The sequence below is a fragment of the Chanodichthys erythropterus genome, chromosome 17, assembly GCF_024489055.1.
Source record: "Chanodichthys erythropterus isolate Z2021 chromosome 17, ASM2448905v1, whole genome shotgun sequence".
Taxonomy (NCBI): Eukaryota; Metazoa; Chordata; class Actinopteri; order Cypriniformes; family Xenocyprididae; genus Chanodichthys; species Chanodichthys erythropterus.
The window spans coordinates 14829230-14952182 of NC_090237.1; the positions used below are offsets into that span (position 1 = coordinate 14829230).

The 122953-nt window shown below is 37.6% G+C and overlaps 6 protein-coding genes across 23 annotated transcripts; 1 reads left to right on the forward strand and 5 right to left on the reverse strand.

Moving 5' to 3' along the window:
• Positions 1-4865: 4865 nt before the first annotated feature.
• aldh3a1 (aldehyde dehydrogenase 3 family, member A1) lies at positions 4866-18082 on the reverse strand. Of its 2 annotated transcripts, none has more exons than XM_067364488.1 (11): positions 17931-18082; positions 11732-11907; positions 11400-11631; positions 10503-10588; positions 10204-10412; positions 9754-9871; positions 9517-9658; positions 9253-9419; positions 9061-9160; positions 7461-7720; positions 4866-6532 (listed from the first exon to the last, which is right to left on the reverse strand). In XM_067364488.1, the coding sequence occupies exons 2-10, from the start codon at positions 11885-11887 to the stop codon at positions 7461-7463; spliced, it is 1470 nt and encodes a 489-aa protein (XP_067220589.1). In that variant the 5' UTR covers positions 11888-11907; positions 17931-18082; the 3' UTR covers positions 4866-6532. The 2 variants fall into 2 exon arrangements, with proteins under 2 accessions (XP_067220589.1, XP_067220590.1); XM_067364489.1 differs by lacking the exon at positions 17931-18082 and adding an exon at positions 14423-14557.
• A 332-nt stretch (positions 18083-18414) lies between these two features.
• On the reverse strand, positions 18415-34039 carry aldh3a2a (aldehyde dehydrogenase 3 family, member A2a). 8 transcript variants are annotated; one of them, XM_067364495.1, is made up of 12 exons: positions 32431-34039; positions 26939-27039; positions 24036-24216; positions 23727-23958; positions 22750-22832; positions 22457-22665; positions 22190-22307; positions 21179-21320; positions 20933-21099; positions 20762-20861; positions 20438-20676; positions 18415-18545 (listed from the first exon to the last, which is right to left on the reverse strand). In XM_067364495.1, the coding sequence occupies exons 3-12, from the start codon at positions 24195-24197 to the stop codon at positions 18531-18533; spliced, it is 1467 nt and encodes a 488-aa protein (XP_067220596.1). In that variant the 5' UTR covers positions 24198-24216; positions 26939-27039; positions 32431-34039; the 3' UTR covers positions 18415-18530. The 8 variants fall into 8 exon arrangements, with proteins under 8 accessions (XP_067220596.1, XP_067220593.1, XP_067220594.1 ...); XM_067364492.1 differs by lacking the exons at positions 26939-27039; positions 32431-34039 and adding exons at positions 24700-24792; positions 26523-26759; XM_067364493.1 differs by lacking the exons at positions 26939-27039; positions 32431-34039 and adding exons at positions 24700-24792; positions 26367-26382.
• Positions 30538-72418, forward strand: ulk2 (unc-51 like autophagy activating kinase 2). Of its 3 annotated transcripts, none has more exons than XM_067364486.1 (27): positions 30538-31594; positions 35416-35508; positions 37496-37537; positions 48174-48206; positions 49715-49751; positions 52453-52626; positions 52952-53025; positions 53137-53238; positions 53330-53388; positions 54131-54213; positions 54304-54354; positions 54446-54534; positions 54691-54862; positions 55944-56004; positions 59429-59581; positions 61046-61191; positions 61310-61393; positions 62281-62552; positions 62639-62835; positions 63875-63984; positions 64191-64325; positions 64485-64693; positions 66910-67088; positions 67182-67300; positions 67544-67701; positions 67799-67934; positions 70543-72418. In XM_067364486.1, exons 1-27 carry the CDS (start codon positions 31505-31507, stop codon positions 70605-70607), a joined length of 3123 nt encoding a protein of 1040 aa, XP_067220587.1. In that variant the 5' UTR covers positions 30538-31504; the 3' UTR covers positions 70608-72418. The 3 variants fall into 3 exon arrangements, with proteins under 3 accessions (XP_067220587.1, XP_067220588.1, XP_067220586.1); XM_067364485.1 differs by having other exon boundaries at positions 30541-31594; positions 64482-64693; XM_067364487.1 differs by lacking the exon at positions 64191-64325 and having other exon boundaries at positions 64482-64693.
• A 3425-nt stretch (positions 72419-75843) lies between these two features.
• On the reverse strand, positions 75844-76962 carry LOC137005313 (GTPase IMAP family member 9). The gene is made up of 2 exons (XM_067366154.1): positions 76823-76962; positions 75844-76571 (listed from the first exon to the last, which is right to left on the reverse strand). The coding sequence occupies exons 1-2, from the start codon at positions 76848-76850 to the stop codon at positions 75988-75990; spliced, it is 612 nt and encodes a 203-aa protein (XP_067222255.1). The 5' UTR covers positions 76851-76962; the 3' UTR covers positions 75844-75987.
• A 1383-nt stretch (positions 76963-78345) lies between these two features.
• On the reverse strand, positions 78346-105173 carry usp2a (ubiquitin specific peptidase 2a). Of its 7 annotated transcripts, none has more exons than XM_067365839.1 (14): positions 104999-105173; positions 102176-102263; positions 96305-97004; positions 84700-84750; positions 83698-83821; positions 83484-83595; positions 82269-82379; positions 82112-82176; positions 81816-81919; positions 81645-81725; positions 81479-81557; positions 81176-81283; positions 80598-80718; positions 78350-79672 (listed from the first exon to the last, which is right to left on the reverse strand). In XM_067365839.1, exons 3-14 carry the CDS (start codon positions 96956-96958, stop codon positions 79597-79599), a joined length of 1686 nt encoding a protein of 561 aa, XP_067221940.1. In that variant the 5' UTR covers positions 96959-97004; positions 102176-102263; positions 104999-105173; the 3' UTR covers positions 78350-79596. The 7 variants fall into 7 exon arrangements, with proteins under 7 accessions (XP_067221943.1, XP_067221940.1, XP_067221938.1 ...); XM_067365837.1 differs by lacking the exon at positions 104999-105173 and adding an exon at positions 102611-102719; XM_067365840.1 differs by lacking the exon at positions 104999-105173 and adding an exon at positions 102537-102585.
• Positions 105174-106801: 1628 nt separating this feature from the next.
• tbcela (tubulin folding cofactor E-like a) lies at positions 106802-119931 on the reverse strand. 2 transcript variants are annotated; one of them, XM_067366324.1, is made up of 9 exons: positions 119748-119931; positions 118099-118277; positions 117281-117453; positions 117011-117150; positions 114021-114202; positions 112553-112809; positions 112249-112375; positions 111809-111925; positions 106804-109899 (listed from the first exon to the last, which is right to left on the reverse strand). In XM_067366324.1, exons 3-9 carry the CDS (start codon positions 117420-117422, stop codon positions 109581-109583), a joined length of 1284 nt encoding a protein of 427 aa, XP_067222425.1. In that variant the 5' UTR covers positions 117423-117453; positions 118099-118277; positions 119748-119931; the 3' UTR covers positions 106804-109580. The 2 variants fall into 2 exon arrangements, with proteins under 2 accessions (XP_067222426.1, XP_067222425.1); XM_067366325.1 differs by lacking the exons at positions 118099-118277; positions 119748-119931 and having other exon boundaries at positions 106802-109899; positions 117281-117450.
• Between the last annotated feature and the right edge of the window lie 3022 nt (positions 119932-122953).

The window sequence follows — 122953 nt, forward strand, 5'->3', positions numbered from 1 at the left end:
GACATTGCTCCCTATGGAGGCCTCACAGAGCCATCGGATTTCAACTAAAATATCTTAATTTGTATTCCGAAGATTAATGAAGGGCTTACGGGTGTGAAATGTCATGAGGGTAAGTAATAAATGACAGAATTTTCATTTTTGGGTGAACTAACCCTTTAACTATATTAACATGAACTAACAATGAACAAAACTTCTGTAACTTTGGGGAAGAACATTGTTTTGGTTGTGCTTCGGCTCTTCACGAATATAACCCTTAACAATAGATAATACTTTACAATGAACTCTGAGCTAGGCTACATATGGCATTTTATCAGTTAAATAAATCTGGTATTATAAAAACGCCATCTCAATGTATAAATGCTGTAGATGCTATTTACAGAAATTACGAAACACACAGGGGCGGGTGACATGTGTACGCAATTTCCCACGAAAACCATACCGCACAGTCTAAAATATAAACACTTATAATAGGTTTACCATAGTGAACCTCGGGCTCGGGCTGCTCCGGGACGGCAGCGGGCTCGGGCGCATCCTCCAAGCCTGCAAGGCCGCCAATACATAAAACGTGTGGACAGCCCTCTTGGCCATCACTGGACTGATAGGGAGAGCCTGCAGAACTGGAGTGAACTCACTGGCTGGAACGGGCTCACTGACTGGCGTGGGCTCACTGGCTGGAGCGGACTCTGTAGTGGGCTCGCTGGCTGGAGCGGGCTCGCTGGCTGGAGCGGGCTCTGGAGCGGGCTCGCTGGCTGGAGCGGGCTCGCTGGCTGGAGCGGGCTCGCTGGCTGGAGCGGGCTCGCTGGCTGGAGCGGGCTCGCTGGCTGGAGCGGGCTCGCTGGCTGGAGCGGGCTCGCTGGCTGGAGCGGGCTCGCTGGCTGGAGCGGGCTCTGGAGCGGGCTCGCTGGCTGGAGCGGGCTCTGGAGCGGGCTCGCTGGCTGGAGCGGGCTCGCTGGCTGGAGCGGGCTCGCTGGCTGGAGCGGGCTCGCTGGCTGGAGCGGGCTCTGGAGCGGGCTCGCTGGCTGGAGCGGGCTCTGGAGCGGGCTCGCTGGCTGGAGCGGGCTCTGGAGCGGGCTCGCTGGCTGGAGCGGGCTCGCTGGCTGGAGCGGGCTCGCTGGCTGGAGCGGGCTCTGGAGCGGGCTCGCTGGCTGGAGCGGGCTCGCTGGCTGGAGCGGGCTCGCTGGCTGGAGCGGGCTCTGGAGCGGGCTCGCTGGCTGGAGCGGGCTCGCTGGCTGGAGCGGGCTCGCTGGCTGGAGCGGGCTCGCTGGCTGGAGCGGGCTCGCTGGCTGGAGCGGGCTCTGGAGCGGGCTCGCTGGCTGGAGCGGGCTGGAGCGGGCTCGCTGGCTGGAGCGGGCTCTGGAGCGGGCTCGCTGGCTGGAGCGGGCTCTGGAGCGGGCTCGCTGGCTGGAGCGGGCTCTGGAGCGGGCTCGCTGGCTGGAGCGGGCTCTGGAGCGGGCTCGCTGGCTGGAGCGGGCTCTGGAGCGGGCTCGCTGGCTGGAGCGGGCTCTGGAGCGGGCTCGCTGGCTGGAGCGGGCTCACTGACTGGAACGGGCTCTGGAGCGGACTCACTGACTGGAGCGGGCTCTGGAGCGGACTCACTGACTGGAGCGGGCTCTGGAGCGGACTCACTGACTGGAGCGGGCTCTGGAGCGGACTCACTGACTGGAGCGGGCTCTGGAGCGGACTCACTGACTGGAGCGGGCTCACTGACTGGAACGGGCTCTGGAGTGGACTCACTGACTGGAGCGGGCTCTGGAGTGGACTCACTGACTGGAGCGGGCTCACTGACTGGAACGGGCTCTGGAGTGGACTCACTGACTGGAGCGGGCTCTGGAGTGGACTCACTGACTGGAGCGGGCTCTGGAGTGGACTCACTGACTGGAGCGGGCTCACTGACTGGAACGGGCTCTGGAGTGGACTCACTGACTGGAGCGGGCTCTGGAGTGGACTCACTGACTGGAGCGGGCTCACTGACTGGAACGGGCTCACTGACTGGAACGGGCTTTGGAGTGGACTCACTGACTGGAGCGGGCTCTGGAGTGGACTCACTGACTGGAGCGGGCTCACTGACTGGAACGGGCTCTGGAGTGGACTCACTGACTGGAGCGGGCTCTGGAGTGGACTCACTGACTGGAGCGGGCTCTGGAGTGGACTCACTGACTGGAGCGGGCTCACTGACTGGAACGGGCTCTGGAGTGGACTCACTGACTGGAGCGGGCTCTGGAGTGGACTCACTGACTGGAGCGGGCTCACTGACTGGAACGGGCTCACTGACTGGAACGGGCTTTGGAGTGGACTCACTGACTGGAGCGGGCTCTGGAGTGGACTCACTGACTGGAGCGGGCTCTGGAGTGGACTCGCTGACTGGAACGGGCTCTGGAGCGGACTCACTGGCTGGAGACTTCCTTCTCCTCCTCCTCCTCCCTTTACCGGGGTGAAGCTGAGGCTCAGTGCCCATCTCCTCAATGCCTTCTGAAACAGAATTATGGGCTGGAGCATGCAAACTGGCTGGCTGATTCAGTGAGGTCCATTCCCTCCGACGGCGAAGATACGCGGCGAATCTCCAGAAATCTAAACTCCGTAGCCCTTCCATCTCACATTGAGGCAGCAATTACACAAATCCTTCAAAGCCGCGTCATTGTAACCCAGCCCCACCGCCATCATCCAAAAGACCTTAGCGAAGCATCCTACCTCCCACCCCTCCTGGCGTAGAGCCCACAACGCCCGTAGTTGATCCCAGCGCTCCCTGGTAGTGGCTGGAGGAAGGATTCGGAACCCCACACCGCTGGATCCTTGCATGGTGGTGGTTTGTTCTGTCACGGGTGCACACAAGAACAAGATGATAGATCCAAGTGCAGCATAAGGGTTTATTGGGTAATCCAAATCGTAGTCCAGAGAACAGGCAAGAGTCAAAATCCAGAATATCAGTCCACAAAACAAAAAGCCAGCAATACAAAATGTGCAAGACAATACAACAAACCACAACTGAGGATAGAAACAACTGAGATTAAATAGACAGACACTGATTACAAAATACATGACAGCTGGGTGTAATGATGTGATAAAGGGATAATGAGTCCGGCAGTGCGTTATGGGTAGTGTAGTCAATGGGGTGAAAACAGTCCAGGATGGAGTGCCCTCAAGTGGCTAATTCGGGCACTCTCACTGACGGTCGTGACAGAACCAGGGTAAGACAAAAACACATTAGATTTAAACATTTACTTATACCTTTTTAAAAAATTATATTTGTTAAAGTCCCCCTGTAGTCAATAATTTTGTCCCTTAAAACTCATCATTGATCACCAAAATTACATATTTTTTTCCTGTGAAAAAAAAAAAAATTCTTCATGCTTCAAAATAGCTTGAATGTAACTCTACACCCTTGCCTCATTTAGTACAGGCGGGTCTATGAATATGCTAATTAGTCCCGCCTCCACTCACTAGCACGTGCTCAGAGATCCACTCGGTCAACTTACTGAGGTAAACGCTGCAGAACGGTATTGATTTTTACAACGTCAGACACATAACGGTACTTAATATGATTAGCCTTTTGCTTGACTAAGTTATCAAACATCTAATAATGTGTTGCTAATATTACACAAACCATGTTCCCGTTCGCCATCTCAAATCAATATCCTTAAAAACGCTTTGAACAACTCAGAACATCAGTGGAGAAAGGCATATAGTTCATCGCCTTATTGCTAAATCTCCCCGATTTTTCATATCAACAGAAAAATATACAGGGATAACCTGGCTTCTTTTGAGACTCCCTTGAGCGGTCAGTTAATGATATCCTAAAGCCCGCCGTCACATTGACCTGATTGGTTACAAGCTAATTACATCTTTTTTTTTAACTGCAGTTTTAAAGAGAAAATACTCAGCAATGGTGTTGACATATGAATTTGCACATCTTAAAGCATATTAAAAACACCACATAGGCATATAAACAACATTAAAAACTTGATTTTCACCACAGGGGGACGTAAACATGTTCTGTAACATTTTTACTAACATTAACAAAGATTTATGAATGCTTTAGAAACATATTGTTCATTGTTAATTTATGTTAGCTGAAGCATTAACTAATGTTAAGACCTTATTGTACAGTATTACCAAAAAGTAACATTGTGAAATATTAACATTTAAGAGTTTTCTATTATAATTATTCTGTCATTACTCCAGTCACATGATCCTTCAGTAATCATTCTAATATGCTGATCAAGATACATTTATTTAAAACAGTTGTGCTGCTTAATATTTTTTATGGAAACCGTGATACATTTTCCTCCAGGATTCTTTGATAAATAGAATGCTCAAATAAAACAACAAGGCCTTCATACTACTCCATACAAAGAGAATGCACACAGCTCACTAGGAATGCATACTAGCAACAGTACAGCGGGTTGATGACCTCCAACATTTAAATCGATGTCATTGTAAACGCCCCTTCAGGCAGTAATGCATGGAATCTGTCATAGAACGTGGTCAACCCTGCTAAATACAGTAAATCCTATTGTCAGGCTATTATCAATTATGTGGAATTTTTTTAATCTTAACATTCCTTCAGCAGCAATTATAGTTTAATTTACTGAGAAATTCTGCCAATTCTAAGAAGTCCTCCATCATCCAGCTTGACAAACTACAGCAGATGTGTATATTTGCTGTCAGCTAGGCCTATGTATTAGCTTTAAGTCAGATAGATTGTGTGACAGCAAATGTAAAGCTAAAAAAATTATCACAAGGAGAATTGTGTTGGCTTTTTGTTGGCGCAGCCATTTGCGTGATAGATAACTGGTAACTTTATATTATGTGGAGGAAAAATGCACACACATCACTTGGTTTCTCTGTCGAACAGGAACCTCTTTATTTATTTTTGGTCTATATGGAAGACATGTGATCAGTTTGAGGAAATACAACAGATTTAGGGTTGCATTATTATATTTAATAAAATGAAACTAGTATTTAGCTCATCATTCATTTAAAGAAGAAGAAGAAAAAAATCACAGAAAGTGTAATCCACTTTATTGGTTCAGAAGTGTTTGACACTTTACATGTTCATTATGACTGTTTAAGGAAGAAGCATGTGGAGCAGCACAATAATCAAACTGATGAAAATGGCTTTGAATTGCTGATTTAATTAACCCAACATCTTTCTATTGTAAAGATGCAGTCCTCCTCTTGTTTATAAGCGATTTTAAACTGTAAGAGAGCGCCATCTGCTGAATATTGAAGGAAATGGTATTGTAGATATGAATTCAAAAAAGGACCAAATGTATCAGACTGTTGAATGTAATCTTAACTATTATAACTGTTATCTATAAAATTAAATCAACATCAAATACATAAATAGAAAAATTAATAATAAATCCATATAATAACATTAAATGCTGTAAATGAATATATTTAAAATAATTTGACATTCTCTATTTTACATTAATCAGTGATCTCTACCATTTTGATATTCATTGTTTTAGACTAAACAGGAATAATATTATGACTAATGTTAGATAACAAATAAATCTGAGGAATTCACTAGTTATTTACTGTTTTTTTACCTTTACATTCAAAATGTTTTTTTTTTTTTGTTTTTGTTTTTTTTCATTGGCAGTTTGCTCTGTAACCCTGCACAGTAAAATCCTCAGAGTTAAATCAGCTCTGCTCAGAGTACATATGGTTCCTCTCTAAATAGTGTTAAAATAACACTGAAGCAGAGTTAAAGTTAATGAGATAATTATGCAATTAATTAGGTGATGATTGTGCATTAGTGATGAACACCTGCTGTTAACAAGCAGAATCACTGAAGAAAAGAGAAACACAAGAACTACAAATGACTTTAACTCTGCTTCAGTGTTACTATAATACTATTTAGAGAGGGACCATATGTACTCTGAGCAGAGCTGATTTAACTCTGGGGATTTTACTGTGTGGTTATTTTATGACAGCCTGTTACATTTGTTCCAAGACTATAATAAAGCATTTAGAAAACAACTTTGCAACATCACTAAATCACTTTTGATCAACATTTTTGTTGGGGTGTAAATAAACAATCTTTTCTTTGTTGACATCATTATAAATGAGTAAAAGCTTATTAACAAATGTGCATGAAAGCTAATGTTCTAAAGCTCTCCGTAAAGTCCACAGCATAAAGATGATAAGCTGGAGAACAACCAGAACAATGCAAGCATTGTACTGCTACATGACAGAAATAATGCTAACTTGTCCATTTAGAAGATCCAAATGTGCAGATTCTGCACGATTCAGCAGTTCAACAGCACAAAATCTCTACATAGGTAGAATTGGCCATTTAGACAAACCTTTTTACTTGTATTTAGAAGATTAAAATGTAGTTTGTGTTTTAGAGTATTTAAAATGTTTATCTTAATCAGTTAGAAAGCAAGTGCACATGCTAAACATGTTTTGTATTAAAATGATAAAAATTATTAAAGTATTCTATATGATATCAAAATGATTCAAAACAGTTACAAAGTAAACAGCAGTGTATGCAGAGGGATCCGTTCCTTCAAACTGGAGTCTTCTGTGGAAGTAGAAAGGAACATTGATTATAAACAATGACGCATTGTTAGAGCAATGGAATAATATTCAGTAATTAAGCAAAGCTTGATCCAAACGGCAGTCTGTTGGAAAATACTGATTAACCGAATAGACAAACCATGACCGAAAGTGTAATCACATACCATTTCTGAACAAACTCTACAAAATCATGACACAAAATGCATAAATATGGAATTAATGACAATGGAACATTATTATAATTAAATGGATACCCAAAATGGTTTGCACAATGGCTGTTCATTAAATTTTCAATAATCTAAGGGTTCGTTTACACGACAAGAATGTACTAAAAGCGGAAAAGTTTTTCCTTTGCGTTTTTCGCATACAGGTGTAACCCCTCACCCAGGTCCTACTCGCCCTGCTCTGCGCCGGCCTCGAATCTGGGTCTCTGGCATGGGAGTGGGACGCTCTACCAAGGAGGCTAAAGGATACAACCCCTAGTGTCAGTCGCCAGAGCATCTCTTGAGATCAGAGGAGTGAGGTTTACTCGCACAGCAACTACTAGCTGGCCTCCGTTTCACTGGCAACAACATTGTCAAAATGATCTCTGATCACACCGATCCACAAAAAGATTAAAAACACTGTATTATTTATGCCAGGCCCGTAGATGGCGATGTCACTTTGTAAAGAAACGCATACAAAGTTTTCCGTCTTAATTTGAAAATGATGTCATGAAAACGGCCCGTCATTATATGTTCTGGTTATATGTTTCTGCCCTAAAATGCTTTTTGTTGTAATAACCTCCCCTGATTAAATATATCTAATTGTTCTAATGCTTGTAATATAATATAGGTGTAATTCAAACAGTAATCAACACCCGTGAAGGGATATCAGGACATATCAGAATCAAGAATTCAACAATGACATGGTATAAGCTGTAAACCATTTACCTAAATCAGCACAACTATTAAGTCAACAAGGAGGCCAATTGCCAATATGGTGGTGATGACGGCCCACACACACACGCAACTACAACTGCATAAGCGATGCTGCAAGAAAAATTTGGCTTTGCGCAGTCGGGCTTCTGTTAGTGGAGGGTAACGGGCGTCATTCAAACTCTCCATAGCAAAAGACTTGATGAGACAGGCACGATGGTGACTCAGCTGGTCAAATGTGTGTCTCCCATGATATCTGCCCATTCCACTGTTTCCTTGGAGAGAAAGAGTGAGAAAAACTGAGGTTGAGACGAACAGGTAAATATATCATTACAAAGAAATTTAACCATAATAATAATAATAATAATAATAAAAAATAAATAAATAAATTATATAGTGCTCAGCATAAATGAGTACACCCCCTTTGAAAAGTAACATTTTAAACAATATCTCAATGAACATAAAAACAATTTTAAAAATCCAGAGTATATCCAGAGAGTAAATCCAGAGTCCCAGTAGTCTTCATCTTTGTCAGCACGGGCCCCGGCAAACTCTAGGTGGGCTTTTTTTCTTTAGGAGAGGCTTCTTTCTCTGCAGTGTACACCGTATTGTGTCACGGGAAATAGTCACCCCAGTTTGGCTTTCTACTTCTTTAGATAACTGCAGTAACTTGCATGCCGATTTTCTTCAACCCTTCTCATCAGAAGACGCTCCTGTCGAGGTGTTAACTTCCGTGGACGACCTGGACGTCTCTGTGAGATGGTTGCAGTTCCATCTTTTTTAAATTTTTGTACCACTTTTGCTACAGTATTCTGACTGATAAGTAAAGCTTTGCTGCTCTTCTTGTAGCCTTCACCTTACTGGTGTAAAGAAATTATTTTCTTTCTTTTTCAGGTCTTGTGACATTTCTCTTCCATGTGGTGCCATTGCTGACAGCATGAATTGGGAAGGGGTTTTAACACCCTTTTATAGTCAACTGTCAGCTGGACACGAGTGTAATGAATAATAACTCACCTGTGGATGAATTCTTGTTAAATTAGACATTTTTAGTCTAAAATTTAGCTTTGCTCCAGTGGGGTGTACTCATTTTTGCATCACCCTAATTTGAGTAAAACTGAAAATTTTGTTCAGTTATATTATTAACCTTACTTTCATATTATAAGTTAAACAGATGTTATATTAAACTTAGTCTTGTCAACATTTTGGAAATTGTTTTTGTGTTCATTGAGATATTGTTTAAAATGTTACTTTTCAAAGGGGGTGTACTCATTTGCGCTGAGAGCAGTGTGTATATCGATCTATATATACACTCTCTTTAATTCATTTAATAGTTGTATATCACCATTAATATTTATCATAAACTAAGTGATATTTAATTTCTTATATTAGAATAAAATATTTTAAAACTTAAATGATTTCTCATACATATAGATATAATCAATTAATATTTAAAAATTAAAATATTTAATGTTTTAATACAAGAAAAATGACTCATATAATTTCATTTTATATAAAATATTGATTTTTCTAAATCAAAAGTTGTATATTCTAAATTCATCCTTACTATTATTTTGCCATTATTTTTTGTCGAGTGATTTCTTATTGATTTGCTTACCAACACCTCCAAAAGGTAAGGTATCGACAGTGTAATGCATCAAGACATCATTAACAGTCACTCCTCCACTGGTGGTTTCAGTTAACATACGCTTGATCACCTAAATGGAACAAAGATCAACTTGGAGATATTGAAATTGACTTAAAATGTGAATTTCTGCCTTCCAAAAAACATTGGTAATCAAAAGAATACCGTTTTATCAGAGGAAAACACATAGAGTGCCAAAGGCTTTTCCCTTGTGTTGATAAAATTTATGGCTTCACTCAAGTCATTAACAGTGACAATGGGCAGCAGCGGTCCAAAGATCTCTTCTTGCATGATTTTGAAATGGGGCAAAACATCCCTCAGAACTGTAGGAGCTGGTGGGGAAGAAAAAAATGTTTTTTTGTTTTTTTTTGCTTTATCAAAGTCAAATCATAGGTAATTTCACTCTTTGCCAATAAAAGTTGGCCTTACCTATGTAACACTGTGAGCGATCACTCTCTCCTCCAAGAGCAATTGTACATTCATTCATCAGAGCTAATACTCTGTCGAAGTGACGTGTGTTAATGATTCTGCAATAATCTGGAGAGCTTTTAGGGTCCTTTTGGTAGAACTCCTGTAATGAGTTAAGATTGTAGATAACGTCTAACTACCAAAGTGTGAATGGAACACAATTTAATATAAAATAAATAAATAAATAAAAATACACACCTGCAGTGTGTTTTGAATCTCTTCAACTATCCTATCTTGGATGCTTGGCTCACACAGAATGTAGTCAGGTGCAATGCATGTCTGGCCACAATTTGTAAACTTCCCCCAGGTTATTCGTCTGATATAAAGATGGACATTTGGAAAGCTGTTATTTTGTTTCCCAAAAGCTTTAAATTGCTTAGAATTTAAAGTTAGTAAAAATTCTGTCATCATTTACACACCCTCATGAAGAATTCAAATGAAAGTCAATGGGGTCTAAAACAAAACTGGACCCCTTTGACATGCATTGCTTGGACAAAATCAACATTGAGACATTTTTCAAATATATATTTTGTATTGCACAGAATTAAAACAAATAAATCAAACAGGTTTGGAATGACATGAAGGTGACTAAATGACAGAATTTTTATTTTGGCTGAACTATCCCTTTAACATAAAACTCCATAATACCGGCATGCCACAGCAATGTCACAGTTCTTGTCAATATAGCAAGGGCTTTTCCCACCCAGTTCTAAAGTCACTGGTGTGAGATGATGAGCTGCTGCTTCCATAACCAGTTTCCCCACAGTGCTGCTCCCAGTGTAGAATATGTGGTCGAAACGCTGCTTCAGCAGCTCCTGGGTCTCTGGAACCCCTCCTGTCACCACTTGATACATCTCCTAAAATTATTCGAAAGTTTGTCAAGCTGTTCTCAAAGAACTTAAAGCAAACCTGAGACTGAATTATAAAAACATAATGAGTTTATGGACCTTATCTAGATACAGAGGAAGCAGTTCTTTCATAAGTCTAGCAGAATGCTCACTCAGCTCTGATGGCTTCAGCACAGCCGCATTGCCTAAATAACAAGAGGAAGTGAAAAACAGTGTGTGTGTGAAATCTCATTTGGTGTTGGTGATATTTCTCAATGAGATAAAAGAGATTAAAAGTCAACATGAAATCAAGACACCATTTACTTTCTTAATGCACATGCCTAGTCTTTCTTCAAAATGTAATAATTTGCACCACTAAATGCATAGTTCAGTCATGAAACTATTCCAAGCTGATTGGTAGGGGAATGGTTCTTCCAAACCAGCAGCACAGTCAATCAGTCTCTCTTTTCTATTAATGCATCTTTTATCATTTCTATCCTGACCTCGTTCAGTTTATTAGGGTGAACATAAGAATTTTCTTTAGCCCTCCTCCTCCCCAGAACCACCTCTCCAGATCCGTTATGGGGGGTTCTCCTTACTTTACCTTGCTGCAGCAGAAGCATGTACAGGTATACTAATCCCTGTAATTCTGAGTATGTTTCAGCAGCAAACTTAGCTCATGCCAGCAGCAATAGCAGATCTAATCCTTCAATCCTACCTCCATTCTTACACTGTAAACCCTAACGCTCAAAATAATTAATTGGTTTGAGTAGGACAAACTTAAATTAAACAAATTAGTTCAGTCAAATTAACTTTTATAAGTATTTAGCACTTTCATTTTCTTTCACGTTCACAGAACTAATATATTTTAAGTAAACTGATATTTCATTTGTTTTGAGTTTTATTAACTTATTACTTTTAATTTAGATGAACTTAACGTTCCAAATCAAGTCTCGCCCAACATTTTCTTCTGTTTGTAAGTTTCATGTTGGCTGTAATTAGAATAGATCCTACTACCAGCTGCAATGGCTCCAACCAGGGGTTGCAGGATCATGGCCCAAGGGTAGTTCCAGGTTCCAATTATCAGCACAACACCCAAAGGTTCAGGCTTTATGTAAACATCATCAAGTGCACTGTTGAGATTCTTCTTCACAGGCTGTAGAGCTGCCCAGTCCGCCATGTCACTCTCCGCCAACTTGATGTCATTCTCAATGCCGATCAGCTCAAAAAGTGAATTGTTATACGTATTCTGTTTGATGACAGTGACAATAAAGATTAAAAACATTCAGTGTTTCTAAAAGATTTTTATTGTTTAAGGAAACATTAATCATTCAGAATGGCTGCTGTACCCTGTTGAGGTCTTGTTTTAGAGCTTGGTCAATGTCTGCTTGGCGTTCAGTGATGAGCCGGTGCAGGGCTCTGAGCTGCTGTTTTCTGTACTGCAGGGGGCGGGATTTACCCGACTGGAAGGCCTTCCTCAACCCATCAACAACCTGCTTCTCCATTTGTACAGCTGTGAATTATACTTTTCCAACAAGATTGAGAAGAAAAAAAGAGCTATAAATCAATTAAAGGTTTAGTTAACAGAAAAATGAAAATTCTGTCATTAATTACTCACCCTCATGTCGTTCCAAACCCATAAGACTTTAATTCATTTTTGGAACACAAATTAAACTTTCTGTTCCTCCATTGGGAGCCACCCAACTACCACATTCAAGGTCCAGAAAGGTAGTAAATACATCATTAAAGTAATCCTTGGGACTCCAGTGGTTTAACCTCAATTTTATGAAGCGACATAAGCGCTTTGTTTGCAAAAAAACAAACAAAACCCTCGGATTTCATCAAAAATATCTTCATTTGTGTTCTGAAGAGGAACAAAGGTCTTATTGGATTTAGAACGACACAAGGGTGAGTAATTAATGACAGAATTTTTATTTTTAGGTGAACTAACCCTTTAACACTCTTGGATTTAGCTTGAGCAAGAATTTTCTTTAAAAAAGTCAAACATTTAGATATAAAACATACTGTCTTTTTGCAAAACATTTTGTTACAGCTGAATGAACAAAAATCAATGGCCTAAAGAACACTTATATGAGTGTCATGTTGTGGCTGTAGTGAAGAGCATGATGCAGGAGTAAACAAACTGTCTTAATAATTATTGTACTAATAATTAAATAAGGCATTAGGAAAATCCCAGGAATATAGGATATTTAATCAGAATTGATACTGGACAAAGGAACTAAGGAAACAGGGCTTACTGTCACCGTCACACCAGTTAGACGCCTAAGTTTGCTTCACTATATTACAATTAAATCCTAATCTAAGCATGACAAACTATATTTCGTTGAAAAGGTCTAAGACTCCTAAATAGATATATATTTTTTTATTACAAATTATGTAGGAACAGTATTAGATTAATTTATGACAAGAGTGCACCTCAGAAATCTACATCATAACAGGAGTTCTCTCAAATCTCCTGAAACCGATGGCCTAACGGCTGAGTTCTACAAAAGCTTTGCTGAAGAATTGGTACCATTCCTGCTAGGGATGTATTCAGTCAGAAACTTTGCCTTCTAGTTTAACATAAGGGCTTTTATCTCTGATACCTAAACCTAAAAAATATGTTACTTTAATAGATAATTGGTGACCAATTTGTCTCCTTAATAATGATTATAAAATTTTAGCTTGGGCTTTGGCCAAAAGACTCAAGTGTGTTTTAAGTTGACTCAATCAGGATTTATGCCAAAAAGACATATATCAAACAATATCAGACTTGTTCTAGATTTATTAGACTATAGCAAATTAGTTAATGATGACAAGCTTTTTTCTTTTTGTAAATTTTTACAAAGCTTTTGACTTTGAACACGAGTTTATTTTTTATCTCTTCAAAAGCTTGGGTTTGGTGATCCATTCTGCAAATTTATAAGAACTCTTTATAATTATGCCAACTGTTCCATCAACCTTAAGTCGGGTACTTCGCCTAGATTTCAGTTGTCAAGAGGAGCTCGTCAGGGTTGCCCTATGTCCCCTTATTTATTTATTGTGGCTGCACAACTTCTATCCTCCTCTCTTTTGAGTAGTCAGCTGCAAGGTATCACTATTGACAACAAACATATACTTATTAGTCAGCTAGCTAACGACACCGTTTTTAAAAGATGAATCACAGATTCCGATTGCAATACAATACATACATTTTTCCTCTAAAGCCTCTGGTTTAAATTTAAATCTTAACAAATGTGAGCTGTTAGCTGTTAAAGCCTGTCCTTCTTCCTTCCTTTACAGTGTAAGGATGATAAAGTGATAAAGACAGATGCAGACGGAACTTTGACCCAGTTACTGGGAAAACTAAAAGGAAATTCAATTCGTGGTTACAGAGAGCTTTATCTCTTAGAGGACAAACCCTTATTGCTGAGGGTATCTCAAGAATGACGTACCCTGCTCTCTCCTTATGCGTGGATAGATCTACATGTGCAGATCTAGAGTACCTCAGAGATGACGTGTTTTTGTAGGCTAACCCAGAAGTTATTTTTCCCATAGGCTTTTGGAAAATCGCAGTCATGACACTTACAAGTTTAATATATCAAGATAATCTTTACAAGTTAACACAACATTTATACATTTTGAAGCCTAAATAAAGTCGTCAAATATAAAAAGCTTAAATTACCCCTTAAATTACAGGTGCTGGTCATATAAATTAGAATATCGTGAAGAAGACAGAATTGACACCCTCCACAAAGAGAGTAAGTCACAGAAGATCATTACTGAATGTGGTGGCTGTTTACAGAGTGATGTATCAAAGCATATTGAATGCAAAGTTGACTAGAAGGAAGAAATTGGGTAGGCAAAGGTGTACAAGCAACAGGGATGACCACAAGCTTGAGAATACTGTCAAGTAAAGCTGATTCAAACACTTGGGAGAGCTTCACAATGAGTCAAATGAAGCCAGAGTCAGCGCATCAAGAGTCACCACACTCAGACATCTTCAGGAAAAGGACTACCAAGCCACTTCTGAAATAGAAACAACGTCAGAAGCATCTTACCTGGGCTAAGGAGAAAAAGAACTGGACAGTGAACAGTGGTCAAAAGTCCTCTTTTGTCTGCTGGTGTTGGTCCATTGTGTTTTATCAAGTGCAAAGTCAATGCAGCCGTCCAGGAGATTTTGGAGCACTTTATGCTTCCATCTGCTGACAAGCTTTATGGAGATGCTGATTTCCTTTTCCAGCAGGACTTTAGCACCTGCCCACAGTGCAAAAACCACTTCCAAGTGGTTTGCTGACCATGATATTACTGTGTTTTATTTGCCAGCCAACATGCCTGACCCCTGGGGGGGGGGGGGGGTATTTTCAAGATAAAGATGAGAAACAGTCGATCCAACAATATACAGATGATCTGAAGGCTCAATAATGCCTCAGCAGTGCCACAGGCTGATCACTTCCATGCCACACTTCACTGATGCTGTAATTTGTGCTAGGAGCAAGTCATTTGCTGTAATATGTGCTGCCGACCAAGTATTGTGTGCACAAATTAACATACTTTTTTGAAGAACTTGAACTTTTCTGTTTTGAAAATCCATTTTTGATTGATCTTAGGAAATATTCTAATATTTTGAGATACTGGATTTTGGACTTTCATGAGCTGTACACTCTAATCATCAAAATTTTAAGTTTTACTTTACATGTAGGGAATCTAGAATATATGAAAGTTTCATTTTAAAAAATAATTTACAATTAAAAAATAAACTTTTTCATGATATTCTAATTATATGACCAGCACCTGTATCTAATTTTCATAAACAAGCACTTTTGGCCTGGCACCTAATTTATAAACACAATTTTAGCCCTCACTGGTACTTTATTTGGAATAATTGTGATATTCTTATTTTTTATAAAGTCATTGTTTTTCCCAGATTGGGTGAATAATAATTTATAATTTATTTTGGTCTCTCAATTAATCAATGCTGATGGACACTTGTATTCATATTCAGTTTTTGAACAAGTATAACAAACCTGTCACTCTACGAGATTTTGCTATAGTAATGGATGCCATTCCTTATGGAGAAATAACTCTTCTCAGAGACTCAGATGTCTTTGTCAGTTGCTTATCCTTTTGATACAATGATTTGAAATATCTGTTTTTTTTATCTAACTCTTCTGGTTGGAAAAGGAGAATTAGACAGTTATTTCAGAAAGAGATTGCTTCTCTCCCTTACATTGAGTCCTACTGGAATGGCGAATTTGTCAATATTCCATGGAAGAAAGTGTGGACTTTGTCATCTAAATATTTAATAACTATAAGGTCAAGGATGTGTCCTACAATTTACTATTTTGTACAAATTACATGTTTTTTTTTAAAAGTTTCCTGATATTGATTCTTTATGTTCTTTTTGTGGTGCTGAAGGTGAATCTATTTCTCATCTCTTGTGGGAATGCTCATATACAAATCTGTTCTGGAAGGATTTCTGCATTTTGGTATGCAAATTTTTATCAAAGTTTTTCTTTATTATACAAAGATGTTTTATTTGGTCTGCACAGCTTTGATAAAGATGTAAAGGACCAATATTTTTTGATAAATTTATTTTTCTAGCAAAATTTCTCTTACATAAATGTAAATTTCAGGGTGCTAAGCCTTACTTTTTTATAAGGAACTTAAATCCTACTTGGACACTTTCTTTACATCCATCAACTCCAAAGCCCTTAAAACAATACCAACATCGAAGACACCCTTTGAAGCTAAATGCATATTTTTTATAGTTGCAAGCCATTAAATGGACAGACTGGACTGATGAAACCTCTGATGATTACATCAAATTCATACTTCACTGTAGACTAAACAATAGGCCTACATAATATTCACATGCTGTCCATAGCGGACATAATGTATAGCCCAATAATTACAGCATGAAATAACAGGCTAATATTTAAAGCTATAACATTTAAAGGGTTAGTTCACCCAAAAATGAAAATTATGTCTCACCCTCATGTAGTTCCAAACCCGTAAGACCTCCATTCATCTTCGGAACACAGTTTAAGATATTTTAGATTCAGTCAGAGAGCTTTCTGTCCCTCCATTGAAAATGTATGTACGGTATACTGTCCATGTCCAGAAAGGTAATAAAAACATCATCAAAGTAGTCCATGTGACATCAGTGGGTTAGTTAGAAGTTTTTGAAGCATCAAAAATACATTTTGGTCCAAAAATAACAAAAACTACAACTTTATTCAGCATTGTATTCTCTTTCGGGTCTTTTGTCAATCCGGGTTCACGACTCTGCTGATGTGTTATCCGGTGCGCTAGAGCTTCGTTTACAGTCTGAGGGAGACGCACGCTGTATTTAAGCTATTCTACATTGTTTGTATTTTGGTATTGCTATATTTTTTAAAATGGTGCGCAAGTGTGCATGTCGCGGATGTCCTAATTGCCAAAAACAATGACGTAAAAGTGCATTACCAACGCCGATAGATGAAAGGATTCAATGGAATCAATTCAATGGAATCAATTCTATGGAAAGGATTCCGGAATGCTGAATAAAGTTATAGTTTTTGTTAATTTTGGACCAAAATGTATTTTCGATCCTTCAAAACTAACCCACTGATGTCACATGGACTACTTTGATGATGTTTTTATTACCTTTCTGGACATGGACAGTCTACCGTACATACATTTTCAATGGAGGGACAGAAAGCTCTCGGACTAAATCTAAAATATCTTAAAATGTTTTCCGAAAATGATCGGAGGTCTTACGGGTTTGGAACGACACGAGGGTGAGTCATTAATGACATCATTTTCATTTTTGGGTGAACTAACCCTTTAAAGATGTAACATTTTTCTCACAATTCTTACTTTATAACTCGCATTTGCTGAGGTCTGACAAAAAAAATTCAGAACTGCAGGATATAAACTCACAATTCTGGGGTAAAAAGACAAAATAACAACTTCATATCTCATATTTCAGATTTATCTTCACAGAATTGTGAGGTAGAAAATTACTTTTTATTATTTTATTCCGTGGCTTTCATAGACTGCTACTGCAGAACTGTCATTATTGTTTTGAGGTATTAAAATTTATTTTAAATGGGAACTTTTTGGTCTAATTTATTGTGATCACGATTTACATGAGATAGTTGTTCTTAATAAAAGAGTAATAAAGTATGATATCCATGAATTATTGTAGTTGTTTTTGTATTTATGGTCCTATGACAAATCGTTGATAAACTGCTCTGGTAATGTAACAGTTTACAGCACCCATAAACAAATCTTCACAAAATCAAAACAATGTGCAGACTTTCTTTCACAGTTGACAACTCTGTGTAAAATACACCAACAACTCTTTTTAGACTCAACTAAAAAGTTAGCCACAAATGTTAGCCTACCGATGGAAATGGGTTTAAAACTAACTGCATGTTTATAAAGTACAGTTCATGCCACGAGACTAAAGAACCTTTTGTTCATGTTTAGACACAGTCGATCACGTGCACACAGTAAACGTATAGAACATTAAGGAATCTGTTTGTGAAGAACACGACACCATTCAGGAAACATAATACTTACATCTAATCATTCAGGGTAGCGTCATGCATCGGCTCTGGTGCTGTGACGGCGCGGGAGACTAGAAGACAACCGAGTTTATAATGTTCATCAGAGGGCGGCGCATCGGTATTGGGGGGGGCGGGGGGAATCACATGCTCTTTATAAAGAATGCCTACAAAAGTGGCTGTAACACAGGCAATGGCGTTTATTCAATATGATAGACAAAACCCTGCCATTTACAGGAGAACGAAGGACAATATATTTTACCTTTCATTAATAAAAATGTAAATAATTTAGACATGGCAGAGAACTCTCATTTATGTTTGTAATTCATTACATAATGTTTGCTAATGACCAATTACTGTAATCAGAGCTATTATAAAACATTAACAATAGTTGTATCAGTGTTTTATATTGCTTATTCCTTGTTATAAGAAGTCCAAGTAAAAATGAAGACATGAATCTATATCATCTGATTTCAAAGGGTGTACAATATTGTAAGACACTCTTCTGTCTAAATTGTGACTGCTGGATATACATTAACATCTGTAATATGCAAGGAAAAAATTACACATCAAGAGCCCTCTAAAATGATGGGTTCTTCAGGTTGTCCTCCGCTTGTCATCGCAAAAACCTCTGCAAAGCACAAGAAAATTAAATAATTTAATGTGAAAGGCTTTACAATAGGAAGACAATTCAAGGCACATGTCATTTATGACTAAATCAGAGTGGATTAGACACAGTCTATTGCCTGCACAGTAAATGTACAAAACATTAGCTAAGGTCTGTTTGTTAAGGTCATGGAACCATTCAGGAAACATTAACTTGTCTAATAAGTACAGTAGAAAGAAATGTCATTTGAAACTGAATGTTGATTGTTGACTGTATTTTACAACATCAATATTCTACAGTATGAAAGGCAAATTCTTCTATTTTACAATCGGCTGGGATCATGTAGAGCCCTCTGAAGATGCATTGAAATTGCAGTTTGGACCTTCAACCCATTGATCCCCATTGAAGTCCACTATATGGAGAAAAATCCTGGAATTTTTTTTTCCTCAAATACCTTAAATTTCTTTTCGACTGAAGAAAGAAAGACAAACATCCTGGATGACATGGGGGTGAGTAAAGTTTCAGGAAATTTCAATTCTGGAATGAACTAATACTTTAACAACAAAGCCCAAATTAATTGGAAAGGCAGGTTTTGCATTAAAGGTGCAATGTGTAAAATTTGGGAGGATCTATTGACAGAAATGCAATATAATATACATAATAACTATGTTTTCAGTGGTGCATAAAGACCTTACACAATGAACCATTATGTCTTTATTACCTTAGAATGAGCCATTTCTATTTACATACACCACAGATCCCCCCTCCATGTCAAGTCATCATTTTGCGCCGGCATGTTTCTACAGCAGCCCTAAACGGACAAAAACTCTACAGAGCGTGTTTCATCACTATGTTGTTGTTCTTCTGAATCGTTCATGCTTTTAGAGGCAGCTTGCATCGCCACTACGCTGAATACACACGAAGAAGTAGTAGTAATAGCATGGTTTAATAGAAGCAGAGACCGTTCTTTGTTAGAAGTAAGAGGTAACCTCATTTCTTGACTGGCTAACATACTCTCTGCTGTCTCAGACAATGACATCTTTGACCAAAGTCCCTTTGAGACAAGTCATTTCACTCAGCAGCCATCTTTGAAACACCTTTTGGGCATGCAAGTGCAGCTCCTATCTCTTTGAATGGGGAAACATCAAATTCTCCAAAGCGGTTTGCCAAGCATTCGATTAAATTTAATATTTGAAGTCACCAATGAAATCTGACAACTGTCTCATAAATTTAGTTTCTAAACGCTTGAATCATGTCAAAAAATTTTTGTGTGTGTCTCTATAGGAAGTGCGCGTCTGACTCTTTCTATAGGAACCGGAGCTAACGGCCGCTGCAGTGACGCGATGACATTACCAATCAGCAACTGCCTCTTATTTTAAAGGTGGGACTTATTCTGCCATATTGTGTGTTGCACTTTCTCCCATTCAAAACAATACGAGTGACACGTTTTGTGTTATTCTATAGTCTTTGCTTTGACCTGTGTCGGTCAGACAGCCACCATAGCTTCTCTGTTTTGCTTCAGAAGGGATGGGTGAGCTGCCGTTGGTTGCAGTTTGCAACCTCACCGCTAAATGCAACTAAAGTTTACACACTGCACCTTTAATATTGATATCTTTCTGCAGTTGAAACACTGGTTGAGAAATTGCATGTAAACATATCGATCATCGTCTCTTCTTCTTTGTGCTTTTTACTGGTAGCATTGCATTACCACGCACGCCCCCTTCTGGACTGGAGTGTGGATCTGCATACGTCATGTGTCTGCATGAACCAAACTGTGACGTCCATACCCTGGTTCAGGATGAATACATGTACCGCTATACCCCTAAGTACCCTAGTATTAAATATCCTGTAGGAAACAACATAATGCAGTGCTTATTCACTACATTTACCCAAGTCGTTTGGAGAAAACATCTCACCTTCACCACAAAGGCCGCCAGTGCAGCAAGCAAAGCAACCTGCGCCATCTGACGCCACCGAGCCAGATTTACTTGCTTTAAGAGAAAAACACGGGCCCAACGTAACTTCTCAGTTGTATGCGGTGGGTAGCGCATCTGATTCACTCCCTCCATGTTCAGCTTCTTAATAAGACAGCTGCGAAGGTGACTCAGCTGATCAAAACCATATTTGCCATGGTAACGACCAGTTCCACTATTCCCTGTTACAATTACATAAATCCATTGCTTGTGTCAGTTATTTTTCTACTGATTTAGAAAGCCATGGAAATGAATAAAGATACTCACCAACCCCACCAAAAGGCAAATCACTTATGGTAAAATGCACCAGACAGTCATTGGCTAAGAGCGCTCCACTAGACGTCTCTGATATCATCTGTTTAATGACCTGTGAGAAAATACTAATTGTTTGTTTGCTGTTTTTCAGGAGGTGAGAAATAATGAGTCACTCTATTGTACCTTACTACTCGAAGAGAAAACGTAGAGTGCTAGAGGCTTTTCTCGTTCATTGATGAACTGAATGGCTTCTTTTAAGCCATTGACAGTGATGATGGGCAGAATTGGCCCAAAGATCTCTTCCTGCATCACTTTGGATCCTGATTTCACATCCCTCAAAACAGTAGGAGCTGAAGCACACAGGAAAAATTAACCCATAGTCATGACAGCATAACATATTTCCTTAATTTATGCTAAATGGATACATACCTATATAACACTCTGATTCATCACCGTCTCCTCCAACTGCCACTGAGCTTCCCTCAATAAGTGCCATTATCCTCTTAAAATGCCGTTGATTAATAATCCGTCCGTAGTCTGCAAAACTCTTGGGGTCATTCGTATAAAACTCCTGTAAGTGAATAAATAAAATAGTAGCTACGTTTACATGCCACCAAATAATCAGACTGATTATTTGAGAATTGGAAGGGGTGGTTTAGACCTAAAATAATACCAGAAGGTAAAAATAAAGTACGTAAACCCTCGAATCAGACCATTTTCTCAATCAGATTAATTAGTGCCGTGATGCATATGTTTACATAAGTTTTAAATCTTACAAATGTGCGGGTTTATTTCCCCTTTCTTTTATGAATTGGTCAGTGGACAGGACTGAATTTAATAAATATTTGCTAAAAATGCTCTTCTAACATTAGTCATCAAGGCAAAAATGGCAATTGTGATCAAGGTAGCTCTGGTGACATTATCGAAACGGCTTTCTCCGGTTCTGAATGCGATGACTAGTCTCAGCCTCAGACGTCACGCCAACAGACCGTTGGCTGAACATCTGATGCATATGGCATACTTTTTCTGGTACCACTTCAGGAGTTTTGAAGTCGTCTTGCACTGTGTTCTTTAAAGGTGCTAAAGAGGATCTTTTCGTCGACTGAAAAACCAAAGACTGTTACTGAGTTTTTGAAATGAGCGCATGCGTAAGAACACCCCCCCTCGTTTCGAGGGAACGCCTCCCAAAACTCGTGCACGAGTATTGGAACACGAGTGTTTACCACCTGCATTCGCTGTATCGTGTTAGTGGATTCATTATGTTTGGGATACATGTAATGCACATGTCAACGAATATTTGAATCAGACTGCAAAGTTTATGGCTCATTATACAACTTCCATAATCTTATATCGGATTGGATTCCTTCGGAAGTTTGGACTGGCAAAAATTAGTGCATGTAAACATACATAACATTGTCAAAAGAGGATCTTAATACATACCTGGATGCATTTTTGGATCTCATTAATCACTGTGTCTTGGATACTGGATTCACAGAGGATGTAATCAGGTGCAATGCAGGTCTGACCACAGTTCATATACTTTCCCCAAGTAATGCGACTGAGGATGTAAGAACATTGCGAAGCAGCATTACTTAATTAGTTAACACATACACAAAGTATGGATCAAACTTGATTATTCTCGAGCTCATCTGTACTACTATATGTAATTTTTAAGCTTTAGGTTTACACAACTCATGGCAAACTCACCGGCAGGCAATTCTGATGTCACAGTTCTTGTCAATATAGCAAGGGCTTTTTCCACCCAGTTCTAAAGTGACTGGTGTGAGATGATGAGCAGCTGCTTCCATAACCAGTTTCCCCACAGTGCTGTTCCCAGTGTAGAAGATGTGGTCGAAACTCTGCTTCAGCAGCTCCTGGGTCTCTGGAACCCCTCCTGTCACCACTTGATACATCTCCTGAAAACATAATAGAGATGATAGATGAATTAAGCAAGTAAAATTAAAAGTTATATTTTAAGTAGTCAATGAATGAAGTATTACAGGGTCCAGATAGTGAGGCAGGAGCTCCATAACTTTGGCTGTGTGAGAGCTCACTTCTGACGGTTTCACCACTGCAGCATTACCTACAGAATCAAACATGTCAGAGGCAGCTTTCAGATATGATGAGAAAGAGAATATTATGAATGGTTGGTTTTGATCTTCACACAGCATATTATAGGCTAATAACAAAAGAAGAAAAAACTTTTTTTCCCCGTTCAATATGAGACTACACAATATTAATAATGTTTCAAAAGTTTTGGTGGAAAACTACTGGGAGACCATAAAGCTTCTCCAAAACTTCTCTCTTCTTGCATGAAATACATGTTTTAAATCTATTTGAAAACACAGCAAATGTGTTTCCTCGGATTTACACTATTCATATGGGTGTAATAATATGGAAATTTGTAAAAATGTGGGGAGAAAAAAAACAAAAAAACAAAAAAAAATCACATCCATACAGTTCAGAGTTGGACTTTCGTATTATCCGACATTTTGCAGGACAGGGTCATTCTGTCATAATCTATTATTATCCATCATTTTAGGTTTCATATTTCAATATGAAAATAAGAAATTGAATAGCTTATGTTTTTGTTCAGATATTCATTTTTATTCACACACTTACAGGACAATGAAGAGAAAGTTAAACAGACTGTGCATCACTTTTTATCATAAATATTTGTCCAATAAATCGCAATAAGCTTTGTGCTTTGTTACGTTTGATATGAAACAAAGTCTCAGCTTTCAAATTCTGTACTTTTTATTATGAAATTCAAACAATATAGTGGCCAAAAATACGGAAATCTGTACAAATGTGGAAAAATTACATCCCTGCAGTAAGTTATCATGAAATATTGTGTTGGATACTTTATGTTATTTTGATACTTTAATGACGCTTTTTGGACCTGTTCCTTTACACACATAGTAATAATCACATGAAACTGAAGATGATGTCAACAAAAGGTGGATTTATGCTTTACCTGCAGCAATGGCACCCACAAGGGGTTGCAGGGTAACTGCTATTGGATAGTTCCATGCCCCAATGATGAGAACAACACCAAGAGGCTCTGGCTGTATGTACACATCATCTGAGATAGTGAGAAGATTTTTATTCACAGGACGAGGAGCTGCCCACTCAGCTAGATTGCTGACAGCCAGATTGATTTCTCCCTCCAAGCCAATAATCTCAAACATCTGTGTTGCATTTTCACTCTAGAAAAACACAGCCATTATGTTCAATACAAATAGTCATCCAAATAAAACACACAGAGACTGCAATTTTAATTCACCTTATAGAGGTCTTTTCTCAGGGCCTCAGAAATGTCTGTTGCTCTTTCTGTAATGAATCGCTTTAGATTTTTAAGTTGTTTAATTCTGTACTCCAGGGGTTTAGATCTTCCAGTCAAGAAAGCATCCCTGGCCTTCTGAACAGCCAGCTGCTCCCGAGACATTCTGGAAAGTCAGTCTAGACTGTGAAAGAATTCACAAACGAAGTTGAACAGGTTAAATGCATTATTTAAAAAAAATAGGGACAGATTGAAGTGGAAAACTGAAAAGTGCCATTCTAATTCAGTGCAGCATGCATATTTCACAACGACTATAATATTGTGCAAAATGTACTGTACCCTTTTGAAACATCTGCGCATTTATGACTTTGTTTACATTCTAACATTACCTCTTACTTTTGATAGCTGATGCCCAGGGGTGTATAGCATCATAGCTATAGTTTATTAAAGTTTTACTTTACTCAAGTAGTATTGTACTAATATTGTACATACTTTGTAGGTCATTTTTAGCCAAAAAACAACTTATGCTCTATGCATAGCACATGTCTGAGGTAATTACCAGAGAACAGAATTTAGCCTTGTCCCCCAAATGCATTTAGGGTAACACACTGACAACAGAAGCCACAGGCAAGAAATGTAAACACTGTATTTTTGTTGAAGCACTTACATTAATTTTTCAGTTTATTTCAGGTGTAATGTTGTTGCTAAATCATCTTTTCTGGTGGATTTTCTAGGAGGAGGATCTCTTGTTATGCAATTCCTGTAGGTGGGTGAATTGTATGCAGGCAGTGCTACTGATAGCTATGATTTTGATTCACCTAGATGACTCGAATATTTTTAATCAGTTTTACCTCAGTTTTGTCAACTGCTTGGTATGACTTCAATCAAGCAATAGAATAAACATGACAACAATAATGTCCTAAATAATTAGTTCTATTATGTACAGCTCTCCATAATCAGCACATTAAGAAAATTATGATTAAATGTTAAAGGATTAGTTCGCTTTTAAATTAAAATTTCCTGATAATTTACTCCCCCCCCCCATGCCATCCAAGATGTTCATGTCTTTCTTTCTTCAGTCGAAAAGAAATTAAGGTTTTTGATGAAAACATTCCAGGATTTTTCTCCTTATAGTGGACTTCAATGGCCTCCAAACGGTTGAAGTTCAAAATTACAGTTTCAGTGCAGCTTCAAAGTGTTCTACGTGATCCCAGACGAGGAATAAGGGTCTTATCTAGAGAAACCATTGCTCATTTTCTAAAAATAATTTTTATTTTATACATTTCAACCATAAATGCTCATCTTGAACTAGCTCTCTTCTTCTCTATTATAATTCCAGCAGTGTAGACACTGCTAAGTGTATTACTGCCCTCCACAGGTTAAAGTTTGAACTAATTGTTATATACTTGCACTAGCATATTGTATATGACAGTTTAGTTCGAACTTTAACCTGTGGAGGTTAAAGTTAGCACTTAGCAGTGTCTACACTGTCAGAATTCTAATAGAGAAGAAGAAGAAGAAAGCTAGTTCAAGATGAGCATTTATGGTTGAAACGTATACATTTTTATTTTTAGAAAATGAGCAATGGTTTCGTTAGATAAGACCCTTATTTCTCGTCTGGGTAAACTGAACTTCAACCATATGGGATCCACTGAAGTCCACTATAAGGAGAATAATCCTGGAATGTTTTCATCAAAAACCTTAATTTCTTTTCGATTGAAGAAAGAAAGACATGAACATCTTGGATGACAAAGGGTGAGTAAATGATCAGGAAATTTTAATTAGAGAGTGAACTAATCCTTTAACCTGCTGCTTTACAAAGATATGTGCAAAGAGAAAATACTGAATCTTTTTCTAAAGCTTGGAAAAACCTTTGTTTAAAAGCAATTTCATTTTGATACGTGTTACTTTCACTTAATTCAATTAATTTAAACACAGTAACCACACGTCAAGTGCAATGTCTCGGGACATTTTACATTCGCAATCTCTGACGACTGAAACCTTCAAACTAAATAAACCGTACGGTAATTACAATCAGCAAGATTGTGAAGGCGCGATAAGCTGACAGGGAATTTTCAAATCTCTAAAAAACAGACCTGCTGAGAGCTGAGACCTCAACATAAGCTCACATCTATGCGTCGGGACTTGGGTAAAGTTGGTTTTATATTCGCACATTCGGACTTCTGATAAATTCAGACTTTCCAATAAATGTGCAATAAATTAATGTTTGCGAATTTTAAGCAGCGACATGATATTGACAACCAACGATTGTCAACTTACAACATTACAACAGTAGTTTAAAATAGGCAAGTATTGTTTTAATGGCATATTTACTTGTGAATGTCCACTGAATGTCCAATGTAGTGTGATTAACAAGGCTATTGAATACGGATGTCCGAATGTGCGAATATAAAACCAACTTTACCCAAGTTGCGTCGGGGTCATTGTAACACGAAAATACTATAAACACAACAAACTTCTCTTCGTTACCTGCAGAGGCACGTGAAAGTTCAGAGAGCCGTTGAGTCACATTCAAATCTCACCGTGTTTTGTGCAGATATAGGTACTCAGTATAAAGATATAATCGTTTAATTACACAAATTACAAGGAACTGTACGTGAGACGTTATTGAAAATCGGCCCGTCGATCTCTATAAAACGATTACATTAATTTCTTTATCTACTAATTACAAACGACTTTGATTGGTCCATCTACTAAGCCTGTCATTCAGCGATGATAAAAGTAACATGTACCACGTGACAACGATATCTACGAGCCGGCGCAGAAGCGGTGTGGAAAATAATTTACACCTATAAATGGCATTGAGAAACGTAAATAGAATATGAATTTAAAACATATTGCTAAGAGCAAAATAAGACAGAAAAAATTAATTAGACATATCTTACCTGCCCGCCCACTTTTAGTTTTTCGCTGTTCCTCTGCTGTTTTTATTGAGGTTTCAGACGTCGCACCCCATCACTGCGCCATCCACTGTTTACATTATGTACTACACGTACAAAAAAGTAGCGTCAAGTGATGACATGTTTTGATAATTTTCTAAAAATATTGGATAAGGTCTGCTGTTTGTTAGTATAGCCTAATAAATTAGGAATATAATAATAATAAAACATAATAAAACAATTACATTTGCCCTTATAAGTACTCAATTTTGTTTATGAAAGCGAAGAAATGATTTATAGCCAATGGCAGATGTTGGCTATATAATTGTCTGAGTAGATCTGTATGGTTTATTATTTCAGTATAGTTTATTTATTTATTATTGTTTTATATTTCATAGGCCTATATCAATATATGGTATACATTTAGTCTCACAAAGTACCATGCATTTTCATCTGATAAAATACTATCAGTGTCATGTTTGTTGTAAGGGCTCATAATTTCTCATAGCCTTTCTGCTTCCAAATGCAATGATACTTTGAGTCAATGATATCATGATGTTAGCTCAAGTTTCATCCCTATGGTGTGTAAACTCTAGATATGACATAAAAACAAGAGCAGCAAATGCAGCAGAGTTGGATTAATGTGGGTCTATCCAATGCAAGCTGATAATGTACATGGATTATTGCATATAAGTGAATATTACAATTGGTGCTTGAACCTTATTACTGTATTTACAGGAAGGCTAGTGTATACCATTAAATCACAGAAGGAATTCTTGATCATGATAACTTATGGAAATTGACAGCCACGATCATATTGTTCTCAAACGCTAAGTGACCTTAGTGACACTGGAGAAGGGCTCACCCATGCCAGTAGCCTCACCCCTTTTAATTTGAAGCCACATGGAAGACATGTTGAGACATGTTCACTGTCACTCAGCATGTGATTAATAATCAAAGCATGTCAAAACTTATGTTAAAAACTTATGTTAAAATCCCATATATATCTTGCAATCAAAACTTCTGGAGATGCAGTGTTTCCAGTACAAATATCTAAACATTCTTAAATCAAGATACTTTTACTTGAGAACCAAAGATCTTAAGCCTTGTTGTCTGAAAAAAAATCTATCAAAAGTGTGTTTATGCTTAAAACAAGAAAGCATACCTGTCAGTTGTTAAAGAAAAAAATAATCCAAAGTGAAAACTAACTTTCTTACCCAACTGATATATGTTTTTCTTGTTTTAAGCATAAATGCCGTTCAGTTTGTTAAAGTAACAGAGTAACAATGAAAAATACATCTAAATCAATTATTAACCTTAATTTCAACAGTTAATTCCAACAAAAACATCCACTTTTGGTATGGCAAGATGTTTTAAAATATTTCCTTTTCTAACATTTAAACTTAGATACATTATTAGATTACCCTTTGACTTTATGAATACACATAAATTACAGCTTTATGTTTCTTTTTTTTTTTTTTTTTTTTTTTTGTGCATTTATTTAAAGACCGCATGTACCATTTTTTTGTCACTGGTGTTACCTTACTTCTCTGGCAATTTTAAACGTTTTCATGAAATATTACTTCTCAACTTTTTCAGCACATGCAGTCAGAGTTAAGAAAAATAATGATAATGCAAAAAATAAGGAGATTGTTTTATTTTATTTTAATAAAAATGGCTGCTGCAAGGTGTCAATCCACATGTTGTCAATCATGGTAAACTCACTAAATCAAGTAGTTTAATCCATTTGTATTCTAGTTTTTTAAAATTCCCTAACAATAAAGTAGGTCACACCAGTGACTTCAACTAAAAGCTTCATATGAAATTATGATTTTCTAATTAAAATTTCTGATAACTGAAAAGAGATAGTGGACTTTCCATTGGCCTTTCTTCATTGATCTTCAGAAGAACGGAATGTCATCAGTGTGATTTTTTTTAAATTAAAAATAAGAGATTTTTGTTAAAGATGCCCTAGATCTTTTTTAAAAAGATGTAATATAAGTCTAAGGTGTCCCCTGAATGTGTCTGTGAAGTTTCAGCTCAAAATACCCCATAGATTTTTTTTTAATTCATTTTTTAACTGCCTATTTTTTGGCCCTTTAATTCTCGTGCTCCACGCCCACGGAGCTCGCGCTTGCCTTGAACAGCATAAACAAAGTTCACACAGCTAATATGACCCTCAAATGGAGCTTTACAAAGTGTTCGTCATGCATGCGGCAGATTATGTGAGTATTGTATACTGTTATATTGTTTACATTTAATTCTGAATGAATTTGAGGCTGTGCTCTGTGGCTAACGGCTAATGCTACATTGTTGGAGAGATTTATGAAGAATGAAGTTGTGTTTATGAATTATACAGACTGTAAGTGTGTAATAATGAAAATAGCGACGGCTCTTGTCTCCGTGAATACAGAAACGATGGTAACTTTAACCACATTTAACAGTACATTAGCAACATGCTAACGAAACATTTAGAAAGACAATTCACAAATATCACTAAAAATATCATGATATCATGGATCATGTCAGTTATTATTGCTCCATCTGCCATTTTTCGCTATTGTTCTTGCTTGCTTACCTAGTCTGTTGATTCACCTGTGCAGATCCAGACATTACTGGCTGCCCTTGTCTAATGCCTTTCATAATGTTGGGAACAAGGGCTGGCATATGCAAATATTCATTATATATTTTATAATATTTATTCAGCATTTGTTTTTGTTTTTTTAAATGTCATTTAAATCATATATTTGATAGTTATGTATAATTATTGTATTTTAAATGGTAGAAAACCCTGTTTCTGAGCTCAAAATAAAGCACTTTCCCTCTGTACATGACTGTGGGGATGAGCACTTCTGGAAATTGTTAATAATTAATTAAAAAAAAACAAATATTGCCACATTTATGACTCAAGAAGGTGTAATTGTTCAAATTACATATTGTTTCATTTTAAAATATATATAAAAAATTGTAATCCTAAAGTTTTTTTCAAGCGTAATATTTCTGTTAAGGCTAGGGACAGAAAAGTGGTCAGTTGATATTATTTAATGGACCTGAGCTAACATGAACTAACAATAAACAGTTGTATTTTGTTACTAACCTTTACAAAGATTAATAAATACTGTAACAAATGTAATGCTCGTAATGTTATTAACCAATTTTAACTAATAGGGCCTTGTAAAGTGTTACCGCATAACGAAATTTTACTACATAGCAATACATACGAGTTTTACCACCAGATGACGCCAGTGAGCTCATTATTGTCAAAGGTAAACAACTTTAGGTTTATGTTGATACAGGCCGCCACCGCCAGAGGGAGCACTAAGTGCTGTCATATTTGTTTTGTACCATTAAAGATAAATTAGCACTGTAATTATCACTCTTATTCAACATTATGAACATTTCGAGTGCGTGTTTTTCTTGATCAAATTAGATATAATTCCCCTTAATCAATCTTTCTTTCTTTCTTTCTTAATAAAATAAATCATTTTCAATTTTCTCATTTTACAGCGTCCTTAAAATGCTCTTCTCAATTGCATTCTCTAATTTCTTGCAGAGCCCAGGCTTTGTTTTCTCGAGCTGACGGGACTATCCCTCGCGGCGGAGGACGACGCACGCGCGTGCGCGGAGGAACACGACATGCCAGTCTTCTCCTGTAAGAGCTCGGCTCTGTCCGCTCTGTCATTGTAATGCAGCAAGCTGTGATCACGGACAAGTTCTCCGAACGACCCGAAGATAAACGTTAAACTCCCCTCACCTAACGGATCGTGCTTTTAGCGTCTTTTCTTGCGCTTCTTAGAAGTGAAGCACTGGTGTTTTCCTGCATTGTCCCGCGAGATCGAAAGCAGGACAGAGGGGTGAACTGAAATGGTGTACACAGCTGCTATCATATGGACCTGAAGAAGAGCACCATATCGTTGAAGAAGAACGGCTGACTAGGCTATTGCATTAAACGGAACATTTGTTTTGTGAACTGACCTGCTATTATGCAGGCGATGCTGCTTGTCTATATGTAAAATCGATGTCGTAACAAATCCAGATATTATTTATTGCGATTTATCTGCTACATTGTAATCGCAAATTGTAAATGCAAATCGCTGGCTGTCATTTTAGCCAGCTCGCGATGGGCAACTCAGTGACCCACCGCGCCGTTATTGACATAACGAGGCTCTATTACAGTAAGGAGAGGGCGTCTGCAGCCTCTTTCTTTCCTTTTAAACTCAACTGACATCATGTAGCTCGGGAGGTTTGAGTTGGATCAATAGCCATCTCATCAAGCTATTTTGCGAAATGCCTTGTTAACTGGGTCAGACAGCGAAACTAAGGGTCCTAGAAACGCATCCTCCGCCTCTATATCTACTTCACGTTCAGCTATTTGTTTTGATTCCTACTTCGTCTTCATTTTAAGCCTGACCGCTGTTAGTCAACTCTCGAGTATACTAAGTCGTCTTTTGCTTTGATAATTTGGGGATGACAGGATTCTTGAACAGACTGTCGTCTGGATTAACGATAGTTTGAGGAACTTGTCCCTGACAGCCTCTCCATCACAAGCTGTAGTGTATCACCTGCCAAAAAATGGAGACGGTGGGAGACTTTGAATACAGCCGAAAAGACCTCGTCGGACACGGAGCCTTTGCAGTCGTCTTCAAGGGAAGACATAAAAAGGTAAATAAGGCATTGATGTGCATCATTGTGCAAATCTGGGCCATGCATCCATATTAAAGTGAGGCATTTAAATGTCAAATTTGCATGGAAAAAATGCATTTTAATATAGAGAAATATAGATTTATGTAGTCAATGCATTGTGGTTTTCACATCTTGTGCAAGCTCTCGCGGTCGTGGCTATTCTTGATTAGAAACCGTGGGTTGTTTTTATGTAACGTGTGCTAGAATAGGTCACATACTGCTGGAGTCATTCATTCATAAAACAGCCTCCGTGAATAAGCCGTCTGACGTCAATAGTGGCCGGTCTACTTTGGGCGGAGGGACAGGACGCAGATTTTGTTATGATTTCTGCTTTATTTTTTTTTACATTGCCTAAATACAGAGTGTTTTTATGAGAAAATGGAAAGCCGTTTTAAACATTTTATCTAGTAGCTTATCTATTTTTTAATTAGTGTTTTTTTTTATTCTTATGACTTGTCCAGTATTGACTTGCATTTTAATTTTTACTGGTAGCTAATCATTATAATCTGAAGTAGTTACCTGAAATGAATTTTAATAATACTAGTGTTTCATAAATAGGTACTTGTAGATAAGCTGTAATGAAAACTTGTAATTGTTGGGTTTTTTGATAGACTTTGATTTGAGGTTTAAGATTTGAGACTTTATTAAGATCTCTTCTGAATCTCTAGAGGAGACACATGTGAGATTACTGGGATATTTTTTCAGGTGAAAGATCTGAGAAGCAGTTTCTCGCCATGTTATCTTACTGGTGTTTAGGAGAAACAATTAAAGGGTTAGTTCATGCAAAAATGTAAATTCTGTCATTAATTACTCACCCTCACACCTGTAAGACCTTCATTCATTTTCAGAACACAAATTAAGATATCCGAAAGGTATATGACTCCTCTGTAGACAGCAATATAACCACCACTTTCAAGGTCCAGAAAGGTACTAAAGACTTTGTTAAAAAAGTCGAAGTGATTACAGTGGTTCAACCTTAAAGGTGCCGTAGAACGTATTTTTAAAAGATGTAATATAAGTCTAAGGTGTCCCCTGAATGTGTCTGTGAAGTTTCAGCTCAAAATACCCCATAGATATTTTTTTATTCATTTTTTTAACTGCCTATTTTGGGGCATCATTAAATATGAGCCGATTCAGGCTGCGGCCCCTTTAATTCTCGTGCTCCCTGCCCACGGAGCTCACGCTTGCCTTTAACAGCATAAACAAAGTTCACACAGCTAATATAACCCTCAAATGGGTCTTTACAAAGTGTTCGTCATGCATCATGTCTAATCGCGTAAGTACAGTGTTTATTTGGATGTTTACATTTGATTCTGAATGAGTTTGAGGCTATATGCTCCGTGGCTAACGGCTAATGCTACACTGTTGGAGAGATTTATAAAGAATGAAGTTGTGTTTATGAATTATACAGACTGCACTGAAAATAACAACAGTCTTGTCTCCGTGAATCCAGTAAGAAACGTTGGTAACTTTAACCACATTTAACATTAGCAACATGCTAACAAAGCATTTAGAAAGACAATTTACAAATATTTTTACAAAATTTTTCACTATTGTCCTTGCTTGCTTACCTAGTCTGAGGATTCAGCTGTGCACATCCAGACGTTCTGCCCTTGTCCAATGCTTGAACATGAGCTGGCATATGCAAATATTGGGGGCGTACACCCCGACTGTTACGTAACACTCGGTGTTATGTTGAGATTTGCCTGTTCTTCTGAGGTCTTTTAAACAAATGAAATTTATATAAGAAGGAGGAAACAATGGAGTTTGAGACTCAGTGTATGTCTTTTCCATGTACTGAACTCTTGTTATTTAACTATGCCAAGATAAATTAAATTTTTAATTCTAGGGCACCTTTAATTTTTTGAAGCGAAGAGAATACTTTTTGTGCGCGAAAAAAAACGACTTGATTCAACAATCTCTTCTTTTTCCTGTCATTATCCTTGCACAGTTAACACAGTAAGCAGTGAAGGCTTCCGTGTTTACGTCCGAATGCAGGCTCAGTATTGGCCAAAGCTGCACACGTGAGCAGCTTGACGCATGCGTGTGATGCTGACACAGGAGCCAGCCAATAATGAGTCTGCATTCTGACTTATGAGTGCTGGACGTAAACAACATATGAGAATGACACAGAAGAGAAGATATTGTTGAATAAAGTCATTATTTTTGTTTTGTTTTTGCGCACAAAAAGTATTCTCGTCACTTCATAACATTAAGGTTGAACCACTGCAGACATGTTGAATGTTTTAACAATGTCTTTAGTACCTTTCTGGACCTTGAAAGTGAATTTTTTGGTTGAACTAACCATTTAAGATATTAAAAAGATCTCATTTTTGATTTTCATTCTGATTGGTGGGAATATCCTGGTATAAATATTTTTAGCTGAGCTGATCATCATTTTTATGTTATGATCAATAAGCGATATGATGGCAGTAACATACTTTTCCTTTTTTCGCAATATAAGTAGTAGTGATATTTTATTCTGTTTTGTGATGTACATCCGAGTGAAATGGATTATAGAAAAAGAAGATATGTAGGGTGGGTGGGTTTAGTGGGAATAAATGATTGAAGATGTCTGGCGGTTCACCAGATGGTCTAGTTATGACATTTTAATTAAACAAAGTGAAAAGGTCAAAGTAAAAAAACTGTGACACATGCATGAATTCACAAAAATATCAATAACATGCATTTAGGAAATAGATTAATTTCCATTTCATGCCACTTTAAAAGCATTCAAACTCTTTAGAATGTAGAATGAAAATCAGGAATCAAAACACTCACATGTACAGTTGAAAAAATGGTTAACTGTTCAGTTTTGTTGAAACCTGGTCTAATCTGATCAAATGCTAATATTGGCCCAGACCGATATGGTCAATGATTTATTATAAGAGCTATCTCTGCTTATATGTTTGTGTGTGTGGAAATGCTCAGTGTATGCACAGTATGTAGTACAACATCATCAGCTAAATATAGCAGGAGTAATATGATACATATTTATGATCACCTGCCTCATGCAAAGCAGCTGACTCGATACTACCATTAAGACCGTTTTATTTTCATCTACAAACATTACTGTGTTCATCATCACACATGCTTATGATCACTGATTGACACATTTTAGCTGGAAGATGATGTCAAACATGCAGACTGACAGAAGACATTAATTAGCAGCATATATAGGACATTTCTACTGGTTTACTGGTTCAGTAAAGCTTGAGCATTTCTTTCGTTCTTGGATTAGATGTGATACTAAAAGCAGAGACTTTGAATGCTCATCTATAAATGGGGTCAGTATAAAAGCCAACAGCGTTTTCTCTGGGTTGCCTTCAACACGCTTGGCTGAGTCGGTTTTCAGTGAGGCCAGATGAACGCAGCCACTCTTGCGTGCTGCCAGCACTTTGTTATGGCACAGTGTGCTGCAGGAACATCTCTTATTAACCTACATTTACATGAAAAGCATCGTTCTATTCATGGATTTCCACTCTGCGTTGGGGACACAGTTTCTTTAAGCTGGTGTGCGGCCCTATGGAATCCCACCTTGCACAAATGCCTCTCCCAAAGGCTAAAATCCCAATTATACTATCAGCTTTGTGTGGTATCAGGTCACAAGTTCAGAAATAGATGCAGCATGCTGAAAAGAATGGGCTTTAGAAGCAAATGTTAGTGATCTGAACCAAAGACTCCCACTTACAGGATAAAACATCTAAATTATATAATTCATATAAATGTAATTTGGCACATGTCACCAATCTCCACCATCCCACCTATTGATAATTGCTCTCTCTGTGTAATATTTGCAGAAGACTGATTGGGAGGTCGCCATCAAGAGTATTAACAAAAAGAATCTCTCCAAATCCCAGATTCTGCTTGGCAAAGAAATCAAAATTTTAAAGGTGAGTGTGTGTATGTGCGTTTTGGCATATGTGGTTTATGAGGACACCTCCTGTGTCCTCATAAATCAAATGGCTTAAAAAACATACTAAAACTGTGGGGGGTTTTTTGAAATTCAAAAAATGCTGAAAGTTTTCTGTAATGGGTGGGTTTAGGGGTAAGGTTAGTGTAGGGAGAAAGAATATACAGTTTATACAGTATAAAATCCATTACGCCTATTGATTGTCCCCGTAAACCACATATACCAACATATAGTCCTGTATCACAGTTTCCACAAAAATATTAAAGGGATAGTTCACCCAAAAATGAAAATTTGATATTTATCTGCTTACCCCCAGGGCATCCATGATGTAGGTGACTTTGTTTCTTCAGTAGAACACAAATGATGATTTTTAACTCCAACCGTTGCGGTCTGTCAGTCGTATAATGCATGGCAATGGGAACTTCGTCTATAAGAGTAAAAAAAAACATGCACAGACAAATCCAAATGAAACCCTGTGGCTCTTGACGACACATTGATGTCCTAAGACACGAAATGATCAGTTTGTGTGAGAAACCAAACAGTATTTATATCATTTTTTACCTCTAATACACCACTATGTCCAACTGCCTTGAGCATCCGGTTGGTGAGGTCTGAAAACACGCTCTGATGCCGGAAGTGATCTCTCGCGTGTATATGTCAATGAGTGCGAGCGATTCAGCGATTGAGCATTCAGACCTCACACACCGAATGCTCAAGGCAGTTGGACATAGTGGTGTATTAGAGGTAAAAAATGATATAAATACTATATATCGGTTTCTTACACAAACCAATCATTTCATGTCTTAGGACATCAATGTGTGGTCACAAGCCGCAGGTTTAATTTGGATTTGTCTGTGCATGTTTTTTTTTTTTTTACTCTTAGGCCATGTGTCCACCAAAGCGTTTTTTCCAGCTGCTAGTGTACTTTTCCAATTGTTTTCAATGGGAACACCGTGTTTTTTAAACGCCAGGAGCGTAACGAGGCGCTGAGCGTCTTTTTCACGCTCAAGCGCTGAGAGCTCGGCGTTTTTTACTGGTCGCCTCGAGTTGAAGAAGGTTCAACTTTGAGTAAAACGCTGCGCTCATCTCTGTCACTTTTTAGCCAGCCATCCAATCAGAGTGGAGGAGGGGCGAGACAAATATTACACCTGCCAACGGTCACAACATTCTTGGTGTACAGCGACATCAAACAAACAGAGAATGAAACAAAATGAATGAGAAATTAATATTGCTAGTCTTCGAACATATATAGCAAGTAATTCCTCATTGTGTCAACATTTTTAGTCTGAAACAAACTACCCGCAAAATTAGTTATAAGTAACAGTGCTGCAGATATTCTGTATCATAGCAACAAAGCGTCTCAACTGAAAAAAACTGCTGCGCAGCTGAAGCGATCTCAAGTGCTCACAGATAGGCGTTTTCAGCAGAGCGCTTAGCGTTTTCAGCTGGCTAAAAATGCTTAGGTGGACACACAGCCTTATAGATGGACTTCCCATTGCCATGCATTATACGACTGACAGACCGCAACGGTTGGAGTTAAAAATAATCATTTGTGTTCTGCTGAAGAAACAAAGTCACCCACATCTTGGATGCCCTGGGGGTAAGCAGATAAACATCAAATTTTCATTTTGGGGGGAACTATCCCTTTAAGCAGCACTACTGTTTTCAATATTGATCATTTTAGGAAATGTTTCTTAAGCATCAAATTAGCATAATAGAATGATTTCTGAAGGATCATGTGACACTGAAGACTTGAGTAATGATGCTGAAAATTCAACTTTGCCATCACAGGAATAAATTACAATTTAAAATGTATTAAAATTAAAAACATTTATTTTAAATTGTAAATGTTTACTGTATTTTTGTATTTACTGTATTTTTAATCAAATAAATGCAGACTTGGTGAACACAAGAGACTTTTTTCAGTACCACAGTAATTATAGACAGCATTGATTTTTTGTTTATAGGAACTCCAGCATGAGAACATCGTGGCACTCTATGATGTCCAGGTAATGGCATTTTACTCATTTATTACTCTGAATGCTCATTCTCACTAACTCTGAGCAGATATGCCTAGAGCTATTAGTGCTCTACTATCCACTAAGAGCTGTGAGGGCCTACGGGACTGGCCCAGTTCTTATATAACACCACCCTTCACGTGACAAGTCACATGACCTATCCTATACTAAGCCTCGCTGTACATTGCATGAGGCCTCTTTGAGAATATCACTCACATTATTCTCTAATGCTTTAAAGTCATTCAAGAGGAAGATGTTTGTAAAGATATAACTATTAATGCAAAAATGCATTGTGTGCAGCCCTTTATAAGTGTCTTATAGGGTACATTAGAGAATAATGTCACTGACCAGGAGGTAATAAGATTTTTTCTCAGCATCCTTGGGGCTGAATACTGCATACTGTGGTGAAAATGCCAGCAAGTTCAGTTAGCAAGCTAATTCATCCATCAATACCCTGCCTTCCTCCTTTCTGCATCCCACCAGCAGTCTCATATAGGGGGAGGGTTTGCCTTCTCTGGAATGGTGTGGGCTGTTTAAACACCATTTCATTGGTCCAAACCCTCGGCTGACAGAGCAGGCACTGTTCTGAAAGGACGTTGATGTCTACGGCAAAGCATCAAGGGCAAAGTGCTGTAGGTTTAATTATGGCTGTTCTGACTCAGTCACCTATACAGCTTTGAGATGTAATGCTTCCTAGTATAGTGAGGAGAGTCGTTAAATATCCTGCACTTCCCACACAGCATGCGTCTTCCTGTGCTTATATAACACTCCCACCCGACACACACCTGCAGTGCTGATGGGGGCCCTTAGACCCCTCATCTTTCAGTTAATCATGCTTTTCTGAATCCGTTTTTGTGCTGAACATTTTTGGTCTTCTCCTGGAAGACACTTGAGAAGAAGAGTGATTTTATGTGTAATCTATCTCTGCTCCAAGGGCAGAAGGTCTGAGTACTCTACAAGTTGTTTACATCCATTTCACTGATCTCTCTAACACAGATCGTTCTTGATGATACACTGTTTATCTCCATCTGAGAACTTTTTTTTAAGTTGGTGTGAGAAATTATAGTGTTTTGTCTTGGCTGTGATGGTTAGCACCAAATTCTGTCCCACTTGGCCCGAGGTGTGTTTTTCCTCTCTGCGCTGAAATGGAGAAGTGGGTGTCAGTGGTGACGTACTGTAGCTGTTCATCAGCTGTTTCTGGAGACTTGCATGCTGAGTCGCTAATTCAGTCAGACGGCCATAAATACGTTTGTGCAACACTGAGATCAGCTTCCTGCTAACTCTTGTTTTCTAAATCATAGGGTCAGTCTGACTGAGGTGGACATTTATCTTTATTTTATCCTGGAGATAAAATTCAAGTCATTCCCCCACTATATTTAAAGGGTTAGTTCACCCAAAAATGACTCACCCTTATGTCGTTCCACACCCATAGGACACAAATTAAGATATTTTTGATAAAATCTGATGGCTCAGTGAGGCCTCCATTGCAAACTAGATAATTAACACATTCAGATGCCCAGAAAGCTACTAAAGACATATTTAAAACAGTTCATGTGACTACAGTGGTTCAACCTTAAAGGTGCCCTAGAACGTTCTTTCACAAGATGTAATATAAGTCTAAGGTGTCTCCTGAATGTGTCTGTGAAGTTTCAGCTCAAAATACCCCATAGATTTTTTTAAATTCATTTTTTTAACTGCCTATTTTGGGGCATCATTAACTATGTGCCGATTCAGGCTGCGGCCCCTTTAAAACTCGCGCTCCCTGCCCCCTGAGCTCTCGACTATATTACAGTACATAAACAAAGTTCACACAGCTAATATAACCCTCAAATGGATCTTTACAAGATGTTCGTCATGCATACTGCATGCATGCGTCGGATCATTTGATTCTGAATGAGTTTGATAGTGCTCCGTGGCTAAAGCTAACATTACACACTGTTGGAGAGATTTATAAAGAATGAAGTTGTGTTTAGGAATTATACAGACTGCAAGTGTTTAAAAATGAAAATAGCGACGGCTCTTGTCTCCATGAATACAGTAAGAAACGATGGTAACTTTAACCACATTTAACAGTACATTAGCAACATGCTAACAAAACATTTAGAAAGACAATTTACAAATATCACTAAAAATATCATGTTATCATGGATCATGTCAGTTATTATTGCTCCATCTGCCATTTTTCGCTATTTTCCTTGCTTGCTTACCTAGTCTGATGATTCAGCTGTGCACAGATCCAGATGTTAATACTGGCTGCCCTTGTGTAATGCCTTGAACATGAGCTGGCATATGCAAATATTGGGGGCGTACATATTAATAATCCCGACTGTTATGTAACAGTCGGTGTTATGTTGAGATTCGCCTGTTCTTCAGAGGTCTTTTAAACAAATCAGATTTATATAAGAAGGAGGAAACAAAGGTGTTTGAGACTCACTGTATATCATTTCCATGTACTGAACTCTTGTTATTCAACTATGCCGAGGTAAATTCAATTTTTGATTCTAGGGCACCTTTAATGTTATGAAGCAATGAGAATACTTTTTGTGTGCCAAAAGAACTAACAATATCTAGTAATGGGTGATGATATCAAAACACTGCTTCATGAAGCTTCAAAGCTAGCTGCAATTATACTAAATACTTTTCTAATATACTAAAGTACTCCGTTCCCCAGTGGCAGTCACACTTTTCTTTGTAATGGTCATATTGAGTGCTCAAAAATTAGTTTGGATGCCTGAAGGTAAAATATAGCTTTCTTTTCCATTTAATGATCTCGCTATCACTTTGCAGATCTGTCACTTTCACTAACTTATGACACTGTAAATACAAAGCAAGTGGATACCTGCTTGATTGCTTCTCAAATTAAATAAATGGCCGTTCATCCCAGCAGACACTGTGAGCCGTACGCTACAGTTGAACATGACCTTCATCAACCACACTTCTCTTGATGGCAGCACAGAGCCCTGGGGAATATTGATGGTGCTCCCTTCCGAGCCCAATTATGCTACTGTGGACTGTTTACAATCCACTGTCATTAAAGATGTTAGGAGGATTGACTTTTTTATACCCAGTCAGAGGTGTCTAATTAAAGGAGAGCAACAGGGAGTGCTTGCCCTTTCACATTTCAACACTGCTGTAAGAGGTGGCCCTCAGATCCCACTACACCACACAAAGCATATGTAGCACGGTAGCACTCTGGCCCGGACCTGCAGCTCTGTTAACGATCTCATCCCACATGATGAAGAAGTGTGAATGGAGGCTGCATGTGATCAATGCCAACGTCAATGCCAGTTCACACATGCTGCTTGCTTAGAACACATTCAGAGAGATGTTGGAGCATCATTGAGCTTTTTCTCAATGGGGATCTGTACCATTGGAGCTGAAGATATCACCATAGCCGTTTAATTACAGGCTTGCAGTGAGAGCTGAGCAGCTCCAGTCAAACGCTATTCAGTGGTGTCCCTGTTCTGGCAGAGAGAGAGGCTGGAGACCTGCTGTAATAACAGGGTGGTGATTCTTTCTTCTGCCTGAGCGAGTGTGCTTTGTGTGCTTTGCCTTTAAAGGGATAGATCACCCATAAAATATCATGTAGGGCTGCATGATTAATCAAAGCAAAAACAAAAATTTTCAAATGTTATTCCATAATATACCAAATATTATTCTTCCCAAGCTTGTAATGAGAAGTGCTTATAAACAGACATCAAAAGAGAAGCTTTAAGGGCTCCCTGCAGATTTCTGCCAAAATAAATGCTTAATGTTAAAAAATAATTAAGTATTTGTTTTAAGTATTTAAAACATAAATATTAGTATTTTTATTTTAGAGTTGTACTTTAAAATAAAATATTATTTTTTTTAAAGATCCCCTGTGGTGGAAATCAAGTTTTTAATGTTGTTTATATGTCTATGTGGTGTTTTTAATATGCTTTAAAGGTGCCCTAGAATCAAAAATTGAATTTACCCTGGCATAGTTGAATAACAAGAGTTCAGTACATGGAAATGACATACACTGAGTCTCAAACACCATTGTTTCCTCCTTCTTGTGTAAATCTCATTTGTTTAAAAGACCTCCGAAGAACAGGCAAATCTCAACATAACACCGTCTGTTACGTAACAGTCGGGATCATTAATATGTACGCCCCCAATATTTGCATATGCCAGCCCATGTTAAAGGCATTACACAAGGGCAGGCATTATTAACGTCTGGATCTGTGCACAGCTGAATCATCAGACTAGGTAAGCAAGCAAGAACAACAGCGCAAAATGGCAGATGGAGCAATAATAACTGACATGATCCATGATATCATGATATTTTTAGTGATATTTGTAAATAGTCTTTCTAAATGTTTCGTTAGCATGTTGCTAATGTACTGTTTTTTTTATCTCAGTGAGTCTTTTTCCTGGTTAAATAAGGGTTAAATAAAAAAATAAAATAAAAAAATAAAACTGTTAAATGTGGTTAAAATTACCATCGTTTCTTACTGTATTCATGGAGACGAGAGCCGTCGCTATTTTCATTTTTAAACACTTGCAGTCTGTATAATGCATAAACATCTTCATTCGTTATAAATCTCTCCAACAGTGTGCAATGTTAGCTTTAGCCACGGAGCACTATCAAACTCATTCAGAATCAAATGTAAACATCCAAATAAATACTATACTCGCATGATCCGACGCATGCATGCAGTATACATGATGAACATCTTGTAAAGATCCATTTGAGGGTTATATTAGTTGTGTGAACTTTGTAAATGCACTGTATTATAGTCGAGAGCTTGCATGATTTAAAGGGGCCGCAGCCTGAATCAGTGCATAGTTAATGATGCCCCAAAATAGGCAGTTAAAACAATTAATTTAAAAAAAATCTATGGGGTATTTTGAGCTGAAACTTCACAGACACATTCAGGGGACACCTTAGACTTATATTACATCTTGTAAAAACTGGTTCTAGGGCACCTTTAAGATGCAAATTCATATGTCAACACCATTGCTGAGTATATTCTCTTTAAAACTGCAGTGAAAAAAAGACTGGTTTGAAATTGCTGGTCTCTGTGATGTCACAGACTACCTTTTAACCAATCACATAAACGTGCCGGCAGGTTTTTGCATATCATTAACAGTGAACAAGCAGGGTAGTCTCGAGAGAAGCCAGGTTATGTCGGTATATTCTTCGGTTGATATGAAAAATTGTGTTTAACAATATGGCGAGTGTATGATGTATATTACTAGGTTATGAGTATATGCCTTTCTCCACTGATGTTTTTCAAAGCGTTTTTAAGGATGCTGATTGTTAGAAGGCAGCTGTCTGACTCTGACATGGCGAACAGGAACATTGTTTGTGTAACATTAGCAACACATTATTAGCTGTTTGATAATGTAGTCAAGCAAATGGCTAATCATATTAATTACCGTTATGTGTCCGATGCCTATGGTCTGATGTTGTAAAGATCGATACCATTGTGCAGCGTTTACCTCAGTAATTTGAGTGAGTTAATCTCTCGGCTGGCGTGAGCGACTGAAGGCGGTGCTAATTGGTATATTCATTGATCGGCAAATAATAAATGAGGCAAGGGTATATAGTTACATTCAACCTATTTTAAGGCAAGAATTTTTTTTCACGGGAAAAAAAATGTTTATGTAATTTCGGTGATCAAATATGAGTTTTAAGGGATAAAATTATTGACTACAGGGGGACTGTTTGGAAAATGTTTTTTCCCCCCATGTGATGAAAGTCAATAGGGTCCAAAGTTGTTTTGGACACCACTCTCTTTTAGTGTATGGACAAATACACTTTGATACAATTTTGTTAATATTTGTCAAAGTTAATACAATTTTGAAACATTCTTCAAACAATCCCTTGATTAAACAGTAAAGTGTTCTTCAAATATGCAAAAAGCATGTAAATTTTAAGGAAAGAGAATTTTGTAAGGAAATGTAAGTGCTGGAAGGATTCTAGATTGGAAATATAAAGTTGGAGGGAGGAGTGGGCAGGGTTTTGAGTCAGGGTGGGAGGAGCCAGGTTTGTTTATGAGTCACATATGCTATCTGTGTGTCAAAGCAAAACTTGAACTTCCTGTTAGGGAACAGCGTGTCCCAGTGGAGGACGGATTGACTTGTTGTCTTCAGTTTTCTGAGAAGGAGGGGAGGAATGAATACAAATGAAGAAAATCAACAATGAGTGGTGCAGGAAAACAAAGACAGCATGGGAACATCTGGAAACTGTTAAAGCTTTCCTCGAGAGCTGCCTGCATGAACTAATAAGTGTTCAGCTAATAAGTTGTGTTCACAATGTTGGATGATACCTCTTTGCCATTTAGCAATAACCCATTCATTGACTTTACAGTGTAGTATTTTTCTCTAAATGCCCACCTTTAAGGTTTGTTTCTCATTCCTTTCCTCCAAGTTACCAAGTGTAGGCTGTCTGTTTATTTACTAGCCCTTCGTGGGCTGTAGACACAAGATGTTTATTTGTGTCTTTATCTCTTTCTCTATCTTACAACTGTGAGAGTTCATGGCCTTGCTACAGGCAAAATGATGTGCTGTTGTTCTTCACTACCTGTTCTTGCTGATAAACATACTCAAGGGTGTCAATCAGAGCTCCAGGGACATTGCTTTAGAAACAATCTCATCTGAAAGGACAGTCTGTGTCTATAGAATCACGACACCTCAAGTATTCATTACATTCCTAGAATGTTGTGTTCGCTTCTCATGTAGATTACTAGAAACCGGTTGAGTTTCTAAGAAGAACACATCCAACTCTCGCAATTGGTCGCACATGTGGTGTTTTTCAAATATTCCTAGAATTTAAAGCCCTGCTTTGGCAAGTATCTACCTTATGTAACCCAACACTTCTAGTTATGATGCAATACTCTCACTGCCTGGCTGGAGCATGCTGCCTTTTGACTTTATGTCATGCCTGCATTTTCTGATGTTTTAAAGCTCATGTTTGCTCTGGAGATATGATTGGAACGTGGCTCAGCTCTGGCTTTGTATTTGGTCAATGGTGCTTTGTTGTAGGGTTGACCTGATTCCAAAATTCTACAGTTAAAATTTGCCAACTCTCAATGTCTTATGTTGCACCGAAATTAATTTTGTACCAAAACACAGAAATTAAAATTTGATTTTAGATGAAAACTGAAACAGAAAATAAAGTTTTGGTAATTAAATTGGGTGGTTGAACTCTTTATGCTGTTCTGGGTGTCTTGTTCTCAGTTCATAAATGAACCTGCCATAGTAAATTTCTTAGGGAATGAACTGCCTGTTGATATTTCAGACGATATGTCAAATTTGACATATTGTGAATCTTTAGTCATTTTTGGTCAGGGTAAAGTTTGTCCATAACATGTTTACCTGTTATAGCTTATTCACATTGTGTGCACGAAATAGACATTGACACAGTCAAAATGTGTCATAGGAGTAGCGTTGATTAAGTGGCGCTGTTTTTGTCGATGATTTCGGCCCTTCAAATCTAATTTATCCAAACAGAAAATTCCTTTTTTTTTTGTACCCCTGTTTTAGCTGAATATTTCAGTTGCCAAAATTACAATGCATTTCTAGTCTGCTTTCAACTGTGTTTTTTTTTTTTATATCGCTGATATTGGCTGACTACATGGTGCCGATATATCACATTATTTTCCATTTCCATCTATAGCCAGGCATGCTCACATGAGAAAATATAAATGATGCAGCCACTGTGCTTAAATCATGATGCATATTGTTAGGCAAAAGCCCAAGTGGAATCTCATCTCTTGCCAAGAAGCAAAACAAAATTGGCAGAAGATGATCAGGGCGGCACTTGTGTGTTTGGACATGTAGTCCTTTATCCATAGCTGTTTGTTTTTCTTTTCCTGCCCACACTTGGTCAACGGCTCCTTTTATTGCCTCTCATCAAATGGCCTGTGTGTTTGTTTGTGTGTATCATGTTCACAGCCAGTTGGCTTCAGATAAACTCACAGATGAGGTCAAGTTTAAGAAATTACTGATATGTGAAAATTACCTTGTGGCCCCTTGGCTGCATTGATCCCAGATCCCATAAATGGATCTACAGTAGAATTGGGGAGGTGGGCTTGCCTGGGATCAGAGTACACAGAAGAAGGAAGTACCTTTCAGAATGCAAATCTTGTCAAGTCATGAGCCCATGTGCTGCTCATAAATTTTGATTAAGATTATGAAGATAAACACTTTTTTCTTTGGAATAACAAGGACTAGGGATGAATCGAAATAAAAAATGTTATACTATTTTGTCCAATTAAATTCAAAATTAAACACTAAAAACTAAAACCACTCATTTTAAATGCTGCAAGTTTATTCAGACATCAAAACATTATAATGTACAGTATGAAAATGGATATTCATTTTGAGATTTTCTTAGGATTACATTTAGCAGTGTTATTAATGTCACAATCATACCCTGTTTATTTTTATTTTCGTTTTATTTTCATTTTATTATCGAGTTCTAGTTCATTGTTTGTTAACATAATTTCTAATTAGTTTCGCACCTGTTCCTTGTTCTGTTTATTGCATTCTCTGTGTATTTAAGCCCTTAGTTTCCTCTGTTTAGTGCTCATCATCGTCACTGTTTAAAGTTGCTATGCTCATTCTCCGTGTTAATTAAAGTCTCTTGTATCCTGTTATTCCTGTGTTTTGCTCTTCTTTGTATTTAACTACATAGCATAGCCAGAATGACTTACCAGCTGTCCGTTTGCACAGCTTAGAGCAAGAAGATTGCTCAGTGTTTGACCATAGAGTTTTTAGATCTGGCTCACCTGACCCACTACTCAGACTACTGCCTGTGCATATTCTATAACATTGGACTCAACATCGCAACCTCAAGGGAGTTTGCTGAGTTTGTGGAGTGGGTGCTGATGCAAAATAAATCTCGTCTCACTGTCTGCATCGCAAATGATGATAATGCCATTACTTTGCAAATCCCACTCTGGTCTCCGAGCCAAGTCAACCTGCAGCAATGCCTGCAGAGAAGCAGCATGAGCCCGCCGCAGACTCTAAGTCTGAGCCCAAAGCAAAATCTGACCAGGTGCGTGTGCCACCTTCAGGGCATATTGGTTGAAATCGATTGCATGATTCATGCTGTGAGCTGGGTCTCAACGGATTTGTTTGAGCTGGATGAGGAAATATTTTCTGCTCTACTGTCAACGTTTGTTTGTTCAGTCCAATCCCAAGTCATCCTCATCTCTGCTGGTTCAGCCTAGTCCCAAGTCTTCGCCACCATCTGTTTTGTCTCCCAGAACCAAGTCTGTTTCGTCGCCACACCACCCAGTGACACCCAACCTCCCTCCACCCTCCCTCGCCCTCCAGTTCTGCTGGCTCCCTTCAGCCCTTTGGCTCCTCCTTTGGTGGATCTGCCCAGCTGCTTGGATCTGCCTTGGGCTTTCTGTTCTCCAGCTCCGCCTTGGTGTGGTGATCCCCTGGCTCCCATTGCTCCACCTCAGCCCATTGAGCAGTGGGCTCCGCCTTGGCTCCTCCCTTCCTCGTCCCTCCGGCTATGCCTTGGTCAGTCATCACTCTGCCTGCTCCACGGACTTCCGGTTCCTTCAGCTGCTCTTTGTCCCTCCACCCCTTCGGCTCTGTCAGGCTCCGCCTTCCCTCCGGATTCGCTTTGGTCCTCAATCACACTGGCTCCACCTCAGTCCTCCGGCACTCCGTCTCCACTTCGACTGCTCGTCACCGCAATTCTGCCTTGGCCTCCAGGACCAAGACTGTTGCCTGGTCTGTCGTGTCTCCTCAGGTCCGCCTGCATCTCTAAATCTCCTGGCTCCAGCGCTGTTGGTTGGAGTGCTTATTCATGTTGTGTGCACAAGACATTGATGAAGTCAAAACACATCATTGGAGAAGCGCTGATTACATTTTTTCAGCCAGATATTTCCGGTGCACCACTAGTTATTAAAGATTAACTTTAAGTGAGTGTTACATGATGGCAAGGGTAATCTAAATTTAAAAATAAGGGAAATATTAAGGATTCTGTTGTTTTAAAAAGTCCAATAGAGATTTTGAATGTTTAGTCATCTTAAATGAGTGAGGTAATGAGATATAGTGAGGAGAAACAAGAGGTTATGTGGGCAGATGGAGGATTGGCCACTATTACAAACTCTTACCACACACACTCTCCACAGGCAACCATTTATCAGCAGCACATAAAATGGCTGCACTTTTCTTGTTAATGGACTAGTCCATCACAACTGCATCAATTGGCTGCCAACATCAATTCACAGAAAAAATACCATGAATCATAAAACTTGCAGATCAGATGGTGGAGGTAGTTCTATAGATTGGTGGCATGTCTTGATTACTGTAACAGCCCACTTCTTTGTAAAAAAAACAACAACAAGGGTCTCATGTTTTTTATTTGGCCAGCATTCTGCATCTAATTCCATCAGTATTGACACAGCAGCCTTAATAGCTGTTATGAGGCTAGTGTGTCTAAATGGTTTCAACACCAGGATGTTTGCATGCCAGGATTTGAAACGTGAGTCGTCTTCACTTACGCACGTGCCTGGCTTTCCACAACCACCTGGTTGCTGGAGGACATGGACCTGTGTGCAAACAAATCAGTGTCATTGATGGATATTTATGGTTTCTGAGTAAAATTATGAACCTTGTTTTTTCTTTCTTTCAGGAAACGCCAAGTTCTGTATTTCTGGTTATGGAGGTGAGTGTAAAGCATGTATTCTGCCCTCTATCTCTCCCTCTCTCTTGTTTTCTCTCTTCCACATGCTCTTGTTTTAGTCATGAGGCCACAGCGTGCATAATGTTCATGGCTATTCTTTCTAGTATTGCCCAACACTGCAGTCTCTGAAGGAGAAACAAACACATCAAGAGGCCAAACTAAAAATATCAGTTCAGAGAAAGCAGCTCTCAAAAACACTTTCAAGAGCTTCATTATTAACTATCTTTAGTGTGTAATATCAGTCCAACATTTCTCATGTATGTGCCTTCTGATAACGTAACCTGCTAGCTTTCTGAGTATTATTTATTGGGACTTGTCTGTGTGACCTGAGAGGGTGTTTTGCAGCTAAAGTTTGGCTCAAACTAGAGGTCTTCACGGGTTCTCTTCGAAAACCCGTGGTCTGACCTGAGACCCGAACAGGTTCAGGTCCAAAACTTTGACGAGTGCCTCAGACTTGGGTCGGGTCTGATATTAGTAGCTTTGGGTCTTGGGTAATTTTATTATTGATGTTATTATTATTATTTAAAAAGAATACATAAATAATTTAATTATATAATAAATTAATTATAAATAATAGTTATTAGTTAATAACATATTTAAAAATAATGATTATATTATAAATAATTAACAAAATGTTAAAAATTATAGATCAAGGTTATTGTAGTTAACTAAAACTTAGAGCCCATACACCCGGAGACAAGTTTAGCTGTATACGTAAAAACTTTGTATCATATCAGCGTTTTGTCCAGACGATCCAGCATTACAGCAACATTACTAAAATAAAGCTTTATTACTAAGTTTTACTAAAGTTTGTTTAAAGCATGCAAGGTTTATGCGCATGCTCCAAGTCGTCTTCTCCATTTTTAGTGTATCTCTGTGGCAGAATTACAGCGCCATATACTGGTCTGGCATGTATACAACATTGTTTTGAGTCAGTTTCAGTGGTTTCGTGTGTACGCAGATAGTTCTTGAGACGACGCCGTGTTTACGGAATTTTTTTTAGAACGAGGAAAAAAAAAGGTCAGATAGGGAAAGCTCTGGCTTTGTATGGATGTGGCATAAAAGCATTAAAAAATTGCTCTTTTTGATTAACTCTGTAGAATAAAACGTTCTTTCAAGCCAGATGCAATATTCGTGTTTTTTTATTTAAAAAGCCCTCAATAAAGGCCCCCTAACATTCAATCTAAGGTTTATAGATGTTATGTCATGTTAACTGTAGTGTATTATCTCTGTACTCAACACCCAGTATGCTCAGGGCTATTTCTTTCCCGCCATCAATGATGTGGAAATTTACTGGCCACCGATACAAGCTGACAGTCCCATAATACTGCATCACTTCATCAGATTCATTGATGTGCATGTCACTACACTGACCTTCCTCCTCCTGCAGCCCATAAAATATCCAGTCCTCAAGCCTCGACATAGTTTTTTATTGTTCTGTATTGGTTTCAAAGTTGAGTTTTATTTTCTCTGTTTGTTTCCTCTTCAAGTACTGCAATGGAGGAGACCTGGCAGACTATTTGCAAGGTAAGCAGCTTGTGAGGTAAACACATCATTTGATCAGGCTGCTCAAATAAAAAGAGCATTGTTTTTAAAGCACATTTTAGGGGAGTCCACTTATTGGGTTTCTAAAGTTTCTTTGCACATTTACCGAGGATGTATATCTCAGTGAGCTAGAGTTGAAGTGTCTGTCTCCAGGGCACAGTCTTAAAGCACACTTACCGCCAACACTCTCAGAGAGTCACTGCTGCCTCCATTATCATATATATTTACAGCTCATAGAAATTTGTCCACATACCCATTGTGTTCTTCAGTTTGGTGTTTATGACCAATCTTTGTTCCATCAGAGAAACTGGTTGGTCTATAAACCATGTTTTCACTAAGTGTATGACGCAGAGGGCATAATAGTGATGACTCTGGTGCCATTTACTTTGTGCGTGTGATGTTGGCTGGACTGTTACCCCTTGTTATGTTCAAACGGCGTGTTATCTTTGTGTAACCATGGTCTTGGCCTCTTACCCTTCTTTTCTGTTTAATTATGCAATCGTTTCTTAGTTATACAACCTCACAGCTATGCCAAACACTGTTTTGGGATCAGTACGAGGTTCATTGTGATCATAATTGCTTTGTTTACAGAGCAGATTGAGTGAAGGGAATCCTCTTAACAGCTCAGTGGATTACACCAGTTTTGTTCTAACAGGGGACCTGGAGCGCCATCACTCCATGTAAAACCCCTGAGCAGCTTCTGATTTTAACATTTACACCAATCAGGGACCTAGAGAACATGACTCTGATGGTCTTGGATTAGCTCAGTGCAGTGTACAGCCTTATTTAAAGGGATAGTTCATCCAGTTTTATTTTTTATTTTTTATTTGTTATGTAGACTTAAACATTTGGAATTCCACTTGTCAACTTTTTAAACTTTTATCTATCAGTAAGAATGGTTTGAAAATGACAAGCCAGTCAGTAATGTTTTGTCATGTATGACATTTTTTTATAGTAATTTTGTAGCTATTATTGCAAATTTTGAATGAGAAATGAAAACTGTACAAATGTAAATGTAAAATTAAAAAAAATAATTTCTTAAAAATAATACATTTGTAAGTTTTTGTGTTGGTCCAATAAAAAAGTGTTGACAGAGCAAGCCAGGTGTGATGAAAAATCATGGAAATTAATGAAATCTTAAAAGGTCAAAAGGTCAAATCGAAAATCGAAATGTTTCTAGTTATGCTCAGTTCTATGGTATTTCTTTCACTATAAACTACTCATATCATTTTGTCTGTTTTATCCCTTAAAACAGACATAATGTAACAGTGTGGTCACATTAGCAAAATTTCTGTGAAATTTCATGGACAAAAAACTTCCATTGTCTATAGTCACTAGTCACTAGTGTAGTAGATTGATGTATGAAGCACAGCTCACACAGAAGTCACTTTCAAACCAAGCAGCTTTCTTTTGGTCAACAACACAGTGAATTTGCGACCCACTTAAAGGTGCCCTAGATTCAAAAATTGAATTTATCTTGGCATAGTTAAATAACAAGAGTTCAGTACATGGAAAAGACATACAGTGAGTCTCAAACTCCATTGTTTCCTCCTTCTTATATAAATCTCATTTGTTTAAAAGACCTCTGAAGAACAGGCGAATCTCAACATAATACCAACTGTTACGTAACAGTCGGGATCAATTATATGTACGCCCCCAATATTTGCATATGCCAGCCCATGTTCCCAACATTATGAAAGGCATTAGACAAGGGCAGAACATCTGGATGTGCACAGCTGAATCATCAGACTATGTAAGCAAGCAAGGACAATAGCAAAAAATGGCAGATGGAGCAATAATAACTGACATGATTCATGGTAACATGATATTTTTAGTGATATTTGTGAATTGTCTTTCTAAATGTTTCGTTAGCATGTTGCTAATGAACTGTTAAATGTGGTTAAAGTTACCATCGTTTCTTACTGTATTCACGGAGACAAGAGCCGTCACTATTTTCATTATTAAACACTTGCAGTCTGTATAATTCATAAACAACTTCATTCTTTATAAATCTCTCCAACAGTGTAGCATTAGCCGTTAGCCATGGAGCACAGCCTCAAATTCAATGTAAACATCAAAATAAACACTGTACTTATGCGATTAGACATGCTGCATGACGAACACTTTGTAAAGATCCATTTTGAGGGTTATATTAGCTGTTTGAACTTTTTTTATGTTGTTTAAGGCAAACGCGAGCTCTTGGGGCGTGGAGTACGAGAATTAAAGGGCCACACACCCTGAATCGGCTCATTTCTAATGATGCCCCAAAACAGGCAGTTAAAAAAATGAATTTAAAATAATCTATGGGGTATTTTGAGCTGAAACTTCACAGACACATTCAGGGGACACCTTACACTTATATTACATCTTTTTAGAAAAAGTTCCAGGGCACCTTTAAAGTTGATGCAAAATCTGAAATTCACAATCGTGTGGATTCCTATTGACATGACTGGATTGTGTCCGCAAAAAACTTGCCAAACCTTAAAGATTTTGCCCTTTAAAACTAGTAAATCTGAGGTTTCTTAATAAGGCCAATTAATTTTCAGCAAATGTCCTTCTTAGAAACATTGCGTGATGTGTGTAAGCGATTATACCAGCTGCAAGTTAAATGGGGTTTTTATAGAATGTCTTAATGGATTTTATAGCCATGTTTCTCAGCGACACAATGTCTTTGCTCTTCCAGCCAAGGGCACTCTGCGAGAGGACACACTGAGGGTCTTTCTACAGCAGATTGCAGCAGCCATGCGCATCCTCAACAGCAAGGGGATCATACACAGAGACCTCAAACCTCAAAACATCCTGCTGTCCTACACGGGCCGCAAGAAGTCCAGCATCAGCGGCATACGCATCAAGATTGGTAACACTCTCCATATTTGATTTGTTGCCTATATTACTATATGTATACAGTATTGTATCAACAGTACAATTTAAATGTCTGAGACCACATTACAAAATTTGACTTGGATATAAATATCTCAAGATGTTTTTAGTCCACTGTGTATGTACCTAATCTTTCATAACCAACAGTCTATCTACTAGCATCACACTCTTTCCGCTCTCTGATCTCTCACACAGCCAGTTCTTTGTTTCCATTGTCTCAGTCTGTGCAGAAGTTATAAGTCGTGACTCTCAGACAGCAGTATGTTGCTATTAATAACACCGGTGCTCTCTTTGTTTAACAGCTGACTTTGGCTTTGCAAGATATCTCCAGAGCAACATGATGGCGGCCACATTATGTGGATCCCCAATGTACATGGTCAGTAGCCACATGTTGTATTCTGTCTCAGATTTGTGAAATACAGTTGCGGTGTGAGACTTGGGCAGCATCATGTTCTCATAATCTGTAATCTATCGCATCTCTTCGCAGGCCCCAGAGGTGATCATGTCCCAGAACTATGATGCCAAAGCTGACCTGTGGAGCATTGGGACTGTCATTTACCAGTGCCTCGTGGGAAAGCCACCTTTCCAGGTGAAGTTCATGACAATGAAGTTCATATATTAGCTGATATTCTGATTTTATGTGAAGTTGTGATAATGTTTTTTTGTGTATATATGACTAGGCTAACAGTCCCCAGGACTTGAGAATGTTCTATGAGAAGAACAAAACTTTGGTGCCAAAGTAAGAGCATCTACTATTTTTGTTTTTATCATATTGTGTTTTATATGAGTCATAATGCTCAAGATTGTATAGTAAAACCACCATTGTCCCATATTTTGTTTGTTGTTTTAGATACTGATACCTAAATAACAGCGAGGCCAATATAATGCTTATACTGTATATACCCTATTGGGTAACACTTTATTTTAAGGTCTTTTAACTAGTTGCTTATTAGCATGCATATTACTAGAATATTGGCTGTTTATTAGTACATATTAAGCACATATTAATGCCTCATTTTGCTTGACCTTATTCTACATTCTTAATCCTACCCAATACCTAAACTTAACAACTACCTTACTGACTATTAATAAGCAGTAAATTAGGAGTTTATTGAGGGAAAAGTTGTAGTTAATACCCCCTATTGTAATATATTGAAATGTATTAAAATAGAAAACAGTTTTTTTAAAATTAAAATAATATTTCACAGTATTAGTTTTTACTGTATTTTTGATCAAATAAATGCAGCCATGGTGAGAATAACAGACTTCTTTCAAAAACATAAAAAATCTTACTAACCCTAAACTTGTGAACAGTAGTGTATGTACAAAAGACTGCTGAAATGAAAAGAACTTTTAATGAACAAATTCTTTACTCAAAATTCACTGAAAAATTAAAATTTTTGGTTATATTTTATTATTAATCTCTATATGGCCAATCATTGGGCGTTGTTTTCTAAATAACTAAATCTTTCTGTTCACAGCATCCCGAGAGAGACGTCTCCTCAACTGGAAGATCTTCTGCTGGGGCTGCTCCAGAGGAATCAGAAGGATCGTATGGATTTTGGTCAGTGTATTTATGTTGTTTCAGTGCATTGTGGGAGGATTTCCACCTCGGTGTTCCCTTTCCTCATTTCTCATATTTTTCTGTCTGCAGACACTTTCTTCAGTCATCCTTTCTTGGAACCAACATCCACTATTAAAAAATGTAAGTAAGAACATTTGATGAGCAAATTTGATGAGTTAAGGTGTGGCTGGACATTAAAACCCAGCCATTTAAAACCCATTTTTTTACCCAGCATGCCCTGTGCCAGTGCCCACATGCTCTGGCTTGGTCACAGACAGCACGTGTGGCAGCTCTCCTTCCTGTCGTTACGTCTCTCCACCGGTAAGTACCTTACATTGTCAATGCTGAATGCGCTGTCTCAGACATGAGCAGTTCCTAATCTAGGGTGTTGCATGAGATGATTACAGCATTGAGAAGTTTAATAGCACTGACTCAGCTCAAGGTAATCCTGCGTTTACCTCCACCTTTGTTTTGAAGTCCCTGCCGGACATGCAGACTCTCCCCGAGGACGTGCTGTCCTCTCCACCTCTCGGCCCTCCCAACTACCTGCAGCTGTCCAAAGAGTCAGGCGGCAGCACCAGCAGCAAGAACTCCTCCTGTGACACGGACGACTTTGTGCTGGTGCCCCATCTCTCTGGAGAGCAGTCCTGTGAGTTACATTACGTCACCGAAAACGTCACCTGCCTACAATGAAAAATTATTTAATAATCAGTATTTTTTTCTCGTTTTTCTGTATATAAAAAAAGAAATCTAAACATCCTTCAAACAAGATCAATTTATTTGAGAATCTATTTTTTTTAACTGTATTGACCATTAATGTGAAATAAAATTATTTAAGGTATTTTTGATGCACTCTTTTTTATTTTTCTTGCATAAGGAAAACAATGTACTTTAAAATGATTTTAATGTAATTTTAATCCTAAATCTAGCTATATTTGAGGTTTATCCTGAAAACAGGAAACACACTTAATTTAACTTAAATGTTCTCAAAACAAGTCTTAATATCTTAAAATAGTCTTAGAACAATTTTGTAAAATATTAATATTTTAATATTAAGTACAATATTTTAAGAATGTTTAATATGTTTACATATTTTTAACTGGAAAACTTTTCAGAGAATAAACCTTGAATTAATTATATTGTTTAATGTAATTTAAGCCTTTTCTTGAAAAATATAAAATATTGAAAAATACATGCAGTTCAATATATGTTTTAATTTTGTAAGATACTAATTTTATAATTTAAGTATGTTTCAATATTTTTACTGAAAGAGAATAAATCTCAAATTAATTTTATTCTTACCACATTAACTGATAATTTAAGCTTATAATTTAAGATAATTTAACTTTAAGCCTTTTTGCAAATCTAGCAAAATCTAGAAAATATTGAAATTTATATGTGCATGGTGTAAATTCTCTCAGTTTTGTTAGATATTAAGTTTATTAAGTATGCTTAGATATTTTTACTGGATATTTTTACAGGATTTTGGATATTGCCATCAGGTGTAACATACGTTATACCTGAACCACACACACACACACACGCACTAAGCACTAGATTTGAGCAGCTGCTGAAGCTGTTTGCGTGTGTTTTAGCGCATGGAGAGAGGCGTCAGCTGAGTCAGCACTGTGAAAGCCTTCCAGCGCTGATTGTGCTCTCACACACTGTGATTTGCTGGTGTATATGAGAATGTGTGTTCTTATGACTTTATTTCTTTCTCTTCTCCTTAGATGACCTTCCAATGGGGGCAGTGGGGCGCAGGCCGTCCAGTGAATTCCTTCTGTGTGGAGGGTGAGTGTGACGTCACTGATATGGTTCACTCAAAATGCATAACAATGCTTTCAACCCCTCAAATCTTCACACATGGATGTATACTTGTAGCATGTATACTTAGTAGGCCAAAGATACACAGTTCACAGTCAATTCCAACAAGCAGACAGGAATATTAACTCCGTATAAATCATCTTGATCCTTTTTTTGTCTGTTTGCATCATGGAAATATGGAATTACGGATTAGCAGCACACTGATCTGTTGACTTCGTTGATGTCATTGGAGATATTTTTGGTGCTGTCCACTCCCGAACTGTTTAATCATGGAGGTGAAAGCCAGGGCGAGTTCATGATTGGGGGGTGTGTGTTGTTATTGCAGGAGGAAGCTGGTGTGGCACTTCTAGAGGTGAATCACACGGCTGGTGAACGAGTCCTGTGGGAGTGAATGTGTGTGTGTTTGTGCTCCTGCCCTAAGAATAGACACCCTGCTGTCATTTCTTCCCATCTGCATGTGATCTAAAACTGTTTCCACACCGTTTACTTGTGAACCGACCTCTATTTTTGTCCCGAGGTGCAGATGCATCCATCGGCTGTTTTGTGACTAGACGTTTGTCATTGTGCTGTTATGCTGTGGATCTGACATGGATATGCCAGAGCTGACAGAGTGAAAGTTAAAACATTCAAATGCCGCACATATTTTGTCTGTTACTCGTGTAAAACAGAAGCTGTTTTGCTGTTGTGAGAGTCAGTGCATCTGCTTCGAGTCACTTCCTTCTGCTCTGTGGCTTTTCTGTTTCCCTCGCTTGTACAAGCGAGACGTACTCCACCTTCACTGTCTCCTCTCTCTGTTTGTTCTTTTTAACACATATCGGCCAAAAGTTGGGACACGCCTGACTGAATTTATTTTTTATGATTTAAAAAAATATAAAACATAAGAGATGCACCCCCAAAGATAATTCTGTTACAACCAATACATGGCAAATATTACAATTCATACTATTTTATCTAAATAAATTCAAAATAAAATAACGTTTTGTTTTAAATGCTACAATTTAATTTAGTCACAACAATATTATAATATACACAGAATGTAAGATGTTCATTTTAAAGGTGCCGTAGAACGTCTTTTTAAAAGATGTAATATAAGTCTAAGGTGTCCCCTGAAAGTGTCTGTGAAGTTTCAGCTCAAAATACCCCATAGATTTTTTTTAATTAATTTTTTTAACTGCCTATTTTGGGGCATCATTAAATATGAGCCGATTCAGGCTGCGGCCCCTTTAATTCTCGTGCTCCACACCCCAAGAGCTCGCGCTTGCCTTGAACAACATAAACAAAGTTCACACAGCTAATATAATCCTCAAAATGGATCTTTACAAAGTGTTCGTCATGCAGCATGTCTAATTGTGTAAGTATTTATTTGGATGTTTACATTTGATTCTGAATGAGTTTGAGGCTATATGCTCTGTGGCTAAAGCTAACATTACACACTGTTGGAGAGATTTATAAAGAATGAAGTTGTGTTTATAAATTATACAGACTGCAAGTGTTTAAAAAACTAAAATAACGACTCCGTGACTCAACAAGTCTCCGTGAATACAGTAAGAAACGATGGTAGCGATGCTAACGAAACATTTAGAAAGACAATTTACAAATATCACTAAAAATATAATCAATGATCATGTCAGTTATTATTGCTCCATCTGCCATTTTTCGCTGTTGTCCTTGCTTTCTTACCTAGTCTGATGATTCAGCTGTGCACAGATCCATACGTTAATACTGGCTGCCCTTGTGTAATGCCTTGAACATGAGCTGGCATATGCAAATATTGGGGGCGTACATATTAATAATCCCGACTGTTACGTAACAGTTAGTGTTATGTTGAGATTCGCCTGTTCTTCGGAGGTCTTTTAAACAAATGAGATTTATACAAGGAGGAGGAAACAATGGAGTTTGAGACTCACTGTATGTCATTTCCATGTACTGAACTCTTGTTATTTAACTATGCCAAGATAAATTCAATTTTTTAATTCTAAGGCACCTTTAAAATTTGCTAAATATAAAAATGAGCATTGTTAATAGATTATTTGTGTTGTGTTTTTAAAGATTTAAGTGAGAAGTCTTTTATGCTCACCAAAGCTGCATTTTTTTTTTCATCAGAAATACAGTAAAAACAGTTATACTATGAAATATTGTTAAAATTTAAAATAACCATTTTCTTTATTAATATATTTTAAAATGTAATTTATTCCTGCAATGCTAAAGCTGAATTTTCAGCATCATTACTCCAGTCTTCAGTGTATCACATGATCCTTCAGAAATCATTCTGATAATGCTGATTTGCAGCTCAAGAAACATTTTTTTAAAAATATTATCAATGTTGAAAACAGTTATGCTTAATATTTTTGTGGAAACTGTGATTTTTTTTCAGGATTCTTTGATGAATAGAAAGTTCAAAAGAACAGCATTTTTTAAAAATAGAAATCTTTTGTAACATTATAAATGTCTTTACTGTCACTTTTGATCAATTTAATGCGTCCTATAACTGAATTGAAGTATTATATTTTTCTGTATTTCAATTCTTCCTGAACCCAAACTTTTGAACAATATCTATCTATATTTTAGATAGATAGATAGATAGATAGATAGATAGATAGATAGATAGATAGATAGATAGATAGATAGATAGACAGACAGACAGACAGACAGACAGACAGACAGACAGACAGACAGACAGACAGACAGACAGACAGACAGACAGACAGACAGACAGACAGACAGACAGACAGACAGACAGACAGACTCATAATTTATGTCCTGTTTGGTTTGTTGTGCCATGCTGAACTGACTCTGGGTCAAACAAAGAGGCTCTCTTTGTGTGCAGTTGTTGTGTAGCCTGGTTAACCGCTCACGTGTAGCCCACTCTCCTCCCTCACTCATTACATAATCCAGTAGACTGGAGCTCAAACAGTAATGCGCAGCTTCCTTTTCTCCCTTTTAGCTCCCCTTCCTCCTTATCAGACCTTAGCATGGTGCGCGCACACCTCCCATAAATGACCCCGTCTTGACATCTGTGAAAAAACATTGTGTTCCTGATAGAATAAGAACGAGCTGTTTTGTTTTCTTTGTCTGTGACTGGTGACGGTAGGCGGACCGAGCACGTGCCACTGCCTAAAAAGCACCGCCCAGGTCTCTTCCCTCCTCCTTACTGATTGGTCAGGGCTTTGTGTTTACACTGTAGCTCCGCCCCATGTGCTTCAGCCATGCCTTCTCAGCAGAAACGGCTTTTGCTGAAATCATTGGACAAAGAAACTTCTCACACGTTACATTTAGTGATTGCATGTTGAACGAGACTTTGATCTTGAGGATTTTGTCAAGGTTTAATGGCCTAAATGGGTTTGGAAAAGCATTCTGACTGGATTACAACCTTGTTTTCTGGGTTTCTCAGGCCACCACCACAACCATCCACCGGACAGACCCCGATGGTGTCGCCACGGAGCGAGACCACGCCAATACCTGTGCCCACACAGGTACGAAACTACCAGCGTATCAAACAGAACCTCTCCAGCAGCCCAACCACAACACTTTATGGCTCTCCCAGGTAAGATATCCAACAACAGGAATGTGTAACTCTGCTACTTGCTTTAAGTGGCATATTCATGTCTTCGTGATGCTATGTAAAGATCTGTGACCTGATTTGTCCAGCTCATTACTTATCAGTTTCCTAAACTGTCTCACTTGTATATCTGATGGGTAGATTTTGCTAAGAGGGATTGTCTTTGATAACGGATGGGTTTAGGTCTTCAGTCAGGTGTTTAGTAGAGTCTGGAGATTATGATTGTTGTTTGTCCCCCATTAGTCACACCAGACCTCAGCAGCTGCTAGACTGCTTCACTCTGACCTGCCCTGCGTCTCAAAAAGTGATTAAGCTCATCACAGCAGCCTTGCTGTCCTTGTGCCCAGGGCCAGGCTGGTTCACATTTTATCACTCTGTTAGTCACCATGCTGATGAAGTGGCCCTGGGCACTGATTCAGATATGATATTTGAATTACGATTGTCTTCCAGGTGCCAGTGCACATTTCTGAGCTTACCAAGCTTTGACAGGGGTGATGTTTTTGTGCCATTAAGCTTATTTATGGATTGTTTGGGAAGTCAGGAATATTGAGTATCTCACTTTTAGTTAAATAAAATGCGAGGAACTCTTAAACTATCAACGCTAATGACAGAGGACATCCTGCAAATTGGGTGTTTCATATACAGTGGCCTAAAAAAGTAAAATGTAGGAATTTCCTGACCATTCAAGGCATCATTTATTGATAAATAAATAAATAAATAAATCAGCTGAATTTTCAACATCATTACTCCAGACTTCAGTGTCACATGATCCTTCAGAAATCATTCTATTTTGCTGATTTGGTGCTTTATTGGTATTATCAATGCCACTTAATTTTTTTGTGGAAACCATAATTTTTCCAGGATTCTCTGATGAATTTAAAGTTCAAAAGAGCAACATGTATTTGAAATAGAAATCTTTACTGTCACTTTTGAGTGATGTGACGTATAGCCAATTATGATGTCCCATACTCGGAATTTATGCACAAAGTGAGTATCGAACACACACACACACACAATGAACACACCCAGAGCAGTGGGCAGCCATTTGTTTTTTTTGCTGCAGCACCCGGGGAGCAATTGGGGGTTAGGTGCCTTGCTCAAGGGTAATGAGTGGAAGAGAGCGCTGTTCATTCATTCTCCCCACCTACATTTCCTGCCGGTACTGAGACTCCAAACCCACGACCTTTGGGTTATAAGTCTATAAAACCATGAGGCCACAACTGCCCTCTGTGATCAATTTAATTCATAGTTAATGTGATGAACTGCATCTGTGAGTTACTCTCTTGGGACACCTGTGTGATCTTGAGGAGAACTGACATCGAGACCAGTTGGTTTTAACATAATTGAATAAGTTTTGGTTACGAAAAGTGAAGTTTGTGCTGTTTGAGTGAAACACAATTGTAAGGTTGTCAAATTCTACTACACTATGATATTTTTGAATTTATACAGGTCAGGCACAGTGCGGCGCTCCAACACAAGCCCCATGGGCTTCCCTAAAATGGTGTCTGGGTCACCAAGCCCTGCAGATACGGTCCAAACTGTGGGACGACGTCTTTCTACGGGCAGTTCCCGGCCCTACTCCCCCTCTCCGCTAGGTAAGAGCTGCCGCTGTCATTCCTGTTTTATGTTTACTGGGTAACTGTATTTTTAAGGATTGACATGTCCTGACGTGCCTATTTTATTTGTGTCTGTCTGTGTGTAATTGTTCCCCAGTGGGCACTATTCCTGAGCAGCTTGGCCACTGCTGCTGCGGACACCCCCAGAGCCACGAGGCCCGCAGTCGCAGCTCCTCAGGCGGTGAGTTTATATGCAAAAGATTGACATGAAAGAACCCACAGCACTGCTGTTTCCTCTTCAAAGTGACACCATTAACAAGCAGTAGCCGCAGTCCCTTCCTCCGGTTAGGTCACAGCATGTCTGCGTTATTCTAATCTCCATGGAGACAGCTGCTCGTTATGGCTGAGAACTCATCAAGCGATCGGAACAATGCATGCTGTAGAAACAAACAGACTCGTGAGCTTTTGTGTGAAACCTCTTCAAACCTATAAACCTTCAAACGTGTGAACTCAATGGTCTTGTCTAAATGGCAGACAAACTCGGCGACCTTTTTTTTTATACTTTCAGTTCACTGAAGTTTTATGGTACACATCTCAAATATTGAAACTGCAGTGCCACCTAGTGGTTGAATCATGTAGCATTTGGTGAGCCATTGCAACAAAATGTTACAAGTTGGCATGAAATGATAATTCACCCTATCTATTACACAAATGTATGTTGTAGATCTTATTGTAAACAAAATTCATCCATGCATATTTTTCATCTTTAAAAATGGGTAACATATTTTACGGTGTCCTTGTTACATGTAGTTACTACTGTATAAAAATAACAGTAAATAATGCATAATTACATGCAACTAACCTAAATCAAACCCTAAGCCTAAGTATGTTGTTAATTAATACCTTAATAAATTCCTTATACCTTAAAATGATGCATAACCTAAAAAAGTTTGACCTTGTAATGTTTAATCGTAATGTCATACTTGTATACAGGTCTTCTCCAATCATTTAGTCTGCTTAAACCCCACCCCTTTCTGTAAAGTCGCATTCATCTGCCTTCAGTGCAATGCCCACACCTCAAAATCCAGTCAACAGCCGATGGAAATAAGGACACTTTTTATGTTTTAGGTTCCCCTGTGCCGTCCTCTCAGTTACTGGGCGCTCGTCTTCAGAGTGCGCCCACGCTGACTGACATCTACCAGAACAAGCAGAAACTACACAAGCAGCTGTCTGACCCAGTACACCCCACCTCCTCTGCATACCCCACCAGCCACTCCCCTCAGCTCGGTCGCCCCGGCAACCTAGGAACCTCCCCAACCAAGCACCTTGGCTCTTCTCCTCGCACCTCTGACTGGCTAACAAAGTCACCTTTGCCCACCATCATCGGCTCGCCCACTAAGGTAAGCTGCAGGAGTTTTTGGGTAAATGTCTTTCTGGCCTAGATCAAGAGCTTTTGACATTAATAATTTCATTTCTTCTCATATAGGCAACCGCTCCATTTAAAATCCCTAAAACTCAAGCCTCGTGCAACCTCCTGGCCCTGGCCTCTCAGCAGGGTATAGCCGACAGCCCCACCCCAGTCAGGATGCTGATGGATGGACGTGACCTCTGTGCACATCACTGCTCGGCGTATCCCAGCAGCCAACAGCCTGCTCCAGAGGCCAGCAAGACTTCCTTTGGCAGGTTGGCAAACGTTTGTTCAAACAATATTTCATATGTGCATAATGCAAAAAAATATGCATAATAATAAGAAAGCATGCAAAGGATGAAAAGTGACAGTAACAACATTTATAATCTTACAAAAGATTTGTTTTAAATAAATGCTGTTCTTTTCAACTTTCTAATTATCAAATAATTCTGAAAAACATATACCAGTTTCCACAAAAATATTAAGCAACTGTTTGATAATAAAAATAAATGTTTCTTGAGCAAATCAGCATATTAGAATGATTTTTTTGAAGGCTCATGTGACACTTAAGACTGGAGTAATGATACTGAAATTATTTGCCAGTACAGAAATAAATTACATTTTAAAATATGAGAGAAAACAGTTATTTTAATATTTCACAAAATTACTGTTTTACTGTATTTTTAATCAAATAAATGCAGTCTTGGTGAGTATAAGAGGCTTCTTTCAAAAACATAAAAATCTTACTGACCCTAAACTTTTAAACATTAATGTATAAAAGTATTATATGATGAATTATGAATTCATAAATGTAATATTTTAGGGTGTTGCACAAAACATTTTACAACCTGAACTAACCTTGCTTTGTCACAAAAATGTTGACTTGGAAAATGTTCTATGATGTCATTTCCTGCATTATGTCACCCCCCCCCTCCACAACATACACCACATGGCATGATTTGCTGTGTTTATTTATAATTCATAATAATTCACCAAATCTACTGCTTATTTCTTTATGTTTTTAAGAAACATACATAAGAATTAAGATTTTCTATTCAAGTGCTTTTGGTTTTTTTTGGTTTTTCAGGACAATTGACATTTCTTTCTTTTTTTCGTTATTATATCAGAACACTTATGCCCCACAGAAATATCATAAAACAAAAAAAAGAAGGAATGCATTGATGTCATTGTTTGCATTTTTTATGTATTTGAATAAATGAATGGATTTGGACAAGAAATAAGAGTCATGTCATTGACTCCTGTATTATAAATTCCATATGCATATAAAAACAAGCTGAACTTTTATTCCCTCAGGTCTGTAAGTGCTGGCAGACTGTCTGAGCAGCCGGTACGTATCACTTTGGGAGGACAGCCGTACAAGGGCAGCACAGACAGCCTCAACACAGAGAGGCCCATGGACACAGGTAGCCCGCTGTTCTCATTTTGTTATAGTTTTTTGTAATGTCCAATATTTCACACCAATATTATTTTATTTTTGCTAAATGTAACCACATTGACATCATTTGAGCTTCTCCTGAAAGCTTCTGGCCTGCATGAAGTTCTCTGATTGGCTGCCAGTGTTTGTATGTGTAAGTCTGTGAGTGACCCCTGTGTGTGCATCCCTCCCCAGCCCCGGCAGGGACTTACGGTTTGGCAGCGGGCGGGGTGAGTCCCCGAAATGTTGTATTCACGGTGGGCTCGCCCCCTAACAGCAGCACCCCTCCCACCTGCAGCCATCTTGCCTCCCGCCCACGCACCACCTCAGGTGAGGGGCTTTGCCTCATAAACCAGCCCCATACACCACTGCTTCAGCTGCCATACTACATGTTTAATGCCTAGGTCACTGCCATTGTTTTTAAAGACCTTCTGATGGTAGTCGCTAAGGACTATGTGGCTGATTTCTGTGTCTATGTGTCCGCAGTAGGCTCCAACAGCTCTGCTGGCTCGCTGTGCTCCACAAGTGGTAAGGTGTACATGGGTTCTCCCCCGGGCATGACCATCGGCAGCTCCTCGCCAGGAGCGGAAGCGGCTCCCAGCAGCCTGCGCTACGTCCCTTATGGCACCTCCCCACCCAGTTTGGATGGATTCATCACCTTTGAAGCACCAGAACTGCCGGAGGAGACGCTGATGGAGGTGAGAGAGCTAACATGTAGAGTAAGGATCGCACCACTGATTTTATTTTTCTAATTACATAATTTAGTCTGTGTTTACTTTAAGACAGTGACTCACAATATGTCATATTATATATTTATATTAATATGTTATTTTCATGTTATGAACAATAACTGATAAATGTCATATATTATTATTTGTTTTTTAAGTGTTTTAAGCTTTTAACATTAGCGATAGGGGGAGAGAGAGGGGAGTGGGACTGGGAAAGGACCACGACAAAATATTATAAGTAAGTGATAAGGTACGAGAGGCTGTGCTGTATCGTGAATAAGTCACGGCTGAAGGGCGTTGTTAGGCACTACTCAAAGCGGAGTGACTTATTCACGATACAGCACTAGCCTTGAGTACCTTATTGCTTTTATAAAACAGTTACCACATAATACAAATATTAAAGCCAAACATATGTATCAATGCAACTTTCATGAAGTAAACTTTCACTAAAGCCTTCCTTTCGCCAGAAAAAATAGTCCCTGACCGTGAACAGCTACAGAAGTTACATTATTACTCCATTAGATGGCGGCAAAGACTGTCTTTATGAGTATGTCAGTCAGTAGCGAAGACTTTTATATTGTAAAGACTGACAAATGCTTTGACTAGCGCTGTCAGTCACGGGAAAACCCCTTAACTGTTAAAAGGACAGGATAATACATATTACCTGAATGCAGGTAATAAACTCGCTTACTCGATCGTTTTCTCACAATACTCTTCTACATAATACAGGAAGCTTCAATGAACAATATCAATTGAGAACATACAGTTTACGTTGCTAAGAGTGGTTGCTAAGGGTGTTGTGTAGTGATACACAGAACTGTCGGGTGAAGCGGTCATAGCGGTGTTTTAACGTGAATAAAACACAGCTATTGATCAATCAGAATCAAGGACAGAAACTAACTGTTTTATAATAATTATTATTATAAATCTACACTACCACTACACTCATAACTCATAAAAATAATAAAAAAAAACGCTAAAAACTAAAATTGGTCATTTTAAGTAAATTTAGGCATCCTAGTATTATAATGTGCATTATCAAAAATTGATATTAATTTTGAGATTAGATAAATATTAAATTTAAAGGAAAATTGTCAATAACTACCTACCTTCTTGTCGTTCCTTTCGTTCATCTTCAAAACACAAATAAAGATATTTTAGATTAAATCTGAGATTTCTGTTCCTCCATTGACAGCTATGCAACTACCACTTTGACGCTTCAAGAAGTTCATAAAGAGATCATACACTAATTCATATGAATTGAGAGGCTTAAGCATGCTTGCTTAAAGTGTAAGAACCAATGAGGTTCATTCTTGTGTGTTACGCAGCACATTTGAGCTTCCCCAAGAAACAATGAGGTTTGTTCTCACGTGGTTTATCTTCTGTTCATGTTCGCTGATCAATGTTTATATGTGAATAAAAGCCAAAATTCAATCTGTTCATCATATTTTTACTTTAACCTCTCAATATATATGGATTAGTTTTACAATGTCTTTTATGAACTTTTTGAAGTGACAAGGTGGTAGTTGCATAGGCTGTCAATGGAGGGACAGAAATCGCACAGATTTCATTAAAAATATCTTTTGTGTTTTGGAGATAAACGAAAGTCTCACAGGTTTGGACAAGTGAGACTAACCCTAACAGTGTTAAAGTGTTTTAAAAATTAACTTTAAATGAGTGTTAGATGTGTAAGGGTAATCAAAATGTTAAAATAAGGGAAATAGGAATGAATATATTCAATATCGGGTTACTCAGACCAGACACGTCAACTAGCAGTGTTGTTACTGTAACCAAAACTACTGAAACAAAGCTAAAATAAAATATAAATATTTGATGGAAAAAGTTTGCAATAAAATATGTAAAATAAGTTGAAGAGATTAAATTACTAAACTAAAACAAAAATAAAATATAATTTAAAATAAAATAATTTAACAAAATATGTTAAAAAAGGAAAAAAAATAACAAAAAATTAAATAAAAATAAAAACTGAAAATATACAAAAAAGGAAAATAAATAAATATTATAATAGTAAATAGATAATACTAAAATAACACCGGTGATCTAGTTACTGAATCCTGTATGCTGGTCATATAGCTCCAGATTTCAGCTAATGCACATTAATTCAGTCTGCACTGGATAAAGCTTTTCTTGGGAAACACTAACAGGTTTATGTGTGTGTATGGCAGCGTGAGCACACAGACACCCTGATGCACCTGCGGATGATGCTGTCCTTTACGGATTGTGTGCTGGAGATCGCTTCTCTACGGGCCGGAGGACCTGATCTGGGTGCATCCGCCGCCTCTCTCTATCCACCTCAGGACAGCGTGGTGGTGGATCAGATCAGTCAGCTCAGTAAGGAATGGGGGTAAGAAGAGTGCCTACGAACACACGCAAACTTTAACATTGAGGCTTTATAGCACACAGTATTATTTAATGCTTTGGTCATCATCTCACACAGGCAGGTGGAGCAGCTGGTGTTGTACATGAAAGCCGCACAGCTGCTGGCCTCCTCGCTGCACCTGGCCAAAGCTCAGATCAAGTCTGCCAAGCTCAATCCTTCCACGGCCGTCAAACAAGGTGAGCTGCTACATTTGTTGACTCTGATATAGTGTTGTCAAAAGTACCGACCGCGATACCAAGTCGGTACTGAAATTTTAAAAATGGGGCGCTTTGAGCACAGCGCATTTTTAAAATTGAAATTTTCTAGTTTCTAAAATGAGCAGATTTGTTGTTGTTACAGCAGAAGTACTAGAAATACCTTGGCGGGCCTTCAAATGTTTGAAACTAGTGAATATCATGTACCTTCTCTCTGAACTTCAGTGGTGAAGAGTCTGAACGAGCGCTACAAGAGCTGCATTTCCCTGTGCCGCCGCCTCACGGACAAACTCAACCACTTTTTCTCTGACAAGCAGCGATTTGTGGATGAGATCAACAGCGTAACAGCTGAGAAGCTCATTTATAACCATGCTGTAGAGATGGTGAGTGAGGATGGTCATGGCAGCCTTACTTTGAGCTTCGTTGCGTGATTTTATGAGTGGTTAACATTGGTGTCATGTTTTTGTATGTGTGTTACAGGTGCAGTCGGCCGCACTAGACGAGATGTTTCAGCAGACAGAGGACATCGCATATCGCTACAACAAGGCATCCATGCTGCTGGAAGGCCTGTCCAAGATCCTTCAGGACCCAGCTGATGTAGAGAATGTTATCAAATGTGAGTTGAATTTAAAAATCAGTTTTAACCCTCTGGTGCTGCTCGCATGACACTGAATGAAATGAATGTACTATATTTTAGTTTGATAATGTTTTTGATTTCATATTTTGTATTTTTAGGGGATTTTATGGTACTATTTATGGAATAGTTATGATCCTTTTATTACCTGTTAATCACTTTTTGAGCATAGACCTGAAAATGAAATTTCCAACTTAAACTGTCATAAATCTTAAATGCTTTGGAGCAAAGACTTAAAGGTGCCGTAGAACGTCTTTTTAAAAGATGTAATATAAGTCTAAGGTGTCCCCTGAATGTGTCTGTGAAGTTTCAGCTCAAAATACCCCATAGATTTTTTTTAATTCATTTTTTTAACTGCCTATTTTGGGGCATCATTGTAAATGAGCCGATTCAGGGCTGCTGGCCCTTTAATTGCTCGTGCTCTCCACCCACGGAGCTCGCGTTTGCCTTTAACAGCATAAACAAAGTTCACACAGCTAATATAACCCTCAAAATGGATCTTTACAAAGTGTTCGTCATGCAGCATATCTAATCGCGTAAGTATGGTATTTATTTGGATGTTTACATTTTATCTTGTTATTTAACTATGCCTAGAAAAATCCATTTTTTAATTCTAGGGCACCGTTAAGTTTGGTCTGTTTTTAAAGAAGACACTTGGAAGATTTTTGAAATTTGAAGTGAAAAAGTGAAACTAAAATAAAGTTATAGGAGTTTATTATTATGAAAAATGCACAAAATTGCATAATTTTATATGAATTACGTATATTTTTCAAAACATGTTTTACTCTAAACTGTTAGACAATCAAAGCCATATCTAAACAAGTTGTGTTCCAAATTTTAGGTTGATATCTCAAAAAATTAGCTTTCAGTAAGATTTTGTTTGGGCGCAGTACCAAAAGTTTGCACTAGATGAAATTCATCACCCAGTCATTTTTGACTACAAACAATACAAGTCTGACAATTTTTTTCTTTCGAATCATGTCCGTGATTTGTGTGTGTATTCACATAACAAGTGCCAAAACCTTTACCAAATTTTGTACCACTTCGATGAACTTAAAAAAAAAAAAAAGTAAAAGTCAGAAATGACCGAACAGCACCAGAGGGTTAAAAAAAAATTAATGTAATCAAATGATTTTCATGATGTTCATTTCATTATGATTGATGTTTTTTTGCTGATGTGACCAATGTAGTCTGATTCACTTTCAAATGACTGTTATGATCTGGTTCTTTTATGATTCTGGTTTAATGAATTGACCCTTCGCCGGGAGTTTGATTGACAAGCGATCTAACAGATCATAATGCCGAATCCGCTATTTTGTCTGACAAAGCAGTCAGGAGTTAGAAGATTAACCTCGGTGAACTTGAACTTGAAAAATGGTGTGTGCTGACATCTTTCCGCATTTGAAACAACATTCCTTCTGATGTTCATTCATGTTTATTTGATGCTATAAACTAACTAGTTGGAAGAGATGATTGATTCCAGGCCGCTTGAGCAATCTGTCACGACACATTAAAGAGCCACAAAACGTTGTTTTTATTGTTCAAATTATTCAAAAAGCTGGGACTTTGTTTAATATCATAAGTAACCTGCTCTGTCTTGTCTGTCGACTTGTCAGTGTCCTCTTTTCTTTGCGATGTATTTTTCACTCTGTGTGTCGTGACAGCGCCACGGCTTGTCGGACAAAGTAACAGTAACTAAGGGGGGCGGGTCTTTGCAAAGGGTCAATTGGAACAAGTGTAACTTCAGTGTAAATTTTGACTGGTTTTTGTAATAAAAACATACAGTTAGGACCAAATAAAGGCTGCTGCTAAAAATGAACATTCTGTCATTTATTACTCACTCTCATGTTGTTCCACACCTGTAAGACCTTCGTTCATCTTCAGAACACAGATTAAGATATTTTTGATGAAATCCGATGGCTCAGTGAGGCTTCCATTGCCAACAAGATAATTAACACTTTCAGATGCCCAGAAAGCTACTAAAGACATGTTCAAAACAGTTCATGTGACTACAGTGGTTCAACCTTAGCGACGAGAATAATTTTTGTGCTGCAAACACCCCCCCCAAATAACGACTTTATTCAACAATATCTACTGATGGGCAATTTCAAAACACTGCTTCATGAAGCTTTGAAGCTTTACAAATCTTTTGTTTTCAATCAGTGGTTTGGAGCGTGTATCAAACTGCGAAAGTCACATGATTTCAGTAAACGAGGCTTTATCACGTCATAGGTGTTTCGAAATTTCAATGGTTCACCACTGGGGGGCGTGACTTTGGCAGTTTGATGCCTCACTGAGTCATCGGATTTTAGCAAAAATATCTTAATTTGTGTTCCAAAGATGAACGAAGGTCTTACGGGTGTGGAACGACATGAGGGTGAGCAATAAATGACATTATTTTCATTTTTGGGTGAACTAACCCTTTAAGTTGAAGTACTAAAAGAGAATAGCTCTAACTACTCAGAATAAAGCTAAATAGATATATTCAACAAAAACTAAAAATGTAGTTCCAGAATTGTTAATGCATCTCATTTATGTGTCTTTGGTTAATGCTTCTAACACATTTTCTCTTTGTGTTTCCTTTGCACAGACAAGGCAAGTGTGGACCGGAGGATCTCAGCTTTGTGTTACTGCACCGTTACCCTGTACGAATAAAAAGACTGATCTGTGAAAACTTGGCCGATGCTTTCACTCCAGGGACCATCATCTTCTCAAGCTACAGAGAAGACTAAACAAATCCCTTGTTTTTGTTGCGTAGCAGTCAAAGCACTTTCAGTTCCTTTTGATTCCTTTCAATCACAAGCAACAGACCAAGTATTAAATTTTTTGCAGACGACATTTTGAGAAGGATGTGCACAAGTTCACTACCAAAGATGAAAACTAAACAGAGACTTTATAGTATGAAAAAAGCCGTTGGACCTGCATTTAGATCCATCTTCTGTTTTTTCAACTTAAACGACTGACATTTTTTCCCGTTTTTACATAAACTGAAGGGACTCTGGACTGGGAATCCTGGGAGGCCCAACATTGAACATCAATGCAAATCAGTTCATCTTATTGTTTTATACTGCACTCTATTGCTCTGATTATTTATTGGTTGTAGAAAGATCTGCTAGTGTTATTGATGATAGTGTTGCGCGGCCAGTGTTGGACTGTAATTACTGGTACCACACATACACAGTCACGTGATTGAACTTAGGAGGAATCTGTAGTATTTACAAAATCAGTTTTGAAGCAAATGCACTTTATTGAGGCAGATGTGGAAGACGCTTGTCCTAGAACATCTGGGAGAAGGTGGAGATGATGACCCCTCCATCCGTCTCCAAGATCAGCATATGGCTCTAGATTTCTATATCTGAAATCCTCTGAAAATGAGTGTCTGGAAGGCCCGTGAGCATCAGGTTGGACATTGGCGTCACATAACAGCCTCATGGTGAATCATACATAATGGTCAAAATACTTGAGTCGTTACTTACCTTTTGATTCAGCCGTACTGAAACATTTTTATGTTCATATTAATACTGTAGCTTTTTTTAACCGACGTGCGTGAGCTGTAAATACTTGTACATTCTACATGTGTGTTTTTATTTTGGAGTGAATGCGAGCGAGCACAGCGTGATTGAAGAAGGTGGATGCTGCCGCCACCAGCCCTGCCTGTCAAATTAAGAGCACAAGATTTCCTTGTTTTTAGGTTTTTTATTTCACTGTAGAGGTTATAGATGAGGACAACTTCCGCAGAGACTCGAGACCTCACTTTGCATGGCAGCTCTTGATTAACGCCCATGAATATCTTGTGTACGACAATACGTTGACTTTGCGGGACGTGGATGTTGTAGGTAAATGGGAGAGAGTACGGCCCACTGCCAGGCTCTGCTTTTCTCCATTCATCCACTGTGCTCAGGACAGTGTTTGTGTAACTGCAATTCCCAGATGCAGTGGCCAGTTTCAGGATACTGAAGAACTGAAAGCATGACTTCGGGGAGTCTACTTTCACTTGTACATGTTTTGAAAACCTCGCTCCCTCTCTCCTGCACTCTGCCTGTGTTTTTATTTTTAATAATGGCCCCTGTGAGCCTACAAAGCCTTTACTGTACAGAAAAAGAAGGCTGATGTCCTTTCTGCCACTTTGTTATACAAAATCCATGCATATCTGTAGTTGAAGAACTTCATTATCCTGAGCAGAACTGTGTACAAATGATCCATTAGAGAAGACTAGTACAGAGCACATGTACCTGTGAAACGTTAGAATGTACTTGCCCTTCGGTTAGCAACTTTCCCTTTCCGAATAAAAACTTACATCCAGCCTATCACAGCCCGACACGACGTGATCACGGTCGATGCAGCCTGAAGGTTCGTGATCCTTTGACTTTCAGTGACAAAATGTTTAATCAATATGTGTTTTACCAAGGGCATCTATGTTGTCTGAAACTGTAGAAATACAGCTTTTATTAAACAGATCAATTTTATCCTGTTATCTGAGTCTCAGTTTGTGTCATGTGTTTGCAAAAGTGTTGGAGACTTAAGCATACTGCTGTAAAATGTAACTTTATGGGAACGTTAAAATAACATTAGAATAGCGTTATACAAACCAAAAAAACTAACATTCTATTTCCGTTAAGAAAACTTTCCTGACTAACCAAAAAATAAACCTTAACAAAATAACCTTCTGGGAACCAAAAACGAACGTTCTGGAAACGTCATAATAACGTTATGTTTTTGGTTCCCAGAAGGTTATTTTGTTAAGGTTTATTTTTGGTTAGCAAGGAAAGTTTTCTTAACTTTCCCAGAACGTTAGATTTTGAATCCCAGAACATTATTCTAACATTAATCTAACGTTCCCAGAACGTTAGTTTTTGGTTTGTTTAATGTTATTCTAATGTTCTCATAACGTTATTATAATGTTTCCAGAACGTTAGTTTTTGGTTCCCAGAAGGTTATTTTGTTAAAGGTTTATTTTTGGTTAGCAAGGAAAGTTTTCTTAACATTCCCAGAACGTTAGAGAACATTAGAATAACATTAAACAAACCAAAAACTAACGTTCTGTGAACGTTATATGGAAGATTAAACAAGATTGCATTTGTCCATTAATTGGTTTGCTTTAGGATTTACTTCATTTCATGGGAGACCCAGATTTTACATTTCTTCAGCACCAATTAAAGGTACAATATGTAAATTTTTTGCAGTAAAATATCCAAAAACCACTAGGCTAGTGTTATATATTTTGTCCAGCTGATTACAAACAATATCTCTAATGTTTTCAACTACTTGTAAATCATGAGAAAATTCCCATTCTAAACAGTGGCACGGGGCAGTGCAGTCGCCTGCCAATGATGTCAATTACCTTTGTTACCGCCTTTACTGACGTAGAAACCACATGACAACAGTGCCGTGGACAAATGCGGAAGTGGAGTCTAGCGTCCAGCAAACCACTAGCTTGCTTCAAGCAGTTCCTTATTTATTTCTTGCACGTTTTATGGTGGATTGTGTTACTTATTTATGGAACATAATTACTGTTTACCATCTGCCGCTGGTTCTGTCGACAAGGACAGCTCCCGTAAACTCATGACCGGAAAAGCGGAAGCGGCGCCGGTGACTGTGTCATAATAAAAGTCCCGCTGCTCGTGAGGCGTGTGTTGATCAATCGCTCCAGCTCCTCGTTCAGCTCCACAACACTCGCTCCTGCTCTGCTTCATACTACAGTAACGTTAATAATCGCATCCACGAACATGAGTTCTTCCAGACTCCAATCCCTATTCTTTTGCACCGTCCGTTGATATGGAGACCACATGTCCCAAGTTTCCGCTCTAAAACTTGGCGTCATCAAACTACGCCTTTGTTTTGAATAGGCTTCTAGCGACCTCTAGCGGAAAAAAATATCACAAATTGTACCTTTAACATTGAATTCAACACAATCTATGGTTTTTAAAATCTGAAATATTTTCATTAAGAAATTAATTATTTGACAAAGTAGGATATCAATACATTAATTTCTTATCACTGAATTGTACGTTTTAGCGGGACATGCTTCTTTTGTTCCGTAAACAAAAACCTCTCGATTGGGTTAATCATGTTCTCTTCACTAAGTTTGTAAAATCATATTTACACATCTCACATCCATATTTATATTAATTATAATTATTCAATAAAGAGACCAATAAACATTCATTTTTAAATTACGAGAGTGAGCGGCTAACTGTGGGAGAGAGCGCATGCTGAAGAAGCGCGTGCAGAGCACAGGCACGCAGTAAACCCAGCTACGTTAACAATTTAGTTTTTGGTTCACAGAACGTTAGTTTTAGGTTCACATAACATTATTTTTATGGTTTGTTTTTGGTTAGCCAGGAAAGTTCCCACGAATGTTAGTTTTTGATTCTCCAAACGTTAGGTTTTGGTTTGCATAACGTTATTCTAACATTCTCATAATGTTATTATAACGTTTCCAGAACGTTTTTTTTTGTTGTTGTTGTTTTTGGTTAGCTATGAAAGTTTTCTTAACATTCCCAGAATGTTATTTTTTGGTTCCCAGAACGTTATTCTAACATTAATCTAATGTTCCCAGAACGTTAGTTTTTGGTTTGTTTAACGTTATTCAAAAGTTCTCATATTGCTATTATAACGTTCCCAGAACGTTATTCTAACATTAATCTAATGTTCCCAGAACGTTTGTTTTTGGTTTGTTTAACGTTGTTCTAACGTTCTCATAATGTTATTATAACTTTTCCAGAACGTTAATCTAACATTAATGTTCCCAGAACGTTAGTTTTTGGTTTGTTTAACGTTGTTCTAACGTTCTCATAATGTTAGTATAACTTTTCCAGAACGTTAATCTAACATTAATGTTCCCAGAACGTTAGTTTTCGGTTTGTTTAACGTTATTCTAACATTGTCATAATGTTATTATAACGTTCCCAGAACGTTATTCTAACATTAATGTAATGTTCCCAGAACATTAGATTTTGGTTTGTTTAACGTTATTCTAACGTTCTCATAATGTTATTATAACGTTTCCAGAACATTAATCTAACATTAATCTAATGTTCCCGGAACATTAGTTTTTGGTTTGTTTAACGTTATTCTAACGTTCTCATAATGTTATTATATAACGTTTCCAGAACATTAATCTAACATTAATCTAATGTTCCCGGAACATTAGTTTTTGGTTTGTTTAACATTATTCTAACGTTCTCATAATGTTATTATAACGTTTCCAGAACATTAATCTAACATTAATCTAATGTTTCCGGAACGTTAGTTTTTGGTTTGTTTAACGCTATTCTAACGTTCTCATAATGTTATTATAAGGTTTCCAGAACGTTCGTTTTTGGTTCCCAGAACATTATTTTTTGGTTCCCAGAATGTTTTTTTTTTTCTGAATTTTCATCACCTTTAGAGAACTTTTAGGGAACGTTGCGCAAGGTCCTGAGAACGTCGCCTTCTACGTGGGAGGTTACCCTGTTAGAAATTTTACGTTCCCAGAACGTCCCCACTGATGTTAACGACGTTGTCTAGTAACGTTCCCAGTAGGACGGCATTTATTGGTCAAATATGTAACACAGAACATTTATGAAACGTTTCTGAATGCAGTTTTAGGAACTTTCATTTTATAACTATTTTTCAACCATGACGGGACGTGTCAGAGCGGGACGTCTTTTCAGCGGCCATTAAACGTCTAAAGGTTTGCTGGGTTCAACTGCCACATTACCTCCTCTAAGGTAGGCCAAGGTTTAGAATTAAAATGGTAAACACACATGAAGATTTTACACGGATCGGGTCGCCGCATGAGGTGAGACGTGTGCAAAGATCACATGCAGATGTTTTTCCTCCGTTGTTGGACATTTTTACATTTGGAATAAATTAACGATAAGCTAGTAATGACTGCCATACCAGCCTGCACAAGATAAAAAAATGCACTATTTAACAAAAAAGTTACATTTTGTTAACATCCTTTTATCTGGCACTTTCAATTTGTAACATATAGATACAGTAAAATACAGATGAAAGAATGAAAAGCTCAATAATGAATTACAATGAGATTCTATTTCACAAACAGGCCTATAGGATGATTCTCTGTGTTCAACCATGTGCTGGCACACATTTGCTTTAAAATCTTAAGCAGCTCAGTGACTTGAGTGTAGTCTTCTGGACATTTATTGTTCACAACATGGTACCTGTGGCCACACTTTCTCAAGATCCCCTGCAAAGGTTCACCATTCTTTTCAATGTGTGTTTCAATATTCCTGCCTCTTAACTCATCTCCCCACGTAAAGAGCACCAGAGAGTTTGACCACACCATGTCCCCGAGGACACCCAGATATTTCTCCATAGCATGTCCGTCCCTCTTGCTGAAAGAGTCCACTGGGATAACGAGGAGAAAAATCTGATATCCAGGAGGGGCCAACATCACACTGCGAAGGATCTCCCGTTTCACCTGTTTGGCGTCAGCCAAACCGAAAAGACTCCAGCCCGGAGTGTCCACCACGGCCAGCCTCACGCCGTCCACCCAGCCGTATCTCCTCACACACTGAGCCGTCTTCTTCCCGGCCTCAAACTCACTGCGCCCGAGGATGAGGTCTCCCGCTGAGCTCTTACCAGCATGTCTTCGACCCAGCAGCACGAGTCCTATCACAGAACCACACACTGAATCGACTAACCAAGACACAGAGTCAATATGTTCCCAATAATGCACAGCTCAAAACTGGTTAATGTTGTTAAAAGTCTTTTCCTGAACCTTAACTATTGCCCATTTCTGTCATAAGGCTTTACTTTTTAACCACACTTACCTTGTCAAAAGTCATATAATACACGTGACCGAGTACAAATATATCTGTTGCTTTAACTATATATCACATGTAAAGTGTCCACCAACTTACCATATGCTGTCACAGTGCTCACTGCCATTCTTCATCTCTCCACCCCAGTCAGCTGGTCTTTACTGTATGTTGCATATATCCGCTTAACTGTTTGCTTAAATAACTTAATTCCATTTAACACACAATGAACTCAGTTTACAAAGTTTCAAAGTTCACTTCTCAGTTCTGCGGAAGTCATTTAGTGTGACGCACATGTTTGGACATGAAAGGGACCGTCAGGTCAGTTTAGTTAATAAAACAATAGCCTATATAATAAGGATTCAAGAGGCTATGTGGTATTTTCCAGATAGAGTGAAAATTGGTAACCCATCACTTTTCTAAAGCAACAAATGAACAAATCCCAGGTTCTTTAGAGAGAGAGAGTTATTAGATCAGTTATGTAAGCTTTTATCTAAAATAACTTGCCATGTTAGGCCTTGACCTTCTTTACTCTGTTTAACAATTACAGCATAATTTTGACAATCTGTTCAAATTATTCTGGAAGAAATATTACAATTTTCATTACTAAAACATATTTAGCTGCTTGTGTCAAGAGTTTGTACACAAGACTGTTACCACACAATTTCTTCATTTAAAAGGAACATTTCATATAATTGAGTTACTTGGATTTTACAGCATGGAGGGAAGACAACTTAAGTGTCATTCCATTTTTTACCAGTTTTGTTATTAACTAAAACTAAAATGATTAAAAATATATTTTTAATTGAAATATACATTTTAGATGGGAAAAATACTAAAATAAATCAAATAAAACTAAATAGAAACAACAAAAACTAATAAAAATGACAAAATAACAAGTCAACAAATTTACTAAAACTTAAAATAAAAGCTATTTTAAAATATAAAACAAACTACATAAGTATAATTGATTTTCATACATATTGAAGTGATTGTTTGCAACCAATCAAACGCTATTACCTACATTATTGTAAGATTTTTTTTTTTTATATATATATATAATTGTTTAACAGTAAATACAACCCAACATTTGCTCTCAAACTAGCTAACCCCTACTGAGAAACAGTATAATTTAGGATAAATAGGCAAAGATTTTACTTGTCAGTAGTTTATAGAATAAAACAAAAATGCTCATTTTACCCAAACACATGCATATAAAAATAGTATATATAATCCAAGGTGTTAAAGGGTTAGTTCACCCAAAAATGAAAATTCTGTCATTAATTATTCACCATCATGTCATTCCACACCTTAAGACCTTCGTTCATCTTCAGAACACAAACGAAGAAATTTTTGATGAAATCCAAGAGGTATATGACTTCACTTTTAAGGTCCAGAAAGGTTTTAAATACATTGTTAAAAAAGTCGACGTGACTGCAGTGGTTTAACCACAAAAAGTATTCTTGTTGCTTCATAACATTATAAGTTTGAACCACTGCAGTCACGTCGACTTTTTTAATTATGTCTTTAGTACCTTTCTGGACCTTGAAAGTGATGGTTATATTGCTGTCTATAGAGGAGTTATATATACCTTTAGCATTTCATCAAAAATATCTTAATTTGTGTTCCAAAGATGAACAAAGGTCTTATGAGGGAACGACATGAGGGTGAGTAATTTTATTTTTCGTGCGAATTAACCCTTTAAACTTTATGTCCCAAATCTCAAATAAAAGTTCCCATAATAATACTCAATAGAAAATAAACCCTTTTCATTCATTTCATAAGACAGCTGCATGGTCACATGAATTAAAAAGCAAAGACAAAACACAAACTCATGAGAGGATTGTAACATTTCATTCTTCTAAAATTTATACATACATACATATATATATATATATATTTATACTTTGACTGCCACAGTGTGACTCGTATCACATTATTTCCTGACCTGTAAGCATAAATAGATGCTGTTCTCTTACCTGTTAAATTAACTGACAACAGTAATGGGTCATTTTCAGCACCACTGTATATAGTACATTCTCTATATTGCATCATTTATAAAAATATACAGATTTTCTTTTGCAAAACATTCTTTCCATGTTGTTCAAATGGCATGAGATCAAGGATCCATATACTGTCAGCATCATTTCTCCTCCCATCCTCTTATCCTTCCGACCACATTTCCATTCACAGCATTTCAAAGATCAGTAGCAGCCACACTGAATAAAAGTCACGGCACACGCCGTTCTCTCACCACCGCAGACTTTCACAACAAACTCCCGTGACTCCTTCAGGAAGTTGAGAAGAAAGAGAGAGTGGAGGAGAGAACAAAGCATACACAGAAAAGATGATGGGTGGGGGTGAACAGAAGAGGTGATGAAAAGAACAGGGTATACTGGAACAGTGCACTTTTGCAACTCCTCAGCAGCCCACTAGGGGGCGTCTCAATCCGGTTTATGTCCCAGGTTAACAGGGTGGACAAATACTTAAAAAAAAAAAAAAAAGCATGAAGAAAATCCAAAAAACAAAGATCAAGTAAAACAAAGTTTTTAATATCGAGGCGTTGTTGATGAAGAGGAAGGCGCGTCGGGATGAGAGTTTGGTTGCAGTGCATAGAGAGACGTCTGAGTCGGAGCCACTTGGGTTATTGCCTGACGAAGAGCCGCCCTGACACTCGCACACAAACACACAGAGGCGTGAGGGCCTCTTTAACACAGTGGTGGAGTGTGAAAGGGCATTGTGAGCACTTCTCCCGATGGCCAGCAGAGAGCAATGTTCATTCTGCATTATGGGCCAGAGGAAGCAGCATTGTGTGTAATGTGTCTTCAGCCCAAGGGGCTTGAGTCCTGCACTTTATCTCTGTGCACAGTCTGTCCTCAGAGTCCAGCTCGCTCGTAGAACAACACATAGGCGTCACTACTGCGAACTTGGCTGGTTGACATTGGCGTGACTCTGGAAGAAGAAATTGACATATTTTGTTGACAATCAATTTTTTATTGAAAATCTGCGATTCAAAATCTAATTTTTAACCATATAAAACCTACTCTATTATATACGACATGCAAATTTCCAAGGCCTCTAAACTATGAACATAAGCAAAACTTTTATGAAAAACCTGTCGTACACAATCTACTAGTATAAAATATAAATCTACACATGTCCACCTTCAGGTTGTGATACACGATATTTATTAGGGATATGCGCAACAACTAATTTCATAAACGTTTAAATTTAAATTTTGCAACCAACTAGTCTAAACCCCCCAGTCTGTCTACGTGATCCATTTGAATTAAACTACTTAATCTATGAACAGCTAAATCCCATACTGAATGCCCCTAAAACAGGTCAGATAAATATGATAGCCTATTCTAAACAAATTTCTTCAAATAAAAGTTAATCCACAATAGTTAATCATAATTTAACTATGAGATCTTATGAGATCATATTTTATTAACAATAAACTATAGTGAATAAACTGCAATAATGAATGAAATGTTCAAGGTGTCTGAATATATATATATATATAAACTGAATTTGTGAGTTCAAGGTTTTTATTTCTTCAAATACAATTTTGTATTACATTTTAGTATTAAAATGGCCAAATATCAGCCAATTTTTCAGCCTGGCCAATACAATAGAAAGAAGATGTGCGTGTGTGAGATTAGCAGCACTGAAGGAAGCACTTTTTAAGGAAGAGTGAGTGGGAGGGAGGTGAAGGAACAGGAGCGAGGAAAATAATAGCAGCTAGAAGGTGGAATGGAGCTCTGCTGACATGCTAACCATGAGGTTATATACCTTTGGGAAATCTACCTGGTGGTACTCTACACAGTTATGCAACAGGATAAGAAAGAGCAGGAGGTGAAAGTAAAGAAAGTACCTGGAGTCGTTATATGTGTACCATTCCCCGTTTTCAGGATTGCAACAGTACGCTGTGTAGTGGCCTCCCATAGTCGTGCCTGAGTGATTGGACACTGCATACAAGTTATACACGGCACTACCTGAAACAGGAAGAAGATTAAGACAGTCAGGGTGGAATTAAACACCAGATACAGTTTACTGTGTAACCAAAATTCTAATAATCTCTAGAAAAATATATAAATACTGCATTATAATTATAAATCTAGCAGGACTCTTCCAGATTCAAAGGTTTGCATTTTCAGGCCCCCAAAACGCTGTTGTCATGTAAATGAACAGCCAAAATGCATAAAAAAAGTTGAAAATGGTGTCCTGTAAACAGCCCCTAAATGACTAGATTTCCGGCATACTTCAACAGAGAGTCACTGGAAGACCCAGTTATGGCATTTTAACTAAAAAATTACAAGATCCAATTTTTTATTCAAACATATGCATGGATAAATTGTTCAAAATAAGATCTATACAGAATTTAAACAGAATTTTCATGTCATGCCAAGTGTCGCTGCACATTCACTCTAGGACTGAAGTGTCTTCACTCACTGCTTCTGTCAGAGGCGAACTCCCTGAGGTCCAGATCTTTCATGGGGAAGTTGACAAAAGTAGACAGTTTGCTGGTTCTGATGCGAGCTTCTGAGAAGCGCTTCAGATCTGAACAAGTGAAGCAGTTAAGGAGAACAGACTGTACACTGTTAATCTCAGAGAGACCTGTCACTGAACGCTTCAATCAGCACATTCCTGCACACACAAACACACCCTGACCTTCTCTGTGATTACTGTCAACAAACACACAGACGACATCCCAGTGACATCACAACGAGATCAGATTGCATTAGAAAAGGATACGAAGAACTAGTATTTTAGGAAACTTCTGAACTGTAAATTTCTTTGTACATCGTCTCCTGGCTTTGCATCTGTAACATGTCTGGATGAAAAGATGGAACAATTAGATGCTTCGATATATATCCATTTCCACATTATTAAAATGATAGGAATGAATGAAATTAATTACCGGCTTCTCGTCCCCATCCAGCACGTCTTCTTTAGTAAAGAGCCTCATGCAGTCCATAAGGCTCACCTCTCCATAGCCCTTCTGGGCAGAGGAACACCATTAGCACCCACTAATTTCTCCAAAGTGTGCATTATAAATCCTGAATGTGCATGTACACTTCAATGAACTGACCTTGGAGATAGGTAAGGAAAGATCCCAGAAGGGATCGAACACAGTAGAACAATAGCCACATTCACTGCAGGTCAAAGAGCTCTTCAGCTGGCCTACGAACAGATCTGAGGACAGACAGAGACACGGCAGAATTGTGCTTAGTAATGGAGCACAACGATAACCCAAAGCTGTTTGATCTGTGTGTAGTGCAGTGTTGTTATTGTTAACTAAAACTATGAAAATTACTTTTGTTAATCAAAATAATACTGAAATAAAACTAAATATACATATTAGATAAAATAATAGCGTGCACTCACCTACAATTTTGCTGTCTTCTCTCTCTAAGTACTTAGCCCACATCTTTTTCCCTTTTTCCTCATCACTAAAGAAAATTAACAAGACATATAAATTACAAAATAGTGCTCACAACATGCCATTCTGGACTACCCACACTCGTACAGAGAGTACACTTACGACAAGTGATCAAAGTCTTCTATGTTTCCCCGAGGCCGAACAGTGACCCTGTTCACTTCATTGTGCAGGCCGTCTAGCAGGAAACGTAGAAACTCCTGAGCATCCTGTTGACTGGAAAGATTACATAAACATCTAAATACATTACAGAACCACAGCCAGCTATTGATAAACATAAATAAACTGAACTACATCACATTAATAAGATATTACATTGTTACTGATAATCAGGTAATTATATTCATGTTATGGCCAATAACCTGATAAATATTCAATATTAAAATTAATTAAATTTCTGTCATTAATTACTCACATCCGTAAGACCTTCATTCATCTTCCGAACACAAATTAAGATATTTTTGATGAAATCAGAGAAGCTTTTTTTATCCACCATAAAAAAGCAATGTAACTACCACATTCAAGGTCCAGAAAAGTAGTAAAGACATTGTTAAAATAGTCAACGTGACTACAGTGGTTCAACCTTAATGTTATGAAGCGACAAGGATACTTTTTGTGCGCAAAAACAAAACAAAAATGACGACTTTATTCAACAATTTCGTCTCTCCCGTCAGTCTCCTATGCTGTTTACATTGTAATAGACACAGCATCACACGCATCCATCTTGCTGCTCACGTGAACAGCGTCGGACAATACTGAGCCGGCGTAACCTGGAAGCCTGCACTGTCTATAAAACGTAAACAGCGTAGAAGACTGAAGATGAAATTGTTGAATAAAGTCGTTTTTTTTTTTTTGGCGCACAATAAGTATTCTCGTTGCTTCATAACATTAAGGTTGAACCACTGTAGGCACATGGACTATTTTAATTATGTCTTTACTACTTTTCGGACCTTGAATGTGGTAATTATTTTGCTTTATATGAGGGACAAAAAAAACTCACGTATTTCATCAAATCTTAATTTAGATTAGGAACAAAGACCTTACGGGTGTGGAACGATATGAGGGTGAGTAATTAATGGCAGAATTTTCATTTTTGGGTGAACTACCCCTTTAAATGCATGAATTGAGTTAATTGAGGCACTACCAAATTACAATGTACAGTATGAAAAGCAGATAAAATAAATCGGCAGATAACCAATATAGTATTTATCGTAGTATTTTACATTTTCTGAAAAAGAACAAAAAAGAAAGTAAAAATGTGAGTGGTGCTGGTCTGTTTCCACTTTGAGCAGAATAAGATGTATGTAACATGAGACTTACTTGTAGCCTACAAATCTGGGGGCGTATCTCTGAATCTGTGTTTTGAACTCAGAGGGGCTGACGGCTTCACTGCTTGAAGAAGTCCACATTGTCTGGATCAGCTTGGCAAACTCTGTATTCATGACAAAGAGAGGCTTTCAGTAAGGTTTCAGTAAGAAGAAAGCACTGACCGCTGTGAGACCGGCAGGAACCGTGTTGTGCCGAGCACACTCACCTTCCATTAGAGCAGTGTTTGTGCGGCTGTTGTTGTTGAGGTCTCGGCGGTGGGAGTTGTGAAGACAGTAGTCTCGCAGGCTCTGTGTGTTGCTAAGACACTGGAGGATGGAGTTCATAAAACACTAACGAGAGAAAGAGACAAAGGAGGAAAAAATATTCATATTGGGCTGGTTATCGATTAAACAAATGAATTACAAGACATACTAATTATTTAATCAAATTGATTTATTTTTAAAAGCCCCCAAATTAAGCACTAAATAGACAAAGTGGCATTAGGCATGATAAAACATGTAATATTTTTAATTAAATTAGTTTTTGACATAATTGACTATTTATTATACATTTTAGGCATAAAAATATTTACCAAAATGACAGTACATGCTCACTAAGCAGAAATCAGAAAAAGCAAAGGTAGCTACAAAACAAGTGACACATAGTCTAGAGTTTCATAGCAGCAGCAGACTTGACTGCAATGTGCAATGGTTTATTTTTGGACTGTACACATACTGTTGCTTGGCAAAAGCAAGTTAAGTGAGTGCGAGAGCGAAGATACATCATGAAAAATAATCTCGCCGATTGGAAATAGACAGAGGAATGTGAAAGCGATATGAAAATATTTCTGCTTCTTGCCGTTTAGTTTAAAAGTTTTTATCTATTTCTAGCATGTTGGACGTGTCGTATGCGACATATATATACGATATAAAAAGAAAACAAGTGTGAATAAGGACATTGGTCAACACTGTAGATCTTACACTCTTTAATCGAGATATTTTGAATTGATTTGCCGGTGTGTGTGAACAGAGGAATTGTAGTTATCACATTCTAAAGGTGAAGCGTGCCATTTCTGCATCACAAGCAGCTTCAACACGTCTCCCACTGTTGGACAAACAGGTAGTCCAGCTCAAAAGTCATGCCACTGGTTGAGCCAAAAGTCCCACAGAATACAAATCCATACTTCACCTTTAAGAACAGTCAATACATCCCATTAAAAAACACTTACCGTATTTCCCAGATTACGAAGCCCCACCAGGCCTTGGGCACTCTTTGAGTTCTGAAAAACAGAGAGGAGACAGAACATTAGCACAGGTTATAGGCTAGATGTCAGCAGTTACACATTTAAAGTAAGCTGTAAAATGCACTGAAACATTATTCTCTTTTGGTTTGGTCAAAATTAGTCAACATTTTGCCATTGTGTAATGCACTAAGCATTATTCATACAGAAGTCACTATCAAACCTTTCTTTTGGTCAATGTTGCGACTTAAATATGAGCGAAATCTCAGTGGAGAAATTGTTCGCCCTTGTGCAAAACGGCTGATCGCGTTGATTCCTATTAAAATGACTGGATTATGAAAGCAACGTTAAATGTGACTGCACCTTAAGTCAAGTCTCTCAATTGTTCCAGGAAATGGAGATCCATGTTTCCATATTATATGTTTTGGTAGAGGTGCTAGAGTGCTAAAGTGGACCGACCAGTAATCTGACACTATGTTGTTTTCTGTCGTGCCAATGCACGGGAGGGGAAATATGATCCGCCCTGTGCAGGAACTCTGACGAACTTACTCGGTGCTGGCCAGGATGTTCACACTGACCACATTTGTCCTGGCCACTGAGGGAACAGCAGTCAATATTTGGGGAACAAACAGTTTATATATCACACCAGTAATGTTTAACAAACTCATTAACTGGGTATTATCTAAATCCACGCTTCCATGGAAAATGCTTGTTGAACACCCATTTCACAGGAATAGGCTCACCAGCTCACTTGTCCTACTCTGTTGAGTAATATAAGCACTGCCAAAAATAGCATCCTTTCACACGGGATGTCTGCTCATTGGCCGATTTGTCATTGTCACGGCAACACTGATCACGACAGCCATCTCTGATGGCCACATCTTCTCACAGGATTTTTACAAACATCTGCAAATATCAACGTCCAACCTTATACTATAATAAAACTGAGAAGTCTATAATATGAACCTCAAATGGGGAACACAAGTCCTGTTGCATGTCAAGTAGGTTTATTTTAGGGAGTGGTGATTCACTGTAAAGTAGACATCCTCTGCTGTGTTTAATGAGATGATGCTGTTGTTGCTGCCAAAGAGCTTGTGGTTGTTTCTCAGTATAGTGGTGCAGCTAATAACCTTCTCGTAAGTTTACAACATGTGAAAGGTGCTCAAAATTCCTGGAGAAACTTGTTAAAAGAACACCAGCCCAAATGATATGAGAGTCATAATGAAAGTCTCTATTGAAATTGCTCCAGCAAGGCTAAGCTGTCAACACTGGGTGAGGAACTTTAATGCATTAGTTGCAGTTTTATTATTTCAATGTCTAATGAAGCATTAGAACATAATTACTTGATATGGGTTTCTGCCTTAAATGTTGTGGATACAGAGTGATTTTAGATGTCAAATCCTCCTCTATAACACTCTTTTTCTCCATTTCTCTGGTGGCCGGAGACTGTGGAAGTGGGTCACGGTGTTCTGTTCACCGTACTCCCCATTACAGAGGTGAGGGAAGACTAATCCTGCTTTTATAACAGCTCGCTGTGAAAGGAAAATGTGGAGCAAAAGCCCAGATAAAACTTCCAGACTGACTGCCTTCAGACATCAGCATACACTGACCCACATAAATATTAGTTCAAGTGCTCTGGTTTAAAGATGAACCCGTCAGGTACTGTTTAGAGTTTATACCGTCTTTGTTTTATGTCAACTTTGTCTCACTCCCAGCCTAAGAATTCCACACATCTCCCAGCTGTTTGCTGGCTGAGGTTTTCCTTTAAACACTTTTAAAAAAAAAAAAAAATGTTTTTAACTCTGACAATGTTCAAAGACCTGAATTTCCTCAAACTTATACTCCTTTGCCATAATTTGTCAACCACAGTAAGGGACAGAATCTGCATGACTTTAAGACGTGTGTGTAATATGGGTGGGAGCACTGGGTTCTGTCCCATGTACTGGGGCTATGTCTAGGTGTTATACTGGTACTAAACACTCCATCTAGACAGTCCTGTTTCAACAAATAAAGATAAAGGCCCCGCTGGTACACCATGTCCTTTACAATCACAATTGCATGTCATACACTGCCAGGTCAAAAAGGGGTGACCAAGGAAAGTGACTTACAAAAGGTGCATGAAGACAATCACGTGTACAATCATGTTTCTCATATCAAGATAATCATGTTTGTTCTATTGTGCCTGTTTAATAAGGCTTTACAAAAAGTCAGTTCAATCATTGCAGGTGTAGAAGGAGAAAAAAAAGCTTTCATTTAAAAGACGCATTTTTATTGTATAACATTTAGGCACCAAATATATGGCTCCTTTAATATATAAGTGTCCTGATGAATATTAAAGCACATTCCGTGAGGCTGAAACTAATCGCGAGGCAGATAATGGAGGCTGAGCGGCAAAGCCGGTAGTATGCCAGGCTGGTCCTGACCTCTGTAGCACGGGGTTAGACTGAGAGCACGGCCGGATGCAGGAGTGAGCTCTAATGGGATTTCTGCTCATTACGTAACAATGAGCGGCCATTCTGAACTGCATCATGCGTCATACATCAGCTGAATGCAGGCTGATGCTGATTTGCATTGTGCTGTTGCTTCACTTCAATGAAATAATGGTGTGTGTGCTTTTTGTCACACTCAATGTAAGGTATTATAGCAGCAATAATTGATTCATCAATTTATCCCAAAGTGGCATGCCAGCATAAATATAACAGCATTCGGTGGTTAAAATAAGTAAATGCACTGCAACAGCAAATGCAAGAAAGATTAATTTACCATTATACAAGCTTTGACCTGTCACATTACAATGACTTAGAGCTTACTGACATGGTGAGTGCAATATTAATGACATCACATCATGAACTACTTTTTAAGGCTTATTCAATGGGCCTCAATAAACCTCATTCATGCGTTATTAATCTATTTTATGTAACTAATGCATATTTTTATTGCTAGTAATCTGATGACTACTACTTTTCCCACTAGTTCCACACTGGGGAGGTCTATTTTCGTTTTACAAATACCAATTGAGTGGACTAGTATGTTAGCTTCCTGTAACTGAGAAATAAGCACTAGTACCTAATGAATAGATACTCAACCTGGAATAAGTACCAATTCACGCTAGTAAGAAACTCAGACAGTATTCAATGACAAAAATGTGCGATATGTTACAATAGAATTGTTACTGGTATGTTATGAACAAGTAGTAGTGAAAATAATAAATGGGCCTAATAATAAATATAAAAATAGATACAGCTGTGTTTAAAGGAATACATGTTAAAACTGCTTGCCACAATACACCTAAGAAGCGTGTATTCATACCTTGGCGTGATTAATCAGAAGCCCAACGAATGTAGAGACCAGCATGGAGCCGGACAAAGAGTTTTTCCTCCGCATGTCCTGTCTTAGAAGTGGGAACGCAGTCGCAGGTGGCTCCTCCGGTATTGTAACTGTGTATGAATGTCGCATGATGGGCATTATCAAATCCTTCTGTGGTGTATAAACACCAATTTTAAGAAATATTCCAGTGTCCTTTTTTAATCAAGTCATTCAGGTAAGCAACTTGATCAGGAAACGACCTCTACAGCGGTGCGAGGCAGCATTGGGGACGAATAAAAAGCAACGCGCGCTGACCAACACACTACAATTAAAGCACTTTTCACAATACAGAAAGCAAAGAAAGTTGTTCCCGAATGTAAAGAACAATTCCTTCACGTGTGTCAAAGTAGACGAGTTCTCAAAGACAACAGACGGCAGTGAGTTGAAGCTGTCAGATTGCAGGCTGGAGGCTGAAGCCAGCGCGCGGGTCCATTTCTTTTCACTAGTGCCAGTCCCGCCCACACGAGCTCCGCGCACGAGCTTGATGAGCGAATACGACGTCACCGAGGGCAGCGGGTTAAACACGCCACAATGACAGAGATTTACAATAATCATGTGGTCGTCAAGGACCTATTACTCATTTTAAATGTACCACTTTCAAACAACCTTTCACGGCTCTAAAAACGGAACACTCTAAATCAGTGTCAACATTCCTTACATCGAAAAGACACCTCAGGCAGAGTGCGCAGTTTGGTGGTGGGGCTCTGAATTACCCTCCTCATTTAAAGCTAACACGACTTCAAAAAGTTCATATTCTCTTTACATATAAACATATACGTTTCATCAAGATTTTCAAATGTTTTTTGTAACAAGCAAGCATACATTAAAGGAATAGTTCACCCAAAAAATTAAATTCTGTCATCTATTTACTCACGCTCAAGTTGTTCCAAACATTTGGTAGCACTTTATTTTACAGTCCTGTTCCCCATGTACATACTATGTACTTATTATAGTAATTGCAATAACTGGGAAATAACTAGGTACTAACCCTAAACCTACCCCTAAACCTAACCTTAAAGGGTTAGTTCACCCAAAAATTATGTTATTAATGACTCACCCTCATGTTATTCCAAACCCGTAAGACCTTCGTTCATCTTCGGAACACAGTTTAAGATATTTTAGATTTAGTCAGAGAGCTTTCTGTCCCTCCATTGAAAATGTATGTACGGTAGACTGTCCATGTCCAGAAAGGTAATAAAAACATCATCAAAGTAGTCCATGTGACATCAGTGGGTTAGTCAGAAGTTTTTGAAGCATCGAAAATACATTTTGGTCCAAAAATAACAAAAACTACAACATTATTCAGCATTGTATTCTCTTCAAAAACTTCTAACTAACCCACTGATGTCACATGGACTACTTTGATGATGTTTTTATTACCTTTCTGGACATGGACAGTCTACCGTACATACATTTTCAATAGAGGGACAGAAAGCTCTCGGACTAAATCTAAAATATCTTAAACTGTGTTCCGAAGATGAACGGAGGTCTTACGGGTTTGGAATAACATGAGGGTGAGTCATTAATGACATAATTTTCATTTTTGGGTGAACTAAACCTTTAACCCATGTAGCTACCTTATATTACCCAGTACTTTCTGCGGTAAGTACACAGTAAGTACACTTAAATGCATGTACTGCAAAATAAAGTAAAATAAAAAATCAATTTTTTCTGTTCTTTTCTTCTCCTGAACACAAAAGAAGATATTTTGAAGAATATGGGAAATCCATAGTATGAGGGAAAAACATACTGGTTACTGATATTTGTGTTCAGCAGAAGAAAGAAATTCATACAGGTTTGGAACAACTTGAGGGTGAGTAAATGATGGCAGAATTTTCATTTTGGGTGAATTATCCCTTTAAGTAGCAGCTTGTCAAAAGATGTTCATAAACAACAGGAATGGCGCATGCCTGAGAAAGTAACCATTGCAACAGTAGGTTGCTTGAACACGTTTAACATTAGTATCAATGACATTGACAATATCAATACTGTCATTATTTATTCATCAGCTAAGTTTGTGATAGATGAGTTTTACTTGTAGATTTAACTTTGTATAAGATGAACCTCAGATTTGCCATTCACTATCACTTTAAACTGTCATACAACTTTACCAATAAGACATGCAAATTAAAAAACAAATAGCTGTAAATATACATATAATGTTATGCCCAGCTACATGAAAAGAGAGGGGGGAAATGAGAAAAAAAGGCTGGTTATTTGCTACATTCTCAATCTGAGGACACATAATCAGATTTAAAACAGAACAACTACCAACAATGGTGAGAGCAACAAAAAGTGGGACAATATGTCTAATCTTTTGGGCTTGGCTCCATACTCAACTCAGCTCAGCGGTCGCCCTCACTAAAGTACTAAAGAGAAGCATTAAACTTTGCCTGTAAAAGTGGCAGAGAAATTGGAACAGGGCAATGAAACACACTAAACCCCAAAATAGAACACCAGACTGAGGCTATTATGCTTATACGATGGCAGGTCAAATGTCATCAGCTGCAACCCAGATACAGTGAAAACGCTTTAACCACACATAATGTAACATGAAAGTTACCTAAATGAGAACAAAGTCACTTTTGAAGGCCACAATCTACATGCATCTCGCAGCCCTTTTGGACAAACTGTCATCATTTTAGTTAGTAAGATATTGCAGTTGCATGTCATGAAGACTTTGTATTACAATTAGTTAGTTTAGTGCGATTAATCGTAATTAATTTTTCCTTCCAAACCCAAACTTAACATCCAAAACAGCCGAATAAGTGTGTGTTGTAAAATGCAGTCTACCGTTGCTAAACTGCAGGACGTGCTTGATATTAAACAGTGTTATTAAAAGGACATTAAGCCATGAAAGAGATACTGTTCCCCAGGTGGCTTCCTGTGCGTGTGCTCCGAGAAGGGGTGGAACACGCATAAGCAAAGTATACTGTGGGCTTCGGATTCGTGCCTAAACGGTCAAATAGCCGACACACAAAAATACTGAAATGCAGTTTAGCGAGTATCCTTATAAACACAGTCGGTTATGTCTTTAGTGAATGTAAACTGTTGAGAAAGGAAAGGCATGTGTAGTATATTGGATCCGTGCAGCTCTTAAAGTGACAGCAGCTGAATAAACCTGCTGCAGTCTGTCATAAATTTTAATCACATTAAAGGACAAAGAAAAATTCACTCGCTGTTCTTGAATGAATAACTTTTGTTGTAATGAGGATTAGTATGTTTAATGTATACAGCAGTGCGATTTTACACTTGATTACTATATTCAGTTTCTGTTGTAGGCCATTACTTATCTGAATACCACTGTTAGTACATCTTCCTGAAAACCTAATGCACTGTTTATTTAATTAGTATTTTTGTTCTGTTGTATTTATTTGTCGGTTTTGTTTGTTATTCTTTTCTTTGTTCTTATTGTATTGCTTTTGAGGACCTTTTACTTACATTAGTTAAAGGGTTAGTTCACTTAAAAATGAAATTTATGTCATTTATTACTCACCCTCATGTCATTCCAAACCCCTAAGACCTTTGTTCATCTTTGGAACACAAATTAAGATATTTTTGATTAAATCCGAGAGGTTTCTGAACCACACATTGGCAGCAACGACATTGCACCTTTCAAGGCCCAGAAAGAACTAACCCTTTAAAGGTGCTAAAGAGGATGTTTTGTTTTATACATTTTTGCAATATTACTTTAAACTGTCTTTACTAACTGATAAAAGACTATTTATTAGGTGCACTGAAAGGAATAATATTAATATACATCATCTGTGCACGAGGTAGGGCCTTAAAAACATCAGCCAATCATTTACGCGATCATCGCGTAAATGATTGGCCCTCTGGCTTGTCAATCACTGCCATTATGTTCCTTGTGAGAGACGTGCGCGGATTGGCCCTCTGGCTTGTCAATCACTGCCGTGACGTTCCTTGTGAGAGACGAGCACGGCTGCGCGCTCCAGTAACTTTCCACACTCCACAGGCGCCGCATGCAATGTTTTTCTCAGGAGACAGGAATAACAACTGCAGATTATGAGTTACCTGCGGTGAGTCTGAGATAATGAATCCACTAACACGATACAGCGAATGCTGGTGGTAAACACTCTTGTTCCAATACTCGTGCACAAGTTTTGGGAGGCGTTCCCTCGAAATGAGCTGTGAAGGAGGGGGGTTGTTCTTTTGCATGCGCTCATTTCAAAAACTCAGTAACAGTCTTTGGTTTCTCAGTCGACGAAAAGATCCTCTTTAGCACCTTTAACCTAGTATTAGTTTTTGCTGAAGTATCGATAATTGTGAAATCTAAAATTCTAAAATTACACATATCATGAAATAAGACTTTGATTATATCACCCACCAGTAATAATCATGATTTCAATATTGACCAAAATAATCGTGATTATGATTTCTGCCATAATCGAGCAGCAGTCTAGTTAAGCGCTATGTCGTTTAGTGAATCTAGTTTTTATGACGCAGAAATGTTTTTCTTTATGACTGTCTTAATCATGCTATATTTCACTGAAGCTGATTTAATAGTAAGGAAAACTGTAGAATGCTGAGCGTGTTCATCTGTGTTTATATAGAAACAGGAAGTTAGCTGACTTGCTTCTGGAGTGTCATTTCAGAGAGGTAGAAGGATCACTCTATCCCTTCCAGTCTTATGACTAAGTCTATGTACACAACAAAGAGCAAATGAAAACATTTCCTCGACACGCCACATAACACAACAAGGGTGAAAAGGTAAAGGCAACAGGAAGGATTAATGCATTTCTTGAAATGTGTAATTAGACACTTTGAATGAGTGCCAGAGATCCACCTTGGCTTTCAGCCAAAACACTTGATGTGCATCAGGGCACCACTAAAGTTTAATTTAATACAAACTGCTGAAATGTGTGAAGACCACCCTTTAAAATAGCAGTTGACTTGCTATAAACAGCAGCACAAATTTTGGATGCTCTCATGATAAAAGAGGACATGTGGTGATTAAAAATTAGTGAGTGAAATTCAATTCCACAGCGAGTAAACCTCAAACCTCAGCTGCCACATCCACACATATTTTCTAAACACAAGACACTTTGTACTCAGAAGGACAATTCAGTCTTCACTCGGTTTCCTCTTTAAGGGCCTCATGTGTAGAGAATAAGAAGTTCTGATTTCTCAGCGGTCTCCGAGTTATACGGCTGCTGCTGCCAATAACCTAGTGCCAAATAGGGGGCAAAAAAGGAGTTTGAGCCTCATCAAAGCAGATGTGAAATGTTTTCAGGACATAATAAGCTTAAAAAAAGAGGTTACTTAATATTGTGGCTCAGCCTACATACTAACAGACCTGTTATATAAAAAATCTTGGCACAATGAGTAAGTAGTAGAAAACGTGACAGGAAATGTTTACTCCTGAGCTTAAGAAGTAAAAAGTGTCTCTGTTTGAGACAGACTGGCATCATCAATAAAACCACTGAATGGAAAGAAACAGACTGTGGCGGGGGAAACTTTGTTAATACTGGCCCAGCCATGCAAAGACTCAGTAACACTAACCTACCATCGGCTGGGAAACCACAAGATAGTTTAGTAGTACTCAGAGACGGGGCCAATTGTAAACCCGATGCAGCCAGTGTTCTTCCTCATAATGATAAAACTGATTTGGTCAGCAAAAATACTTTGGATAAACTAGGATAAGTACATGGACATATTAGGCCAGAAAAAAGTCCCTGTAAGCCTATTGTGCATACTTGCATTAATGTGATGGTTACAAATGTCAGTACTCAAGAGGCTGATAGAATTACCTTCAGATGTCTGTGCCAGCCCACTACACATTGTTACAATGATAATAATAAACCTAAATAAACAATACGTTAACAGCTTTACTAACTTTAACCATGCCACAAGTTCAGGGTTGTGCATTAGTCAGAACTGAATTAAGAATGCCTTTTTATTTTAACAGTATATTCAAAAATTTGATTACTAAATAAGAATCTTGAATTTGATCTCAACAGGAACTAGGATTGAAATTCAAACTTTAATTTAAGGAAGTAGAAATTAAATCAACTGAAGTTCAAATTCATATAGTGCAAATTTTATCAAGAAAGTGTGTATATATATATATATATACACATAAAGACAGTTTCCACTAATGCTCCTTATAGCACCTCTTGTGGCAACACTGGGAATGCAGTGAAAGCCTTTTTATCCTATATCCTATAGTACAAGAAAGCAAAAAAAACTAATACTTTCCTCCATTTCAACTGTAATAAATCAATAATGGTCTGCTTAGTGATAGTCTGACTGTCTTGAAGCATTGAAAGAATTATAGAGCATATCCTCTAATTCTTGCATTAGTCCACAAATAGCCTGGAGTAACAAGGCATAAATGACCTGGATATCTGAAGCATTAGTGCAGCAATTAAATCAAGTTGACAAAAGCACTCAGACTTGCACTTGTTGAGCTGATTAGTTTCTGAAACTCATGTGTAAACTAATGCAGTCTAGACTAATCATTTTAAAGTCAGACAGACCTTACTGCTCAGCGGTCCTCATTTAGCCTGGACTCCCTTGTTGAGAATTAGCTAAATTAATGACATAAACAGCAATTCATTTAAAAGAATAGCCACAGACTGTATTCCACAGCGCCTTATTTAGCATGGCATAATGACATGACATTTCAATTCAATCTCAATCTTTAGAAGCTCTATTAATCTAGCAGGGTTCTATAAATTTAGCAGCATAGGTTATGTTCAGAATAACATACTATATTTACCTTATTCTGTGCAAGTATGCTCTCTAATTTGTACTGTTTATTTTTAAAGCAAACAGTAGTATGCTGCACTGTTGTCACATGACCTGCTAAATAGTATTATTTTGCACTTTTAAAGGGGTCCTTGATTATGATTTCACTTTTTAAACTTTAGTGTGTAATGTTGCTGTTTAAGCATGAACAACATCTGCAAAGTTGCGATGCTCAAAGTTCAATGCAAAGGGAAGATTTCTTCTTTTACAGAAATTGCTTTTTAATGACTACAACAAATGGCTGGTAGGGACTATAATGAGATTCTTCCTGGGTTAGTGACATCACAAACCCCAAAATTTATATTAATCCTGCCCCCGGAAACACGCAACAAAGGGGGCAAGGCCAGTTTGGGCAGTTTTAGAGAAGAAGAAGAGTTGTTGTAGTAGAGTGCTGTTGCCATGCCGTTATTTTATGCTGGACTGCTTCACAAACGAGGGTCAATTCAATGCTGGATTTGCACAAAAGATTAACATGCTAGTCGATGAGTTGAATCAACTCCACAGCAACTACACAAATTTATCCACTAACTGTTCAGAAACGTCCAGTTGCATTCTAAAAGTTGTAACTTCTTACTAAGTCTCTCCATCAGTGTCCGACTCCGGTTTGAACAATGTAAGGCTGAACACCATTATTGACAATACACATTTTGGCTGCGTGAGATTCTCCAACTTTGTTGTTATTGAGCAACCAAAGCGCAAGCTGTTAAAGCTCCGCCCTCTTCTGGAAAGCGGCCGGGAACAGCAGCTCATTTGCATTTAAAGGGAAACACACAAAAACAAGTGTTTTTGCTCACACCCAAATAGGGTCAAATTTGACAAGCTATAATAAATGATCTGTGGGGTAATTTGAGCTGAAACTTCACAGACACATTCTGGGGACACAAAAGACTCATTACATCTTTTAAAAGGGGCATTATAGGTCCCCTTTAATTAATTTTTGAGTAGAAATGTCTCATGTCAAGAATTAGATGTTGAAAATCACAGATGAAATTCTTTTTGGTTAATTTGTCACACAGAAATGAAAGGCCAAGTAGAGCATGTTGCATCATAATAGGGCTACACGATTTGGGGGAAAAAATCTGAAAACATTGTAAACAATTAAAAAAGCTTTGCTGTGCTTGTTTGTAGGGCTTAACAATTTTGACCAAAGCACAGTTAACACACTAAACACTAGTAGTAAGAGTTTTATGGTAATATACTATTCCAAATATATGTGACCACATCAATCATTTGCAGCTTCCGAAGATGTGTTCACTTATATCACAAGAGACATTTGAAACACAGCTGTTTTAGTTTTGAAGCCTTTCAGCACAAACTCTCTGAGAGGAAGGGCTCTTGTGGGACACTTGAAAAAGGAGCGCAATGTAAATTTGAGGATCGGAGAAAAACACAAGCCTAACATAAGTATGTTATGGAAATAGATAGGTACTTTTAGGTAATTTTACCATGCTCTTACCTCTCTGACTGGTGAAGTGGAACGACAGCTGGAGGAGAATCGGCTGCTGCTGCTCTTCAGGCCGCTTCCGCCAAGACCCTCCTGCGTGGAGCTCCGTGATAGGCTGTAGCTGGAGCGAGTGCTGCTGTAGGAGTCAGATGCGTCAGTGCCTCGGCTCCGGTAGGACTGCTTCAGGCCACTGCCGCTGGAGGTCTCGCTCAGGCCCAGAGCTGACAGATCATGCGTCAAATCGCTCTGACTCACTGACTTCCTGCGACTGAGGGAGATGCTGGAGGACACGGGTGAGGTGGAGAGGTAGCTGGTGGTGGCCGGAGAGTAGCTGTAGCTGCTGTATCCCGAGCCTCCATTAAGGCCCGAGCCATAGCCCTTTGCCGGGGTGCGGCTCAGGCTCTCGCTGCGCCGGCCGGCTAGCAAATCTGTGCGAGGGATAGGCCGACCCCGGTCTGGCTCGGACGATGAGCTGTAGTTGCGGGAGCGGCTGGCGCTTGAGCTCAGGTAGCTGGAGGAAGAGAAGCCTGAGGAGGAGCTCTTATAGGGCAGCTTGTCCCTCTCGTAGGAGCCCAGTGATGGGGTCAGGGAGGAGCCATATGAGCTGTAGTGACTGGTATAAGAAGAGCCGGCATAGCGCTTCGCCGTAGAGGAGACACGAGACATGCTGGGAGCTCAGCCGGAGTTGAAGAGATTTCTGGCTGCATGGACTCTGTGAACAAAATGAGAACCATAATAAGAAAATGTGTGGCTTTTTCAGCAAAATTACAGACCAATACAGATAAACCCATCATTATTTTCATGTTAAATTTGGCTTGAATTAAAAAATTCACCCTATCTATTTTCTGAATACATGTTACCTTTTCTGAATATATGTTACCATTGTGAACTATTCACCCATGCATACGTTTCATTATTTTAGACCTCGTAATTTTTTATCATTCATCTAATAAACAAGTAAATACACTAAAAACTACAATCAATTGTTTTAAATTGTTTTGAATTTGGAATGTACTGTATGAAAAATAATTATTAATTTAGAGATTTGCTATTACATCAAGAGTGTTGTTAAAGATTAACTTTAACTGAGCATTAAAGACTACTCAAAGATAATCTAAATGTAAAAATAGGGGAAATTAGCATGCACAATTTAAAATCCAATACCAGCTGATACTGATAAACAACAACAAAAAAAACTCTAATATCAGCTGAAAATGGCACAGATATTTTGTGCATTCATATCTGCCATGTTTAAATAAAAGTTATTTTTATGGGCTTTTGTCGAAGTGGCACCATCTGACATCTACGCTGACTGACGAGACATTAATCACATACAACAAGCTCCAAAATTGTTCAAAAACCCTTTGAACAAACTTTCAGTGACTGTTTCATTACGTGTGTACTTCAGCCTTAGGGGAAGAGCGATCTCTCTTCAGTTGGGCAATTTTAGTCAAAAATGGTAGGATATAAACACTACTTGTTATGAATTTTGAATGACTCTGTGTCATGTCCTGAGGTCTCTTGTGTTCTGTGCGCTTGATCCTGAAAACATATTCAATGAATAGCAGCATGTGACTCTTGTCTAAACACAACACACACTGTGAGGGGTGCATATTACACAACCTACGGGGCATCTCTGCTAGCACAGGACCCTGAATGAAGCTGCGGAACAAAATGTGCCATTGTTTTTATAGAGGCCTGGTTTGGTGCTACAGCCCGAGTGGAGCACTGAGGACCCCGCAGTTTGAATGAAACGAGAGCTCCCAGGGTTTGTGTTAAAGGGATATTTCACCCAAAAATGAAAATTCATCAAAATATAATTCTTTTGTGTTCAGCGGAAAAAAGAAATTCATACATATTTGGAACAACTCGAGGGTGAGTAAATGATAGTATTTTCATTTCTGGGCGAACTATCCCTTTAAAGTGGCACAGTTTGTTCTTGTGGAGAGACGGGGTCCTGTTCACAAGGCAGTGCAGCGTCTGAATAAATAAAAGTATCTGGTGTTGTTGGTCCGTGTTAGGTTCAGTGAGATGGCTCTTATTTCTTTAATCTGTCTCTGTGCTCTCTCTCTCTCTCTCTGAGTACAGCGTTCACAGACGCATCAATAATTCAACACGTAGATCTGGGGTAGGCAGCACACTGGAGGCAGTCCAAAGCACATGGCAGACCGACGCTAACATGCTTTCACCAGACGAGAACTCTTAAGACAGTTTTCCGCTGCTTTCACATTGTGTTCCCTCTCTATGCCCACAAGAACAATAGCCACAAGAACCCTACCAAATGATAATGAGCAACCACCTTTATATTCAAACCGCTACACTAATACCACAAAAAAAGAGTCTAAAAACAGATAGAAGACCTTTAGTTTTTGTGTGTCGAGATTGTTACAAAACAACAGGAAAAAAGTTTAATCCAAAGGCATCTTCTTCACAGGTTTCAGGGATTAAACTTGAAAGTCCATACAACACAACATCAGGGTGATTGGAACTATGATAGTTTTGTGAAAACCATTTTACATATTTTTTTTAGGACTTTGTGATGAACATATTCAATTATAAATATAAATGTTTAACCTTAACTGTCACTCGCATTTTTAGGGAACAGACCCCAACTTAAATTATTTTAAATCTTGAATACTTTTGAGCACAGACTTAAGTTTGGTCTCCTTATAAAGAAAAATATGAAACTGAAATAAAAAATATTTACTGAAGTTGTAGTTTAGGAAAATGTAAAAATATGATTTCTTATAATTTATATAAAATATATATTTTACAAAACTGTTTTACTTTAAAAACTGCAAGAAAATCAAAGCCAAAATCTAAAATATAATCAAGTTGTGTTTCAAAATTTTTTTAGGTTGATATCTCAAAAATTGAGCTTTCAGTAAGAATTTGTTTGGGCACAACGCCAAACTTTTCTAGATACCATCCAGGCTCCATTGGTGACCACATAAGGACTCTTCCATTTCCATATAGCCTACACTGTAAAAAATGAATGTGATTTTAATGGTAAAATATTGTAAAAATGCTATGGAAAAAATTGTAAATAGGTTAACAGTAAGTTCCTGTATTATATACAGGGAAAAACTGTAAAACCAATTTTCACAGTAAAATGCTGTAAATTTTACGATTTTTTTTTTATTAGTTAAAAAGACAAAATCAATGTGTAATTTACAGTCAAAATCTGTAAACTGATGTTGCCACAATTCCCTGTGTGACACTCCACATTTGAAAGTATTTTGTTTAAATAATCATGTTTCTTAATAGTTTTTTGTTATCAGTTATGTTCAATAGGGTTTTATGTTCCATCTTCTGTTGTTTAATGAATGTTTATTGCATTATTTAAGTATTGTGGTTTACCATGATGGTGTTTTGCGTTTGCGTGAATGACTGTTTGCACCTTCTTTATAGTAGTAAATACTTCAGCTAGTGGAAAAGCTACTTGTGATGAGCTCTGATTCTTAATGTGGCTTTCTCTTTTACCACCTGCATTATTATGGTTGTTGTCAGTATATGTTAAAGGTACAAAACAGATTTTAGTAGTAGTGTGCATTGTTGAATTTATTGGTTTACATTCAGATTTTCTTAAATTACAGTTTTATACAGTAAAATTTACAGTTTGTTATGTAAATGTGTTTACAGTTTTTCTGTATTTTTCACAAAATTATTCTGGCAACCACAGCTGCCAAAATTATTTTGTAAAAACTTTTTGTTTTTGTTTTTTTTACAGTGTATGTTTGAGTGACGTGAAACATTTATTTCCATAATGTTCATACAATTTATGAAACTGACATCCTATTCAGAAGTAGTATGGGCAGAACAGCAGTATTTTGTTCGAATTCAACAAATAACACATAAAAGAAATGCAAAAGAACAAGATGTTTCATTTTCATTGCTATTTCCAAATAAATGTGTGAACATTCCTTATGAGTCTAAAAATATTGTTGTTGCAAATTAAAAAATTACTGTTCCTCTGTCATTTGTCTTGAAAATCAGAAACTACAAATATTAAAACTACAATTTGTACTATATATAAGTGATATATAGTAAATTATTTTAGGTTTAGACCAAGATATTATTGTTTTAAGTATATAATGGCAAGTGTTCCGGGACAGTGACTATATTTAGTTCAATCATAGAAGCTGGCTCAGTTGCCTGTCATCATCTTCTGTGAGAAATATTTACAATGAAAAATTAATAAAGAAACTTTCATAATAAAGAAACATAATAAAGAAATTAAACAATATTTTTAATCCGGTTGTTAAGTCTGACGTCACGCAGCAGCGCTTCCGAGTCCTAACGCTCTATCTCATACCACAAGAAAACAACAAATGGTGCTAATATACATACACGATGTGGTGTGATACTACAAAAAATATATAATTACAACCTTTATCTCCATATCAAAATTCCTGATGGCCAGACAATGATTCATCTTTTATAAATCATTAAAATATTAATATCTGTGACGCTGTGAGCACGGAGACTGTTGTGTAGACTGTAAGTATTTAAAATGTTTAACTTTTTTAAATGATTGATGTTTAATATGAATAAATAGCGCTCATTAACGGACTTAACAAGCGGATAGAATAAGTTTGGACTATAGGCTTTTTTTTTTGTGTGTGTGTGTATGTAGTATTACAATACAAACATTTCCCAAAGACCATTGGTTCAGCATGAAGGAAGTCAAGTCCAGTGTGAAATAGAGGTTTAGTCAGTGGTCAGTGACTAAGCTGTGGGAGTGTCATGTGACAGGTGGGGAATTGTCAGCCATGATGCCTGACAGACATCCGCACTTGCATTCATGCTGATATATGTGCTGTCATTACACGCACACCACCATTGCTCCTTAACATTCACGTTTAACACGTCACATTACCTACTTTTAGCTCTTCCACATTTGGAAAGCTATGAAAGTCACCTCAGAGTAAAAAAATAAAAAGGTAATTGTCACTTTATTTCTATTAATTGTGACATAATATTCTACAATTTGACTTTAAATGTAAACATTAGTCTCAGAATTACCTGTTTTATTTTTTACTCTGAGGTAGAAACATCCCTAGTATCATATGTACATGGTCTCCAGGAAGCCCTCCGTATTATTGCACCAAAACACTATGCCATTCAAAAAAATGACTTCAGTGACAGTAAGTAACTCATAAACTCATGCAGGTGTTTTTGTTAGCAACACAAACAATATGCTGAAAACTTGAGGAGGCAAAGTCTTGGGTACAGCTATATTTACCCTGAAATGTGAGCAGATAAGAGCTCAGTGGCCAAACTGACGCCTCAGCCCTCATCACCCCAAACCACTCCCCTATCTGACCAAAGGCAATTGCCTCTCAACAACACTCAGTCTGCCAAACCAAACTCAAAATCTACCTTTTATATCTGCAGCTATCGAGTCATAAAACAGGACTTTACACACATCAAACATCCACAGGTCTAGCATGGGTTTTCAAAGCTTATTCATTCTGTAAAAGAAAACATTAGACTACAAATTTAAAGACATCATTCTAGGTTTTTAAATCATTTACAGTCAGCGAAGACAACCTGACTATTGAATGTGGAACACAGATTTTATAACGGACTGACATTAGGGCCACTGTCTATGAAAACGAGACAATGACAACATGGGGATTAACGTGTAAACTAAAATTAGGTAAACTAAAAAAAGGTGTATAGACATACAAAACAGCTTTGGTGTTTTTCAATTTCAAATGGATGAACCCAATAACTTGCACTAGATTAACACACCCTAAAAATCTCCAGAGACAAACTGCAACCCTGAATGTTGTTTTTAAGTGTCACGGCTCTCTTTCGGTATCATGTGTGCAGAGTGCGCTCCGCTAGCAGGTGGGTGTTAGGTTCAGGGGTACCTACTGTAAGTAGAGCCGTTCTTGGTTCTAGCGGACGGAAAAACAGAGGTGGTGGTTCATTATTCCTTACATACACTGTTCACTGCTCAAACCTAAAAAGACAACAAAAAACACAGAGGAGAGTTTAGGAATATTTGGCCAAGACAAGATTAATACACAAGAAATATAAAAGCATATATATGTTCATATATTTTCTATAAATGAGAGCCTCTTTTAAAACTAAGTTAACTAACATTCAGTATTTCCAGCCATCAGTTTAAATGCCAGACTTCCATTACAATCCAGATCCTGGTTAGGCTGAACGGTTAACAATAGAGAACATAATAAATGATGATTGAGAATGTCATGCGCTCTCCCCCACAGACCTCATAGCACTGGATACCAGTCTAAACAGCTTAAAGTTAAAGAAAAGAGCGAGTAAATTTGAGAAGAGGCTCACCGGTAGCATTTTCCATGGACAGTGTGTTGCTTAAAAGGCTGTAGCCCCAGAGTGAGAGGACCAGGGAGGGATTGCATGAGCACAGTGATCCAGAATGCTAGAGATCATATTACTGAGCTGGTAAATATAGCAATTGCCTATGACCTCGGTGGGTCATTCAACACTCCTGCATTCCAATTTGTACTTAAAGGAATCACATTAAGACTTTTTATGGGCAGGATTGGTTTTACAGTATTATTATTATAATTATATATAGTTAAATGCACTTATATAAACATATTCAATAATTTTATGATTTTTTTAAATAATTACTTTAATAATAATTAAAATATTTTATAATAATGTTTATATCTATATAAAAAATTAAATATAACATTTTATATTAAAATAATTAAATGTTTTTGTTTATACTTATTTTTATATTGTATTTATATAGTTATACTAAATTAAAAATGCTAGATCTTAAATTATTGTCATACTTAAATTAGGTATAGCACTGGGAAACAGGTAGGCTAATATGACAGTTCTTTTCAACTCAAAATGTCTATGGCTTGTTTAACTGGGCTTTATACCTCAAAAATAGAGTAACAGACATGGCAAAGGTCAAGAAAAGCCTGTCAGGATAAATATGGGAATGTAAGATTTAAGTAATGATGGAAGAGTTTAATAGTTCAGTAATTATGGGAGATTGTAACCTTTAAAAGTAACCACCAACACCCATGACTTACTGTAACACTACTAACCATACATACAAACCATACTTAGGTTTGATATCTTATGTAACTCAACAAGATTATCATTTAGGCTACCTGTAAGTTTTAAGAAAAATACTGTTGAAATTGTGGCTTTGAACAAGTCTGACATGGAGTTTAATGGGGGAGACTGGAGTAATGAGCTGTAACACCATCAGTTTAAAGGGTTAATTTACCCCAAAATGAAAATAATGTAATTTATTACTCACCCTCATGTCGTTCTACACCCATAAAACCTTGTTCATCTTCGGAACACAAATTAAGATATTTTTTGATGAAATCCAATGGCTCAGTGAGGCCTCCATAGACAGCAATGCCATTGTAACCCTCAAGATCCATAAAGGTAGTAAAAACAGAGTTCAGTGGTTCTACCTCAATATTATAAAGCGACGATGAGAATACTTTTTGTGCGCCAAACAAACAAAATAGTGACTTTTCAACAATATAGTGATGGGCCGATTTCAAAACACTGCTTCGGAGCTTTATGAATTGATTCAGTGATTCGGATCTCCAATCAAACGGCTAAACTGCTGAAATCACATGACTTTGGTGCTCCGAATCACTGATCCGATTCGTAAAGCTCTGAAGCAGTGTTTTGAAATCGGCCCATCACTATATTGTTGAAAAGTCGTTATTTTGTTTTTTTGGCGCACAAAAAGTATTCTCATCATCGCTTTATAATATTAAGGTAGAACCACTGAACTCACATGAACTGATGTATGTGTTTTAGTACCTTTATGGATCTTGAGAGTTTCAATGGCATTGCTGGCTATGGAGGCCTCACTGAGCCGTCGGATGTCATCAAAAATATCTTAATTTGTGTTCCGAAGATGAATGAAGGTCTTACGGGTGTAGAAGACATAAGGGTGAGTCATAAATTACATTTTGTTTCATTTTTGGGTGAACTAACCCTTTAACCTCCATATCTGTGAGAAAAATATTAAGGATTTATAAATCTCATAATTGTGGCAAATGTCAGCATATTTATTATCCTTTTTGTTTAATCTTATTAAACAATCCTATGTTTTATATTTTTACTACTCCCGGTTGTGTGTTAGTTGCATATGCTGTAACTAATTATACATGACACTAATTTACACAGTTTATTAATAAGTTGTAGATTTATAAACAAATTTAATTAGAAGCAGACAAATGAGGGAAAATCAAGATTTAAGAATATGTTACACGCTTCCCAGTCTCTCGTACTAGAGCAGCGTGTCACGTGATGGAGTGCGCGCTGATGGCTGCAGTGTACAGCGTTACATCACTAAACTTCACCAAGTAACGTTACTAGATAAAAGAAAGCACGAAAACATGAGCACTTTGAATAAATATCAAGTGTCTATTTATATTTGCTTAAAAAGAAGAGAGAGACTGCACCCGACTGACATACAATTACACGATACTTAACGCTTATCACATTTATCGAACACAAAAAGGCTTTCCATTCATATGAATGCATTAAATCTGCGGGACTGGAGAAATAAAGACCCAACTCGAGATTTATTCGCAGCACAACTCGCCGGCCGATGTTATGTAATTAGTGAAACGTCTGGAAGCTTCCAAATCGGACCAGTAAATTAGTGGGAACGGCAAAGCAAGAATGTGCAGTGCGAGCATTCATAGCATTACTCACCGGAGTGAGCGAGACCATCCTCCTCTCCTCTCCCCTACCCGCTCCTTTAAGGGAGAGCCCACCGTAAGTGAGCCCTCCACGCAAGCCACTTTAAACTCTTCCAGCCGATACACGATAGTTCGCTGATGGTCTTCAAGACAGTACAAATAATAACGGAGACATTTTGGTTGTTTCTATCCTTGTAACATTCCAAGCTCTTGACTTCTAGTAAAAAAAAAACGGTCTTTCACTTCAACGGTGACGTTGGCGAGCTTTTCTTTCAGCTGATTGGTTGGTCTGCTCTCAAACGTCAACTCGATGCCACCGCCCACACGGTCACCATGGCGACGGGAATAAACACTTTTGAGATCAGTAGTAGTGCTTGACGATGTTGTTATAAGCCTGTATGACTTTCTTTTTCCCGCGGAACGCAAAAGATGATGTTAGGCAGAATGATATACACAGAATATTTAGTCTATTTACATTTTCGAACAAGAATATGCTAAAGTGGGGGTCTTAAAACAAAATCACAGGAAAAATATTTAGTTTTTTTAGTTAACACTTTAGTTTAGGGTGCATTGCTCACTACTACTTGCTTATTATTAGCATGCATATTACGGTTTATTAGTACTTATAAAGCACATTAAATGATTTATCAGTACATTTAAAAACATACAAAATATTGTGTTAATATATAGAATATAAGGAATTGCCACTTGTTATATATGTGACAGTATATTTAATAATATATCATATTTTATTTTCAGTAATACACTTCATAATATATAGATGTATATGTGATCAGATATGGTACTGCATATGTAATGTATTGCAGCATGCAGTATAAACACACACATATATAGAGAAATATATTATGTAATACATTTCTTATATTTTTAAAAAATATTTACATTATAATACATTACATGTCTCATATTTTCAAATCTTAATGATGTTTGGTCCTAACCACAGGATTTACTTTTCAGCACAATGGTAACCCCAAAAACTCAGACATACCAGAAAATTAATTCCAAAATAATAGAACATTAAACATTAATAGATCTCCCCCTACACAACTCTGCTCAGAGAACATATGGTCCCTCTCTACACAGAGTTAAAATTAAACTGAAGCGGAGTTAAAGTTAATGAGATAATATGCTGTTTGTGGAGTTGTTTAATTTAATCTTCAGTTTTATCTTGTTTATTTTATCTAAGGCTGTGGCTGGAAGTCCTTTGTAGTTATTGTATTTCTCTTCAGTGATTATGCTTGTTAACATCAGGCGTTCATCACTAATGCTCAATCATAACTTAATTAATCACTTAATAATCTCATTAACTTTAACTCTGCTTCAGTGTAACTTTAACATTATATAGAGAGGGACCATATGTAATCTGAGCAGAGTTGGTTTAACTCTGTGGATTTTGCTGTGTATATTAATATCAAGCAAAACACATGAAATAACACTTAATTTTAATATTATCAGAAGCAAAGAATGCTGGGAACTAAAAGTCTGCAGTAACCACTGATTGTAACTCATTCCTTGAATGTGTGTATTATTAATGCCTTATTCTGCCTGACCATATTTTACATCCTTTAATCCTGCTCAATCTTACCGACTACCTTACTAACCATTAATAAGCAGTAATTAGGGAGGAATTAGGAATTGGACCCTAAACTAAAGTGTGACCCTAAAAACTATTAAACAACTTTTAAACAATGTTTAAACTACTATTAAAAAAAAGTTTCTTGAAATAAAATAATAAATAGATAAAAAAAACTTAACTTTGACAAATTTTAAGAGAAATAAAATAAGCTTAATTTGAAGTACTAAAAAAAAAAAATGCCAAATAGAAATATTTAATACATAAAAACTATAATAAAAATGATAAAAGCCTATTACAAAATACAATAAAACTAAACATACAATAAAACTAATTCAAAATAATAAATACTGTAATATTACATAAAATAACACTGTAATGACCATCATTAAAAGTTTATTTTCTCTAATCCTTTGAGCCATTCAACTCTCAAACATAGATACATTAGTGTGCACATATGTTGGCAAATCAATGGAATTAAACAGTCAAATCTGAATCAGAATAGTGATGCATTAATGGCGTGACTGTGCAACTCAACTCAGTGTTCATTACAATAACAGGCCTAATGAATCCATTAGATAAATGACTTTCTGGATCTCTCATCCCTTTGATGCTCAACAGCCTTTTACACACCCCCAACAAATGAACTTAAACTTAAGATTAAGAACTGCTAATGTACAACAGACAATGTAAATTGAGAGAGACACACTTTTTAACCTACGCACAATGTATAATATCCTAACAAAGAGAGGAACATAAATATAAAAATTACAATCTGGAAAAAGAAAAATGTAAAACGGATTGAAAAGTGTCTGCTAAATGACCATTTAAAGTAACTGCAGTAAAGTTCACTAGGTAAACACTGTCTTCAGTGGTATATTTAACAATTTTCATCTACATACGTGTCAGTCACAGTTCAAGTGGCATTACCTTCAAGGTTGTAAAATTGGAATATTAATAATGGATATACATATATAGAAAAAAACATTAAATAATTATGCAAAAGTGAAACACTAATATCAATAGCATGTCCTGTGTGGGCACAGAACATCAAATATTGATACTCTAAAAGGGAATTCTCTGAATTGAAAAACAGTGCTTCATTCTGCTTTAATGTTTGATTAGGGGTCAGAGGTAAAGGCATTAAGAGTGTTAAAGGCATAGACGATGCTAGAACCTTCATATATAATCTTCATCATCTTTCTTCCCCCGAACAAACAACAACCCTTAAATTACTTCTACAACTATAAGGGATCTTTAACATCCCATGTCAGTATAAGTTATACACCTACAAGCCACTATTAAATCTCTGACTATCTACTCTTTTTGGTTATTATAAAAAAAGATTTAAAATTCTGACTGAAGATTATGACTTAATTCAAGCAACACGGTTTAGATCACGTCTTAATGACGGGTATATGTAATATGCATGTCTGAAACCTGAAATGTTTAATGAGAAAAAGCCTTTGACCTTCTTTTCATACACTTTTATATATCAGTACATAACAGAAAATCTAATCTATACTAACCTTAGCATTTGCAATAAGTGTCAGTGTAACACAGCACACTAACAGTTAAACTGAAAGGATCTCAGTGCTTTTCCATTCAGTCCATCCTTCAAGTCATGCTATCATATATATGAAATAAAAATACAACAAACTATGTTTTTATGCCAGTTTTAGCTGCTAAACATGGGGGATTTTGTTGAATTAAGCATGACAAGCAAATGAGATGGTTCATGCACATTTAATTAAAGGAATAGATCACAAAGAAACAAAAATTCTGTCGTCATTAACTCTCCCTTGAGTTTCTTGTGCGGGAACACAAAAGAAGATATTTTGAGGAATGTTCATAAACAAATTGTTTTTGTGACTTAAAATGTATGGACGGGAAAAAAAACACACAATCTTATTTTATGTTCCACAGAAGAAAGAAAGTCATACAGGTTTGGAATGTCATGAGTAAATGATCACAGAATGTTCTTTTTGGTGAACTATGCCTTTAATTTAAGACAGGAACCCAAATTCTTGATTATGTTATACTGGCTGGATACAGTCGTACACCACGATTGGGCTGTTAATGATTTGTTTAACAAATAACACCAATCAGTAAATTAATAATAAATACTGCACATAATAATAATCATAACATAATCTTTGGTGGACTGTGTTGATATTCTGTCACTGAACAGATCTAATTATTCTGAAAATAAAAAGTCAAAATCAACACAATCCATAATATGGACATAAGGGAAATAAGAATAAGCACTTTTCCCAGCGTATGCTTTGTCTTGGAGGTAAGAATTTGAACGGCCACTTCCAAAGCAACATTGAAAGTACTAATAGATTAAAAAAAAAACATTACAAAAAAATACCACAATTAAATAGTAAATGCATGCGGCTTCGCAATTGCATTCTGGAATCAATCAGATTGTAAAAAGTCTCAAATGAACCGGATATTTAAAAACAATAAGTGAATAAGATGTTTCGCAAATCTTTCCTAATGAGAATCTAGCACTGCCCATACAGTATATAAGGCCTGAGAATCTTTTGCATGTAATTAATGGCTGACACAGCATACAATACACATCAGCAGGCAATGAATATCCATGATTTCATCTATAAGACATCAGTACAGTGCAACATTTTCTTTCAGCTATGGGTGATTGTCTTAAGATCTGCAAAAAGCACATCCTGGGCTGCCAGAGCCCTTCGCTGTGCTTAATTTGAAAATACAGGGGTGCTTGTGAAGTCTGAAGACAAAAATGAAAGCTTTAATAACAGCAACAAAACCAGAGGTGCACACGAGTCATGGTTTTTCTTATTACCGCGTAGTGACATGACACATGAAGTGCCGCTTGAGTACAACTGAAGCCCCAGCAAGCCCCAGTTTTTCCCTGAAACACAGTCCCAATCACTCTGTGGAGCTTAGATATATAGCGCTAGTTCAAAGTGGATTTGGTTATTTAAATATAGCATTCCATGATCCTGGTAAAAGACAGTTATTTTTTTTTGGGAACTAACAGAATCTCATCCCCATCTTGAATGCTGTAGGAGTGCAATGCCCGTGCACTGTATTTCAACTCATCGGGGCCGAAGGCAGTGCACTTGTCGATGTAGTAAAGGCGCATGTTGCTGCTGGGGAGCTGCATTACAGTCTTTAACTGCTTCTTCAGCTCTGCGACAGTCTGGTCCAAACGGATGCTCACCTGCTCCACTTTGTCTTCATAGCGCACCTCCACCTTGGCATGGTAACGCGGTCGCAGGTCGATCTCAGCCAAAGGAGCCAGTTTCCCATATTTGGTCACCAAACAGTGATATCTTCAAAACAAAATGCAAATAACTAATCTGTATTCAGCTTTCCACTACATGCTCAAGCCAAAATAATAAGTAGAAAGTCAAAATACTGTCAGTAATGCAAGCAATTTTAGCTATGCAAACTCAGGATCTTAAATCATAATCTTATTATTCATCATATCATTATTATTATTAATAACTACTATGTTTTTATTTTAAAAAAATTATATTGCATAGAATGTGATTCTGGTCTAAAAACACATCTACAAAATCCTCATGTGGAGTATACAGTGCCTATAGAAAATCATCATACGTTATTTGTCATACAGCCTGAAATCAAAACCCATTCTAAAAAACAACATTTTCTAGCTTTATTTACAATATCAAACTAATGAAACAAAAAGCAACAGTTCTGAAAATTAATTAAAAAAAAATGAAAAACTAGAATAACAGGGTTGGAAAAGTCATCAGTGCCCTGATTTAATACTTCATAGAGATACCTTTTGCTTAAATTACAGCTATTAATCTTTTTGGATATGTCTGTACTAGCTTTGCACACCTAGATTGGGGAATATTTGCCCATTCTTCCTTACAGAATTGCTCAAGTTCAGTCAAATTCCGTGGTGAGCGGCAATGGACTGCTCTCTTCAAGTCCATCCACAGATTTTCTATCAGATTTGAGGGCTCTGACTTGGCCACACAAGGACATTCACCGTTGTGTTGTTCTTTTGGTGGTATGTTTAGGATCATTGTCCTGTTGGAAGGTGAATGACCTGCCCATCTTCAGCTGTCTAGCAGAGGGACGCAGGTTTTCCACAAGAATTTGGATGTACGTGGAAGCATCCATTTTCCCTTCAATCCAGACCAATCGCCCAGTCCGGGCTGAAGAGAAACACCCCCACACCATAATGCTGCCACCGCCATGCTTCACAGTACATATGGTGTGTTTTGGGTGGTGTGCTTGGTTTGCTTTTCGCCAAACATAGCGCTAAAAGAAAGAAGCCTTTCCTACAAAACTGCCACACTCAGTCTTGTTTATATGCAAGAACACACCTGGAAGACTCTGATGCCATCTGGCACAAGGTGCTGATGAGACCACAATTGACCTTTCTGGACTCCAAGTGCTACGTTTGGCGCTCTACAGTAAATAAAATTTACTGTAGATTATCAAAATTAAAAATACTTTAAAAACTGAGGAAAAAAAACAGGATGACTTACAGCATCTGCTGATCAATGTAATATGATCTGTATGCCTTATCATTAGGTGGTGATAGTGAAGCTTAAAAAAAACAAGGAAGGTGAAGTAGAAGAGAGGTACTGACATTAGCGATTGTAGAGGGAGGTGCTAATTGGTGGTTTTATTTTAGGGGGCATAACTTGCAATGGGGAATAATTGGTAGGGGCGTAGTTTGGTTACTATGGGACACAATCAGACACACTTGAAGTGGTTAGTTTCACCATTATTGCCTGAGCTGTGACTATGTTGCTGACACACATAGTCCAACACTGGTGGACTCACTCCCTACTCGTTTTACAACAAATAAATAAAAAATAAAAAATAATTCCAAATTTGGAGGTCGTACAGGCGCAACTCACACTGTCTCAAACAAAAGGTCACAGGCTGGAGCCCTGTTAGTAGAATGATGGATCATAATGAAAGGTCATGTGACACAGAAGACTGGAGTAATGGCTGCTGAAAAATCAGATTTGCCATCACAGAAATGCATTTTTGATCAAATAAATGCAGCCTTGGTGAACATAAGAGACTTCTTTAAAAAAAAAAAAAAACCTTAAAGAATCTTACCAACCTTAAACTTTTGATCAGTGTATATTAAGATACTTTTAAAAATGAGAAAAAAGCCCTAATTGAGTAGGTTAGTGGGTGACTAGTCCATCCATATTATACACTACAGCATTCCTGTCTGAAATTTACCTGTGAGGGAGGTCCTCCTCTGAATAATCCAAGTGATAACGGATGAAGAATCTCTCAGCGTCCTCTCTTTCGCCATCCGTCACCACACTCCCATTTAGGTTGGTCACTGACGGCAGCCTGCGGGCGGGTGCAATGAGATCATCTCATCAACATTTCTAGAACATTACTATCAGTTTCTAATGAAGCTAAAGAGATCGTTCACTCAAAAATGGCAATTCTGTCAAAATTAATCTATCATCATGATGTTCCAAACCTGTATGAACTTCTTTCTTCTGTGGAACACAAAAGGAAATATTCTCAATATCTTTTTTATCCATACAATGGAAGTCAATGGTCATCAAACTGCTTGGTTACCAATATAAATTTTTGTGTTCCACAGAAGAAACAAAGTCATACAGGTCAATTTTGGGTGAACTATTCATTAGACACGTTGGACTTACTGTGCTATCATTAGACTGCGACGCTCCATGCTCGTGTAAGCCTGCAGTAGAGGAATGCCTTGCAACCTCACCTCCTCCAGTTTGGGCAGAAAGTTTAGCTTCTCAATGTCATCCCATCGATTAAGTCCTGACTCACACAAAATGATAAGGGAAACTTATTTTTGTGGGGTTTATTACAATGTAATTACACTGTACTAAAATAGTAATAATGCTAAATTAACCAATTACACAAATAGTATGATCTTTTAGACCCTTCCAGCACGGGTTAAGACATTTGTCAACACTGTCACTAACAAAATGACACCTGAGTTGTGCAGATTGATGCTTCGAAGGTTAGGGAAGAGCCGCTGAAGGATTTCTCCTGAGTCCCGAATGGAGCTCAGGTTGTTGTTGGCCATGACCAAAGTGTCCAGTGCAGGGAACATGGAGCCAATTTTTCGTACTTCATTCCACTCATGGAGGCTGTTGTCTGTGATGTGGAGCAGACGCAGTGTGGGGCAGGGCATGGTAGCCGGTGTCACAGTGGTGTACTGATTAAGGCACAGGAACAGCTCCTCAAGCCTGGACAAAGCCGATCGATATTAGTGGAGAGCTCTCATACCAGAGAAACCTTCATTAAATATCAAGGATCTGATCAGATAATATTTGGGATAAGCAGTCTTGTTTTTCCTCAAAAGCTATTTAAATATTAAATGATGACATTTCATTAGGTCTGGTGTGAAACATATGAAGCAAAGAACCAGCGAAATGGACCATGGCCGTGAACTTTAAAGGGATCATATGATGCTTTTTACTGTTTTCCTTTTCCTTTAGTGTGTAATGTATCTGTTTGCGCATGTTTATGATCTGCAAAGTTACAAAGCTCATACACTCCCACAAAGAGATTTATTCTACCACAGAACACAAGGTTTCAGCGAATTGTTGTCGGCAATTCAGGGGGTAATCAGAGGTGGCATGTTGCGGTTTTGTTTTCAAGGGGTTAATTAGAGGTTAGATTTATTTGTTTGTGAACAGTACAACCCAAATGTTTGCTTGTGCACTGCACGTTTTTCAGAGGACAGCTTCTTGAACCTAGGAAAGTATAATGCAGACTATAAACAAAGACTACTTACCACTGAGAAATGTTCTACTCAAGTCGTGCTTGCAAAGTTGGTTCTGATCGATCAGCTTGATCATCCGAATTATCAATATCAAAAATGATCAAAATCTAAATCTGATACATAATATCTGATATATAAAATCTGATATATAATATCTGATACAGTAAAATTATTTTTAACTGTGTTTACAAATGCTTTAGAAGCCTTGGAACAATTATGGTGAGGGGCGTTACATTTCCGACACATGCTTGAGGTGTTTGGCCAATCACAACGCACTGGGTCAGCTGGCCAATCAAAGCACTCTGAGCTTTTCGGAAGAAGAGGCTTTGTAGAAATCAGCAAGTTTCAGTCAGACTGGGAATAGAGAAGCTGCAATAATGTACAATATGTGGAAAAATAATGTTTTTTTTTTTTTGGTTTTTTTTACATTAAAGCATATTAAACTATTCTATTACACTCAATAATCAAAATGCAAGTTTTGTTCTCAGGATTGCATGTACTGTATACAGCCATTAAAATACTCTTTGTGAAAAAATCAATATTACAATGTCTCAAATCTCAAACTTGTGAGAGCAATCAATACTACATACCAAGTACACCTTCAGTATCTATTATACAAATGCCAGTCCATTTTTTTTCAATAAAACATCAGGGGTTCAAAATGTGACTTACTCAGGCATTTCTCTTGTGAAAGTGTGCACCGTGTCCCAGGACACTTGAGTATTGTTAAGAACGAAGCGGCGGATGCTAGAAAAGGCCTTGGCGCAGTCTGGGTCCAAGACTGCGTCGCTCAGCTGATTAGAGCTGAGGTTCAAGAACTCCAGGTGCGGGATGTTAGAAACAATCTTGCTGATCTGGAACAGATTAAAGGGTTAAAACAAAAGTTAAAATCATTCTGATGTAATTTTTTAAAGCTGTTATGCTATGTTTTATTATTTTCATAGGATACAAAAGTTAAAATATTTAAAGAAACATGAGAGATGAACTTGTGCTTTTCCTGTGTCTGTTCAGCATCTCTCTATTAACAATGAAGCTGTGAGTTTAAAGGTGGGGTATGCATTTTTTCAACAACACTGTTTGGAAGTCAGTCAGCCGACACCAACAACAAACGTCTAACCAATCAGCATTAGGAGGCATATGACAGTCGAGGAGACAGAATGAGCAAGAGGGAGATTTGAAAAAAGAAAAAAAAAAATGCAGGAAGAGAGATGATGAGACACAATACAAAACAGCTCAAAAGAATTTCACTGGAATGGAGGTTTATGACTGGGCAAGTACTTTAGGACCCGCGGTAATATTAGAAAAGCTTTCCAGCGCTGGAGAGAGCTAAGCGGGAAGGCCTGAAAACAGACGCGGAGGCTGCTTTGATTCCGCTTCACATCAAATCATTGAGTGTCATTGATTGTCTGGGGCTGCTGTGCTGTTGGTGACTGACAACAAACACTTGTTTGTATTTACTCTTGTGAACTATACGTTCCTTTTTTGTGCTTCCTTGTCGTTCGTTCATCATCTGCACTTTATTTTTCGTGCAGAATTTTGTTGCGCATCAGCTGTGATAAACAGACATCCACTCTCGTATTGCATGTGTAACAGTGGCCAGATAGTGAGAGTTGTGCAGGTAAACCACTGCACACTGACGACTGCTAGAGAATGCGGTGTCAGTGTACTCGTCTGCCAGTGCCAGCAGCGATCAGGCCGGGGTTCAAGACCGACTCAGAGCAGGATAGTTAAGATTTGAGGGTGAATTTTGGAGGCGGAGCAATGAAGAGAGGGGTGGGTTTGTTTGGGTTGATTTCAAATATCAACAATGTCCAACAGCGTTGTTGAAAAAATACATACCCCAACTTTAATTACTTCAAAACCAATCAGATTTGAGTATTCAGAAAGAGCATGGTATAAAGAACAATATGAGGATGAGTAAATAATAGGGGTGTGACGAGACAGATATCTCACGAGACGAGACGAGACGAGACTCGAGATTGAGTTCACAAGACGAGACAAGATTTTTAACACTATTTTTAAGAAATCCTCAATGGCGAAATACATGACTAGAAAAAATATTCTGCAGGTGTATTTGAAATGTTTTAACTAATCATCTTGTAATGAATGTCATTTCAATTCTACTTTCTGAGTATTAATTATCATATGCAGTAAAAGACAACAATACTCAAGTACTGTAAAAGGTTTAGCCACAAGCTCAACTGACTGACTTCTCTCCTGTATGATTTCAGTCTCTTCAGACCTTACTGTACATGATTTATGAGCTTCTACAACTTTTGACCTCCTAACTGAACTCCTTTCCACAAACTGATCATAGAAATAAAAACAGTATAAATAAAAAATGGTAACACTTTGCAATAAGGTCTCATTTATTAACATTAATGTATTAAAGGTGCTAAAGAGGATGTTTTGTTTTATACATTTTTGCAATATTACTTGAAACTGTTTTTACTAACTGATAAAAGACTATTTATTAGGTGCACTGAAAGGAATAATATTAATATACATCATCTGTGCACGAGGTAGGGCCTTAAAAACATCAGCCAATCGTTTACGGATCATCGCGTAAACGATTGGCCCTCTGGCTTGTCAATCACTGCCGTGACGTTCCTTGTGAGAGACGAGCACGGCTGCGCGCTCCAGTAACTTTCCACACTCCACAGGCGCCGCATGCAATGTTTTTGTCAGGAGACAGGAATAACAACTGCAGATTATGAGTTACCTGCGGTGAGTCCGACATAATGAATCCACTAACACGACACAGTGAATGCCGGTGGTAAACAAACACTCGTGTTCCAATACGAGTGTTTACGAGTTTTGGGAGGCGTTCCTTCGAAGAAGGGGGTTTGTTCTTACGCATGCGCTCATTTCAAAAACTCAGTAACAGTCTTTGGATTCTCAGTCGACGAAAAGATCCTCTTTATCACCTTTAACCAACATCAACTAACAATGAGCAATATATTTCTACAGTATTTATTTATCTTTGTTTATGTTAGTTAATAAAAATAGTCATTCATAGTTAGTTCATGATAGTTCACAGTGCATTAACTAATGTTAACAAATGAAACCTTACTGTGTGTGCTTAGTAAGATTAAGAGAAAACTGTTAGTCATTTTTTATGGTAACACTTTACATTAAGTGCAATCATAATCACTCTCTCTATATTCAAAGTGCAAATAATACCAAATTTTTCTTTGATACAGAGCTCAGAGATGCATTTGCATTCATCAGGGAGCCGCTTTCAAAATGCGGGGTATTGAAATCACGTTTGAATGGGCGCTTGCGTTTACTTTTACGATCGCGCGTACTCTGTAAATATGCAGCGGCGGCGACCGTTATCCAACTGAATTAAATGTTTTTTATTTAAATACAAAGCAAAACGACAGTGGAGGCGTAATGTAAACGAAGCGGTGGCATATTCTTTCCTAATCATCCTAACACTCTGTCATGGCAACATCACGAGACTACTTTTTGTCTCGACGAGAAATCTCGTCACATTTTAGTCTCGCAAGATCTTGTGACACAAGTTAATAATGACAGAATGTAAATTGTTGGGTGAACTATCCCTTTAAAACTTTTAAAACAAAATTGGCTATTTGTATTATTATACAATGAGGAAAAATCTGAAGCAATGAGATCCCCAGATGAACTGACTAACTCACCTCATACCAGTCTTGGAGCTTGTTGTGGGACAAATCAAGTTCAACTACATGAGCACAGAAGGCAGCGATCTCTCCCTCGTCTCCTGCATGACTGATTCCGCTGCCATTCAAAACCAGAACACTGGGCAGGTTCAGACGGTCTGAAGGCAGAGTGACCACACAATTAATGAACTATGAAACACAGCAACAGCATACAGCTGCCAAATCAAACACTAAAATCACTTAGGAAGGAATCTTACAGGACTTGTTTTTAATTGACCCAAGCCTCACCTTTCATAGGTGATCCCTGTGGTCCAGAGGGCACAACCACGACTCCCAAGCCTGGACCCCGACGGCAAGGAAAGTTCTCCGGGCTGTACTTCTCACTGATCGCCTGCATAAAGGTGCGGCCCTCTATCTCAGAAGCTTCCATTGCACTGTTCCAAGCCACGCACCTTATGCAGCTGTGGATACGCAGTTATCAAAAGGATTAATCTAAAGATTAAGTGTGTATTTTTTTTATTCTAAATAGTTCAATGTGCAGAGGTAGGAAATCAATTTGTATGTTGATTTCCTAAAACGGTGGTGCTTGAAGATTCATACATGTCAACTTCTGTTTGAGTTTGAGGCGGGACTACCAGTTTGTTGACTACAAGCCTTGCTCTGCATGTTGTTGCACCATTAATAAACAGTAAATCAGTTGTCAATACATAAAACATAGTAGCAATATAGCTTTAAATATTTTTATACGTCAGTTTTAGTATTTATTGCATTTAATGCGTTTTTAAAAATTCATAAACCAAACAAAAATGCCATGACCCATGTGACAGACAACCTTGAGCAGTTCAGTTAAACATATAGTCAGAAACTGCAATCCTCTGGGCTACAAATTCCATTTTTAAACAGAGCTGGCCTAGATTTAACCATCTGCTGGCTAAATAAATCATGTTCTTTGCTAAAATGAAACCAACAGCTTTACTGAGCACAGCAATACTGGCTTATAACATTAAATATGTTAATCCACTGATGACTAAACATGTTCGGTGAATATGTTTTTCCCTATATTAATCAATATAAATATGAAATGCATGCGTTTTTAGGGCTCTCACCTGCTTTGTGCGATTTGTCCTCACAGGTCCAAAGTCCACAGTCACAGCTGTGCCATAAAATAAAGTTTACTTTTACTATAAAATGCTATTCGTCCATCGAGTGTCAAAGTTCAGTGGATAAATGAGGCTTCAGATCAGGAGAGAGACTGCTCAGTGTCCTCAGCACACTTTTCAGAGATCTGTAGAAAGAAGACACCAGGTCAGCATTAAGGACAGACAACCGATTCACCTTCAGTTGTAACTACACTAATCTGACTCAACAAAGCCAGAGTTTCTGTTTAAGTAGACAGTCACCCTCAATATGCATCTGAAAAACCTTACTGTAGTTACAACTCACAGAGTGTTTAAAGAAAATACATGACAAAGATGTTGTAAAAACCATGTAAACATTCTTTAGACAGCTGTGCATATAAGAGTGATAAAAGAACAATAGCTGACTTGTGAAACAAAAAGTTGCCAAGACAATAGATACTCCCGGAAGCAGTTTCATTAAAGTCTAGCGTCTTATTAGTGTCAAATTACAAGAACAAGAGCCTTTTTTTTTTTTTGGAACTTTACTCTATTTTACAGCATGCCACACATTTAAAACAGATGAAGAAATGCCTATGAAGTCCAAATTAAATCAAGTAAATAATAGCTGCAGAACAGAAGTTCTACAAATATGGCTGAAATTAAAGAATAAAACTGATTATAAAATGATAACTGTTATGGATTAAATGATTAAATATGTATTAAACACATATTATTTATGAACTGCTCGAGGTTGTCTGACACATGGGTCATGGCACTTTTATTTGGTTTATGAATTTTTCAAAAATGCATTAAATGCAATAAATAAAGCTATATTGCTACTATGTTTTATTGCATCTGCAACAAATGATTTTAATTTGTAATCTACAGAATGTCTGCCTGAATTTTAATATAAATAACTCTCAAAGAGACACAATGGAAATATCACTGTGCAATACAATCCTTGCATTACAAATAGAACATATTATATCCACAAAAACAAAATATAGTATACTAGTTAAATTTACTAGTTTCTAATTTTTTTTGGAGACTAGTTTGACTCAATGCACAAAATAATAATGCGATTTTTATTAAAACATGTATTTTTTATTTTAATCCATTAAAGAATCCTAAAAAAATGTGGCACAATTTACACAAAAATATAAAGAAGCAAAAATGTATTAAACACTGATAATAATTCAGAAATGTTTTACCAAATCAAAATATTAGATTGACTTCTAAAGGATCATATGTATATTTTAGATACACTGAACACTGTCCAAAACCAGTCTACAGTCCAGCATTCATACATTTTCAAACAGGTGAGTATTTACAACCATTATATGACAATAACGCAATGATAAAGTCATAAAGGTGGGTCACCTTCATCTGATTTAATAAGAGCACAGGTCATTTATAATAGAAACTGGTGCTAAATCTACAGTAACTTGAGCTTCTGCATGAGGATACATATCTAAGCTGACAGCACCAAAACAGACCACTAAATGTTAAATGACTCGGAGTGAGAATGTATCATTGTAAGTCAACACCAGTGAATGATCATACTTCTGCTAATATTTAGCTAGCTTGAAGCGAAAACATCCTTCCATCATCATCATCATCATCACAAAGTGTCTTACATTGAATGAGCAGCTCCTCGGAGAGACTCGGGAAAAGACGATGTATTTCACATCAACTCTTAACGCTTAGTTCATCCACGGCATCTCCTGAAACCTCGCGCTTTGATAGACGAGCTGTTACAAGTCGCTCTTGTTATTGTTGATAAATCTGTCACGCTGACCCTATTGTCACGGAAGTGGCGTCACTCCAGCTGGGCGCTCGTGACTGGACTATTCATTTGTGTACGAATACTTGAGCGCCCTCGCTGGCGGAAAGGAGAACAACGGACAATATTTAACGCAATTTACTCTTTAATTTGTGAATTTATAGATTGAGTATGTTGTTTTATAATAGAACAGGTTGAATTAATGATGCAAATACGTAGATCAGAAAAGGTGACTCATGAATCATGGGGTGTTTGAGGGGTATGGCATGACACCCTGCATAGAGCTAAACACAGAAGCATCTTTGATAAAATCTTGCAGTGATGATCCAGACTGATCAATGCTTCCATCTAGCGGTTGGAAAACTTCTCACATGGTTGGTTTTAATTGCATGGCAACTTTGAGGAAAACTGTTGCATTATTGTTAACTAAAACTATTACAAATAGTTCCCAAGTCTGCCAAAATTAAAAATAAATAAACACATACATAAATATACAAAGAAATGTAAAAAAAAAAAAAAAATAAAAAAAAAAAATAAATAAATATACATAGAAAACAGAGATGATAAAATGATAACATTTATGGATTAAATGATTAAATATTAATTAGGCATCTGCAATCAATTATTTTAATTTGTAATCTACAGAATGTCTGCTTAAATTTTAATATAAATAACTCAAAGAGACATCACTGCAATATAATCCTTGCATTACAAAAATAACATTATATTCACGAAAACAAAAGTTTATAGTATACTAGATAAATTAACTAGTTTCTAATTACTATTATTATTATAATTTTTTTGTAGACTAGTTTGACTCAATGCACAAATTAGGCAGACGTTCTGTAGATTATAAATTAAAATAATTGATTGCAGATGCCTAATTAATATTTAATCATTTCATCCATAAATGTTATCATTTTATCATCTATGTTTTCTATGTATATTTATTTATATATTTATTTATTAATAAATATACAAAGAAATGTAAAAAAAAAAAAAAAATAAATAAATATACATAGAAAAGCAAAAAACAAACAAACAATTATTTATACATTCATTTCCTTATTTATGTATATATTTATTTTTTCCACATTTATATATATTTTTTATTTTATTTATTTATACATTTATTCATTTCGATTTTTATTTATTTATACATTATTCATGTATTTATTCCCATATTTGTTCATTTCCACATTTCTGTATTTTTACATTTCTTTGTCCGTAGGGTAATGAGGAGGGCGTGGTTTACCTCAGACATAGCAATCGAGCTCAGAGTAGGCAAGGGTGAGGCCACAGTGACACCTTGTGGTTTACCCGAAATACAAGTGTAGCAAGCTCATTCATTCAAATGATTAATAATGGGAAATAACATGCGCTTCTATTTCAAAATCCCTGTTATCAGATCTGATGAAGATGTTGCTGTTCATGTTTGCCAGCACAGGACATTTTACAAATCCAGACGAGACGATGTTCTACGGACTTGTCCGGAATAAAGAGTAGCCTATCCATGTCACACAGTACAGTTGGGGTGATATTACTTAAAGGTGGTAGAGAGGATTTTTTCGTTGACTGAGAATCCAAAGACTGTTACTGAGTTTTTTAATTGAGCGCATGCGTAAGAACAACCCCCCTCCTTCACAGCTCACTTCAAAGGAACGCCTCCCAAAACTCGTGCACGAGTATCGGAACACGAGTGTTTACCACCGGCATTTGCTGTATCGTGTTAGTGGATTCATTATGTCAGACTCACCGCAGGTAACTCATAATCTGCAGTTGTTATTCCTGTCTCCTGACAAAAACATTGCATGCGGCGCCTGTGGAGTGTAGAAAGTTACTGGAGTGCGCTCGTCTCTCACAAGGAACGTCACGGCAGTGATTGACAAGCCAGAGGGCCAATCGATTGGCTGATGTTTTTAAGGCCCTACCTCGTGCACAGATGATGTATATTAATATTATTACGTTCAGTGCACCTAATAAATAGTCTTTTATCAGTTAGTAAAGACAGTTTCAAGTAATATTGCAAAAATGCATAAAACAAAACATCCTTTTTAGCACCTTTAACCCCTGATAAAAGAATTTGGCCATACTACCTATCCAAATCATTCATCCCAGTATCAACGTGAGTAGGCTACACTTGTATTTCGGGTACACCACAAGGTGTCACTGTGGCCTCAACGCTTCACCCTCGCCTACTCTGAGCTTGACTGCCATGTCTGAGGTAAACCACGCCCTCCTCATTACCCTACGGACAAAGGAATGTAAAAATACATTAATGTAGAAATGAACAAATATGTAAATAAATAAATGTATAAATAAATAAAAATCGAAATGAATAAATGTATAAATAAATAAAAGAAAAAAGAAATGTGGAAAAAATATATACATAAATAAGGAAATAAATGTATAAATAATTATTTATTATTATTATTATTATTTTTTTTTTTTTGCTTTTTATGTATATTTATTTACGTATTTATTTATTTTTGCTTTTTTACATTTCTTTGTATATTTCTTTGTGTATTAATTTATTTTTAATTTTGGCAGACTTGGGATTCCATAAGTAATTGAAATAAAGCTGAAATTAAATATAAAAATTAGATGAAAAACTTAAATAAAAACTAGAAATGTTGCCTTGGAAATGAACTGAAATAACTGTATGAACTAAAATTACAGCTCAAAAAAAATATAAGCTAAAAAAAATATTTTTTAAAAAAATGAAAAAAATCATTTAAAATGACAAAACGGAACATATAAAATAAAAATATTAATACATACTATTATAGTACAAGTAACACTGATGTGGACATATGGACCTTTTTCTTTTTTATGAACATATTTATCTCAAAACTAAAGTTTACTTCTCTCCAGCATGACTTTACTATATATATATATATATATATATATATATATATATATATATATATATATATATATATATATATATATATATATATATTACTATATATTAAATAATACAAGGACAAGGAATTGTATTACAAAAGACAACTGATAGGCACATGCCACTTTTTCTGGACATTTCACAATAATTATTTT

Coding starts and splice junctions, on each gene's coding strand:
- ulk2 (XM_067364485.1), top strand. CDS start 31,505: ATGGAGACGGTGGGAGACTTTGAATACAGCCGAAAAGACCTCGTCGGA. Junction 61,192..61,309: donor CTACTCCCCCTCTCCGCTAG/GTAAGAGCTGCC, acceptor ATTGTTCCCCAG/TGGGCACTATTCCTGAGCAG. Junction 64,694..66,909: donor CGGAGGAGACGCTGATGGAG/GTGAGAGAGCTA, acceptor TGTGTATGGCAG/CGTGAGCACACAGACACCCT.
- aldh3a2a (XM_067364495.1), bottom strand. CDS start 24,197: ATGTCTCGGGAGCAGCTGGCTGTTCAGAAGGCCAGGGATGCTTTCTTG. Junction 23,959..24,035: donor TGAGAAAAGACCTCTATAAG/GTGAATTAAAAT, acceptor GTGTTTTTCTAG/AGTGAAAATGCAACACAGAT. Junction 20,862..20,932: donor TTTTCTCTTCGAGTAGTAAG/GTACAATAGAGT, acceptor ATTTTCTCACAG/GTCATTAAACAGATGATATC.
- aldh3a1 (XM_067364488.1), bottom strand. CDS start 11,887: ATGGAGAAGCAGGTTGTTGATGGGTTGAGGAAGGCCTTCCAGTCGGGT. Junction 11,632..11,731: donor TAAAACAAGACCTCAACAGG/GTACAGCAGCCA, acceptor GTCATCAAACAG/AATACGTATAACAATTCACT. Junction 7,721..9,060: donor CTTACCTTTTGGAGGTGTTG/GTAAGCAAATCA, acceptor TTTCTCTCCAAG/GAAACAGTGGAATGGGCAGA.
- LOC137005313 (XM_067366154.1), bottom strand. CDS start 76,850: ATGGCAGTGAGCACTGTGACAGCATATG. Junction 76,572..76,822: donor GAGCACTGTGACAGCATATG/GTAAGTTGGTGG, acceptor GTTCTGTGATAG/GACTCGTGCTGCTGGGTCGA.
- usp2a (XM_067365839.1), bottom strand. CDS start 96,958: ATGTCTCGTGTCTCCTCTACGGCGAAGCGCTATGCCGGCTCTTCTTAT. Junction 83,822..84,699: donor TTCGTAATCTGGGAAATACG/GTAAGTGTTTTT, acceptor TTCTCTCGTTAG/TGTTTTATGAACTCCATCCT. Junction 81,920..82,111: donor AGAAGACAGCAAAATTGTAG/GTGAGTGCACGC, acceptor GTCTGTCCTCAG/ATCTGTTCGTAGGCCAGCTG.
- tbcela (XM_067366325.1), bottom strand. CDS start 117,422: ATGGAAGCTTCTGAGATAGAGGGCCGCACCTTTATGCAGGCGATCAGT. Junction 117,151..117,280: donor ACAGGGATCACCTATGAAAG/GTGAGGCTTGGG, acceptor CTCTGCCTTCAG/ACCGTCTGAACCTGCCCAGT. Junction 109,900..111,808: donor GAGGAGGACCTCCCTCACAG/GTAAATTTCAGA, acceptor TTTGTTTTGAAG/ATATCACTGTTTGGTGACCA.